Here is a 144,179-nt window from a genome sequence, read left to right as displayed (position 1 = left end):
TAATCCCGCTAGCCTCCTTAGAAAACTCTAGCTCCACTATCTGGAGTTACTTAGCCCCCAAATGGTCAATCCCTCAATAGGGTGTAGCGGTAGGTGCCCTAAGTGCTTCTAGAACCACCCCTCAAAGATGATGGTGACCTGGGAACTGCTGTCTAGCAATGCTGAGCATGAGTTTCCATTCACTTTGACAGAGATTACTGATGGTGTCACCACTAAACCTTTTGGGATCCATGGGATTGAAGTAACCTCTGTCTTTCTACTCAAACTGGAGTATTGTAGCTGGGGAGGTCCAGTACGCCCTTCACTGGCCTCCTCTGTCTTTTCCCTGCTGTTTGATCAATACAATTAGCCTCCGGATTACTTGCTCCAAATTTACAGGGGCATGCTTCACTTTGTCATTAACTGACACAACAGTAAATGCAGCTATAGCCTATTGAAGCTGCCGTATTTGGTTTCGTACCTGATAATCGTCATCTCTATTTTTCAGGAGAGCAGGGGCTAGCCTTGCTCTTTCGGGTTCTGTCTCCTCTCTTGGGGGATTAGATTGGGTGAGCAGGGCAATCATCCCCTGCTGCAGATCTCGGATTTGATCCTATAACCCCTGCACTGCCATAGCATTCAGGCTGGGTGCTGGGGTAGTTTGAAGGGCATGCACAGGGACATCACGAGGCTTGGAAGCCTCCTGCAGCTTCTCTTCATCCCTAATTTCTTTGATTAGTGTCAAATAAAAGGGGGGTTTTCCTTTCTTTCACGTAGGCGGAGATGAATCAGCATCAAATCAGACTGAGGGGCCCCTCGGATTAGCTGCTCCACTCTCATACGATCCATACGGCTGGCATCCACCCCTCCTATTTGATCTGCTTTCCGCAACAGTTGGTCCAGTTCCATTAGAAACTCTGATAATCTGTCTTTGGGTCGAGTGGAGTGGAAATGGAAGTACAAATCCTTGCAGCTCTCCGAGCACTCGAGTGTACTCTAACGCCTTTAAATAATTGGGATCAATGTCTAGGACGGCCTGTATTACTTCCAACGCTGGGCCCGTCACACTCTCTCCTAAATGCTTGTGCTTCTCTCTATGAGACCGATCACACTCACGGACCATCTGCTTGGCCTGGTCCATTCAGTGATCGAACGATTCCTCTCCTGGAGTGGTAGGAAGAGTGCCAGAAAATATCCTCAGCCTCTTATATGATCTGCCATATATGGGGGGTTTCACCACTTTTTCTAGCACCTCACCCATGGTATGGATAATTTCTTTGGCACTTGCCAGGGGTGGCGCTTCAGTGGCGTATAGCTTGCTGACATCACTTAGTGTCTTCCCCTCTGCCTGTAATAAGCTAGTTAGCTTGGTTGGGAAGTCTTTGGCTTCGCTAAGTTCCGTTTTGGATGGGGAAACTCTCCCAGCAACCACCAGGGTCCAGGGTGTAGCCCCTTCTGCTGGCAACACATGGGGCGGTACCCGCTGCAGGTCTGTGGGTTGGCTACATTTGCATAATACCATTAAGCTCAAGTGAAAAGTCTTTCCTTTGACCCTCACTGTCCCCAACACTTTGATGGATTGCAGTGCTTGTGTGATGTAATTGGTAGCTGCATCCTCGGGGATGTCAGTAACCAGCACAGCATGTGCGAGCTCCAATTCTTCTCCTCTACACCACTCAAACAGATGAACCTGGTTAATGTCATCATACAGCTCGTTGTCCCGGGTGACTTGGGTGTGAATCTAACAACTGTTAGACAAGAATGGGTATCCCAGTGATGCCTCCAATGTTACACCTGTCCGGACTTATGCTAATAGGGGCTGGCCAATAGTTAGCTAGACAGCTATAATCATCAGGGTATGTTGCTCCCAGGCTCTTGTCCGCAGTCCTGAAGCTAGCTTCAGTCCACCTTCTTGTTTGTGTCAGAATAATTACAGGTCTAAACAGGAAATGCCTCCACCTAGATATAAGGCTGCAAGCATGTAATGCCCCACCCTAGGAACTAATCAAATGTATACACTCAGTGAAAAAAAAAACACGCAGGTCAAAGCTGATGACTTACAACCAACAAGAATATATTGGGTAAGAGTTCTGCGCAGGTCTGATTTTTAAGACCCGCTTCCGACCCAGACCCACTACTACAGGACCTTACCTGAACTCGCAACTCGCTGCAGCACCGTCTTCTTACCCGCGACCTGATCCGACCCGCTTTAATAAGACATGCAACCCGACCCAAACCAGCAGGTGTTTGTCCTTTACCTGCTGCCTGTGTCAACTGACTCTCTCACGCTCTCACATTCACACATAGATATCTCTACCATTCTCCATAGATTGAGCTTATACAATAGGCTATACAGCGTGGCAGCTTTCTCTAGTGGTCTGAATATATTTTAACATTGTAACATTAACTATCTCTACTTCCTTTACTATAAAATACCTGTCTATTCCTTTCATGCCACCAGTCGAAATGGAGCTATACCTGTGCTTTCGCAGAGATAATGTTTAATAAAAAAATATGTATGTAGTTAAAACATCATGTATACTATACTATTATTGATATACATCTATTTGAGTTGTTTTATTAATGTGTATCTGTAATAAAATGACATTTGTGAAAAACACAACTAAATAAAACGAGATTTGTGAAAAATAAAATGAAAAAATATAAAAAATAAAAATAATTTCAGTTACATACACTGCTGTGCGAAAGTCTTGCATTTTTCTACTCTGATGCATTATGAGCATCAACAATCTACTCAAAGCCTCCACTAGTGTTTTCTACTATTATAACAACCTTGACTTATATAAAGAAAGAAAAACATTGAGTGAACAGCTCTCATCACTCGATTTTCAGGGTGTGGTATCCGAAGCATAACACTGTGTAACACATTTTTTTATTTTTTTTGTTCCTGGGTAGTAAGTGTTATTTCCTAATTGCTTATGCCTCAAAAGTATAGAAAATGGCTATTATTCCCCACAAACTTTGCTTTTGTGACCAGGACAGTGATATTTTGAAATGTACCTATTTTATTCCAGATAGATTCAGTGCTGAGTAAACTTGGAGTAACTTCTAGAACTTTCTAGAACTTTCCAGTAATATAAATAGTAGTATAAATACAGGGGCCTTAAGCCCACCAGTTCAGTTTAGTTCCAGCTGCCTAAGTGGATACATATCTGCATTTTTCTGAGATGGCATCAAGGTCATAGGAGACTTCAAAATGGTGGCATTCCTGATGGGTCTCCAAGGCGGTTTTACCAAGTTTCCCTGCTATCTTTGCCTTTGGGACAGCAGGGACACCAAGGCACACTACCACAGGCGGGACTGGCCACAGCGGACCGAGTTCTCTGTGGGGAGGAACAACGTCAAGTGGGTGCCACTGGTGGACCCCCGGAAGGTGCTGATGCCACCACTGCACATCAAATTGGGCCTTATGAAACAATTTGTCAGAGCTCTAAATAAGGAGTCGACAGCCTTCAAGTACCTTCAAGACTTCTTCCCTAAGCTGTCTGAGGCAAAGGTCAAAGCCGGTGTCTTCGTCGGACCACAGATAAAGAAGATCCTGGAGTGCAATGAATTCCCCAAGAAGCTCACTAGTAAGGAGAAAGCGGCTTGGAACAGCTTTGTCGCAGTGGTTCGGGGCTTCCTGGGCAATCACAAGGCCGTAAACTATGTGGAGCTGGTTGAGACTCTGGTGAAGAACTACGGCACAGTGGGCTGTAGGATGTCCCTCAAAGTCCATATCCTTGATGCTCATCTTGATAAATTCAAGGAGAACATGGGAGCGTACTCGGAGGAGCAAGGCAAGCGCTTCCACCAGGATATACTGGACTTTGAACGCCGCTACCAAGGACAGTATAACGAGAACACGATGGGAGACTACATTTGGGGGCTGATTCGTGAAAGTGATTTACAGTATAATCGTAAATCTCGAAAAACTACTCACTTCTAAATCTTTTGTAGTCATTTTTGTATTACTTTAGTATAAATACATGTTAATTTGGATTCATATGTTGTTTTTTTCGGACTTTATGTGAACGAAAAGACACAAATTCTCCCGTTTTCTCATTGGCAATAGGTAAATTTCAAAATATCACTGTCCTGGTCACAAAAGCAAAGTTTGTGGGGAATAATAGCCATTTTCTATACTTTTGAGGCATAAGCAATTAGGAAATAACACTTACTTCCCAGGAACAAAAATTGTGTTACATAGTGTAATCAACAAGTACAGAGAAACATCATCTGTAATTGACAAACCCAGGGCTGGAAGACCCAAAAAGCTGTCTTGCTGTAGAATTGTAACATTTCTTTACACAATTTTCTGTACTTCTCTGTTGGAGGGCTGGTAAATGAGGACTAGAGGAATTCTGTTCACTGTGTGTTTTTTTTCAGTGGTATGTAACGCATGCTTTCTGTCTAAACGACACGCGGGATTTAGCATTATTGATGATCTCGTCTGGAAAAACACAATTTGCAAAAAAATCCTCACATTTTGACACTTTTAATGAAAAAGTTTTGATCATCATTGCAAATACATCTAAGTCTTAAAAGTTGGGAATAGGGAATTGAGTCGCGGTAAGCCTTTGGGTGTGAGGAGTCATAGTGTAGATACGAATGAGAGTTGGTAGGTTTGAAGTGAATAGTGGTGTTGATAGTGGAATTCTCAGCTGTGATGGAAATGATATACCGGTGCCGGTCTCTGAGATGTCCCATGTGTATTCTAAAACTGGGTGGGAATTTGATGCTGACTGAATGAACTGTTTCAAATCTTCATAAGAGTGAGTTGAAATTCCAAAGATGTCATCAATGTATCTGAGGTAGTTTCGGTGTGTTCCCATTGTATTGCTGCAAAAATGTGTTCTCAACTGATCCTACAAAAAGGTAGGCATATGATGGCCCCATTTTAGTTCTCATGCTGACACCTCTTACTTTCCATTAAAAGAAAAAACAATTCAAAGTGAGCACAAGTTCAGCTAGTCTCAAAAGGATATCTGTTGGGGGCTTCTTCACTATCTGTTCATCCGAAGTGTTTTAAAGCTACTAAACCTTCACTTTTGGGGATAACAGTGTAGAGGCTTTTAAAATCCAAAAACAAAACTTGGTTTAAAGCGTAACTGGGCGTTCCAACACAACAATGATCCAAAGCACACATCAAAATCTACTTCAGAATGGTGAAAGAAGAATAAAATTAAGGTTCTGGAATGGCCTAGTCAAAGTACAGATCTAAATCAAATTTCAGAATCTTTGGTATGAGTTGAAGAAGGCTGTGCACAAGAGAAGTGTTCAGATAAATGACTGCTATTGCACTAAATACTTAATTCATGCTTCTGGCATCTCCCAAGCTCGATAAGAAATAATCCTCTAAGCAGCTTTGGTAAATCTGTTTAATAAGTGCTTTCTTTATCTGGCTTTCTACAATTTTGATCACAAACCAAACACAAATTGTACATTCTGCTAGCTGTGGCCATTTATTAGATTGATGTCCTTTGCAAGGAACTGCCGGAAAGGTATGTCAGCACCCTTAACACAAAGAAACATTTGTGAAAATATTTATTTTATTATAACTCATGTATGAGAAATCCTTTAATTATCCTGTCTGTAGATGTCATCCCGTGCATACAACATACAACATTGTTATAAAATGTTTCTAACAGTAGTTCCTGAGTACAATCGTTATGTCATTTTATAATAAGTTAATACTGTATCTCAGATTGAGAACCAGAACTGGTTAGCTTCTCTTTGAAGTCCTCTCACCCAATCTAACATTTCCTATAAAAAATAAGAGACATCTTGTACACAGCATATTACTACAACTTTGAGGTAGAGACTGAGGCTCAAACCTGGTCTTTCGGTTCAGCGACCAGCTGCTAAATTCCATTTGCAGAGTCTAATCCAGGGGTCTCCAACACTGGTCCTGAAGAGCCCCAATCCTGCAGGTTTTCTAGGTGTCTTTACATCATCAATGGCTAAAGATCTGGAACACATGTTAATCTTGACTAATTAAGCTAATAATTGGTTCAATTAAGTAACAAAACTTGGTTGAAATGAAAACCAGAAAACCCTGTAGTTCTCCAGGACCAGGGTTGGAGACCCCTGGTCTAATCCATGTCCCATTGCCAGCCATGAGCTGCATAGTATGGGATGTATTTCTAATTAATGACCGGCAATGGTCAGGGTCTCTACCTATTGCAGGGGTGGCCAACCCTGGTCCTGGATAACCAGAATCCAGCAGGTTTTATAGGTAAACCTTAAATCATCAATTTCTGAAGAATGTAAGTTGTTGATCAATTTAGCAAGTTCATGTGTTCAGTTAAATCAGGAGTGGTCAGCTCTGGTCAGGTTTTTGTTCCAAATGATCTCTAAGTTACTTAATTGAACAAATAACTACTTACATTGATAAAAAATACTGCTTAACTAGTCAAAATTAAATTGTTCCATGTCTTTAGAAATTTATGATTAAGGGTTACCTATATAAAACCTGCTGGATTGTGGCTCTCCAGGACCATGGTTGGCCACCCCTGACCTATTGGCTTCCACTTTAAGGGGGATCTTAACAGCTGAAGAATTTAAGAATCTGTGGAACAAACCCAAATGGAGGTAAACTATAATAATGGGTTTACATATCCTCATTTAACTCTATGTGGACTATTATCTATTTAATGTATGTCTATCTATCTACATGGTGTTTCATTCATAACTAAAAGTCAGTTTGTATTTAATGTTTGGACTATAAGTCTGTCTCAATGTCTTTTAACTGTTTGTCATTGAATTCTACAAAGTTTCTTTTAGAACTTTGAAAAATATCTCCATGTTGAACATGATAACTACTCTCTGTGTCTGAATATACTTTTTTTTAAACCCAAAGTAAAAAAAGGCACTTTTTATTTGCAGGGTAACAGGAAAGTGTAGTCCTAACAAACCTGTTCAAGGTCATTCAGAAAAAAACATTTTTGAAAAAGATGAAGCGGAGTCTGTGTAGAGAGAACAATGCAGGTCACTGTACCCGGCTCCATAAAATAAATGGATTTTTGTAACAGAAGGAGGGACAGTCTAAAGTTTAAAACATTCATTTTCTGAGTCTTTAAATGGCCTGCATTGTTCAGTCTATATTACTTTATGGCCATCACTTCATCATTTTCAAATCTGTTCAAAGGATATTTAGCCTCATTTTTCACTGTACTGTAATAAGGCATTACATATTTCACTTAGTAAGGTCAAACACTATAATATCACTGTAATTACACATTCTTTTTATATTGTCACACAATGGGACCTGACATCACCCCACCCACACAGAAAAATGAAAAGCAAAAGACATTCTCGACCAGGAGGCACAGCCCTGGGTGCTTTCATTAAAACCAGCATCAGGAAAACAGTAAGTGGAGGCTAGATCCCCACGATTTCATTTGAGCAGACTGCATTACAGTACTTTAGACCTGGAGAGCATCGGTCTATACTCTACCTACCAGGCTTATTCTTTCCTTTTGTACTGAATCCCACATAGACCCACTTGTGCAATTTTGCTAAATTTATGGTCATTTTCCATCTACTTTTTTATGTGATTGTTAAACAATATCATCTTTTAATATTCATCACATCTCATAATGCTAAACACTGAAATTGTTAAAGATGGCATTCACATAAAAAAATGGATGCAAAAAGTTACCTAAAAAAAGTGGACCCTCAAAGGATTTGATATGCATAGAAAACATAACAATGTGGCAATGAACAAGTTAATTTCTGCCAATATACCCTATGCTAGGACCGTTAAAGATTGGGGCAGCTGTGTGGAGTAGTGGTTAGGGGCTCTGGACTCTTGACCGGAGGGTTGTGGGTTCAAGCCCAGGTGGGGGACACTGCTGCTGTACCCTTGAGCAAGGTACTTTACCTAGATTGCTCCAGTAAAAACCCAACTGTATAAATGTATGTAAAAATAATGTGATATCTTGTAAGTCTCCCTGGATAAGGGCATCTGCTAATAAATAAATAAATAATAATAATTAAACAACTTCCCTAGTTAACAGAAGTTGACTTTACCACTGTGCTTTAAACTAGGCTGTGCTGTCGTCTCAAATTTCTGTTTTATTTGATATATCCAAACTTGGCTTGAGTCACAAATTTGGATTATGTCTTTCTAGTGGTCATATGAGGTTATTACACGTGTCAATTTATTCAAACAAATGGTCTCGCTTTTAGTTCATTTCTTTCGCCACAAGTAAACCCACCCTCATTTACTATGTTTCCCTTTTGTATCAACTTTTTGACTGCCAATCTCTCCCAAAATATCTGTAGTTTTCCTGCATTCTTTATTCAAACTTGGCTGGATTTGCTACCCTGACTCTCAATACAGGCAGGAGTTATACACACAGCAGAGTGAATGGACTTTTCAGGTTTGGGTCTTTTATAGAGAATGACAGTGCCATACGCAACACCTAAAATGAGAGGCATCTGCCTGTTTTCAAAGTCACAGAGATTTGTCATAGGTTTTTTTTTTTTTTTAATGGTTTTGCCCAGGATGTAAAAATGAAACCCAATAAATTACATAGCATGCCCTGATATGATTCATATGTGGAGCAGTTTGGATCGAGCAGGACCTATTACCTTTCTCTCCACTGTTGGGTGCAATGTAGGTCATAAAAGACACTGAAAAGGTGAGTTATTGTAATGGAAACACGTCCTCTTCCTGAGGCAAATCATAAGAGTATCAAAAATAACACTTTTATATTCAAGGTGCCATCCCATTTAAATAACATATATAAATAACAGTATACATGTAATACAAAGGCAGCAATTTTAAAGTTACATTAAAACCCACTAAGATAAGAAAGCCATTTAATAAAAGTGTGTTTTTAGTCTGTAACGGTCCCAGCTTCCCTGACAAATGAAGGCACAGCATTCCATAATTTAGGAGCTCTACAAGAAAAAGCCCTACCTCCCGTGTTGCTTTTGTTGACCCTAGGAATAACCAGCAGCCCTGCATCCTGTGATCTCAGAGTGTGGTTTGAAAGATACGGGGTCAGTAACTCCTACAAATAACTAGGTGCTAATCCATTCAGGGCCTTGTAAATTAACAGCAAACTCTTAAAATCAATTCTATACTGCATAGGGAGCCAATGTAAAGAGGCCAAAACAGGGGTAATATGTTCACTTTTCCAGGTTTTAATCAGAATTCTAGCAGCGATTAGAAATTAAGTGGAGAATTCAGACAGAGGATAGGAGACACTTTTTTACAAAGAGAGTGGTGAGAGTATGGAATGAGTTTCCTAACCATGTTGTTGATGCTGAATAATTGGGATCCTTTAAGACACAATGATTCAGTTTTGAGATCAATCATCCACTAAGAATCGGATGAGCAAGTTCAAGTTATTTATCCTAGATAAAGACTACTAAGATGAAAGATACAACACTTGTCTGTAGGCATAGTAGACATACGTTTAACAATAATACAATTAAAAAATGAAAACAAGAAAAACCCTTTTATAAAGCAGAAACAACAAGGGATAGAATCATGCAAAATGAAAAGGTAGATCATTGCTTAGCGATAGCAGTTGCAGGTAGGAGATTGGCTTGACACAAGGTCGTCTTGCAGCAGCATTTGAACTGGTCATTTCAAATTGAGCAGAAAAGCAGATGTATAATTCATAATCAGAGAGACAAAATGTAAGCACTAAGTGACACCATCGATTAACACAGTGGCAGCAAAAGTATATTGTGCTGGAAACCATACAAGATGTTATTTAAAATAGGTAAAAGCTTGTGTGAATTCCACTACCAGTCATCTCCATTGGGTAATTACAGAGGAAGATAACAGTTCTATTACATTACATGATGACTGCTGTGGCAAAGTGGTAATGACGTGCAGGTGCGTGCAGTGCAGAATAATTACACAGACAGACGTTGGTACAGGTGCAAGGGTGTTTATTATTTTTAGTAAATGTCCAGAGCCTCAAGGCAAAACCTGTAAATAATAATAGTGCTGGAAGTGATACAGCGGCGTGTATCACTTCTAATATATAATCCCGCGGGTTTGACCCGCAACCCCAAAGTCCCGTTCCGACACCCACACTAAACACGAACACAAAGACAGTGCGTGATTCAAGTGCTAAAAGGTGCAAACACAAAGACAGTTGGTAGTGAAAGGTGAGTGGTGAAGTCCGGGTTTTTCGCTGGCCTGCGGCTGCAGCTCCGGATCGTGCTCAGTAATCTTCTGTGACAAATAACACACAAGACACACAGTGTTAATACACAGACACAGAACACTCACGGTTTACTCACGGTACGGGCTCCTTCTTGGTTAGTTAACTTAACCATATGCAAAGGAACAGATCACTCAAGCCATGCCCCCTATTTATACCCTCGCCCATGACCCCGAGGTTAACGAGTGCATCCGCTCCTCCAGTCCTCGGATGCCACGCCGCTTACCTTCTGGGTCACTGAGCTCGGGTGCCATGGCTCCGCCCCCTTCCGAACTGACCGACTTCCATCTACCCTACGGAATAAATTGTCGTGCCATTTCATTAAGGGTACTCTGTTCCTCGTATACCGTGCTCTCACAGGTCGAGAGGGAGATCTAACACTAAGACTCATTCGATCTTTGTCACATATCCCACCGCTCAGAGTGGAGCCGAAGGAACACTCGGCTAAACCTACCTTTCCCATTACTCCCCCCTCCAGGGAAAAATAATCCGCATTTTGGTGGTCTTTCCCTGCACGGTGTACCATATGGTACATGAAGGGCTGCAATGCCAGATACCACCGAGTTATCCGGGCATTGCTGTCCTTCATTGTGCTTAACCACTTGAGTGGGGCGTGGTCAGTGACAAGATCAAATGAGTGTCCCAGCAGGTAGTATCTTAAAGAGTGAGTAGCCCATTTAATGGCCAAACACTCTTTTTCGACGACGGAGTAGTTGCGCTCCTGAGGGAGCATTTTTTTACTTATATACAGAACAGGGTGTTCTACTCCGCCTACCATTTGAGACAGGACTGCACCCAAACCGACATCCGAAGCATCGGTGTGGAGGATGAATCTCTTAGTGAAGTCTGGAGTGATGAGAGCAGGGGCCTGGCAAAGTCTCTGCTTAACAGTATTAAACGCCCCCTGACATTCTTCTGACCATTTAATTAAATTTGGTGCGCTCTTTTTGGTGAGGTCAACTAAGGGATTAACCACTGTGGCATACTCGGGGATAAAGCGGCGGTAATAACCGGCTAACCCCAGTAGCGACCGCACTTGAGCCTTGGTTTTGGGGATTGCCGCGTCTACCAAGGCCTGGACCTTGGAGACAACGGGTTTCACCCTGCCATTCCCCATTACAAATCCCAAATATTGTGTTTCTCTTTTGGCAAACGCACATTTTCGCAAGTTAGCTGTCAGCCGGGCTGCCCTTAGAGACTGAAGGACGGCTGTGATCCTAGCCAAATGCTCTCGCCAGGTGGAGCTGTAAATGACCACATCATCAATATACGCTGCCGCATATTCACGATGTGGGTGTAAAACCTGGTCCATCAGTCTCTGGAAGGCAGCAGGCGCACTATGTAACCCAAACGGCATGGTTGTAAAATGAAACAGCCCCTCTGGTGTTGAAAATGCGGTTTTCTCTCTAGAACTACAAGTTAACGGGATCTGCCAATATCCCTTCGTCAGATCCAGAGTGGAGATGAACCTCGCCGTCCCCAGTCTATCTAGGAGTTCGTCGACCCGAGGCATGGGACACGCATCAAACTTGGCAATAGCGTTTACCTTGCGGAAATCAACGCAGAAGCGGTTGGTGCCGTCCTTTTTGGCCACTATCACAATTGGACTGCACCACTCGCTCCTGGAAGGCTCAATCACCCCAAGTTCGAGCATGTCCCATACCTCTTTGCGAACGCCACTCCGTCGACTTTCCGGGATCCGGTAAGGTCTCTCTCGCACTGTGACACCTGGGGGAGAGATAATGTCATATTCAGCGAGGTTAGTTCTACCGGGCGTGTTAGAAAAAACATCGCTAAATTCCTCAATTAACCTACGTAGTTCACGTTGCTGATCAGGAAGTAACTGTTCCCCCATCGAAATGTTCTTTGTGCTAGAGGGTTCTAGCTCGGGCCCTAAATCATCCTCTATATTGCCTGGGGCTATAAATAACACCTCTCTTGCCTGCCAGGGCTTTAATAAATTTATGTGATAAATTTCTTTTTTGTTACGGCGATCGGGCTGTTTAATTTCGTAATTCACCTTTCCTATAGCCCTAATCACCTCATATGGCCCTTGCCGTTTAGCACATAGTTTGGATTCCGCTGAGGGAAGTAGCAGCATTACCTTGTCTCCAGGTCGAAAAGTTCGGATTAATGCATCTTGATTGTAATGCTGCTGTTGTCGATGCTGAGCCGATCTGAGATTGTCTTGGGCCAAACGACCGACCAAATCTAGGCGATCTCTCAGTAGGAGCACATGCTGCACTACATTTTTGGACGAGCCTTTGTGCTCCTCCCACCCCTCTCTGAACAGATCGAGAATGCCGCGAGGCTGTCGGCCGTACAAGAGCTCGAAGGGGGAGAACCCTGTCGAACTCTGCGGCACCTCTCTCACTGCAAAAAGGAGGTAGGGAAGAAGCGATGCCCAATGTTTTTGCTCCTGATTCACAAATCGTCTCAGCATCGCCTTTAGAGTCTGATTAAAACGTTCCACCAAACCGTCCGTCTGTGGATGGTAAACCGACGTTCTGATGGGACGTATTTTAAGTAATTTATATACCTGCTGTAGCGTATTTGACAAGAAATTAGTCCCATGATCAGTCAATATCTCGTTGGGGATCCCTACTCTTGCCATAATCTGCACTAGTTCTTTGGCTATCGCAGCAGCACTAGTGGACCTCAATGGAACTGCCTCTGGGTATCGCGTTGCGTAATCTACCACCACTAATATATGCGTATACCCGGAGTCAGAAGGTAGCAAAGGGCCGACTATGTCCACTGCGATGCGTTCAAAGGGGGTGGAAATAATCAGCAGTGGGACCAAAGGGGCGGGGCGCACTCGATCCGGCGCTACTCTCTGGCAGTCTGGGCATGTGGCTACATATTTCGACACTTCTTTATAAACACCTGGCCAAAAGAATCGAGCCAATATCCGTTCCCTTGTCTTGTCAACTCCGAGGTGCCCCGCAAAAGGGATATCATGCGCCAGCCTCATGACCTCCAGCCGACAAGACGGGGGGACCAATAATTGTGTTACAGGATGTCCTGTGCCCGCGGCCAGGTTTACCCTATATAGTAATTGCCCCTTGATAATGAAGTGTGGAAATACTAGTGCCCCAGCGCCTTCAACATCCTTACCTTCAATGGACCGGACCTGTCCCCGAATGTGCACCAGTGATGGGTCATTGTCCTGCTCCCACACTAGGTTCACATTCGAGTGCCACATGTCCGGTATATTGAGCGGGGCGGGAGTAACATCTGCCCTTGATGGCCCAGTAACCTCGCCCTCTCGGTCACACTGCGTTCCGACCCCCTTCGACTGACGTTTTTCACCGTTATAACAGGCTCCCACCAGCCCCCAGCCTTGTCTCATTAACGCTCCCTCCCATTTCCGCAGCCTTCTCTCTTTGTTTGTTTTTTTCGGTCGGAACAGGGAAGAGAACATTTCCGCTTGAAAGGGAAAAACATTACCAATTATTTCCCCTTCTACTTTTTCTGCCACTTTTGCGTGTATGGCCGGGACTGCCCTTAATTTCAATAAATCTTTATAGTTGGGCCAGTCCCGACCCAGAATAATGGGATGTGGTAACCTTTCCGCTACCCCAACTACCAGGGAACGTTTCATCGGACCGACCGATAAATATGCTTTTACTGTGGGGTATGTTGCCGTGTCTCCATGGATACAGGAGATCGCCACCTGACCTTGTGGCTGCCACACCATACCGCCCAAGAGAGATGCTCTAATTAAGGTCTGACCACACCCTGTGTCCACTAATACATGGGTCTTCACATTTCCAAAAATCACCTTAACAATACAAGGCCCCTCCCGACCATTTTTCCCTCGCTTACCCGCTTCAGATGCCAGATTACAGACGGCCACGTCACACTCCATCGCAGATGGGCATGACCTAGCCTGATGTCCCGGCTGGCGGCACCTAAAACATGTAGGGGGAAAGGAGGGCACAGTATTAAATGGTCTGTCCCGCTGCTGGTATGGCAACGGGGCAGGGGCAGCACCTCTACCCCAGCTGGGGGCCAACCTTGGTCACCATGAAGAGGAGGCAAGGTCGTCCATTGGGGTTGGTGCTCTCGGAGGTCGTTGACCCGGTCCTGGTGGTGGGGCTGATGGAGCAGAGAGAGGAGGTGGGGCTCGGCTGCTCCGTTGAGGTAGCGGGGTGAGTAGCCCGGTCTGGGCGGATACCAGGGGGTCCTCAAAGTCCTCAGCGAGCTTGACTGCCTGTTCCAGGGTGTCGGGGTTGTGGTGCCGTATCCATCCTTGGGTCTCGGCGCCGACCACATGACAAAACTGCTCAATAACGATGGCCACCCCCATCTGGGCAGTTGTTTTTAGCGCCGGGGTGAGCCAGTGTATCATGTGGTCACAGAGCTTCTGCGCGACCACCCTGGGGCGTACGTTCGGGGACCTCCTGTACTCCCTGAACCTCACTCTGTGCATTTCCTCCGTAATATTCAGACGGCGGAGAATAGCCAGCTTTACCAGGTCATATTGAGCGGCGTCGTCATCCCCCATTGCCTGGTATGCTGCCTGCGCTTCCCCAATCAGGCAGGGTCCCAGCTGGCTTGCCCAGAACTGTCGGGGCCATGACGCGGTGGTAGCCAGCCGCTCAAATGCCACCAGGTATGCCTCTGGATCATCATCCGCCGTCATTTTATGCGTCCTGGCTTTGGGCGCTATGAAGCCGCGTTCCGCTGATGCTGTGGGAGGTATTGCCAGCCCGACCCTCTCGATCAGCGCGGTGTACCTCTCCTCTCTCCGTCTTTCCTCCCCCTCCCGTCTGCTGTCCAGCTGCTCCAGCAGCGCCGACAGTGTTGCGTAGTCCATCCCACTCTGACACCACGTGTGGCAAAGTGGTAATGACGTGCAGGTGTGTGCAGTGCAGAATAATTACACAGACAGACGTTGGTACAGGTGCAAGGGTGTTTATTATTTTTAGTAAATGTCCAGAGCCTCAAGGCAAAACCTGTAAATAATAATAGTGCTGGAAGTGATACAGCGGCGTGTATCACTTCTAATTTATAATCCCGCGGGTTTGACCCGCAACCCCAAAGTCCCGTTCCGACACCCACACTAAACACGAACACAAAGACAGTGCGTGATTCAAGTGCTAAAAGGTGCAAACACAAAGACAGTTGGTAGTGAAAGGTGAGTGGTGAAGTCCGGGTTTTTCGCTGGCCTGCGGCTGCAGCTCCGGATCGTGCTCAGTAATCTTCTGTGACAAATAACACACAAGACACACAGTGTTAATACACAGACACAGAACACTCACGGTTTACTCATGGTACGGGCTCCTTCTTGGTTAGTTAACTTAACCATATGCAAAGGAACAGATCACTCAAGCCATGCCCCCTATTTATACCCTCGCCCATGACCCCGAGGTTAACGAGCGCATCCGCTCCTCCAGTCCTCGGATGCCACGCCGCTTACCGTCTGGGTCACTGAGCTCGGGTGCCATGGCTCCGCCCCCTTCCGAACTGACCGACTTCCATCTACCCTACGGAATAAATTGTTGTGCCATTTCATTAAGGGTACTCTGTTCCTCGTATACCGTGCTCTCACAGGTCGAGAGGGAGATCTAACACTAAGACTCATTTGATCTTTGTCACACTGCGTTATATATTATTTGTATCGTGTTCGCTCCTCTGTAGGGAACTCATTCTAAATTGTGTTAGTCACACTGCTGCGGGTAAGTATTCACAGATATTATAGCCAGCCAGTAACATGCTTTGTCCCAGAAGGAAGCGTAACAGATTTTCTTGGACTTAGAAACTTTCTTTAACCTAATGTAGTACTAGATAAAAATGAAAATACATTTTTGCTATGACATGCGCTTCTTTCAAAACTGCACATTTTAGACCCATGTGGTATATGGAAGTGCAAAATGATTTTGTTAATTTCCCACTGGTTACCCATTGCCAGGCCATATGGCACCACAGTCAAACAAAGTACACATTATCATTGTGGGACCATGACTTTTCAGAACATGGTAGTGCACCGCAACCAGCCATTGCTATACCATGTACAAGCAAAGGAACAGGTTTGGACTTTACGGTGATCGTCAGTATAAACTCTCAGGCTTCACCATTCATGTGACATTTATTTCACTGCTTACTAATTGCACATAGTCCAGCATCTTTCTGGTTTAATACAACACACATGAAGTGGATAAACCTAACCCTAACCAGGCTTGTTACAGTGCAGTAGTCCTTTACCTTTCTCCTCCGTCCTTACCGTGTCATTATGATGCTTTATTAACCTCTCTCAGACTGAGCCGGACTGTACCAGCCAGTCCAGAGCAATATAAAGGGGCAGGCTTAATAAGTGAGATCTTAAAGGAATCCTTACACATGGGTGCCACTGAAACAATCATACGATCTCAGAGTTGTGAACCCTACACTTCTGCATTTCCAGCTCAATCAAAACACCACTGGAAACTGGAAACAGTGCTGGCTTCTGCCTATCAAGAGCAGGAACAGGGGCTGCAGCTTTTTTCTCAGTTAAGCAAAGCTCACCAGGATTATTTTTCTTCTGAAATGTTTTTTTCTTCCACATCTATTATTCAGTTATTTATATTCTTTGAAAGGGTGGCTGTACTCAAAATGACCACAAGGGGGCACTGTTGTTCAAATGATGCAGAGCTCTGAATATTTTAGCCAGGCAACCAGGAAAGTGCATGATGAGAATGCTTGTTTGCTAAATCCAATTGGGACCAGCAGCCTGGGCTTTTAGCACAACTGTCAATATTTGCAATTTTTAGGCATCTAAAAACCGCATAGAGCAGCCCGAATCAATCCAATGGCAAACAGGGTCTTAAGGGTGCCAGGCGGATCAAATACATTTTGAAATGGGTATTAACAGAATAGAAAATAAGACATTTAAAGCATGTATATCTGACATACAGTAATTAGACAGTCACCCAGACATCAGGAGCTCTTACAAAAATTCCCAGGAGCTGAAATATCCATCTAATGAAAGGAATGCTAACCATGGGTTAAAATCCTCATACGCATAAGCAGTATTATCACTAGTCCCTTATTCCTATTGAAGATCTTTTTTTTTAACTCCAATTTGTGCAGATATTCCAAAGACAATGCTATAGGTATCCTTTCTTTTAGGGAGATGAGGGAGCAGTTCAGTCATGCTACAAGCCTGCCCTGGGCTGGAGGGAGCACCCTTTCTCTTGAAAAGTGAGGGAGTAGTATTTCCATCCAAACTATTATTAAAGAACACCAACTTAAGACCATTATTTGGGCCTTGAGACTTTACATCATTGCCCTACCTCTCACTCTGCCGAAGCTATGGTAACCCTGAAACTCTGTTCCACGACTGAACGTTAGTATTAGCCAGCCAAGCCATTGATTACTTTCTAGGGTCTGGTCATAGATACCAGGGCCTTAACTGAATTTGCAACCTCTGAGCTTTTATCCACCAATCAGGAAGCTCCATTGCAGGGCACGACCACGTGACAGAAGACCACGGAACACTCAGATAGAGCGACCTGCTTTAAAAAGAAAAACAGAAAGAATCAAAACAAGAACAGGTAAATAGAAACTCCACGTACATGGAGGCATACCTAAAGTGAACTGCTTCATACGAAAAAAAAAAAAAAGATTCTGCTGATGTCTGTGCTACCGCACAAAAGGGTCAACGTTCATGCCTTGCAGCGATGGCACTCTGGAGCCAAATTCCATGGTTTGTATGTGGGTCTCTTTGGGGAGAAATTAAAATTGAGTCACACAAACATCAAACTTTGCCTGAAAACAAACATCTGGAGCTGCTGCATTTGATGCCTGGCAGATTGTTACGTTGCCAAATGTGCCTTCAAGCTAATCAAGGGAAACAAAGACAGAAAAACATCAACCCTGTTTTTGTAATTGTTGCCTGTTAACTGTAAATGCAATTATGATCGTATATGCGTGAACACTGGGGGCAAAGGGGCTTGTTAATTTGTTCCACAGAGTGTAATTTGTGTCTGCTACTGTTAGACTGCATTCTTCATATTTCAATGGAATCGCATACAGTACTAAGCATGATCTTTTTAGTCGCCGTGATGGCACTCACTATGTGCCTGTCGTTCTTCAGTATGTTACTGTCGTTCTTGGCAGGTCTTATATTGATTAAATGTAATGTTGTAGCATAGCATTGTGAACAGAAAAACACTGTCCAGTTCTGACCCAATTACAGTCTCAGAAGCACACATTATATATTTCATTAGATTTTTTTTTCACTGCTATTATAATTTGAAAATTGGCAAAAGTCAACACACTCTTTTTTAATGCTGCACCTCTGTGTCGGGTACTCCCCGCCCCTGTGCCTATTTCATGTTTTGTGTTACTTTGTATTCGTTGTTATTATTATTTAAATGCACTGTTTTGTATGTAAAAACACAATGTTTTGTTATTAGTGTTTACAGCCTGGATGGGGTTAAAATGTCCCATCCAGATAAAATCATGTGAATTGACAAACTGGCTGTTGACCATGCATATGAGAAACCCAGTGCCGATTGTGGCAGAGGGATAAACTAGGTAATTAATAGCCAGTTAATCCCTCTGACACAATACAAAAACCCGCGGCTTTGGCTGAACAGAGAGTGTGTTCAGAGGCCAAATGAGAGAAGTAAGACAAGAGAGTCTAAACCTTTTATTTTTCAATAAATCTGTGCAACAGCACATTCACTCATACATCAGTGCTGTCTGTGTCTGTCTCCTCCCTGGTCTGATGTTACCCACACAAGGCAATCTGTGACAACCTCCCAAAAGCTTCATGCATTGGCAGGTGTTCCCAGCACCAATAACTGCTTTTCTTATGACTGGATTTACTGCAATGTACTTTGATTGTAATCATGTGAGATCAAGCTAACATCTCATCCACAGGATGGAACACAAGGAGGTTAAGTGATTTGCTCAGAGTCACACAATGAGTCAGTCAGTGGCAGAAGTGGGATTTGAACTGGTGACCTTCTGGTTACAAGCCCTGGACTTTAACCACTGGAACACACTGCCTCCTAAAACACCTGTTACAAATAGTCATTCTTACAGTGTAATTTGAAAACTGCACCCAATATTATTTTCTAACTGCACTAAGTGTAGTTGCAATTTTATAATAATTCAAGGTTAATGGGTACATACAGTAGTTTTTAAACCTTCTCTTTCCATAATGATTACAGGAGGTTCTGAGTTGGGGATCCTCTTAGGCACACCTAGTAAAGGCTTTGTGGTGTGATTACTCATTTTAGTGTGGTTTGAATGCCATTGGCACCGATTTGCTTGGCATGGGGAACACTGCATTGGGATAGGCACCCAGTGAGTGCATGAGGAGGCTAGGTTCAGCCAAAAGAGGCATTTGGCTTGACTCCTGATAGTTAAACTGATTTCAGCAATGATGCAACATCCAAGCCAGGCATTTTTAATAAAAAAAGATCAGTTCCCTTTATAATCTAAAAGGGTTTTAAAATGATTTCAATGCTAGCTGTGGACTGCTAAGTGAATGCCCCCTTTTTTTTGTTAGTTTTCTCGTTCCAATTTGTCATGTGATTCTGTGATCTTTCAACACTATATTTTCTTATAATAATATCATCATCACTAACCAGGTAGTGTACAGGTGTTTTGTCATAACTCTTATCATGGCATTGAAGGTTTGTCAGGGTAGTCGTCAGATTGCCAGTGTTTTTACCCACGGGGTCCACTCTGAAAGGAACTGGTTGTTCATTACCATGACAACTACACTTTTAATTGAATTTCTTTTGTATTTTCATTTTATTTGTAGGGGTTTCAAAATATAGTAGAAAGAAATTATAATAAAGGAAGCACCTCACCTAATCTGCAGTGGGAGCCTTCTAGTGCTTAATTGTGACCATTTTTGCAGATATCACGTCTTTATAGTGCTCATCCCTTTATTATAATGTGTTTTTGTACCTATACATTGAAAAGTCTTAATCGATGACTTGTGTGTTATGTGCATATTTTTATACTTCACTCAGGGATTTCATTTGCATAACAATGTGAGGGCGTGTGTGTAAGGAACGAGCTGTTGCTACCGCAATCTGAGCTCCTCAGCCTCCACTTTACATGCTGGCAGGCCCCTGATGGGAGTGCACGGATTTGTTACAGTCTACGCTGCGGCCCTGACGTCATCAGATCAATTCCTCTTTCAGAGAGGATTCCTTCTCTTGAGATGCATGACTAGCAGTCAAAACTATAAACACTGACATCACCCATACCCCAAACAAGCAACCATCACCCAGATACTGAATGATTGTTTCAAATAAGAATTTCCCAGTCATGTATATTTGATTGTGTTATTTAGTTGATTTTGTTGTAATGTTTTGCTGTCAGGGTGTCTCTGTATTTCAGTGGGCAAATAATTAATAATTTACATTTATAACAAATAATAAATGTATAACAGATATTTTTTATTTGACAAAAGGCAGGTTCAGATTGGCCTGCTTCCTAAGAAAAGCGGCTCATTTTGAAATGTAAAGGTCAAAGTCAGTGAGATTCATCCCTGCATGGCTGTAAATACCTTAAGAATTTTCAAACTGTGTTGGCGCCAAAGCAAACCAAGTTTCTTCACAATAAAAGTTGTTTTTTGAATGCAGACCTGACAGGAAGTCTGTCCCTCTTATAAATACACACAAATAAAACACAAACATATTTCCATCACAATTGAATAAGCACTTCTAGATATATGTAAGCCCTTTGAATTGAATGGAGAGGCACGGGCTAGACACAAACCGCTAACCTCAAAAAAGAACACGTTACCATTCAACTAAAGAGCAAGCCCAGGGCTGCGTAACAGAAGTTAGCTCTTATTGAACAGTGTGTTACGAAGAGAGAACTTTCAAGATGACGGAAAACAGCACTAGCGTTGTTTTTGGATGAATTTATTGAAGATTGTGCAGAAAATCAGCTGTTTAATGTCTCTATTGCACTTGCATCGAGAGCCAACACCATGGCATTAGCGGCAGTTAATTCAAACACATGCAAGAGTTCTGTACAGATTGAAAACGAAAGAAAAGATGACCGCCAAATTGAATACTTTTGGGACTTTTTGTCAGGTATTCGCTGAGCATTTTATATCAAAGCTGCTGATAGGCCCCTCCGCGGAGTGACGTCCTCGGTCCCACCTTACTGAGGTAATAAATAGTCATTGAGAAGAGAATTACTTTTGCATTGAACTCGCGAATGCGAGTGATGCGACCTCACAAGGTTAGCGGTCATCTTCTCTTTTCAATTCGAAGATGACCGCCAAATTGAATACTTTTGGGAAAGTACACCAGAGCCATTGTGAGGGAGAATCAGCGGGTAGGCCGGCATTAGTATACGGTCGCTTCCTCTCTCTTGACCTTCTCGAGGAAGGCAGGGAGGAGTGGTATAGGCGAGAAAGCGTATAAAAGTGCTTTGGGCCATTCGTGCGCTAGGTCGACGACGCCTAGTGGACCTCCGCAGCTGCAGAGGGAGAACCACAGGGTGCAATGGGTCGTCTCTGCCGTGGCAAAGAGGTTGACCGGGGCTTCCCCAAAGCATTCCCAAATGCGCTGCACCACCTGAGCATGCAGTCACCATTCTGATGGGTGAGGACCCTCCCTGGAGAGGAGGTCTGCTGCCCAGTTCACCACTCCTGGGAGATGGAAAGCCCGGAGGGACAGTAGGTGCCCAGATCAGTAGCCGAAAGGTTATGCAGTGTAACCCCGGGGACCGAAGCCCTCCCTGGTGGTTCACGTACGCTACCACTGACACGTTGTCCGTGCAGACAAGGACATGTTTGTTGCGGTGCACATGGAGAAAATGTTGCAGCGCGAGCTGGACTGCTCCCAGCTCTTGTGCATTTATGTGCAGGGACATCCAGCAGCCCGACCAGGATCCGCAGACTCTTCTGCCTGCCCAGACCACCCCCCAACCGGAATTGGATGCGCCTGTCGTCACCACTTGATGCTTGTAAATAACTCCCATCCTTACACCTTCGCTCAGGTGAGGGGTTTGTCTCCACCAGCGTAGCACATTCCAGCACAGATGAGACACTGTCTGCGTTTCTAGCTCTCTTTCTGTCCCTCAAGGGAGATCCAGAGCGATTGCAATGGCGCTGTGAAGCCTGCATAGAAGGAATACTTTGTGCAGGATTTGGGGAGGGAGGGGAGGCCTGGGATCCTGAGGCTGACGATGACTCTCCTAGGCTGGCTGCAGGTTTCTCGTCTGAGAAAAGCGCCAGTATTTTTTGTAGGGTGCTCTCCTTGGACCCGGCACAAAAGAAGCAGGACGACCTGTCTGCCAAGGCAGCAGAGGCGTGCTCAATGCCCATGCACCTCGCACACAGAGTGTGTTTGTCCTGTGGAGGCAACTTCTGCCTGCAGGAGGCGCACGGGTGGAAATTAGACATTTCAGTCGAGGTCTGTAGCTTTGGAATGTCGACGGAGCTGAAGCAACGAGGCGTCAAGGCTGTATAACACCGAGACACAGAAACCCCCCTAGGGGATTGAGTGTGCTGGTGAAACGCTGTGGGCGTCGAAGCGCTGAAGCGGCGAGTCCTCTAGGCACCGAGGGTGTTGAAGCACCGAGGTACAGAGGCTATGGAGCACCAGGGGCTGGAGGGTCTCGAGGGTTCTGGGGTGCAAGACTATAAAGACCTCGAAGTGTCGAAGCACTGGCATACAGTCCTCGAGGTGCAGAGGGTGTCGAAGCACCGAGGCTGTGGAGCACATGGGCCGGAGACCACCTAGGGCGCAATGTGCAGAGCTCAAAAAACCTTGAGGCGTCGAAGTGTCAAAGCGCCGAGGGCATCAAAACGCTGAGGTACCAAGGCTCTGGGGCAGCATGCCACCGAGGGCGCCGTAGCGCGGGGCTCAAAAGGCCTCAAGGCGTCAAAGCGCTGAGGCATGTAGCTCTCGAGGCGCTGAGGATGCCAAAGCACCAAGGTACCGAGGCTCGGGGGCAGAGTGGCACCAAGGGCACCACTGCACAGGGCTCGAAAGGCCTTTTTTTATAGCTGCAAAGAGCAGAGGAAAGAACAGAAGGAACGTGGTTAGAAAGCAGGCTACAATCGCAGAGTTTCTGATTCCTGGGAAGTGGCAAACCTACTTCCAGCAATCAATTGCAAGGGAACTCACAATAACTCAAAGAAGGAGCTCTAAAGAGTCAATCACAACTGGAAAAAAAGGGTTAGAGTAATACTCACCACTTTACCTACCTGTCTGTGAAAGACATAAAGAGACTATGACTATTTATTACCTCGGTGAGGCGGAACCGAGGACGTCACTTGGGAGTACTGTGTTATAAAGAAACGGTGAGTTTTTGTGTGTTGTTTTGTTTCTCTAATAAACTGTTACATTTGTCATTTATAGAAGGCTAATATCCGGGAGCTGTAGCTAAACAGCCAACAATTAAACACGGACTACACTTCACCATTGTGCACGTATAAACCTGTAAATCACCACTCTCACTAAGAGCACTCACTATGACCGTGTTGTGTTTGTGTGTGTCTTCTTTAGTGTCTATTATTATTTCAGGACTGAACCCCATGGTTTACCTGCACAATACACATTGTTGTCTAGAGCCAGGTATTATTATTTTCTTGCTCTTATTGTATTACTCTTGCTCTTATTGTATTACTTGTATTGTAACACTTGAATGTATTTGCTTGCGATTGTAAGTCGCCCTGGATAAGGGCGTCTGCTAAGAAATAAATAATAATAATAATAATAATAATAATAATAATAATAATAATAATAATAATAATAATTTCTGGTTGCAAAACAAGCAACCCAGCCAAATAAAGAGCTGTTTAACTGTGAACTTTGTTGTTTGAAATCATTCTGGAGCACTGCATCACCTCTACACCTGCGTACTGCAAACCACCTTGCCACAGGAATGCTCATGTTTTTGTGCTGACGTCGACAGACATCCAAGATTGCTGTAGCAATCCTCAGATGGAGATTTGAAGAAAAAGGCGAGGGAACAATGGCAGCAGAAAATGCTGAGACAGCTTGCGTTTGCGAGTGAATACAGGAAGCTGGGGCAAACCGCCAAGGAATTCCTGTGGGACCTCGAGGAAAAGGCCTGCTACGCCCATCCAGGGGTTGGCTGTGGAGAGCGCAACAAGCTAGTCTGCCGACAGTTCTTGCGGGGAATAATGCTGTGACCGGGTCTTACGCCACGTGCGTGGATCACCGCTGTTCAAGCAACACAGAGAGACAACTGGGGGTGGAGCTGACACACCGGCACAGGCGCGCAGGATTTATTAATACAAACAGAAAAGAAAGTAAATGGTGGTCATGTGATGTTACCAGCCATGGTAACGCACAGAGGACACATACAGCAAGCTGTACAAAAGGCAAAATAAAACACAGTACAAAAACGACAAATAAAAGGTGCCCCAGAGGACGAGCGCTAGCCTTAAAACGAGGCGTCCAGCTCCAGGAACCGGCTACACTGTAACCCTCGCTATACATCACATGGGATCACAATCCCCTAACTAACCTACTGATGAGCCGGTATTCATACAATGACTCATGCTGCTTCATAGGGCCTTGGCTGGGCATTGCCTTCACAAGCACCGCTTGCAGTCTCAGGGTTGCGTAGCGGTCGTTCCTACAGAGCGGACCCTCTCCTCCCGAGTAGACGCCGCTCCCCTTTGGCACGGTGTTACAGTCGCCCCGAACCATCTCCCACGGATGTTTTTAAACTGATGGACACTCGGTCAAGACCCGCCCACCTGCTGATTGAGGTCCAGCACAGCCAATCACTTGCTGCCCTTCCCCTCTACCAAACCTAGCAGGCAGCAAGTCTCAATCGAGCGCCCGTCTGGAAACAATAAATGTAATTAAACAAATCAACTCCACAACAACATACAATAAACCCATTTCCCCATACAAATTATGCCAACATTAAATACACACGTGCAGGGCAATCGCCCTGCTACAAATGCCTTAAGCATTAAGCGACCGCTGGAACTCTCCATATGTCCCTGCGAGAGGCCGTCGCAGAAGCACTCAAGTGGGAGAGAGTGGAGCTGGACCAGCAGCAAGGCACTGACGAGTGCATGGTAGAGACCGGAGGTGCGAAGGTGGCGGGTGCCCCTGCCATCAACGGGACCCAGCAGCAGCCGGACCAAAAAAAAAAAAAAAACCAGGACAGCAAAAATTCAATTATAAAATCAAGACTTGCAGTCTATCTCTCTTTGTGAAAGTAAAAAGTTCAAAAACGTTTTCGATTTCGTGTCGATTTTGTGGTACAAGTTCATTGTTTTTTGTATTTTTCTTTTCACATTTTATTCTGGTACAGCATGTTGTATGTTGAGAGGTTTTTGGTTTAATGGAATGCCGGTTTTCCCTAAGAACATTGTGGTAGACAGAAAATGTTCTCATTTTTGTCAGTGTCAAGGGCTGCAACGACTCCTGAGAAAAGTACGGTGTCGGAGCTAGTTCAAAATATGTAATTATTTATTCAAATTAATAAACGATAAACACGTTTTTTTTTTTTTATGCGAAATTTAATATTAATAAGATAACACTTTCCAATAAAATCACATACACATGGAACACAATTTACTGACATCTCCGCAAGTCACACACATCAGCAAACATCGCATACACAAGCAAAAGTCATGGAATCCGTGACACCCGTGCCCACCATGACTGAATCCCAGCCCTAGCGATAACTAATGTTTCTAAATATCAAGTAACCTATTATCTCTTACGTTGATAGATCAAGATCTGTTAAACCAGGCCTTTTTAACATTTTAAACCCAAATATATTTTTGTATGTTTTTTTTTACAGTAGGCATCGTTGCTGGGGGGGTGAACATGCATCACAAACCAAACTGTAAAATACAGTATATTAATACAATGCCTTGCATAAGTATTCACCCCCCTTGGACTTTTCCACATTTTGTAGTGTTACAACCTGGAATTAAAATGGATTTAATTAGGATTTTTTGTCACTGATCTACACAAAATAGTCCAAAATGTCGAAGTGGGGAAAAAAATCTACATATTTTTCAAAATTATTTACAAATAAAAAACTGAAAAGTGTTGCATAACTTTCTTTAATAAATAAATGAAATATGTATCAAATTTCTGTGTTATTTGTTTACTCAGGGTCCCTTTTATCTAATATTAAGTTTTGGTTGAAGATCTGATAACATTCAGTGTCAAACATATGCAAAAATGCAGAAAATCAGACGGGGCAAATACTTTTTCACGGCACTGTATATATTAATAATAGATGGCTAAAAAAAAAAACCACCAAATGCCCCACTGAACCTCAATATGAAATGAACATGGGTGGGAAGCTGAGCTTCTCAGCTTTCTAACGATACCGCCCCTTTCAGTCTAGCTGCTACAATGACGGAGCAATAGACTCAAAACGAAACGTAAGCTGTGAACTCTGTCACATGATGAGAGGCTTAACTTCAGGCGATCGTAGTTCCGGCTAGCAGTACCGCATACACACATATTTTTGGAAAGCCCCGAGTCTGTACTTTTAAACAAGCCAGGTAGGTGGCCTTTACGGTGCCTGAGTAATATGTGCGTAACCTTTTTTAAGTTTTAAAGAGTTAAAGCGAAAGTCACCGCTTGCAAAACAACACCTAGATAGACTTAATATCGTCTTTTTTTCGAAACCATTTACTTACTGCAGTGTACTGAGTTTCTATAATCCTTAAAGATAGCGGCTGAGAATCACGTACGAGATAATAAAGTCTTGCAGCACTTAAAATATCCAGCACTACTTTTACTTATTTATTTTAACCAGAACTACTCAGAATGCGGCTCATAGTGCTTTCGTCACTGACACCCACTTCCTTATAGACTGTTGTAGCGTTTCAGGCATTCTGAATTGGGTTAAAAATACAGTAGCTTAGTGTCTTAAAATATCTCTGCAGGATTTTCCAGCACTGAAAGTTGCAGATATGCGGTACCCAATCAAAAAACAACGTGATCTGGCAACTGCTGCCGGTGACGTCAGTTTAAGAACAAAAAGGCTGTGTACTGCAGAAGCCCGCATTGGATCCGGCTTGTTTCTCAAACGGTATTTTGTTCTCGACTGTAGGGTTGGAACAATAATCGTCAACATCGATAATCATAATAATTGTTTTGCAGAGAATGTTATTGCGTTGAAAAATTCTTATCGATAATCATAAATTGGAAAGTTACAGAAAGTATTGATTTTAAACTATATGCTTAGGCTTTTAACTTACATCATGGTGGTTTTCAAACATAAAACACAAACAGTGTTGTTTGTAAAATAAAAATAAAACGCTACCTCATTGTAAAATTACTGTAGAAAAGTGGAACCTTTGACTATTAAACATTTTGACACAGGACTTTTTTTTTTTTACATAAATTGAAAACAAAAGAATACAACAAAAAAAAACACAACCACATGGCAAACTTTTAATACAGCCTAAACAACGTGTTGCTTCTTTATTTTAAACTACAGTAAAGACACGAGTACACTACTGCAGCCTATGCACCACATGGGGAACAATAAGAACATAAGAAAAACATAAGAAAGTTTACAACCGAGAGGAGGCCATTCAGCCCATCTTGCTCGTTTGGTTGTTAGTAGCTTATTGATCCCAGAATCCCATTAAGCAGGTTCTTGAAGGATCCCAGGGTGACAGCTTCTACAACATTACTGGGGAGTTGGTTCCAGACCCTCACAATTCTCTGTGTAAAAAAGTGCCTCCTATTTTCTGTTCTGAATGCTCCTTTATCTAATCTCCATTTGTGACCCCTGGTCCTTGTTTCTTTTTTCAGGTCAAAAATAAGCAGGTGCTCAGCACCCTCATATATCTATCTGTTCCATTGGCATTGCTATTGTAAAAAAGGGTAGTAGCATAAATAGAAGGGAGTTAACTTTTAATGGAATGGTAGGCGGTTTATTTTATTGAACTGTCAGCATACAAGCAGCGATGTGCAAAACTCAATGTGTTCATAATAGTATACAACTCTTTATAAAACTGAATGTTCAGATGCTGCATGCTGATTGGCTGCTGAGGGGTTTTAAACTGTGCCTAAATATAGCTTAATGCAGGGCTGAACTTTTTTTTGTCTAATTACAGTTCGATTAATAAATTATCAATACACAATGTATTAAACTCGCAACGGAGAGCCTGAGTATAGTTTATTATTACTACTCTATTGTGCCTTATTACTTGTTTTTCTCGATCATTTTCGCTAAAAGCAGTATATATTTTTACAGTCACTAAGTTTTTAGCCGTGTTTTAATCTTATTTTAGCCATTTTGGCTAGTTATCCCCGGACTATTTTTTTTCTCCAAAGCGGAAATTGTTCATTTAAAAAAAAATCTATATAATTTTTTTTTTTCTATGTATTACTGTGTCCGTTTTATAAGTGGGTTAACACACTCCAGGGCTTGTGGGTTGTGTTGCATTAACATACGCCGGCTTTGTTGATATGAAGGCACTCAGTATGTTAATGCAACACAACCTACGCCCTGTCGTGTGTTATCCCTACATATACAGAGACACACTCACACAGTTTGATTCTCTTAGTGGCAGATTCGCCACACAATTAAAGGTAACGTTAGCAATTTTTTCGTTATATTAATACATTTGGTGGCACTTTTTTTATGAAAGTAAACACTCAAATTAACATAAATGTTTAAATAAGAAAAAAACATATGTATTATTTTATAGGAAAACTATATAATTAATATACAAATTACAATAGGTGTATTATACTCACATTTGTTCTGGGCACCCACCAGAAATATAAAAACTCGGCACATATGTCTATTTTTTTTTCCTTCTAAACTCTGACAAGACTGGCAATTGTCATGCAGCTCATGTAAAAATATTTTATTTATTCGGCCAGTAATCATGATTATGGTGATATTTACAGACACTAATCGATAGCTAAAAATGTTATTATCATCCAACCCTACTGTACTTTACAAAGAAAATAGCTGTGGTAAGTGGTGTGTTATTCAGACAGTTCTGTGGGAACTCTAATGTTGGACACAGCATCCACGCATTTCCGAAAGATCCCTCAACAAGGCGTCTGTGGGTCAAGTTTGTACTAATAAAGAGAAAAGACTTCAATGAAGCTACTAGTTCTTCAGTTATTTGTGGAGAGCATTTCTTGCCCGACAGGTTTTCAATGGGGTTACTGCAAGAAAAGTGGGGCTGTCCCCACTATTTAACCGATCCATACAGAGGACCAGCTGAGTTCCGGGAATAAGAGAGATAAACCAGAAAGACACTGGTCCATTACTATTTCTTCCATCTTCAGACATTTGGGAATCTTCATGTCCTGGGTCACTTTCATTTTCGCTGTCACTGTTGTACAAATTACTGTAATCCAAATACCTGTCGCTGGTATCACTATCACTTTCTATTGGACTCCATTTCCTTGTCTGGCGCAAGGATAATAAAAAGAAGGATCGGACAGAGTGGGCGGGGCTTAGATGGGAGCCCACTCTGCTAAGTCTGTTGCGGAAAGAAACACGTTGAATGGGCGTTTTGTATGTCTGGATTGGTACATTTATTATTGAAGCACTGAAAATGTGCTCATTACTTTTACAATAACATGGCTGCCCCTAACATTTATTTACCCTAATGTAGGACTGGGACGATGGTGTTTTTTTACTATCGATGCATCATTTCCATAAAGACCCGATGCACTGCTGCATCGTTTTTTCATAACGCAAAAGAAACTTGTAAATAATAAGTACATATATTTTCATCAACTCTAATAATGAAAAGTAAACATTTCTCCAGTTGAACTTAAAACTACACATTTCTAATTATTTATATCTAGTCACACTGTCAGCGAGGTTCCCCACAGAAAAATATTACCCAGCCAAACTATTTTGGCCCAACACTGGACCAGTTCCGGCTGCCAAACTGGCCCAGGTTCAGGTGCCGGTATTGGCCCGATGTTGGCCCGTATGTATTGGCCCAAATGCGGCAAGCGGCTTAGAGCCATATGAAGCACATTTGGCCCCCCCTCGGCCCTAATCTGGCATATGCATGGTGCATCTGACCCACTTACTGCCCAAATGCGGCAACCGGCTAAAAGCCATACGATAAACATTTGGCCCGGTTTTGGAAAATTAACAATTATATTCCTAAAATTGCAGTCCTCCACTGGTAGCTGGGGTTTGAACTGGTCCACAGCTAACTTTTAAGAATACTGTTGTTTAAATGAATTAGCCCTAACCATATTACAGCTATTAAATGAATTTAAACTACTGGAAATGTACAAATGAAAACAAGTTTTACACAGCTTTAAAAAAAAAAAAAAAAAAAAAAAAAAAACTTATTTAAATTACAAACCGATTACAAAATATTTGGTTTTTGCTTAATTACTTAATTTATGAATGATTATTACCACCACCATGTAATAGGTAAAAATGCTATTCAAACCTGTTTGAAAAGACAAGAATGCAGATACAAATCTCACTAATATCTAATTATTATTAAATGCATTGCTTTGGTGGCTCTTTGGAAGTGTGTCTAAATCTGTCATTGCAATAATCTTCTGCATTATGCATCAAGACATGTATTATGTTCTGTCATGGATTTGTAATAATTTCAATCCTCTTTTAACCCTTACCCTACAGGATAATTCAGAACTCTAAATTACTTTGAACGCTCTGATTATAATAACAGCAAATAAGGGTTTTATGTGTTCAATAAAGCACGTCAATCAAATTCTTAATCTTAATACTCTTTATTGATTACCATAAATTATACATAAAAATTAAATTATACATACATTAAACAACAACCAACCAACGAGCAATCCCAACTAGACATACAAGATTACAAGATCATAAACAAAATAAACACTATAAATCCCATAACATAATCCCTGCCCCATTTTTGACAGAATGTAATCCATCCATTCTGTCAGTGGTAGATTGTTTTGCCTGAAGAGAAAAAAAACAACTGTATTTTAGCATTTTTGACTCAATGTTATTAATTTTATGTTAATAATTAAAAACAAACTTTATTTCAAGATTGTCCAAATTACAAACCCAGTATTAATGGCAGTGGGTTCCCTCTGGGGTAGAAGGAATAACCTCCTAACAAACAAAAAGGAATCCATCAGTACCAGGTTTGTAATTTGTAATTAGTGAGTGGGCCAAAGTTTTAATTTGGTCTAGGTTATAGAATTGTATAAGAATCTTGAAATGAAACACATTGTTAGTTAAACTAGTTCATTTAAGTTATTGTGAGTTCAACAGACAAGGACACAGAAACGACCAGGACTGAGAAACATATGGCAAACATTAGTTAGAAAGAAAGAAGCGGGGGTGGGGTGGAAGGGAACTTTATATATATATAAAAAACAGTTTCCAACTTTATGATCAATGTTGTTTGTTTTTTTGGGGTGTTTGCATAGTTGGTTACTGTACTTAAAATTGAACCCCACAATGAGACAACAACAACTACATGCAACAGGATTTTAATTTTGGGAGAAACTATTTAGAATCTCTTGAAGTGCAATTAGTGGGTTCCTTGAAAATGCAGCACTAAAGAACTGAAAATTTATAAAAACCTTATTACTTATTCACTGTCCTCAGCAGTATTTGTAGAGTGGGATGTGGATGCAGCCTGTCTCTGCAATTTGTTAATTTCCCTAGCCTTCCGACCTCCACCTCTGTCTGATGAAAGATTGAACCATCTTATAATAAAATTTTCAATTTCTTTATCGGTGGCCTTTGCTGCCAAGGGATTTCTTCTTACTGCACCTGTTATATATTTAGAACTGTCTTATGCTTCAAGTAGTCACTCACAAACTAGTCATACATTAGTGAGAGTAAAAATATACCGATATATGTTTTTGTTTACATTCACTGTTTACAAACCCAGACAACTTTACATCACCCTCACATGTTTCACTCCAAACCATTTTTTGTACCAAAAAGGTAATATTTGTATTTTCTGTAACATTTTTGTACATACTAGTTACTTGTTATGACACACTCAGATATATAGATCATTTATAACACTGTAGTACTGTTAATATTGTACCAATTAATCAAGTTACTTACGTAAAATAACTGATTTGACAATCAAGTTCTTGAATGGTCTTTTTTCATTTACTCCCTTCCAATTAATTTTTTTCGCAAGATCATTGTGTATAACATGATTCAATATATTCCAGACTGTGTTTCTACAGTCACTCCCTCCAATTGTTGCCAAGAATGATATCTGAAAGTAATAACAAAACAATAATTAAAAATATTTACATGAAGTTGCAGCATATAATTCTAGTGTAAAATAAGTTAAATGTGGAAGATCAAAACAGATGATAGACAGCAGGCATTAAGTTCAAGTAACAAACTTCAAATCTGATAAGATTTTCAAGAAGTAGTGCTTATCAATTTCCATCTAATATTTTAGATTATAAATCACAAACTATACAAAGTGTTTCTGTTTTCATACACTTTTCAAAGTAAAATCATTTAATACAATTTTTTGTTTAGAAACTTTGTTTTCAGGATTTTTGAGCCATAAATTAACATACTTTGTAATTCTTTTTCTTTTACGCTTTATTAATGACTGCATGTCCTCTCCAGCATCAGACTGCAAGTCTGATGTTGTGCAGTGAAGTGATTCTTTGTATCTCTGGCAAGCTTTCAAAAAGTCATCTACAATATACAATAAAAATGTGGTTCAGTACGGTGTATACATTGCTTAAAACCTTTTCAAAACATGCATATACTCATACATTTATTTTAAAAAATCCTCTTATTGGACCGCCCCTAATTTAATAAAAGTGCATTTGTAAATACTTTTTTGGATTACTGGGGCCCCCTGACCATTGTGTATGTTTAGATTACATCATGCGCAGGGATGTCTGTCATTTGTGAGTTGGAGTTTCACCAACTGCAACAGTGGCAGGAAATGCTTGTTGAAGCATGAATACATTTTCATAGTAATTCCCCAAACTGTTACTTAATAATAATAAACATAAATAAAACTATTCACATCATTTATGTTTTAAATTAAACTAATATAATCATATACAGTAGGTACTTCAGCATGCTTTTCAAAGGTTACCTTAATTCCAAGATTACAGTACTAACCTGTTTTTAACAAAATTCTTACATCATGGCGAGTCCAGCCATCCCCAGGAATTTCTTTTTTTTGAATAGCTCGGTTGATCCTGTCATCTTTTGTGTAGTTGGGCCACCATGTCATGCCATCCTCAACCCGTCTCAGGGACAATGTTCATACTTTTATTCTCAATAAATTCCACCTGAAAATACATTTTCTGGCAAAAAAATATTAATGAAATTATTTATATTAGTCATTCAAAAGATAAAAAAGTGCCACCCAATTCTTCTCAGTTGACAACTGTAAACATACATTTTGAAATTTCATAAAATTAGGAAAAAAAAAAAAAGCGAATTTATGGAATATCAACATTCTGCAGTCCCAAAAATAAGAATATCTTATACCTCATTTCCATGGTAAGGCCAACTCGAGAACACACCCTAATTCCCCTCCCCCCCCCCCCCCGCAATAATAATCATAGGAGGCTGTGTGGTCCAGTGGTTAAAGAAAAGGGCTTGTAACCAGGAGGTCCCAGGTTCAAATCCCACCTCAGCCACTGACTCACTGTGTGGCCCTGAGCAAATTACTTAACCTCCTTGTGCTCTCTTTCAGGTGAGACGTTGTTTTAAGTGAATGCAACTGATGCATAGTTCACACACCCTAGTCTCTGTAAATCACCTTGGATAAAGGTGTCTGCTAAATAAACAAAGAATAATAAATGATAATCTGGTTACAATCTGGCCACCTCTTTGCAAGTGAGACTTGTTTAGTTCATGTAGTAACGCAAACTCTGGACACATTTTTTGTTAACTTGTATTGCCTCTCAACTCAAATTTTGGAAAATTCGAGAGCACACTGACTATAGAAACGAGATATTAAACAGTGTGGATCAGAGGAATTGCCACAAAAGAATCTTTGGATGGTAAAAGAACACACTTGCGAGTAATTTCTTCAATGTGAGCTACATTTAAAGTATTGTTTAGGTGAGAAACTGAGAATATATCGATTAGGCTAGAATCAAAAGGATATTTAAAATGTGGGGCTTTCAATGTAAATCTCCTATATACAACATATATACCTGTTACAGATTCAACAATATTGTGTACAATGCCAATATCATTACCAGTATAAAAAGCATCGTCTCCTTCAGACACTTTTAGGCAAAACTGTTCCAAATAAATTTCCTGATACTGTTTTTTTGCTTTAATATTTATAGGGACTGGTCCTAGAAAATGTTCTTTCCTGAAACTTCGCATGTTAGTTGTTTGATGATATGGAACACTGGATTACTCTAAAAGACGGCGAATGACTTGGGCAAGGGGGAACTCTGGTTTTCATATGGAAAGGAAGAGAATGAATCTAAAGGGCCGTGGATATTAACATCCTGGGCAAGATGAAGAAGCCCGTGGACATTATAAACTATGAGATCCTTCCCATAGAGTTGCCCATAGTGTTCTACAAAAGCAACCAAAAAGCTATGAGCATAACCACTATATTTTTTGCACAGCTGTGGACTGACCAAAATTGTAATACCAGCAAAAAACAAGAGAAAATTATTATATATACTGGAGTTTCTAGTATAGGGGCTTGAATGACAGGACCAGTGTACAGCAAAAATTGACAGAATTCAGTAGCTTTCCATCGGTCCAGTTCTCTAAGTGATCGTGGCTTTCTTGCGAATTCTGAGGGGATATGTCTTTTTAAATCTGTCAATGACGTGGACAACATGTTGATAAGATGAGAAGATAAGCGACATTTGAGGGGCCCTATTAACCACAAATTCACCAATCTCCGACAAACTCCTAAGCAAACCAAATGCATATAATCTATAGGAAAATTTGTAATAAAACCAACATTTCCTCCTAGAAAAGGTGGTGGACGGCTGTGATGATCTTCATCTAACATTTGGTTAAATGAAGAATCATTTCTTAATTGAAAATTCGTTACTGGGAATGTCATGCGATGGTTCAAATATTGTCCTGGTTGGGTGCACTTATCACAACCGTGATAAGCATTGTGGCATTTTGTGTTCTTGGTGAATGATTTTGCAGGGGTATCGCACACAACAGAACACAACCTCATACTTATTTATTTTGCCTTGAAATACAAATCCTTCCTGAAGTGTTTGCAGTTCAACAGCAAATTCCTGTAAAAACTCAGTACTCAGTTGTTGTTTTTTTTTTTTCGCGCAGTACAAGCCAATCACAAAAGGTGCCATTTTAAATCCTAAAAGTAGACCTTGAATAGGCCAGAACCTCTCACAGGTGCTTTTGAACAGTGGCAAACCATCTATGTTTATTTGTAATCCCAAACATGTTCCCACAGGGATAGCATATATAAACGAACTTAAAACTCCCTTGAAAGCCCAGAGAATTCCGAAGTAGTCGTACTGTCCACCAGCTTTTTCACTAACAATTACAGATCGTTGTGTCTTTAACAAACTCCTTGCATCTTTTGGGAGATTTGGATGGTAAATCCTCAACAGTGAGGTCAAAGCTACCAATGTTATACCATACTGAAAAGCCCAGTTGGTCAAGCTATCTGATAATGAAATCTCATTATTTTCTAACTCGTCTTCTGAGTCTGTGTCAACTACAGGAACTTTATCATCTAAAGGCCACTCATCCAGAATTTCAGCAGACACAAAGTGATTTGTATCTTCACTGTTGTGGTTGTCAATGTCAAATGCAATCTCATCATCAGATTCTGTTGATAAAGGAACTGTACATTCAACACTCATTTCTTGATCTATTTCCTCAGCCATGTTGTTAAGCACATTGTTAATGCTTGCATGTGTCCTCCTTCTTAATGTTGATTTGGCAGGACCTTGCATTTTTTCCATATTCATTTTGCCTACAATTAATTGAAGATAAAATTGAAGATAAAATGTAAATTTAAATGTAGGTACTTGTTATATTTATAACTTATTTCACAAAATATGAATAACGTGTTAGTAATTTTGCATTAAATGTCAATAACGAAAACATGGAAAACCTTATAAATACACATTAAAAAATATATATACCTTATTGTATCATAAACAAGTTCTCAAATGAACTGGCGTCCCGTCCAGGGTGTAGTCTCGCCTTGCGCCCTGTGTATGCCGGGTTAGGCACCTGCTCACCGCGACCCTGTAAAGGATTAAGCGGTTAATGATAATGGATGGAAGTTCTCAAATGTTTATGTAAGCATAACCACCACCCTGGAGTGGCTTATTGCGCTTATAAAATGGGTTACTAGTTTTTAGAAATAGATATAGACATATTTGTATTTTAATATGAATATAGGTTTATGTTTTTCCTAAATCTATTAATACGCTAGGAAAAATAGTTCAAATTAATGCAATGTTATTAATAATAACAGAATGTGTGTTTTGTTTATTTTTAATAATAGCAGGCCTATTAGTATTTTTTTTTTTTTTTTAAATAATAAAAGAAAGTGTGTTGTGTGTATGTGAACTACTGTTACTGTCTCTGACAGAGCTAGAGGTCAGCAGTACGGTGTCCATATTAGGACATCGTCATTTCTCACGTCTCAGCGTCAGTTATCAGGAATTTCTTTGTCATGGATCATTTACTTTGGTGATCAGTCGTCATTTCTCAATCATTTTTTCTGTCATCCCTCATGTGTTTGTGTCCACCTTCACTCGAATTTCGAGTCATGGAAAACCTCTGTCACTCAAATTTCGAGTGATGGAAATTCTCTGTCAACCATCAAACAGCATTTTTTCTGGGACTTAACGTAACAGCCAATCACATTTCTAAGTTTGCATATCCTATAATTTCAATGGCTACTGCGAATGTCAATCAACTGAAAACAACTTTTCTATATAATTGTTGTGGGGATTAGTTATTAGTTGTCGGTTGTATTTAATGTTTTTATTTGTTTGCTACGAGCCTAATATATTTGAACATACACAAATACCCTAGCTTAAACCTCTTTTATGAATTTAAAATATGAAGACAAAAATAAATAAATAACTTGAAGTAAATGTTGGTATTGCTACGTGAACGAATAAAACGCAACATAACACACTTTATTCCTTAAGTGTCATTAGGAGACTCTATTATTAGAAATGTATTTACGTGTGGATACACCCATAAAGAAATTGCAAGACTCACTTAAGCCATTACGAAAAAAAGCATATCGTAAGTATAGTGTATTACCCCACCACCACCCAGGCTCACATTTTAATACTATATATGACTGGAAAATGTATTGCTTTATGGGGATGACAGAAAAAATGATTGAGAAATGACGACTGATCGCCAAACTAAATGATCCATGACAACGAAATTCCTGATAACTGACGCTGAGACGTGAGAAATGACGATGTCCTAATATGGACGCCGTACTACGGCTTGATGAGTTCAGTTGCTTGTACGCGTCTCGTGCTTGGTGACTAACTGCATGTAAGCTACAACTGGTGCGGTAGGAAAGTAGGCGCGGCGAGAAAGGCTTCTTTTGAATGCTAAGGGAAGCAAATTTTTTCAGTTTTTTTTTTTTTTTTAATGCATTAAATAGAGTGGTTAGCAATTTGACAATCGCTTTAAAACAAGCTCGGGTGTCCACCTTTTATTATTGATCTTGTTCCTTTATCGCCGCTAGGGTTGCCACCTCGCCTGTATTTTACCGGACTGTCCGACATTTTTATATACTTTGACCCCCTGTCCGTTTTTTTTGGAAGATGTCCGGTAATTCTAAGCATTCTAATCTATTGGATATGTTCTTAAAAAATGTGTTACAATAAACAATTTAATATAACATGTTGTGCTTGTATGAGTGAAATTCAAATACTATAACACAGCAGTGTGTAAATGCACCAGAAAGAATTGAGGTAACAACGTAAACCACTACAACGCTGTACCGTTATGTTTTTTTTGTGTGCTCACCGCTGTGTGTTATCTGGTATGAGCATGCGCGCTGCTGTTAAGTTTGACAGCCCTCTTTGAATGAAGAAGCACGAAACTATTAAGTAGCATACTGTAACGTTAAGCATGAAACTATTAAGTAGCATACTGTAACGTTAGTCACAATGGCAGAGACAAATGAAGAAGTAGACAATAGGAGGGGATGGGGCGTCCGGTATTTTCGTATCTCAAAGGTGGCAACCCTAATCGCCGCATCTGAACTCAATACACCCGTCTCCATTTACTGTAGAGCAGCGGTTCTCAAACTATGAGGCGCTCAAGCTCTGTCTTTTTTTTTTTTTTTTTTTTGGACGTTGGATGATTTAAAAAAATATATATATTATATATTTTAAAATGTATTATACTTAAAAATAACTAAACACAAAAAGATTTTTACTTAACTGTGACGTGATTTTTCTGCCAAGAAGTAAACTGTTATCAGCAGCGCACTTCGAGAGAAACAGCTTAAGTAAGAAATCGTTTTGTGACAAAGGGAGAAAAACGCACAATACAAGCCGAAGTGAGGGCAACAGTGGAGGTTCCTGCAAAACACAGAAGCCGAAAATGACAAAGCTTATTTAAAACAGGGCTTTACATGGAGCGGGTCCAGCAATGCACCGAGGCCTCAATGTGTTGTATGCAGCGAACTACTGGCAAACGATAGTATGCGGCCCTGCAAGCTACGCTGGCATGTCGAAACAAGACACCCGACCTCAGTATCTAAACTTGTAGTTTTTTTCAGAGGAAGCTCAATGGGTTAACAGGACAAAAAAAAGTTTTTGAAGTCTACAGCACTGTTAACATGAAGGCTACGGAGGCTTCTTACTGTGTGGCTTTGCCAAGGCTGGTAAGCCGCACAACATAGGTGAGAAACTACTATTTCCAGCTGCAAAGGATATGTGCTCGGTGATGATGGGAGAGAAAGCAGCATCACAGCTAGATGTGATCCCACTTTCAAACGCCACAGTTTCTCGCCGTATTGAGGAGATGGCCACTGATGTAAAAGAGCAGTTCCTAGAAAGTGTTTGTCAGAGCCCATATTTTTCAATTCAGATAGATGAGTCTACCGACATATCCAATGCTGCACAGCTACTGGTGTATATTCGTTTTGCTACAGCAACAGAATTAAGAGGAATTTCTGTTTTTCCGTCCAATTCCAACACGAGCAACTGGTGAAGAGCTTTTTAAACTATTGAATGGTTTTGTCCAAGACACTGGCCTTGACTGGGGATGTTGTTTTGGAATTTGCAGTGATGGCGCAAGGTCTATGACAGGACGGTATAGCGGGCTTGTGACAAGGGTACAAGAAGTGGCCCCCACAGCAACCTGGAATCATTGTACGATCCACAGACAGGCATTGGCTGCTAAGAAGATGCCAGAGGAGCTTAGCAATGTTCTTTCTGTTGCAGTGAAAATTGTAAACTTTATAAAGTCGCGCCCGGTTAATTCAAGGATTTTTGCCATTCTATGCGAAGAGATGGGGGCACACTTCACACAGTTGTTGTTACACGCAGAAGTCCGTTGACTGTCCCGGGGCAAGGTGCTGACAAGACTATGTGAACTGCGCGAGGAAGTACGTATTTTTCTTGCAGACAATAACTATCCACTTGTACAGCATGTCAGTGACACTCATTGGATATCCTTGTTGTCATATCTGGCTGACATATTTAAGCGACTGAATTCTCTGAATGTGTCACTTTAGGGACGAGATGCAAATGTTTTCATTTTTATGATCAGATAGCAGCATTCGTTAACAAACTTGAACTGTGGTCTTCACGTGTGCAGCAGGGATCTGTTTGCATGTTTTCAACACTGGAGGACGTTGTGGGACAGTGCGTTGATCTGTCAGTTGACAGTATCAAGGACGTAATTGTTCAGCACTTAGGGGGTCTGCAGGAGCAGTTTCGTGAATACTTTCCTTAAGTGGGACAAATGTAAATCAGTGGATCAGGAACCCATTCACCTTTAAGCCGAAACCCACAGATGTGCTGTCTTCAAAAGAAGAGGAAAGCCTTATCGACCTGTCAAACTACAAGGAACTGCAGCAGAGATTTTCACAAATGCCAGTCGCAGACTTTTGGTTATCAGTGGGATCTGAGTTTCATGAGTTAATAGACCTGGCCCTGAAAGCACTCATTCCGTTTTCATCCACCTACCTATGCGAGTCCGGATTCTCAGCATTAACTGCAATCAAAACAAAATACCGCTCCCCGCTTTCTGTTGAAGATGACTTCCGTTCTTCCTTTCTACACTGCAACCCCGAATTCTACTACTTTGTACAGCGAGGAAACAAAACACACCCCTCCCACTGATAAGGTAGGAATGATGGATATTATACTGAATTAATCTATAATTGTGTGGTGATATATTTCTTAAAATGTTTGTAAAGTTTTATTTCAGCTGCTTCCGTTTTTATTGTTTTTGAACTTAAGTTTAATACTTCTGAAACTCATACTGATTTACATTGATCAAATCCCTTCTACTTTTTATTCATTATGTTGCAACATACTGTAGGATTTCCAGTTTGTTGTATTGTTTTAGTAAACTGGGGAGGCGCAGTCATTTTTTTTTATAGCTCAGAGGGATTAGGTTTCGGTTTCAGTGGTTGCTAGGGAACCCCGCAGTGCCTGGTGCAATTGAATATTACTGTACATACATGAATAAGGGCTCTTCTGAAAGTTGAGCATTTCTGCTTTCCATTGCTGCAAACGACATAGAGCTAGGATTTCAGATGCGCGAGTTATATAATTATACGTTTGATGACGTGAGCGTTATATTTGAAATAGGCTGGGTCTTTAAACGTTCTAAAATACAGCCAATCAGGACCCAGATAGCTCCCAACACATTTTATAACAAATGTAGTCTGAGGTATTTTTGTGAGCTCGAGCGCCCCAAATTTCGCACCTAAAATATTCTCTGAGGTCAATTTAAAAATGTGAGCGTTCTGGGACGTCAAGTAAGCCTACTGAAGTAAAAATAGGCTGAGCTTGAACGCCCCAGTTTTGCTGCTACAATGTTTAGTCTCTGAGGTCAATCTAAAACCTGTCGGCGTTGGAAAATGTTATTTACGCTACCTGTGTTAGGGTGACCGCACAGCGCACCTAAGGTAAACTACTACAGACACTGTCTCGCTTCACACAAAATAACTTGCTTTCCCTACAACTAGTAGTACGAACTAGTAGAGACTCACTTAAAGAGAAATGAAAAACTTAAAAATAACATTAAGAAATAAAAGCAGCTATATCCGACTTGATATGTCGTAATAAACAACAGGAACCTAAAAAATAATTTTTAAAAAGATGCGCTGAGATTATTTTAAGAACACCACTACCTATGTTTTAAAGTCACCAACGATTATAGGCAGTCGTTTTATTATGTGCTTTATTATACATCTTTAAATAAATGAATAGCATTTATACAGTAACTTATGCTTAACTAAACACATCGTATTTTACATTTTTTAATTATTTACTTTTAGCCATATACGTAAAAAAAAGAATAATCGTCATTTATTGTGATCTACTCAAACTCAGCGTCATGGGACCGAAAATGAGTCTTCTTCCTCGCTCGTTAAATAACCTTACCTTGTTAAAAGGGCTGCCTCAAATGAACTAAAAAATAAATGTTAGCCTTTAGGCGTAATTCGGGGGATGACGTAGACGGGGCTCTCCCGCTTTGCGCTGCTTTTTTCTTATCCTATATCCTTTTCTTTAGCCTTTCTTACCTTCCCTCCGTGGCGTCCTGCCTGCTAGCGTCCGCGATCTCTTCCGGGTGGAAGCTGATCCCAGTTCAGCCTCATTTAGTATTTCCAGCCAATCACACAATGCAGCGCTCGTCTCGTCAATTATTAGGGCATGGCCAGCGCTGCTCCACGTATGTTATTGGCTGCCCCTTCTGTCTATTTCTCTCTTTTTCTACTTTAACGCAGCACTATTTCCGCTTCCTTGTCTGTGTTTGTTTTTTGTTGTTCGCTCCTTTCACTGCAGGCCATTTCTCTGCTCAGCGCTCGCAAGATAGTATCAGCTATTTTCCTACCTGCTCAGTCTGCGCCGTTCAGAGCACAGTGACATTCTCAACTTGGTCTGCGTTTTCATCAGAAAGACTCTTCCAACGTCACTGCTGTACTGCAACTCTTTCCCACCGGCGCCTCACAGACCATGGTTACCACGGCAACGCCTCATCGAGTGACTACTGGGAGTGGTAAGTTGCCACGGCGACCAGGCAGCTTTAACAGGCAATGCGAGCCTGTGCCTCACTACTGCAATCTTCTGGTTCCTGCTGCTTCGCTTTTGCAACATGAGAGCTTCAACTCGCCAAATTGTGACATCTAAATACTCCAGGCTCTTCTTCTAGACCTACGTTAACTTACTTATATCATCACTAACTGTTCTAAATCAAATGTTTTATACATAGACGAGGATTTTAATCGCATTAACCAAATATATGCTACCCTGCTTCACTGAAGCCAATAGTTTCAATTCCAATCACAACCTCTAGATGGCAGCATAACACCACAAGCGCTACATAATTTAAGCTGATTTGCTATTGCTGCGAATCTTGCACACTCCAAACTTTCTATCAATTCCTGCAGTTCGTTGTCATTTCAAGGGATTCTCAGTACCCTCCTGCTTCAACCACTTTTGCTACATTATATTAACTTGAATTTTTCAAATCCAAACCCCTCCCCTTGAGGACCTCGTCATGAAGCCAAGCTTATCAGCTTTCTGAGATGTTAAGAATCCACCGTCACATTAATTTTCCAGCTTCCCTGCATCAGGCCATTCCTGCAACCTTCTTGTTCCCGGATTTGCACTTCCTCATTTGTCCCCAACTTCATTAAGGCACTTAATATAACTTTCAAAGTCCATTTCATTCAATTTGAGCTACCAGTCACATACAGAAACTATGTGCTACGATTATCAACATTTCAGTCAAGCGTCCTCCTACCCCGCATTAGACAATACACTCTTAGACTGCTCCTGATCAAATCAATAGGTTTTGCAGCAGCCTCTGAGCAACGCATTCCCATCCTCTCGGGTTCTGCAGTGGCCTCAGATCTATGCATTCTTCATCTCTGCCCAAAGGCAGCCCCATCTCCGACATCATCTAAAAACACCTTAACTCTCAAATACCAATTTCCACTGCATTCAGCAACTCTCTGCTCTCTACAGCAGGCCACTGCACACTACTGACAGCATTCCATCGTTTACTCTCTCAGATCTCTGCCCGTTCAGCAGATCTTGCCTCTACTGTTAATATCTCCTCATTACAGCAAATCTCGGCTCCCTCTTCAGATCTGCTCACTATTGCAGCATACAAAAGTGGCTTTAGTTTACTGTTTAAATCTGCAACTGCTCTCCTCCAGAGCTTCCAACGCTTTCCTCTTTCCTCCAATACCTGGATTTAAAAAATATATATATAATATATACGGCGCGCTTGACTTCCTCAGCAATTTAGTCATATGTCCGCTCATCCTCTCAGATACTACAAGCTTTAATACATGGTACTAGACTGGAAATCTGTTTTGTTTTATGAATTAAGGAGTTGTGAAACCCAAATCTCTGATTTATGAGTTCACCTTTTCCATTCCAAACAGACATGATGGTAGCAAACCGCTGATCAATCCCGTATTAACTAATACAGGATGGTCGGCATCTCATCTCTCTGCCTTCGTTTTTAGAAACAACTCAGCATTCGATTTCATATATTTGTTCAGGTCCAGCTGCCACCTCAGCTCTAATCAAACTCTGCAACACCATCATCTGCCGTTCAACTAAATACAACTCTCTCCAACCTTCTGCAATCTGCTCATCACTACATGGCCACACCCTTAGCCCCAGGGACCAAATCTTCATTTACCACTGGATGGTAAACATTTACAACTTCCTCCACTCAAAACCAAATACATCCCATTCCGATTTCATGAACTCGGATTGTAGCCTCCATTGCCCATGCAAGGGATTCTCTTCACTTAGCCCCCACTACTGTTAAAGCCTACATCTCCGGAATTCAGTATTTCTGCCGCCTCATCTCCGTCCCTTCTCCAATACTCCTAACCATCCCATCAGTTTGCTTGACACTCAGAGATCCTCAAGAGCCCCCCCCCCCCCCCCTGCTGCTCCCTCCTGGCTCCCTATATCAATAGACATCCTTCAGTCTTTAATCTCTACCCTCAGAAAAGTCTGCTCTGTCTATTCAATGACCTGACCATGGAAGTACTATGTCTAACTGCTCTCGTGAAGCACTTCCTCTGCAGGACTCCTGAAGGAACAGAGTGCACCCTGTGAACTTACCGTGACAACACCTGTGATTTACCGGTTTAAAAAAAAAAAAAGCAACAGTTACCATCAAGGGGAATTCAATGGATAGACTTATGCGTTAAGCCATTTCAACCATGAGGTCTTGTGAACCATTCCGTACACCCAGATACTGGACTTTGGCCAGCTGTGGTAATTTTACTACAGAATACTACACCTTGCAGTAAAAAAAAAAAAAGTTAACCATGCCCAGTGTTAAACATGGTTGAGGTTGTGTGACGGTCCACAAGTTTCACAGCCCGGTCCCCAACCCGCGGCAAGTTCCTCCTTTCAATCAGCTGGTGTTCCACTAAACTTCACACTCTCCAGCCTCCCCCAGTCGGCCTGCAGCTTCCACTCGCTCTTCTTATTCTACTGCCTGGTCTTCCTTCACCACATTCTGTGCCCAGATTCGTATCTCTCTCACCACCTATAACCTTCAGCACCTCCTTGCCTTTATGACAGACCTCAGGCTATCCCTTAACCTGGCCCCTTCCTCCATCAGGAATTATCTCTCAGGTATCCAGCACCAGTTCCTCCTCTGTCCCCCCCCCCCACCCCACGCTTCTTTCAATCCAGGAGGTCCGCCCGAGAGTCTCGCATCCTCCTCTCCAAGACAACCAGTCTCATCGGAATCTCCAGTTTCCCAGTCATCAGCCTGCGGCACTTTGACCTCACTCAAGTCCCAGGAAATAACTTCCTCCTATTCTTCAGGACTTCAAAAACAGACAGTTATATCAAGTTCCAGAAGTTCTGCAACCTGGTCCCAGGAGCAGACCCCAACCCTCGTCTTGTACCACCCTTCAGCAAAACAATATTCAGCTGAATAACTCTCTCTCCGGCCTCCTTCAATCAGCATGTGGATTCATGGAGTACGCTCTCGCCCCATCTACCCGTTCCTCCTACTCGACTGCAAGGTCTTCATTTACTCTTACAACCTACAGCACCTTCTCGCCTTCATCACTCACCTCAGGCTGTCTCTACGTTTAGCCCCCTCCTCTATTTAGATGCTACCTAGCGGGCATTCAGTATCAATTTCGCCTTCAATCTATCTCCTCTCGTCCGTTCTAGAGATGGCGGATCTCCAGAGAGAACTCTGAGGCATGGAGAAAAGCCTGCTCCCCTCCTCTCCATCAAGTTGACCAATCTCTACAGACCTTCTCCTTTGTCTCATCACTGCTCTCCGGCAAGGATGCTTCAACCTATTCAACGACATTTTCATGGAAACCCTGTGCCTGACTGCCGCCTTTGCATTTCTCCACTGTGCAGAATTCTCAACTCCATCAACTTCCAGCTTCCCACCTCTAGTCCTCAAGCGCTCCAATCTCTCTCAAATCCCCGGAAACCACTTTATCCTCCACATCAGATCTTCAAAAACGATCCAATTAAGCCAAGGATTCTATGTCTTCTGTCGGATCCCCTCTTCTTCGACAGCTCCAGATCTATACTTACGAGACACTGGTTCTCATCCCGTTTATGCATCCTCTTGTCACGGATCAGGATTTCTTCAAATTATTTCCCCCCCATTCATTCCGGATCGGAGCAGCTGCCTCTGCGGCCAGGGCAGGAATCAATCAACACTTGATTAAGTCTATGGGATGCTGGATCTCTTCAACTGTTGAGCTTTATATTAGATCATCCTCTGCAGACATCACCACAGCTCACCAAACACTCGTAAGCTTGCCCGGAGTGGGAAGCGCCCTCTCCGCCAGGCCCACCAGAGGTTTCCTCTCCACAGTGGGGTTTCCTCTCCACAGTGCGGACGGCTTATAGGCATAGGTTGTCTATTAAAATCTCTTGTCTTTTCTCTTTTCTTCTAGCTTTTGTCTATGTGTGCGGCTCTGCGATCTTTTTTCTATCCCACGGTGTGGTTCTTGCGGGGAGCCGGGGGTCCTCTTTTGGAGGGGAAGTGAGTCTCACTCCCCCGGCTGTCCGGTTCGGCCTCTCGTCTCAACCACTGCCGCCCGGCTGTTCCTCATCGGCCTGAGGGGACCCCCGGCCACATCCTATTCTTCTGCTGCTTATGCGCTAATCCTTCCAGGCCTCAACCTTGCTGTCCCATCTCCTCTCTTCCATTTCAGGTCCAGGACCATTTCAGCTACCTCATGCAGTAGGCCGTGCCTCCACCTGCCGAGCGGGCCCTGACCGAGGGCGGGGAGGGCGGGGGGGGGGTTCTCTGTTTTTGTCTCTCCTAAACGGACCCGAGACACTTTTCCCAAGCTCTCCACGCCGCCCAGCTGCCAGCTTAGGTGCCTGACGATGCTGCACTGAGTTGCGAAGGATCTGTCCTTTTGTCCTGTTCGTCCCCTTCCTGTCTCTTGCTCCACTAAACGCCCAGCAGCCAGAGGATGCTGCCTGACCCGTCGGGAGCGAGAGTCAGATTTGTTGCATGTTATGTGTCTAAACTTTGCTCTCTCTCTCACTTTTACGTCACCCAGCAGTTGGAGGATGCTGCCTGACCTGGCGGAAAGTGTTTATATCTAATCCTTTGCTCTTCTCGTGTCTCCCTCTCTACATCGCCCAGCAGCCAGAGGATGCTACCTGACCCGACGAGAAGGGAAAACTCTTCGTCCCCCTATCTCGTCCTGCTATCAGTATCTAACCTCAATGTTACTAAGCACCATTCCCAAACTCCATCCCTCAATCTCACCATCCCTCTCAAACTCGTCTCACTCTTAAACTCTCAAATCTCTCGCCCCTCTCAAGCCTCCTAAGCAACCGTAGAAATCCTCTCATCTTGTCTCATTCTTAATATCTCACTCCCAATTTCGCCTCCTCTCAAGCCCTCGTAGGCAACTAGTGAAATAACTATAAATAAATCTCACTATATACAATTATTTAAGCCTATTATTTGATCTATATACAATTATGTATGTCAAATGTATCAATTTATGTAATGTTTTCTTCTTCCCTTCTCCATTCAACTGTTTCCAACTTCTGCGACTTAGCTCGAGCAGTTTCTTTGTTTAAACTCGCTCAGTCTATGCTTGTGCGCGTGAATATTTTTTAAATCGAACACTCGTACATTTCTTACTGGTATTTTTTTATGTAGGTCAGTTTTCTACTTCATTTCTTATTTTTTATATAGCGCCCATAAAGACACTTCACAAATGTAACAAAACAGCAAATTGTGTTAAGTATATAAGAATAAAAGAAATACTTAATAAAATAACAGAAAACAATTTAAGGGATAAAGACCTGATTTTTTTTTATTATAAAACTATTATAATATTCACTGTTACTACACGTTCACATACTGAACACAAAAATATGATTCATTTTTATTTTTAGCTAATCCTAGTAAATGTATGTACATATAAAAAATATTTTTTCCGACATTGGGCCAGCACTGGGTCGTAGTGTTGTAGTTGTATCTCCTTCTAAATACGATGGTCAGTGACATCGTGCCAGAACTGGCCCAACTTGCCGTTGGGACTGCGAGTCGACTGTGCCACTATGCAGCTGGATCCGGCCCGGCTTCGTATGGCTATGTGGGTAATGTCTTACCTTAAGATGTCTTGACAGCAACCGGATTAGAGAAAAAGAAAACTCCAACCGGGAACACAAGAATTTACAAATCCAACGTAACAAAGTCTGTGCTCTCTCCAGAGCTTATATTCTGTTTTTAATCAGAAATATTATGGCATCCATATTCTCCGGTTTCAAAGAAGAACAGAGTTTGTTCACAAGCATCCCTGCTTTGCTGAACACACGCTCGCTCGGGACTGATGTTGCAGGGATACTTAACATGCTCTTTGCCAAGGCTGCTAGGTTGGGAAAGCGTGTCTGGTTATTTTTCCACCAAATCAGGGGATCTTCACTGATGTTTAATGGAGTTTCAGAAGCATACATCGTCATCTCTTATTGGATTAAGGTTTCCTTGGAAGTAGTGTGTGTTTGTTGCCGTCCACGAAGTAATAATTCCATTGCTTGTTGGGTCTTCATTTTCTTTTTAACAGGTAAGTCCTATGTGCTGCACTCAATTGTACAGCCACGATTTCCGTCATTTTCAAGGTTGTCGTCCACCAGCTTCACTAGTTTGGAAGACAGTGCTTCAGACGCAGGCTTTGGCCTGTTCAGATAAGAAATCCAGATGGCGAAATCACAAAAAACAGTGGCATAACCTCATTACTTGGGTCATTCAGCTGATGTAAATAAAATCGCTGAGACAAATTACGCACTAGCTTATCTCTCAAATTCCGTGTAACTGGAATTAGCAAATCAGTTGAATTTGAAGAAGACGGTGTCTCCTCTTCATCAGGAACTTCAGTGTTTTATCCCTGTTGCAAGTGGGTGCAAAGAACTAGCCGTAATGTTTTTCTCTGCACTCAAAAGTACTGTAGCCAGTTCGAATGGCTGTAGTAGAGGTAGTATCTCTGAAGTAGCTGCGTCAGACTTTTTGGTCAAATCTGGGTTTGACAACACAGCAATAACTGGCCATTTTAATTCAAGAAGGCATTCAAACATATAATAAACCGTGTTCCACCTTGTTTCTACGTCCTGTATTAACTTGAGTGGTGCTTTTTCTGTGTTCAGCATTTCTGTTTGTTTCCTATTTAAAGCACTTGTTGTCATCTCACTCTTTTTAAAATGTGCAACCAGTATGGACTTGTCGTACATCCTCCAAGCTTTTCTGAATGCAGAGATTTATATTGTGCCCTGCACATCTCACACTTGCCACGCCAAAAAGTAACACAGCACTCTCGCTTGCAGAAAGCAAAGACATTGTTCTGCACACGCTGGCCGTGTTGTCATGAACACAAGCTATTACTTTTGTAGCCACTTCAAACTCTTGTGTAATTTTCGTGTCACTAATACTTTTGACTCGAGTTACCAGTTTTGCTTATGTAATGGCAGGTGACTGTTAAAAACGCCAGTACATCGGTAGTGATGGACAATTACACTCATGGCTTAAATCCTGTCAAAGCTTTTTTAAACGCAGCTCCCTCTACTATACTAAAAGGTCTGATATCTTGTGTGACAACATCCACTATCAGGCCTGTTATTTCTTTTGCTCTGATGCTTTTTGGATCAACTTTCCAAAATAATCTGTCACTGAAGGTGTTGCTTCCTTTTGTGTTTTACTTGTGTTCCTGTTGTCGTATTTTGTCGGGTGCTGTCTTACTAAATTATCCAGCAGGTTGGTGGTATTGCCACAGAAGCTCATTAAAACTCCACAAACAGCGCATTTTACCTTTCCATTGTGTTCTTTTGTAAAAAAAAAAAAACAAAACTTCCAATTAAACAACACATTATTTAAAATTAAATTAAATCGACAATTTAACTAGCAAAATCTGATCCTGAAATGCAGCCTACCTCTAGACTGTTCTCCTAGGTTTCTTATAGGCTTATTACTCTGAAAATGTATGTGCTGCATAGTGGGTGGGAAGGTTTTCTATTATTATTATTATTATTATTATTATTATTATTATTATTATTATTATTATTATTATTATTATTTTTATTTAAAGGAACCAAAGGAAAGGCAAGGAATAAGAGTGTAGATTTAAATTTTGCTGGTCCTTATAAAAAACTGTCCTCTTAATGAACTGATAGATGCATTTTTTTTCAACCATTGATGGTTATTTTATCCATCTATGGTTATTCCAATGATTCGATGCATTGTCCCAGCCCTAGCCTAATGCATGTATGCAACGTATAATTAGTTATAATCGTCAGTGAGAAAGTATTTAATGTTTACGACACCCAGTTTATATTGTAGCGATTTTGGTCAACGCAGGCAACCGCATCACACAGGTGGAGGGCGGGGGTGAACCCGGGAACTCTCGCACTAAAACATATACTTTCCGTGTGCTCCCATTGACTTCTACACACTAATGGACTCCAATAATGGCGCCTGTGATTTAAAACGCATAGAATCATGGATAAATTGCTCGGAATTATGGGAGTCTGTCCGATCCTTCTTTTTATTATCCTTGGTAAACGTTCGGAGTGTGTTCAGCAATTTCCGGAATTATTGATACATTTCAGGCATTTTCATTATATATTGGTCACCACAAGTCATTTGACAATTTTTCTTTACAAAACTGTTCAAGCTCTGTCAAGTTCCTTGGGTAGCGTTGATGGACAGCAATCTTCAAGTCATTTAGAAACCGAAATACTTTTTTTTTTTTTTACCAGCCTTAATTAAACAATTCTGTACCGTTTACTTTTATATAAAAAACACATTTTTAAATAGCTGCATCTATAAGAGACTTCATACAGATATAAAAATGATTACAATAGATTTTTTTCTTACCCTGTGCAGTAGTGCTCAATACTACCAGGCTATCCACTGCGCAAAATCAATTCTCTGCAAGTGTTGCATTTGTTTTTTCAGACCCAAGGTATAAATGGTACAACAAACCAAATATAGAAATAATTTTTTTTTTATTGCCATAAATGAACTGCTAGCTGGGGTTAACTGTGTACAAGAACAACATTCAGAATTGCGGACCTGCAGACAAGGGGGCGTGTCGCTCGCATTCCTCATGCCAGCGTGGTTATTTTCTCCTGCTGGAGGTTCAAAACAGTTCGGAATCGGGCCTCAAACCACTTATTCTTCCTCCTCACAATTTCTTTCATTACACACCACACTCCCGCTGTCCTTACTGTAATACAGACTACTCAAAACGTCTGAGAGATTCGTAATGATTGCTTTCACAGTCTGAAGCCATGTGTATCTCACAGCTGTTCCTGGTATGTGTTCCCCTAGTGACATCACGCCAACCTTGTGCATCTCCGGTGCGTTGTCGGTATTTCCGGAATTATTATTATAATGTAAACATCTAACATTATGTACATCCAGCTGTTCATCCTTGTGATGCAGAGCACTCTCCATTGCCTGACGAAGTTTCTGTTTCAATCTTTTTTGTTTCCCAAAGCCACGTTGTTTGTACAGGTTTTGTAACAGCGGTTAGCAAACTAGTAAAGCAGACACTGCAGCTCGAACAACTCATTTGACCACAGTCGTTATCAAACTCCAGCCATGGGTAATCTGCAACCAGTTTGCCTGAAAATATATCTTTTTTTAACTTCCCCTTCACTGACATAGCTTATTTATGCAGTTGTATCACTAAGGCTGTATCAAAGCCTCTAATCTATGTATTAGTTAGTGGTGTGTGACTGAGTTTAATAAAAAAAAATATCCTGAATATTTATGTGCCAAATAAAAGCTTGTTTATAAATTGTATTTTTTTTTTTCAACTTAGTGTTTATTTGTTTTTTTGTTTTGTTTTAAAGACAAGACACTAAAAAAGAGAAAAGAAGAAAATATATACTTATATATACACACATACATACATGTATATACACATATATATATAGATTTACATACATACAATGTAAATAAAAATATATGTAAAAATTAAAATAACAACACATGTACAAAATACACATTGTATTTCTATTACATTGTCTTTTGACATACAATATAGAAGTACCTAACATTCCTTAATACTTTTCATCGATGGTACATTTTAGACAGAAAAGAACAAAACATAACACAGGGTTGGTCAGTGTATCTCTGTATCTGTATTTTATAAACCCTGGATTTCCCAATAAAGGCAGAGGATGTCGTAATCATATATACAGTAGGCCTAAGTCAGTTATATTTCCAAGATGGCAGTAAATGGCGCCCATCTTTCTGTAAATCTGTCTAATTGCAATCTCAACAGGTATGTTATTTTTTCCATAACAAATACTTCTTGTACTTTACTTAACCATTCTCCATATACTGGTGGGTCCTTTTTAAGCCAGTTTGAAGTGATAGCTTTCTTTGCACTTGCAAGTAGAATTTGGAGTAAGTATACGTGGTTTCTACTTTCCACAGTCTCAGGTATTACTCCCAGTATTGCTATCTGAGGGTTCCTAGGAAAGATCACTCCAAAAACCTTACTGATGGTCTGAAAAATAGATTCCCAGAACCCATTCAGTTTGGGGCAGGACCAGAATATATGGAGATGATTACCCAATTCCCCACAACCCCTCCAACAATTTCCAGTCAGAGCAAGGTTGATCTTTGTCGCTATCTGCGGGGTCCTAAAATATCTACTTATAATTATCCACTGAGATTCCCGCCATATATTTGTATTGGTAACTTTGTGGGCCTCGCTACATATTCCTTCCCATATTTCAACTGTGATTTCCTGTTGAAGTTCAGCTTCCCATTTCCGTCTAATATAATTTGTATTTTGTGTTCCCATAGAAAGTAGGGCTTGATACATACCAGCTATTTGCTTACCACTATATTCCCCTTTCTGGATTTTAGTAAAGTATTGCTCAATGGGTGAGGGGTTTCTTGTTACTTTCCCCCATTCCTTCTGTTTGAATAAATAGTGCCTAATTTGCAGGTAGCGAAAAAAATCATTCTGAGGAAGCTGAAAGTCTGTTCTTAATTGGTCAAAAGATTTTAATTGATTATCCCACAATATCTGGTGTACAAAGTGCAGATTTAAGTGAGACCATTTTTTAAACCCTGCATCAAGTGACAAAGGTACAACATCATTAACATGAGCAATACTTGTTAATGTTTGAAATTGACAAGGGCAAATGGTAAGTTCGTTGCACACTTTTCCAAACCTGTAGCGTGAGTAAAGACCATCTACCCACAGCACCACCTATTCCCTTCCCTCCCACAAACGGGACTGCTGACAGTGGGACCTGTGTACATTTAGACTGCTCCATATTAAGCCACCTAGTGTCCGTAAGCTCCATCAGCCAGATTGTAATGGCCCGTAGCTGGGCTGCCCAATAGTACAGTCTTAAGTCAGGTAACGTCAGCCCACCTGCCTGTTTTGGAAGTTGTAATACTTTATAACGTACTTGGGGCCGTTTGCCTTGCCAAATAAATCTTGAAATCAGGCGGTTCAGTGTATTAAATGTGGGCATAGGAACGTGAACAGGTAGCATCTGAAAAGGGTATAAAAGCCTGGGGAGTACGTTCATTCTAATCCTTTCTACTCTCCCTATCAAGGACAGCTGTAGGACTGACCAGCGGTTCAAGTCTCCCTTAATCTGATCAATTAGTTTAATATAATTTGCTTTATACAGGTTATCTAATAAGGAGGTATGTTGATTCCTAAATATCTTATGCCCCCCCACTGGCCATTTACAAAGTTTTTAGCTGATGAGGGACCATCTTATTCAGGGCCAGGGCTTCTGTTTTATTCACGTTTATTTCGTACCCTGAAGAGATATCTTATGTTCCTCCCCTCCCACATGCACCCCTTTAATTTCCACATTATCTCTAATTAGCTGTGCCAGTGGTTCTATACTGATCACAAATAGAAGCGGGGACAGTGGGCATCCCTGTCTTGTTCCCCTCTCTAGCACAAATGACGGGGAAAAGCTGCCATTCACTCGCACTGAGGCCTGTGGAGCGGAATATAGAATTTTAATCAATTTAATAAAGTTAGGGCCGAATCCAAACTTACCCAGAACCTGAAAAAGAAAAGGCCATGACACCCTATCAAACGCTTTTTCAGCATCTAATGCCAATGCCATACTGCCAGTACCCTGGCCCTGGGCATGCGCCATAATATTAAGAAGTCTACGGATACTGTCTGCTGAATGACATCCAAGAATAAAACCTGTTTGGTCTGGGTGTATAATGTCCCTAATAACTTTCTCCACTCTCTTGGCTAAAATAGATTTAAGTATCTTAAGGTCTGTGTTAAAAAGAGAAATTGGTCTGTATGAGCCACACTCCGTTGGGTCTTTACCTTCCTTGTGTATGACGGTAATAATAACTTCCCTCCAGGTGTGGGGTAGTATTCCAGTATCTAATGTATTAAGAATACGCCTGTAACAACAGTGGGCAAACAGCATCACTGCAGAATTTGTAAAACTCATTTGTATATCCGTCTGAGCCAGGACTTTTGTTATTTTTCAAACTTTTAATCACATTTTTTATTCTTCAGTAATAGGCTCATCTATCTTTTGGGATAGTGCCCTGGGTTGCTGCGGGATGTTTGTTTGTTGTAAATAGGCTTCTAGTCTAGACAAATCAAGACAGGTTTCTGTGTTGGCAAAAGCTTCAGAGATCTGGTCTGGTTTAGTTAAAGCAGCCCCGTCTGGTCTATTAGCTTTAAGCTTTTGCACTATCGTGGACGCCTGTTGCTTCTTAAGTTGAAAACCCAACAACCGACTAGACCTACAACGGTGCTCATAATAACGTTGCTTTAAAAAACGCACGTTTCCTTCAACTTTTTCAGTTAGAAAAACATCCAATGACCTCCGTGCATCTTTGAGCTGGGTTAGGATTTCAGGAGATCGCTGCTGTTTATGTTGCTGTTCCAGTTTCTGTATTTTTTGTTCTAACTCTACTCTCAGCGCCTCTTTTTTTTCTTCTTTGCTGATGTATATGCAATTATACGCCCCCTTAAGAAAGCCTTTGCACCCTCTCACAATATAACAGGAGAAACCTCAGGGGATTCATTAAGTTCTAGATACAGTTGTAATTCACTATTGACATAATCTTGAAATATTGCATCACCCAATAGTGAGGTGTTTAAGCGCCAGCGTCTAGAAGTGCTCTGTTTACCCAGGTCCCAGTCTAAAACCACAGGGGCATCATCAGACAATGTGATATTAAGAATTTTACAGTCCAGAATTCTATGGGCTTCTGTTTTTGACAAAAAGAAATAATCTGTTCTGGAGTATGAGGAATGTGGGTGAGAATAAAAAGAAAAGTCGTGTCCTCTTGGATTTGAGTATCTCCAAACATCAATTAACCCCAACTCTGCACAGTTATTTTTAAGTGCTCTGCTCATTCTAGGGAGGGGGGCTGAACAAGCTGGAAACCTATCCACGACTTGCTTCAATACACAGTTAAAGTCTCCCCCTACCAGTAAGATCCCATTTGCTTTTTCAGTTATGAAATCAAACAGTGTTTTTATAAAGTGAGGATTATCTTCATTCGGAGCGTAGACATTAAGTAGAGAAACTGCTACTCCTGCCAAAGTCCCATTAACCAACACAAACCTCCCCTCTTTATCTTTAAACTGTGTATGTAATTGAGCTATGCATTAATATTGCCACACCCCGCCTTCTGCCTGAGTAATGGGAGGAAAAAAATACTTGATTTGCCCAAGACTTGGATAATTTACAATGCTCTGCATTAGAAAGATGTGTTTCTTGCATAAAGGCCACTTCACAGTGCATTTGTTTAAGTTGGGTGAGTATCTTTTTCTTTTTAATAGGACTATGCAGGCCTTTTACATTATACGTTACTACTTTCAAACCTTGCAGAGTGTGTTCCTAATGCCAAGGATTGTCTTTGCCATCTTTATCCCCCCCCACTGTATAATTAACAGTACTAAAATGTGCGTGCCTCCCCTGTCGGGCATTGGGAATCAAGTAGTTAAACACAAATATTTTACATGAGATACATACAAGGTAATTCCATTGCATTCCAATTGCATACCGAGTACAACCCCTAATAACATATGTAACACTTAACATAAATGTCAACAATCCACCCCCCCCCCCCTCCGCCGCTCCTACAACCTTCAAAAATTATCTGCTCTTTACCCCTTGATAGTAATAATTTAAACAGTAAGCGGAGTAGTTATCACTGCCTATTAACCAGGTTTGTCCTGAGTTTCCCGCAAAGTAATATAACAGAGGGATGAAAAAAAACAAACGATCGACTCCATGGCATAGGACTTCACGGCAGAAGCTACCTCCAATTAATAGAGCCTCCAAGTAAAAAAATAAATAAAAAATGAAAAAGCCTTAGTTCCTCCCCGATTAGTTGGAGATCATAGTTTACAAAAAGGAAAAGAAAATGTCTTACTGAATACAAGATCCTTGTGTAGGCCTATTGCTGTATATTGTGCTAGTTTTACAAGTTCAAGAGGCTAACTGGACTTTCTAAGGCCTCCGTTAAAATCTAAAAAATGCCTAAAATGCAGGATCATATAGGGTAACAACAATCAATAAAATAAAAATAGTAGTAATAGTACAAAACAAGATCTTGTGCACAACCTCAATATTATTATAGCCTAAACATTGATACTATCTTACTGGATTGAGTCACTGTGATACTTGCAGTTGCACATTTCAATCTTTCTTTCCCAGCAAGGTCTGCATGTCACGACCACACTGCTTGTTAGGTTGCTTTCGTTGCGGCGAGTTTTCCCGGTTGCCTGACATCCTATCCGGTGCAGTTCTCTCTCGAACCATTCAGATTCAGAAAGTTTTGCTGATATGCCCAGATGTTGTAGACCTTCAAGTGTTTCCCAGGCAGAGTGGAATATTTTCATACCACCGTCCAGGAAGACCTTCAATCTGGCGGAGTAGGGAGACTGGAATTTGATGTTACGCTCTCTGAGTTGTTTCTTGATATCTGCATACTCTTTCCTTCTGCGTTGCAATCCTATAGAGTAGTCCTGGTCCACTGAGATTCGTTTCCCTTCGTACCTTAGCTCCTTTTCGCCCCATGCCTTGAAAAGTATTTGTTGTTTCGTTTGAAAATTAAAAAATTTCAAGACAATTGACCTTGGCGGTGCATTTGGGTTGATGTGATCTGTGCGCTCTCTCGATGTTTAATTCAAGATCAGGTGGCAGTTTTAGCAGCTCTATAAGAAAGGTTTCAGTAAATTGAATCATGTTCTCCCTTTCTGTTCCTTCTGGCACCCCGTAAATTCGTAAATTGTTACGTCTTGCTCGATTTTCAATTTCTTCACAGCTTTCCGTCAGTAACCTTTCCTTCTGAAGCAAATATGTTAACAGCCTCTCACCTCTGAAACGACTGTCCTCCATTTCGCTAATTCTGCTTTCGGCTTCCCTGATTCTTTTGTCAAGTCTTGAAACTGATTGTTTTATTTCTTTCACAGATTCTTCTACTCTTTCAAGACTGGTGTTGACATCTTTTTTAACTCAGCCAGAACAGTCGCCAGCTCACTCATTTTGTCTGTTGACGGGGACGACTCACATGGTTCAACTGGAGATGTGCCACGCATATTCACATCTTTTGTTTTCTCAGCCAGGGCCGTCCTAAGCTTCTCTCTTTTTGGTTTTGCAGTTTGACTCATTTTTGCTGAGGATATTTGTTCTTGCATATACTGTGTCTGGGGTTCTTTACTTAAGGATGAGGGCAGATTGACTTTAGCTACAACGGGAGCTACGCTAGCAAGCAGGCATTAAGATGGTGATGACCCCGGAAGTCTAAATTGTATTTTTTATACCATTTTATTTTTACAATTGGAAAGTGACCTATGGTTTATTTTTGTAACAATTAGTATGTGAATCACTCAGAAAACATTGATTTGTGTTTGTTTGAATTCATTTCATCAACATAATAGGCTCTCTGTATTTATTTGTTGGTGCTTTATGAATGAGTATTGACTTGGTGCCCTTGGGTTGGATTTATGTTTTGCCTTTTTGCCCCCTAGAACTGCCTTGGTGCCCCTGAACGCCCAACGAAGGCCTTGCAATTCATGACCATAATTTCATGCCCTGCATTACGAGTTTAATAATATAGTTATCAAAGGAGATCTATAAAAGCAAGGCACTAGCAACATAATCACTGTACCTTTTGTGTGAAACAAATATTTTGGTTCTTTGTAATATGCAGATATTTAAAAAGCAATGCTGGCTCCCGAGTGGCGCATCCAGTAAAGGCGCTCCTCGCAGGATGTGCCCTATAGCCTTGAGATCGCAGGTTCGAATCCAGGCTATGTCACAGCTGACCGTGACCGAGAGTTCCTAGGGGGCGGCGCACAATTGGCTGAGCGCTGCCCGGGTAGGGAGGGCTTAGGTCGGCAGGGGAATCCACGGCTCACCGCGCATCAGCGACCCCTGTGGCCGATAGGGCGCCTGTGGCTCTGCAGCGGAGCCGCCAGATCTGTGTTGTCCTCCGGCACTATAGGTCTGGTGGCATTGCTGTGGATCTGCAGTGCGAAAAATGACAGCTTGACAGGAGCACGTTTCGGAGGACAAGTGTTCCAGCCTCCGTTTCCCGAGTCGGCGGGGGGGTTGTGAGTGGTGAGCCGGGGATACAGATAATAATGGGCATGCTAAATTGGGGTGAAAACCGGGGTAAAAATAATTGGCGACGACTAAATTTAAAAAAAAAATAAATAAATAAAAAAAAAAGCAATGCTATCCTGGTACTAAATCATTTAATATGGTGCAGTTCAAACTCACCCCAGTGAGCGGCAATGCGACCTACAGCATGTTCTAGATACTGATTTATGTCATTGTATTTGAAATATATCCTGAACAGAGATGATGATAATGATAATAATAATAATAATAATAATAATTTGAAACAATGGTTGGCTCTCCTTTTAAAGTGCCCCATATGGTATTAAAGTATTTCTTACATGTTTTAGAAGGCTGAGCTCAACAAGTGACTCCTGTCAATAATCAATAAAATACCACTGGGGAAAAATAAAACCCTTCCTGTCCTCCTTTGTTTACGTTCTGGTTTTGCTTCCAGGAGCTACATTAGCATTTGTACAGGATATTCAGAAACTTCTACTGTGCAGATAGTAGCAGGACTGTTACCAGAGTATTGGATATTTACAAAACGTGTTTCCCCTGTTAATACTACTTAACATAGTAAAGATATTTTTTATATTCACCATACCATCCCCTGTTCTTTCACTGCAGTTTTTTCTATATGTTTCCAACACTTTGCTATGCTTTTAACACATTTTTTGCCAGTGAACTTGTATAAAGGGAGCATGTATGTTTAGTTCATGGTGACAAGAAAGTCATTTCAAGGAGGGAGGAAGTGCACTTGTGTGTCTGCCGCTCAAACTACCTTTAGGGAATGGAAACACAATTTAAAGGCCAACAAGGTCTGGTTGCCAATGAAGCAAGAGTGCTTAGAAGGAATAATGCGGTACAATGTAATAAACAATCACCCAGAAATAAGTTTAGTATAAAACTAAACAATATTGAGGGACACTGCAGCTGTTAGGACAGGAAGTATCTCAGAAAGGTTATTTTCATAGGGACTAGAAAACAAAACCAGTTTCTAGACATATAGAACATAAACCTGGCTTCTTAACAGTGTTTATTTGTTTTAACAAGCCAAAATATTGTTTGAAATGTAATTTCTCTGCCTTAAAAAGCCAGCAAGCTCTGATACGTTAGGTGGTACAGTGGCTCTCAAAAGTATTCACCCTCCTTGGACTTTTCCACATTTTATTGTGTTACAAAATGGAATCAAAATGGATTTAATTAGGAGTTTTTGCTACTGATCAACACAAAAAAAGTCCATAATGTCAAAGTGAAAAATAAAATCTACAAATTGTTCTAAATTAATTACAAATACAAAACAGAAAATAATTGATTGCATAAGTATTCACCCCCTTGAGTCAATATTTGGTAGAGGCACCTTTGGCAGCAATTACAGCCATGAATCTATTTGGATAAGTCTCTACCAGCTTTGCACATCTGGTCACTGCAATTTTTGCCCATTCTTCTTTGCAAAATTGCTCAAGCTCCGTCAAGTTGGATGGGGACCTTTGGTGAACAGTAAATTTCAACTCTTTCCACATATTCTCAATTAGATTGCGGTCTGGGCTTTGACTGGGCCACTCCAGGACATTGACCTTTTTGTTTTTAAGCCACTCCAGTGTGGCTTTGGCTGTATATTTGGGGTCATTGTCCTGCTGGAAGATGAATCTTCTCCCAAGTCCCAGGTCTATTGCAGACTTCAGTAGGTTTTCCTCCAGGATTTCTCTGTACTTTGCTGCATCCATTTTGCCCTCTATCTTCACAAGCTTTCCAGGCCCTGACGCAGAGAAGCATCCCCATAGCATGATGCTGCCACCACCATGCTTCACGGTAGGGATGGTGTTCTCAGGATGATGTGCGGTGTTAGGCTAGCGCCAAACATAGCGCTTAGCGTTGAGGCCAAAAAGCTCTATTTTGGTCTCATCAGACCATAGAATCTTCTTCCACTTGGTCTCAGAGTCTCTCACATGCCTTCTTGCAAACTCTAGCCGAGATTTGATGTGGGTTTTTTGCTACAATGGCTTTCTTTTTGCCACTGTCCCATAAAGGCCAGTTTTGTGAAGCACCAGGGCTATTGTTGCCATATGAACAGTGTCTCCCAGCTCAGCCATGAAAGACTGTAACTCCTTTAGAGTTGCCATAGGCCTCTTGGTGGCCTCCCTCACTAGTGCCCTTGTCGCCCGGATACTCAGTTTTTGAGGACGGCCTGTTCTAGACAGATTCACAGTTGTGCCATATTCTCTCCATTTCTTAATAATGGACTTTATTGTGCGCTGGAGGATATTCAAAGCCTTGGAAATGTTCTTATATCCTACCCCTGATTAGTGCTTTTGAAGAACCTTATTCTGGATTTGCTTTGAATGTTCCTTCGTCTTCATGATATAGTTTTTGTTAGGAAATGTACTAACCAACTGTGGGACCTCCCAGAGACAGGTGTATTTAACCTGAAATCATGTGGAACACCTTAATTGCACACAGGTGGACTCCATTCAACTAATTATGTGACTTCTAAAGACAATTGGTTGCACCAGAGCTTATTTAGGTGTGTCATAGCAAAGGGTGAATACTTATGCAATCAATTATTTTCTGTTTTATATTTGTAATTAATTTAGAACAATTTGTAGATTTTATTTTTCACTGGCAAAAACTCCTAATTAAATCCATTTTGATTCCATGTTGTAACACAATAAAATGTGGAAAAGTCCAAGGGGGGTGAATACTTTTGAGAGCCACTGTATGTTATAGCTATACTGTATTTGTAAAATCATTACAAATCATTATCATTAATTTGACTAAAATTCCAAAAAGTTCCTTATTGATTTGCTGTTAATGCTTTTCTAAGTATTCCCTGGTTAACCATGGTAGCATTGCAAACCATGACAGTTTCTTGGGCACTCATAGTATAACCATGACTGTGTATTGCAGTGTTCTGAAACTCCCTTGTGTGACGAATTGAACACTTGACGGTCGTGCCATATACCAAACACGGTGTAGCACGGTTCAAACATGATACATATCTATGGGTGTTACAGGTAATAGGGCACATCTGATCTCTCTGGTGGGGTCATATTACCTGTAACACAGGAAATGAATACCTAAAAGCAATTAGGGACTCGCAGCAATGTTGTTATGTTAAATAATTGGTTAATACAATCACATTAAAATACAAAATAATTTTCTTAAGTATTAAACAAGAACTGTGGCAATGTGCCCCGCCCTGTGTGCATTTGTGTGTTATGTGTTGTATGGTTTGTGTGTTAATGTTGGTGTATTGTAGTTGGTACACAGGATATAAATGGGTGTGTGCAGCACGAGTATTTAAATTGTATAATTATATTTAGGCACAGGATTGCACTATCACGTCACGTAAATTTAAAGTATAGTATGTGAGCATGGGGTTGCACAGAATTAATTCACGTGGTGGGATTAAATGAATAATTAATTAGTAATTGAATCCCAGCACAACAGTATATATAGTTGCACATTTCTTTCACTCTGGGTCGTGTGTTCAGGGCTAAGGAACTGGAGAGAGTGAGGAGAGAATTAGTTAAAAAGCAATTGCTACGGCGTACGTGTTTGTTTTAGTGTTCGTCCCTGTGTGTCAGTGTCTGTTCGTTTTGTTTACCTGTTTATTTTGGCCGCAAGTGCCGTGTCCTGTTTTCTGTTGGTTCAACCTTTTTATTTATTTGTTATTAAACGCTGAGTGCAGCCATTGCACTCAGTTTCACTCATCACCACCGTCTGTCTGTGTGTTTCTTCCGGGTCTGACCAGCCAGCCTTGTGACAAGAACCTAGACTTTTCTCAGCTACAAGCTTTTTGAAAACCCCTATTTGACACTTCAATAAAAAATGTTTAAACAATAGGTTTGAGTGCACTTGGCATAGTTCCTTCTTTTAAACCCTTAAAATAATAGGAAATAATTATTTTTTGGTCATAAAACACTTGCATACTGAACCCAATGATGGCTGTGTGTTCATTCTGAAAATTCCAGCAAATGTTTGTGAGCCTGAGTGACCACTAAGAGTTGGTGATTTAGCATAAACATGAATGTTTGTTTTATGGAATATGAAAGTGGTATATAAAACCTTAGCACAGGTTTTCAGCATTTAGTTTATTTAAGAGCGTAGACAACAATCAATGGTACACCGCTGGTTCTGACATGTGATCATGCTCTAAAACTGAAATTGGCTTGAACATGGTTTGGCAGGTGCCATATACCCAGTGACAATGGTTAACCAAATGAGGGTCAAATCAGGGTAGACCTTGTTAATAGTAAAACAAAACAAAAAAAAAACTACAAAAAAACATGCGGTTAAAAATTGATACTAAGTGAGCTTGCACAGCTACCGTCTGATGGCAATTGCCGGAATTCTCAACAAGGATTCTGACAAGAGAGATGTAATCTTTGAGAACTGTAGAATGCTGAATACCGCTTGGGTATCTTTTAATTCCAGCTCATTCATTCTAAATAACAGCTTGTCTAACCCCCCTTGAAGGGGAGGTGACAGGAAACCGGTGTTTTGTTATACAGTTCCAGAAACACAGAATGGGAAGAGAGAGCTTGTGATTCTTCTCAAATGAAGTATTCCTTCTTGCTCTCGTCCACAGCCTCTTGAAGGGAGGGGTCACACTTCAGGGCTGAATCTGCATTGTCTGCGAATTCGGTGCCTTTGGCCTCGTTGGTGTGGTAGGTGCCCCTGTGTTGGTACAGGTATCGCATAATCGCCACCAGCAGACAAATCAGGAACAACACTACAGCACCAATGACACCTGAAAGAAACACAAAGAGTAGTCTCTAAGTTTATACTGCGGATCTATGAGGTTTTGTAAGGTTTTATAGTGTGAGCAATGCCCTGAGATACAATGGGTTTGATTCTCAAAGCTCTTTAGTTCAAATTTCCATTAGCATTCTATTTGTGCCAGACAAAATGTTCACTGGTACATTAAAAGAGATTAATCAACAACAGATTTTGGTGCATCAGTCTTTCTCATTTACCTCCAATGACTGCTGCATTTGTTCCATCTTCATTCTCTCCGATACCTGCAAGAGAAGAGAACACAAAAACAGTTGATAAGACATCGCCAAGGTCTTTAATGAGACAAACTGGAGTGCTTTTCTTTTTTTGCCGTTAATTGGAAAACAGAACCACCTTCAAAGCACCTGTCTGCTCAGTTCGCAAGGCTGAAACAAGATAAGAGTTTCCTTTACAAATATTGTTCAATTTGGGTTTTTAAAAAGTGATGAATAAAATAATAATACTCTTTTGCCAGGTTGGTAAGTTAGCTCCCTTGGGAAATTACAATTGCTGGAGGTAACAAAAGTAAGTAACATAAACCTAGTCTAACTCTTGATTAGCCCAATAATCCAGATAGATTGTTTTGTTTTGACGAGGCAGTCGTCATCTGCATTGAACCTGTGAAAATAATGCAGTGTGACACAGTCTTCTGTGCTTTTATAGGTTTTGACAATTCACTTGTAGCCCTGAAAAAACTTTCCCTACTACACTAAATGATTAATCATATGATATTTGCTTCAGGAGAAAAGCCACATCTGGAACCAGTAGCTGGCACACACTACAGTGTCTTTTAAAAGTAACTAAAAGCATTTGTGCTATAACTCTAGGCCCATTTCCAGTAAGGAAGAAAATAACTATTGGATCTTAATGAAAATGTTCTAACGAGAGACATCTAGTTATATTAAATTTAAGTCTATGTCAGCTTTCCTAGCACAGAGACCAAAGAGCTTTCTGCTGTCCTAAGAGCCAGGCTTTTCTCAGAAAAGTAGACAAACACATTTTTTATATTGCTCAACAATGAGAGAGAATTCATTAAATGAACTCAAACAGGACAGGTTTTTTGTTTTGTTTTTATGCCCAACACTGTTGCTATTCATCCACTATGAATTACATAGGTCTTATTAATTGTGCACTTCCATTACCTACATACAGTACTGTAGGTCTGAAATGGGCAGTTTTGAATGAAACGTGTTATAACAAACAAGTATTTCAATTTTTAAAACTATTTTCTTTTTACAGGAAGTATGTTATACTTGCACTTCCTGGGTCATTTGACCTCAGCAGGATCATGGCATGTTACTGGCTGAAAGCATGTCAGTCATTAACGAGAGTGTCTTATTGGACAGGTAAGCAACACTATCTAAAAGCATTGCTGTCAAACAGAGGTAAATATAACCAGGTGTAGTACCAGATATCATGTTAAAAAAACAAAACAAAACCATGTTTTCAGTAAAATATGTGTCTTTCACAACTGGACATTTGAGACCTATAAAATGAATGGAAGTGCACAACAGGTACGATTTATGGAATTATTTTGTTCGCGACAATTACTTTAAACTTACTTTTGCAGAATATCATTTGCAGATCATTAAAATACTCCCAATGCTATGTACTCGGGTGCCCTCTAAAACAATGGTATACCAGGCTACAATCCAGTTAGCGTCAGGCTCGGACATTCTAGATATTCGGTTTTTTCAAAATCAAACCTTTCAGTGCTTGTAGTAAAGAAATGAGGAAAGGCTAGTGTTGTACAGTTACAGCTTCAGTTCAATAATGTGTAAAGTAGGTAGGATTTATTCGTATTATTCATTAATATAGTTATCAAATTTACAAAAGTATTGAGGTGCTCATGAGTGGACCAAACTACTAATATCTGTTTGGTAAAAAAAAAATGATTACTTTGAAAGAGATTTAATGCTCTACAAATACTTTTTCAACACTGGTAGAATCACAGCTATAGTATTATAAATCATAGTAAAAGCATGAGAACGCGTATCCAAGCAATGCCAATCACAGAGAAGTATGATAAAGCATAGTGAAAACAATGGTTAACCCTAAAGCACAGGGTTAGTGTTGATTCAGTTTGGCAGTAAAAGGTCCAATGGTTTTAACACTATATCAATGGTTTCTGTAGGCTATTTGGTTTTTCCCTAGAACAGAGATCAGCACTACAATTAATATGCATATCAGCTTATTGTGTTACCCTATTGTCTGCTGGACAACTGTTTTTGCCATTTCATATCCATGATCTCATGGCTTATTGCCTTGTCTGTCTTTATTAACAAAACTATTAGCTGATTATTAATTTTGTTGTGGTTTGTGGTGCTGGAGGGTAAGGCATTTATTTCTCATTTAACCCCTGACAACCTTATTCTTAATATCTGTATAACAAAAAACATTCGCAAGAAAACCCATTTGTATTACAAAGTCATAGTGGCAAGCAAATTGCAAAGGTCTGGTAGATGTACTTGTTGCCACATGCAGTGCCCCACATTGCCCCAACTCCCAGTCTGGCCCATAGAGGGAACCATGCATCTTAATTTACAACTCTGTTGTTTATACACACAGGGTCTTATTTACGAAAGGGCACTAAATGTAGCTGTAATGTGCACGTTAAGTAGTGAGCCTTGTAGGAACAATTCAATAATTGATAATTTAATGTGTATCTGGGTTGATTAGTTCTTATTAATAATATTTAATTGACGTGTTACAAAGATCGAGGATTTACTATGAACACATATACACGCACAGACACAAGGAATGTTTAATCAATAGTAGTATTTTATTAAGTACACAAATAATAAACAGAAAACAGAAAAGTCAGAATGTAAATCTCTTAGTCTCTAAGCACAAAACACAATTCAAAACTCTCACTGCACTCATGCTGGCTAGCAGGCAATTTAAATATGACACCTCCTGTCTCCTCACACACAAAGCAGCAGCTTGAGCAAGCTGTGACATAACTAGTACCTTGCTCACACACACACATGCATGCACCCAGCCTAACTGAAATGATGCAGACAATCTTAAAATATATCACATTACACTCATTAATGGTATATAGATTAAGTTTATTACTTTTAAAGAAATTCTTCATACAACAGTATGAGGTAGATTACTTATAGTTACTTCATGAAGTTTCACTAAAAGTTATTTCACACGCAAAGTGTGCAAACTAAATAATTAACAGTTCAATTCTATGTGAATGTGTTACAATTAATTAATTTAGTTCCATGAAAGGAACTTTTGGTTTAAAAAGAGTGTTTGCCTGTGCATATTCAACGTTTTTTTTTTTTTAACTGCTTAAAAAAGAATGCTGTTGAGCTTAAATTGCTTTGTGAAATAAATAGATGGCATCATTTAATGGATGGCATCATTTAATGGGGGTAGTATTCAAAGATTTATTTTTAAAGTTCAAATGAGTAAAGTTCAAATGAGCAGTACAGTTTAAAAAAAATAAATAAATAATTGTGCGCTTTGTTTTTAAGTAATTGATGTTTGGGTGATTTGACACTAAATGAGTGTTTATTTTATTTATTTATTTATTTTAAAGTATAAACTGTTCCTCAAAAGTAACCATGTATGTTTCATACAGATGGGAAAAGATGATAAAACGTCACAAGTAGACCTACTGTTGTGTTAAGAAATAGTACTGTATTTTTGAAAAAGATTAATGTTTTAATAAAATGGCCTGGAGATACTGTAATTGTACAAACTAAAAAAGTAAAATGTCAGCTGGGCCTCAGTCTCGTTGCTTGTGGTCCTCGTCGCTTGCTTCCTCGTCTTGGTACGTTTTCAGGCAGAGTCCCGGAGTTGCAACTTTGCTTAGCAGAGTGACAGCACCTTGTTTAGCATTCGATGTGGAGCACAAAATGTTTAGTTTTGCTTGGATATTTATAGTCTTTTTTCTTCTGCTGAGTAGCCACTTTCATGAGATCATTTGTGTATCTTGCCTTTTAAACTCACAGTCCTTTGATGTTTTAATGTCCTTTTCCTCTGGGACATCACTAGTTTATGTCTTCCTTGTGTCAAAACGATTGTTGTTGCACATGTGAATTATCTGTACATAATTCAACTGTCCGCTCAGCCTAATCCAGTCCAGGCCACATAGTTCAGTATGTCTGCAAGCAAGAGACCCCTTTCTCAAGACACACAGTTTAATTAATGAATCCAGTTACATTTCTAATACGTAAATATGTAAATCATCAATGTGCACACTAATTGCAATTATGGTGCACCATAATATTTAGTGCCCTTTCGTAAATGAGGCCCAATCTATATTCCAACTACATGTTTAAGGAATCGATTCCCAAATCTGCATGTAAACCAGGCTTAATGAGATTGAAGTGCATAGGATCAGATGCATTGTTTGACATGTAAACATAACACATTTGACTCAAAACAACAAATTCCTTGTGCATAAAAACAGGAAGAATGGAAGTTAGTGCTTTGTTTATCCACCATTGCTGTTTCCAAATTACTTTGCAACCACCATCTCACACTTGAGATTTGTAAACAACTGAAAAGTCAACAATAAGTATAGATTAGGGTAAACAGGCAGCACTACAGTGTATTTTAGAAACTCTGCAGGGAATTCTAGAATGGCCCAGCATTTGTCCAGTATTATAGTGGAAACTGACAGGAAAAAAGGCCTGAAGGTGGGGGGAGAATTTCACCCTCCAGGAGAAATGACCAAGGAAGTGCAAGACTATCTAAAAGCAGGCCCAGTAAACAGAGATTAACATCATGTTTTACAATGAAAATATGTGTCTGTTTTGCGAAAACATATGCTTCTTTCTAAGATGCCTATTTGAGTCATATATAATTCTAAGTTTCATAACTATTGGACTAGCAGTTCTTCAGATATATTTAAAAATGTAAGTGTGACACAGATGGGCGAACAAAGACCTCCATATATCCCCAGAATCTGATACTCAGTAAATTATAATAAATAAGGTTAATATCAATTTTCATGACAATTGGATAAGGAGTACTCTAAATGCATGGAAAAAGGTGTGTGACATATTGTATAACCGTCCACTATATCCACTTCCCAGGGGATTTTATCCCCTCTGGGGGATAATGAAAATATTGTGGTAGTAAACTAAGCATCTACAAACTTTACAACCCTGGTAAACAAATAACTTCAGGCAAACTAACCTTAGGATACCATCCAGAAAACTTTGTGTTCTGAAACTTGGTGTCACACATGCCTTGGTGTCACACATGAAACTTGCTCCACATGCCTGTCCCCCTCCACTGCTCTTGTGTGACAGTGTTCCTGGAAATGCTTAATAGACTAGGTGTCTCAAGCTTTTTGATGACATAATGGGTTGTTTTATTTCTCACTGTTTACACTCTGAAAAGCTCAAAAGCGTAGCATCTCTTTTCTCAAACAAAACTGCCTAAATACTGCTATATTCTGAACAATCTCTAAATGTGTATATTAACCACAGTGATCCTCATTTAAAAATTAACGCTCTAATAAAATTTTTTAAAAAAAACACATTCCAATTGAAGATGAGGGCTTATTTTTGTGGAAAGCTTTCCATACTTACGACACTTGATAGTTTACTATATGCCCTTCATAGAAAATTATTATTTGATGGTTGTCTACAGCTCTTTTCTATAGCACTGTACTTAAAACTTGTCTCATTCTTGAGCTGAGATTTAATGTCCTCCATGGATAAACAATAGCAACGTAACCAGTCCTGGGTTTCAGAACTTCTCTTTTTTTTTTTTTTTTTTTCAGGAATATCAAATGACCCGGTACTAGGCGCTTGAACACTCAGGCCTAAATGCAGCTCTGAAAATTTTATATAACAATGGGCCTCTGGTGTTGTCTCCAGAAACCCTTGTTTTCTGGGCTGTGTTCCTAGCTGCTTTGGCATGGTACACTGTTTATTATCAAGTGGACTGTTACAGGACATGTGTTTCTGCCAAACTTTATTACACACGGTTCAAACTATTTGGCAGGCCACAATGTGATTTTGCTTTACTTTTGAAAAGCTGTTGGTAATAAAAACAGTTTACAGGGAAGAATGCATGGATAAGACCCTGTTGATACTGTGGTGGTCTGTTATTCTGTAGTTGCTAGGTATGCAGTTACCATAGTAAAAACTTATTTTAGGGGGTAAAATGAGGAATACATTTTTGCATTAAATAAATTGATAATATTTGGGGTACCAATGCACCTGCGGATACCTGCAGGGCTTGCTATTGCCTGTTTAGCTCTGTTTAATTTTGGTTAGATTTTTTTGTGATTGTAATAACTGTAATGGGATTATTGCCTAGTAAATCAATAGGCTATAAATACTTTTTTTTTTTTTATACAACTTGCACATTTGTTACATGATTCATATTTCATTTCAGGAGACAGCATTTGTAATACATAGTATTTATTTGATGATTATGGAGTATGGTATAAGATAACACATTTGTACTCAAACCCATTTGGACGTAATTGAAAAAAAGCTGGTAATTGGGGACGAAAAGGGCTGTAAATGACAGGTCAGTTTATTTATTGACTGTAAGGTGTCATGATGTTTTATGGGGGCAGTCCTTCCTCCTGAACTGAAGTTAAAAATGATAGTGAAGAAGGGAGTGAGTGGGGTAAAACATACATACGGGGAATGCATACAATTATTCATCCATCCCAATATGTATTTAAAATGTGCTATGCCATTTGTTTATTCCAAGCTACAGGAGTCTAAAGCACAGTGGTACAGTAAGTTTACACTTTTGACAAGTGGGATTGTGATAAACTATAATTTATGGAAATGCAAAGGAAGTACTGCCAAGATGGTAGAACAGCATTTGCATGTAAACAGAGCAACTCCCAATGTGAACACCTGCTTCCTGTCATTGTTGTCTCTTGAGGGCTTGCTGATTGAACGTTCTTACAGTACTGTGATTAACAGAGTACACATCCTTTGGCTTTGCACTAACACTTGTTAGGTGTCAAAAAAGATAAATACCTCTTGGTTCAAATACTTTTTAAAACGATTTTCATGTTGCAGTTAAACTGTGAATGTCTGTTTCTTTTGAATTAGAAACGGCATGCGTTATTGGCCTCATCAGATCAATTCCTCTTTCGGAGGGTGGTGGCTTCCTTCTCCCCTTGAGATGCATGACTAGCAGCCAAAACTATAAGCACTGACATCACCCATACCCCAAAAAAGTAACCACCACCCAGACACTGAATTAAGAAAGTTTAGCTTGAGTTTCATTGTAAAGCGAATGGTAGGCTAAAGTATGTTTCACCTGAATAATAATGAAAAAAAAAATCTTAAATGTACTTCTTGATCTTCAGTCTATAGGCTACAGCAGGGGTGTCAAACTTGTTTCGTATGGCGGGTCTGATCTGATATCGTGGTGCTTAGCATGAGCCAATGACAGTTATAAAAATACAAAGATGAACCCAGAACCTCAAAATTATTGTATTTAACAAAAATGATCATACATATTTACATTCCTCTAAATAACACACATATTAATTATTTTCACTCACCATAACCTCTTAAAACATGTGTTCCTTTGCATGAGCAATACAAATTGTCATGTTGCTGTAATTGCTGTTAATCGACAACCACGTGGGTGAGACGGCAGTGCGTCAGCTGGTTTGAATTACAACACCAGTGATACCAGAGAAAGGGTTTTAGTTCTGAGCTGTAAGTTTTGTAGGGACAAGTGTCATCATGTCTTTATCCGTGAAAGAAAGGTGGACCAAGAGTGCCATGTGTTTCAAGAGAAATGGGGAATTTTGTATTTCTTTGTGGTCATGAATGGAAAGCCAACGTTCTTACTTTGTTGCTGTTATAAAAGAATACAAAATTAAAATACACTATGAAGCAAACCATGGCAAGAAATGCTCTGAGTGGCTGAGAGGCGGGCCTTGGGAGATTGCTCGGCCCATAAGAACTGCACTTGGTTGTGCATTCGGGTGGCCGTAATTTGGAAAACACACAGAGACGCTGGCTGAGAAGGCCAGTGGTTGGAGCAAGCGACCAAAATAGGCAAGCACGACTGAGGAAGACAGTCAGCCTAGTGAAAGAAAATAATATACAAAATAAATTGTTACGTATCCGAGGGAACATGTATAAATAGAAGGGGAACCTTGGCCACCCCAGTGTATAGGGCATAACAGCGTAGGATGGAGACCCGAGCTGACCGGCTTAGCGGCAGTGGGGGCACTGCGTAAGCAGCACCTTTTATTTTGTAGTTTTATTACTGTGTTTTATTTTCCCTTTTCTTTCACCTTTTGTTATTTCTTATTTCAGAGCACCTGTGAGTGCGCCAGCATTGAACTGTTTACCAGTATTGGTATTTCTGTGGTCCTGTTTACCGTTGCTGGTATTCAGGCCACGGACAACAGCGCCCTCTGCGGGCTAAAAGAAAATATATCAAATAATAAAACTGGGCACCAGTGCAGTGTTTTCAATTAAACCTTCTGTCTCCCGTGTGTGTCAGTGAATTGCCCACCACCCTTCCACAAGCTCTGAGAGGAAGATAAAATAAAATGGGGGGGGGGGGGGGGTACAAAAGCAGATTTTGGAGTCAAAACTGACAAAAGGTATTTCTAACCCCTAACACTCACAACTTCCCAATTTCACTCTGAATTGAACATTAATCTTTCACCTACCAGAAAAACTGCCACAATATATATCTAAAAAAACTCTTACAAACATACCTGTGCTTCCTTACAGAGGTGGAAAAGAACCATGTATTTCAAGTCAGTACACAGAGATAGCAAACCTGTAAGCAGAAGAACAGAGAAATGCAGGGATGCATAGGCTGGCCGGAACACTAATGATCTTTTAGAATTTTTTTTTTATCTATCTGTGCTCTCTCTTTTGCGGTTCAGGGCACAACACTCTTGACACCCACAATCAAAATGGATACAGAAGATAATTAGAAGCAAAAGGTTCCATTGTGAGCATTGCTGAAAAGGTAACTCTAGAGGAGAGGTTTACAAACTGTGGGGCACGCCCCCCTGAGGGGCGCAATGAGGTTATTAGGGGGGCACCAATACCTGACTGGAAAATACTTTTTTCAGACTTCCTTGTGATTTGTAAAAGCGCCACGGTAAATGGCAGACTCAGTGGGCCTCCAGGATGATTGACTCAATCAACTACCCACAGGCAGGGATCATGTTTAATCTGACCAACCCCCGTCTACAGAGCTTGTCGTTCACCTCTCGTAGCTCAGCGACTCTATCGCCCAGCCAGGGTTGCCAGTTTGGGCGGGTTCATGCCCAATTGGCCTTGTATTTTTTGTTGTGCGTGAAAAAATGGCTTTGGGCGGGTGCCTGTTTTTTGGGCTGGTTTTGGACATTTGTGCGAGTATTGCTTTTGGATATATTTTGAATAGTTTTAAAATATTTATGATATTTAAGCAAAATACTACGCGATAAGATGCACAACCCTTAGTGTTTATATCACTGTTGCTAAACATTGTAACAATAACACACATCAATATCTGTCATATTATTCATTATTACTACAAATGTAGCACTTTCTAAAAGGCACAGTCTGGTAACATGCATTATTGCAAATGAGAATTTGTTCTCAAGGGTTTTACTTGATTAAAGAAAAGGAATGATCAGCGTTATTCCGCAATTAAAATAAAAGGCCCATCAAGTCACATTATAAGAGACGCAAACAGTACTATTGAATAGTTAGTTTTTAAAGGAAGCATTAATTGGTACACTTTCAAATTCAAAGGAAGTTCCACAAACTCACCAGAGTGCCATCAATCAATAATAAACAAACGTAGGCCTACCATTTTACTTTACACATTACAAATACGTCTGTGTACTAATAATAAAAAACAAAAAATAGTATTTATATTAGTTCATCTCAAGTTAGTCTTTGTCAACTGGATGGGTATTGCCAAACTCACTGACCTGATATTTAGGCGTGATTTCTATAGTTTTCGGCATCTTTAAACAGCTTGTTGAGTAGTAAAAACGCACTGGATACTGAAGTAAACTGCAGCTACGTTTCAGCATGAATGTGACACTGACAGTGCGCCTCGTTCACCAGAAGCAGTTTTATTGAACAAGTATGTTTACTAAATTTAAAGCAAACTTTCCTGTGTCGATGATTATATATGATAAGTGTATTGATTTGGTTTCCAAACAAACAAAAAAAGCCTTGCATGGTTTTTGCAACCGTAAAAATAAAAATTCTCCGACAGCATAGGAAATCTGTGTTTTTCCGCATTATTCCGCAGCAAATGGATTCCTAGGATCCCTGGTAATTAAGCACATACAACACAAAATGCAAATAGTGTAGTTGGTATTTGTTACAATGGGGAACATCAGAGGTGATTGTGATGTCACAACTAACACTCCTGATTGGGCGGGTTTTCAGGAAGAAGTGGGCAGGTTTTTGTAAAAATAGTTAGCAACCCTGTGCCCAGCCCTCCTTCATTTTAAAGTGTAGCAGCAGCGGGTTTTTAATATCAAATACATTTTGGTCACAAATAAAATCAAATAAAAATAAAAAATGAAAAACTAGATTTGGATACACCTGCAGCGTATAAATGGGGGGGGAGGGGGGGGGTCTTAGCTTTTAGTTTAATTTACAGGTTTTACTGCAGAATGTAGAAAAAGGACAAACAAGGGTGCAATATTTTATTAAATAAATCTTTTTTAAAGTTATAATAAAAAAGCTGGACAAACATTATAATTACTATTCGTAATTGCATTAACATTAATAAAGACTAGTCGCTTATTAAAATGTTGCAACCTCATTTTCTCATTCTTTATTCCGCTTTTAAATGGAAAGTAAGGGGGATTTAAAAGCCCATTTAGATGTTTCAAAGCAAAACACCATCAATTAAACTGATTTTATTACTATTAATATTGTAGTATTGTTAATAAAGTATACGTTTTACAGGGGTGTAGTGTACATTGAGGCAGCCGCCTCGGTAAAAATCAGCTAGATGCATTAAAAAAAAAAAAAAAAAAAAATACAAAAATATGTGAAGATTTATTTTTAATAATGTGCCCGGATGGGATGAATACAGCAGTTCCGAATAATTTTCCTTTAAGGTCTCACTGAACCGACACATTTCACACTATTAGGTTGTGCTGTGTGTATACTCTCCAAAGTGCTTTTATTTAAAAACAAATTGGCGCCTTTTAATCTGTAGACAGCTGAGTTTCGCGTGGCCAATGCAGATCCACATTATAAACACATAAGCATAACAATATTGTTCCACTAAGCATTTTTATAGTAATAAAGTGTATAGCATTACGGTCGTTGTTTTCAGTGAAACTTTTGTGTTTTAAGGCTTTAATGCTATCCGAATTGCCCTATTGCCAGCTTTCGATATCCCAGTTAAGTAAACGTTTCACATTTACATACTATGGCTACATTAAACAAATAGCAGTGCAGCATCATTTTTTTAATCGTTTTAATCGGGACATTAAACTACTCTCAGATCATTGAAAAAAAAAATGTCCATGCACGGGCTTTACAAAAAGAGACAAGGGTAAAAACGCAGTTTAACTCTTTATTTTAGCGCGTCCATTCCAATGCATCTCACCAAATTTGATACATACAACCTCAAGTTAAGTTTGATACATTTCACCTGCTTTCCACAAAGAATGACACTTTGCGACTCCAGATAAGTTGCAAAATGTATTTTCAAAAGTCGTATAAATCTGGCGCAATGGAATTTTAGGCTACTGAGCTGTAATCTACCATGGAGAATATCGAAGCGTTTCCAATTCTTCGACTGCAGCATGAGAGGGAAAGGATGAGGAAAAAACGACCACACTAAACCCAGAATATTTCGTCCCCGTCAGACATTTCTAGATCTAACTATAAAACAAGTTATGCGTAGATACAGATTGCATATAGGCGCTGTAACAGAGCTGTGTGATCTGCTTAAGTTTGATTTGGAATTGCAAACAGCCCGCAGTCACGTTACACCTGTACCTGTAAAGATTACAGTAGACATTCATTTTCATGAAACGGGTGCCATCCATACAAGAGCTGGGGACAGATCAGCAGGCATTTGTCAGTCTTCTATGTCAAAGATACTGACTGATATCACAGATGCACTTTTCCGTAGGGCAAGGGTATATACTATTTCCAATTGGGGATATGGAACAAAATAGAACCAAACACAAATATTATCAGTTGTCTGGCTTCCCAAATGTGCTAGGTGTAATAGATTGCACACATGTTGCAATATCCCCAGATTCAAGGAATGAAAACATCATCATTCTTTAACTCTGCAAGTTTTATGTGATGCTCAATGTATTATCACATTTGTAGTTGCTGAGTACCCTGGCTCACGCCACTCATTTATCACGGAGAACAAGGCCTTGCTCAGATAATTCGAACAGGGGCTTGTAAGTGGAGGCTAGCTAATTTTAGAATATATTAAATACATAATTAACATATGACCATTCGAAAACATGTAACAAACGCATATTCATATTTAACATTTTTATTATGATTTTTCACAAACATACATAAACATTCAGAGCCTTTTGCTTTAAAGAATATGAATATTAATATTGCATCAGAGAATACACTGTGATATTCAAATAAATTAAATATTTTTTTCTATGGGCACGCTGTATTATTATTAATATTAGTATTATTATTATTTAGTCATTTAGCAGACGATTTTATACAAAGCGACTTAGTGACTTAGTGACTTATAGACTAGGAGGTGCATCACAACTTTAGGGCCCAGAATCTTTTTTGCTCAATACTAAAATATCATCGTGCAAAAAGCTGAACTTGGCTGGCTAACAATGTATTTTTCCTTTCTTTTTTACAATTGTTGCGACTACATGTGTGCTGCCTCGTTGCTTTCCAGTTAAATGGAAGCCCAGACTATTGAAATGTGACTAATTGGCTTGTTAATGAACCTGAAAACCAATTGTCGTTAGCAGGTATTTCTGCAAATAAAAGTGCGCAGCTACTCTCTCAGGTGGGGGGTAAGCCAGCACTGTGTCCGCAATCCAACGCAACAGTCGCTGCTTTGACAGGGGCTGTCCTAGGGTCCATATACCGTGACAGAAAAAGAGCTGGTCAGTACGACGCAGAGCTCTTGTCCTATCCACATAACACCTCAATGCCAGCACAGGGCAGAGGAAATTTAATCTCCTATCCTCCTCCGAAGCACAAGGAGGTGGATGGAAATACTCCAATTCCACAGACTGTCATGTGGAAGGCTGTAATCACCTTGGGCAGGAAAGCATGGTTTGTACGCAGTGACACCCTGCAGCCATCGTCCCAAATACGCATACAGGAGCTGTGCATCGACAGCGCCTGCAACTCACTGACCCGCTTAGTGGAGGTGATAGCCAAGAGGAAGGCTGTCATCACAGACAGAAGCTTCAACTGTATGAAGTGTATAGGCTCAAACAGGGCCTTCGTGAGAGCCTCCTGTACAACATTAAGGCTCCACTCCGGGAGAACGGTCCTCCTGGGAGGGCGTAACCATGGAGCATCCTTGAGAAACTGGATCGCCAAAAAATGTGCACCCGAAGATACCAAATCTACAGGGGCATGGCACGCAAAGATAGCCACTAAATACACCTTCAATATAGAAGGTGACCTACCGGCATCAAGAAGTTCTTGCAGAAATTGCAAAATAACCAGCATGGGGTGAGAAACTGGGTCGTGACTTCTAGTCAGACACCAGTTCTGGAAATATTTCCACTTATAGGCGTACAGCGACCTAGTGGAGTCTTCCCTAGCGCTCTGCAGAGTACCCACAATTGGATCTGATAACCCAGAGGCTAGACCCATAATTGGAACCTACCAGGTTCCAGATGCCAGAGAGTGCCGCTCATCTGACTGAGGAGATCCATGCGAAGTGGGATCTCCCAGGGCTGGCCTTGTATAAGCTGGCATAGGGTCAAGAACCAGATTCTAGGAGAACTGTCGCTTTCTCTAACCGGACCTTCTCCAAGAAGGCTGGGAGCAATGGTACTGGTAGGAATGCATAAAGGAGCGTCCTGGGCCACTCGTGGGCTAGGGCATCGATGCCAAGTGGACCACCAAAGCGGTGGAGGGAATACCACAGGGGGCAACGTGTCGTCTACACTGAGGTGAAGAGATCGACTTGCGCCTTCCCCAACCATTCCCAAATGCGCTCCACCACGTGAGGGAGGAGTCGCCACTCTAGCGGATGCGCACCCTCCCTCGACAGGAGGTCTGCTGCCCAGTTCGCCACTCCGGGAAGATGCGTCACCCGTAGGGACAGCAAGTTCCGTTGTGCCCAAATCAGGAGCCAGAAGACGATGCGATGCAACCCCGGGGACCGGAGGCCACCCTGATGTGTTGTCTGTTCGGACTAGCACATGTTTCCCGTGCAACACTGGAAGAAAGTGCTGGAGAGCCTGGAAAACAGCATGCAGCTCCAGCATATTTATGTGCAGGGCTGTCCAATGGCCCGACCAGGTGCCGCGGACTCCTCTGCCTTCCCAGACTGCCCCCCAACCCAAGTTGGAGGCGTCTGTCATCACCACTTGATGAGTTAACACCACTCCCATCTGCATGCCTCCGCGCAGGTGAGAGGGCATCCTTTACCATCGTAAGGCCACAGAGCATTATAGTGTCTGTCACGCTTAGGGTGTAAGTGGAATGCATTGAGCCATGCTTGGAGCCGTCAGACCCAAGCGCTGTAAGATCTCCACAGCTGAACCGAATGTATGCCCGGGGATATTGGCACGTCCAGTAACACCGCCTTATCAGCGTCGGGTACCTTTGCTTGCGACAGCCATAGCTGTCTGTGAGCTGCCACCAGGCTTGCCAGGCTCCGGCCGAAGACCGGAAATCTGGAGCAGCGTACTGGAGAGGAGGCGGAGCTCTGTGGCCACAGGCTCTGGGAGCTGGGCCCCTGTGAGCACGCCATCTAAATGCGCAGTGAGAATACACGCCGTATTAGCCAGGCGGGTCACCTGCACTTCTGCTGCATAAGCCCTCCTCAAATGTGTCTCCGTAACCCTACATTGAGGGTTCAGGCACATAGGGTGGAGTCTACTGGGGGGAATCCTGCCAAGCCCAGCTTCTTTGCGCCTTCCAATGAAGCAAGTCGGGCGGCTTGCTTCGAAATACTCGGTGCTGACGCTGGTCGATCCCAAGAGGAGCGTACCTCCTTCATAAAATCAGGGAACGGTGGGAATGGCTGAGTTGTGGGAGCTACTTCCTGCATCCGAAATACGGACCGACGGGGCTCTGCCAGTGTCATCCAGGGGGATCTGCAAAAAATTTGCAACACCCCCCATTAATGCCGTAATGGAGCTGGGCAATGGCGGTAAACTAGTCTCAGAGCAAAGTTCGGCCACAGTCGACGGCGCCGGCTCCTCTTCTTCCTCCATTTCCGTGGGGGAGGAGTCCTCATTCCAGGAGGCCGCTAAAGATAGCGTGTCCTCCTCCGCCATCAAGGGCAGTGGCTGCGACTCGACCTGGGCTTCCATGGGAGACCTAGGGGCTGAATCTGGTGCAGGCGGTAGTGGGGCCTGGGCCTCTACTGGTGCCGCAGTAGCTTGCTGCCTAGACAGCAGCTCAAGGACCTGAGCCATCTGCTCCTTGAAGTAAATGATGTCCCTTGCCTGCTTTGAGTGCTTCACCCTTCTCACCTGGGGGGAGGGGGAGCAACTGTGATGTCTTGTCACAGGAGTCTGAGCGCAGGGGATCTCCTGCGAAGGGCTCTGTGAGAGCTGGAGGAGTGGAGATGGGGCTCCGAGGGCTGCTGATGGCTCTGCCGTGGGAGACTGAGCGTCTAGCCCCATTTCCCTTCTGAGCCTATTGTGACGCACCCTGGGCTGAAAGGCCATGCACAAGTCGCAAAAATCCTCTCTGCCCATGGCCTCTGTGGCGTGTTGGACCCCCAGGCACTGCATGCAGAGCGGGTGTTTGTCGCTGGGCGGTATATTCGCCTTGCAAGATGTGCAGGCATGGAATGTAACGCTCGTCATGGTTGCCACTACCGAGTGCACTGAGCACCGTGTTCACAGAGTGGAGCTAGCGCTGTGTGCACCGAGCAGCAGGTACTGTGCTCACTGGGGTGCTATCGTAACAAGGGCACTAAGCACTGAGCACACCAAGTGCACTAAGCACCAGTGCGTACCGAGCACCGTGTACCATGTGTACCGGATGCACCGTATACACTGAGTGCACTAAGCACCGGGCGCACAGGATGTACTGAACACTGTGTGCACCGAATGCACCGAGGCGCTATGCACCGAGTACCGTGCGCGTCGAGTGCACTAAGCACCGAGCGCACTGGGTGCACTGAACACTGTGTGCACCGAATGCACCGAGGTGCTATGTACCTAGCAATGTGCGCACAGAGTGCACTAAGCATCGAGCGTGCTGCATGCACCGTGCGTCGAGTGCACCGGGTACCATGTGCACCGCGTACCGTGTGCACCAAGTACCATGTGCACCAGGCTTGTGTATTCACCGAGGCACTATACGCACCGAGGGCACAGAGCACCATGTGCAACGGGTGCAGTAAGCACCTGGTGCACTCTGTGCACCGAACACCAAGTGCACTTGGCAACGCGTGCAAAAAGGCACCGAAGCACCAAGGGCTGAACATGCACTGAGGTACCGAAGCACTGGGGGGCAGCTGAAGCAGCGGTGCCTACCCTAACCGCGTGTAGTCACACGCCTGGTCAGCGTGTAGCGTATGTCAGAGGGCATAAAGGCCGAAGCAGCGACGGGCGAATCTGGACAGAGTACAATGCAATAATACAACAATATTGCTATATATTACTGCTGTTGTTAATTTTTTGAAGGCCCTACGCACCAAGGTGGGCGGGCAGGGGCAGCTGGTGAGGTCTACTCTACAGCAGGTCTGGAAAAATACAGCCCGTGGAGGACAAGGCCTGCTGTTATTTTTTATTTATTTATTTATTTACTCTGGGGCCTTCCAGAAACAGGTGTATTTAATCTGAGATCATGTGACACTTTAATTGCACACAGGTGGACTCCATTCAGCCAATTATGTGACTTCTGAAGGCAATTGGTTGCACCAGAGCTTTTTTAGGGGTGTCACAGCAAAGGGGGTGAAGACTTATGCAATCAAGACTTTTCAGTTTTTTATTTGTAAATAATTTTGAAAAATATGTAGATTTTTTTCCCCACATTGACATTATGGACTATTTTGTGTTGATTAGTGACAAAAAATCCTAATTAAATCCATTTTAATTCCAGGTTGTAACACTACAAAATGTGGAAAAGTCCAAAGGGGGTGAATACTTATGCAAGGCACTGTAGGCAGTCGACTCACGTACCACAGATAGGAAAGCAGCAGCCTGCAATGTGCAGGCTGCTAAGGAAGAAAGAAAAAAGGCTTTCAGCCTGAAAGGCAAGGGAACTGCAGTAGACTCGAAGCTCTTTTTCACAATATGCTCAGATACCAACACAAAGGGCGTCTTCTGAGGCAAAAAGAGAAATGGCTGCCTCAATATGTCGGTTTTAATCCCTCGGTAGGCGGGACTGAGGGCGTCATCCCAGGAAGGGGCCTATCGGCAGTTCTGGTATAGAGAATTCAGAAAATACCTACCAATAGACAGGCATATCCTATACTTAATGTTGTTGGTGGTCGTCTTCGAAGTGATGCACCGTCTGAAAATCAGGCTGTTTGTATCAAATATAAACCAATGAGCATAAACCGCTAAATAAGCACCAAATTCCTGTGAATGTCAAAACCAGAAATATGTAGCAAAGTTTTAAATAACATGGATAACCATGGATAAACTAAAAGAAAAGGGGGGTAGCGCCTCGTAACATATACAGGATATGAACTTTTTTTTTTTTTTTAGACAAAACTTAGATTTTTGCCACAGTAAAAATCTATTTCTCGCTACACCCCTGTTTTATTTCACAAACATAAATAAACACATTGAAATGCATTTAAATGATTATAGATTAAAAGCACTAAGGGTGTTTCTACTAGTAAAACCAGACTGTGATATAAAATAAAAGGTATGCTGCAATAACAATACTGTAATAATACAATCAGTTTAATTTATGGGGTTTGGCTGTGAAACAATTACATTGTCTTTTAAATCATCCATGTCCTTACATTTAAATGTGGAATGAAGAACGAGAATAAGTGACTGTATTGATGTTAATACAATTACGAATAGTAATTGTAATAGTGTATCCATCTTAAAAATATATATTATAACTTTATTAAAGATTAGTCCCTTACTTAAATGTGTTGCTGTGCCATGTAACTAGCTAGCAGGGGAGAGAGGGATGGGGGTGGGGGTTCACCAATCCTGGACATGCATTTGTACCCCCAGAATACTGGCGGGAGATTGGGGTCTGAATGGCATGCCTGGGATTGGTGAAGGCGGATGGAGGGCGCGTGTAGACTCGACTGGAATGAGACTGTGAGGGACAGAGCTAAAGGCTGAAAGACAGTGCCTATCTGTGAAGCGGTGAAAGAGCCCAGAGTGAGTCAGAAGAACAGAGAACGAAAGCGAGTGAGTGTTGGAGGAAAGAAAGAGAAGAGGAAAGTAAGAGGACGAGCAGAGAGAGCAAGGGAGCTATTTTTATTTATTGATTTTGCGTGAACCCTGGCCCAAACAGGGATTTGGTGTTTTTTTTATTTTTTTGTTCAGTAATTAAAAGCAGCAAATTTGGAATCCCATCTGGTCTACCTGAGTTTTGCTTCACTTCCAACGCAGTGGTTCATTACTATATATATATATATATATATATATATATATATATATATATATATATATATATATATATATATATATATATATATATAAAAGAAAGAGTGAGGGCGGCCAAATTTCGTTTGCCTTGGGCGGTAAAAATCCTTGCGCCGGCCCTGACAATAAGAATACATCAGGTAACTGTGCTGTTTCATGTCTTCCTGCATACCAAGTCACTCTTTAGTGTTGGTTTGAGGAGAGTAGGCCAGCTGCTTCTTGTAGGGTTAACATTTCCGGTGAAGAACTCTAACAGCTGAAGCATATGGAGTTTGTTTGTACATTGCTTAAGTGAAATGAAATAAAGCTGGCTGATAACAGCTCTTCTGTAATAGAGTCTGAGCTCCCGGGAGCTCGTTTAACCCCAGCCAGCATGTGCATTATTCATTACAGAATGGCTCGAAACACGTCAGCTCTTACAGAACGACACAGCACATTAAGCAGCTGAAAAACTGATTGGGGCCCAACCCAAGTTGAAAGTTTCCAGTGGAGAATCATGGATCTACTGCCAAATAGAAAATAGAAAAATAGACATTTTTTTGTCAGGAAAGAATTCACTTACTGCCTGTCTCGTGGACATCTTCCAGTGGACTAAGGAATGTGTTACATTGGCAACAGTATCTCACAGTTTAAGTTTCCTTATCATCACCAACTCCCCAGTAATGTTGTTGAAGCTGACACCCTGGGATCCTTCAAGATGCTGCTTGATGAGATTCTGGGTTCAATAAGCTACTAACAACCAAACGAGCAAGATGGGCTGAATGGCCTCCTCTCGTTTGTAAACTTTCTTATGTTCTTATGTTCTTATAATAGTATTGCACATTAAAGAAGGTGAGGAGCTCTCTTAAACAAAGGGATTGTCTTTTCTATACCCATGGTACATTTTGTAGCAAATTTTACAGAAGCACATAATAATACATAATACACAAGGTTGTCCTGGAAGAAAACTTGCTTCCTTCTGCTCTGACAATGTTCCCCAACTCTGAGGATTGGTTTTTCCAGCAGGACAATGCTCCATGCCACACAGCCAGGTCAATCAAGGTGTGGATGGAGGACCACCAGATCAAGACCCTGTCATGGCCAGCCCAATCTCCAGACCTGAACCCCATTGAAAACCTCTGGAATGTGATCAAGAGGAAGATGTATGGTCACAAGCCATCAAACAAAGCCGAGCTGCTTGAATTTTTGCGCCAGGAGTGGCAAAAAGTCACCCAACATCAATGTGAAAGACTGGTAGAGAGCATGCCAAGACGCATGAAAGCTGTGCTTGAAAATCAGGGTTATTCCACCACATATTGATTTCTGAACTCTTCCTAAGTTAAAACATTAGTATTGTGTTGTTTAAAAATGAATATGAACTTATTTTCTTTGCATTATTCGAGGTCTGACAACATTGCATCTTTTTTGTTATTTTGACCAGTTGTCATTTTCTGCAAATATATGCTCTAAATGACAATATTTTTATTTGGAATTTGGGAGAAATGTTGTCAGTAGTTTATAGAATAAAACAAAAATGTTCATTTTACACAAACACATACCTATAAATAGTAAAACCAGAGAAACTGATAATTTTGCAGTGGTCTCTTAATTTTTTCCAGAGCTGTATATATATATTCACAAGTAAATCAGTAATATCACACACCACGGCTGTGAATTCTAAACCTGAGCTACCTGTAAGATGAGAAAGTTGTAAGTGTGACATACGGATGGACACACAGACATTCCCATCTTGGGATAATAGGAGTACATAAAGAAGGGACCAGCCGAAAAGCTAGACTTTCTTAGTTTTATATTACTCTATAATAAGCCTGTAGAGATACTATCACAAATTGTGTGTAATTACGGTACAAATGTAGACTTAATTTCTAAATAATACAGTACTTTATTTAAAGATTATTTTATAAACAGTTTTAAAACGCAACATCCCCTTACAAAATGTGCCTTGACAGTGGCACATCTGACAGCACTGATCAGAACACATCTGTCAACAGCAACTGTATGGAAATTTAAAGTGACTGCAGCAACATAATCATTCTTTGCACTTCTGTTCGTTATGTAGGTCTCGAATGTGGAGTTTTGAAAGAAACACATGTTGTAGTTAAACATGTATTTTTAAAACATGATATCTAATACTACACACTGTTTAAAAGCCATACTTTCAGATAGTGTTCCACTTCGTTGGTCATTTCACCTCGGTGAAACTGTCCCCACCCCATCAACTGATTATTTCCTGTCATTAACCAACTAGCTTCCTCTCCTACTGACTGACAAGCTTTCAGCCTTAAACATGCTGTGACCCAGAAGACACTGATGATGTGAAATTACCTAGGAAGTGCTGGTATAATAGATTTCCATGTGTTTATTATTCACACACTAATAGAAAATAAACTTGTATTTGCTTTGTGTCTTACCACACCAGAGGGTGGTACATTTTAGGGTTATAGGGCATCAAGCATCTATGTATGTGGCTAATATCGGCACAAGTAGAAGTGAACAGTTTACATGATGCAAGTGTTCATACAACTGATTTATTATTAATAATCCAGCTATATTTATTTTCTAATCATTACCAGCCTCTCTTTACTCCATTGCCATTTTAATTGAAAAGCGATCCATGAAAAAAATACCATCAAGTAGCTGAGGTACTGTAGGTGGCAGATTGTGATGTCTCAGTTATGAATTGACTTTGCAGTTGAATCGAATTCTAAGAGGAGCCTCAGGTATGATTTTTTTTTAAAGCAAGTGACGTCAACCGTACTGATATTGAGAATACAACAAAACTCAATATGGTTCAGTTAATATCATGAATTAGGTTTCTCTGTGAATAAAGTATGCAAAATGTGCATATATCCACAGTACCCTGTCATGTGTTATTGCTTATAATAAAAATGGGACTGTACAAAGGGAGCCAAACCAATCTGAACTAAACCAGAGAAGTAGATGATTAATTACTTTAAAAGGAAGCCATATTCACAGGAAGTCAAATCCACATGGCTGATTCTGAGAAGAACAATCCTATCTGTATTAATCTGACTTCTGCAGATAAGGTCTAGCATTAAGCCCAGCATGCGTGGCAGTGACAGCTCCAGGGCAGGCAGCAGAGGCAGGTGAAATAATCCCTCTGCAGTTAATCTCGGCCAAAACCATATGAACAGCCCCCACCCTACCCCCATTCTGTTTCCAACACTGCATTTAATCAAACAAAGAGTCCTGTCTTTGTGATGTCTGCCTGGGATGACATCTTCCTGTGGTTTTGAAACAGTAATGGAAACTCTATTCATATCTCTGAAAACATTTGTCCAGACTCTTTCTGTTGTATTATTCTCCCTGCACGGCCCTTACAAATAGTCTAAATACAGGATCACTGGTCTGCTAATTGGAAGGGAATTTTGTCACAGGATCAGATAACTTGTTTTTCAGTCAAATTCAGATTGGACACGGTTAACAGCTCTTCTGTAATAGAGTCTGAGCTCCCGGGAGCTCGTTTAACCCCAGCCAGCATGTGCATTATTCATTACAGAATGGCTCGAAACACGTCAGCTCTTACAGAACGACACAGCACATTAAGCAGCTGAAAAACTGATTGGGGCCCAACCCAAGTTGAAAGTTTCCAGTGGAGAATCATGGATCTACTGCCAAATAGAAAATAGAAAAATAGACATTTTTTTGTCAGGAAAGAATTCACTTACTGCCTGTCTCGTGGACATCTTCCAGTGGACTAAGGAATGTGTTACATTGGCAACAGTATCTCACAGTTTAAGTTTCCTTATCATCACCAACTCCCCAGTAATGTTGTTGAAGCTGACACCCTGGGATCCTTCAAGATGCTGCTTGATGAGATTCTGGGTTCAATAAGCTACTAACAACCAAACGAGCAAGATGGGCTGAATGGCCTCCTCTCGTTTGTAAACTTTCTTATGTTCTTATGTTCTTATAATAGTATTGCACATTAAAGAAGGTGAGGAGCTCTCTTAAACAAAGGGATTGTCTTTTCTATACCCATGGTACATTTTGTAGCAAATTTTACAGAAGCACATAATAATACATAATACACAAGGTTGTCCTGGAAGAAAACTTGCTTCCTTCTGCTCTGACAATGTTCCCCAACTCTGAGGATTGGTTTTTCCAGCAGGACAATGCTCCATGCCACACAGCCAGGTCAATCAAGGTGTGGATGGAGGACCACCAGATCAAGACCCTGTCATGGCCAGCCCAATCTCCAGACCTGAACCCCATTGAAAACCTCTGGAATGTGATCAAGAGGAAGATGTATGGTCACAAGCCATCAAACAAAGCCGAGCTGCTTGAATTTTTGCGCCAGGAGTGGCAAAAAGTCACCCAACATCAATGTGAAAGACTGGTAGAGAGCATGCCAAGACGCATGAAAGCTGTGCTTGAAAATCAGGGTTATTCCACCACATATTGATTTCTGAACTCTTCCTAAGTTAAAACATTAGTATTGTGTTGTTTAAAAATGAATATGAACTTATTTTCTTTGCATTATTCGAGGTCTGACAACATTGCATCTTTTTTGTTATTTTGACCAGTTGTCATTTTCTGCAAATATATGCTCTAAATGACAATATTTTTATTTGGAATTTGGGAGAAATGTTGTCAGTAGTTTATAGAATAAAACAAAAATGTTCATTTTACACAAACACATACCTATAAATAGTAAAACCAGAGAAACTGATAATTTTGCAGTGGTCTCTTAATTTTTTCCAGAGCTGTATATATATATTCACAAGTAAATCAGTAATATCACACACCACGGCTGTGAATTCTAAACCTGAGCTACCTGTAAGATGAGAAAGTTGTAAGTGTGACATACGGATGGACACACAGACATTCCCATCTTGGGATAATAGGAGTACATAAAGAAGGGACCAGCCGAAAAGCTAGACTTTCTTAGTTTTATATTACTCTATAATAAGCCTGTAGAGATACTATCACAAATTGTGTGTAATTACGGTACAAATGTAGACTTAATTTCTAAATAATACAGTACTTTATTTAAAGATTATTTTATAAACAGTTTTAAAACGCAACATCCCCTTACAAAATGTGCCTTGACAGTGGCACATCTGACAGCACTGATCAGAACACATCTGTCAACAGCAACTGTATGGAAATTTAAAGTGACTGCAGCAACATAATCATTCTTTGCACTTCTGTTCGTTATGTAGGTCTCGAATGTGGAGTTTTGAAAGAAACACATGTTGTAGTTAAACATGTATTTTTAAAACATGATATCTAATACTACACACTGTTTAAAAGCCATACTTTCAGATAGTGTTCCACTTCGTTGGTCATTTCACCTCGGTGAAACTGTCCCCACCCCATCAACTGATTATTTCCTGTCATTAACCAACTAGCTTCCTCTCCTACTGACTGACAAGCTTTCAGCCTTAAACATGCTGTGACCCAGAAGACACTGATGATGTGAAATTACCTAGGAAGTGCTGGTATAATAGATTTCCATGTGTTTATTATTCACACACTAATAGAAAATAAACTTGTATTTGCTTTGTGTCTTACCACACCAGAGGGTGGTACATTTTAGGGTTATAGGGCATCAAGCATCTATGTATGTGGCTAATATCGGCACAAGTAGAAGTGAACAGTTTACATGATGCAAGTGTTCATACAACTGATTTATTATTAATAATCCAGCTATATTTATTTTCTAATCATTACCAGCCTCTCTTTACTCCATTGCCATTTTAATTGAAAAGCGATCCATGAAAAAAATACCATCAAGTAGCTGAGGTACTGTAGGTGGCAGATTGTGATGTCTCAGTTATGAATTGACTTTGCAGTTGAATCGAATTCTAAGAGGAGCCTCAGGTATGATTTTTTTTTAAAGCAAGTGACGTCAACCGTACTGATATTGAGAATACAACAAAACTCAATATGGTTCAGTTAATATCATGAATTAGGTTTCTCTGTGAATAAAGTATGCAAAATGTGCATATATCCACAGTACCCTGTCATGTGTTATTGCTTATAATAAAAATGGGACTGTACAAAGGGAGCCAAACCAATCTGAACTAAACCAGAGAAGTAGATGATTAATTACTTTAAAAGGAAGCCATATTCACAGGAAGTCAAATCCACATGGCTGATTCTGAGAAGAACAATCCTATCTGTATTAATCTGACTTCTGCAGATAAGGTCTAGCATTAAGCCCAGCATGCGTGGCAGTGACAGCTCCAGGGCAGGCAGCAGAGGCAGGTGAAATAATCCCTCTGCAGTTAATCTCGGCCAAAACCATATGAACAGCCCCCACCCTACCCCCATTCTGTTTCCAACACTGCATTTAATCAAACAAAGAGTCCTGTCTTTGTGATGTCTGCCTGGGATGACATCTTCCTGTGGTTTTGAAACAGTAATGGAAACTCTATTCATATCTCTGAAAACATTTGTCCAGACTCTTTCTGTTGTATTATTCTCCCTGCACGGCCCTTACAAATAGTCTAAATACAGGATCACTGGTCTGCTAATTGGAAGGGAATTTTGTCACAGGATCAGATAACTTGTTTTTCAGTCAAATTCAGATTGGACACGGTTAGGAATATAAGCTTTACTGTTGCCAATTCCTGTGACTCTCTTTATCTCAGTGTTTTATCAGGCTAGCAGTCCTGTTTGACAAGTTTCTAGAGGCTTTACATCATATATTTAACGACATATTGTAGAAACTATTTGAAAAGCAATTTGAAAGTTCATGCTTCATATGACCATTATCATTATCAGGATATTTTATCACAGGTAAGGTTAGTTGGTAGTTTGCAGTTATATTTTTTCATTATCATTAAACATTGGTTTAGATGTAAATCTGAATTTATATAATAAACATTTTAACTTTTTGTGCAAACAGTAGTTTACCGTACTATCACCCATTTTTAATGGACAAGTTTTATTTAGTATTTATTGTCTTCTTTATGTTTTATTTTTGTAATAATTCATTGCAAGATAAAATTGTTCTATGATCTATAGGAAATGCTCTTTTTCTGCACTTTCCAGAAATATACAGGTTTTCAAGCAGATTATTTAAAAAAGTTTGTTTTCAGGAGCTTTGTTGTTTTGACCTCATGTCTCAGATTTCCCATGTGTGGTTTATTTTGTATCTGTATTTCCTGTGGTATTTGAGCTGTTCTGTCTCACATTTAGCACAGTTAGCAAGCCCTGTCTTAAAAACAGATTTAACACGCACCCCACTCCACGGCTGAAAATACAAAATCAGTAACACGTGTCGTTGTCCATCAAATCAACAGTACGAAGAAATCACTCTTGAAATCAGGACTTAAAGGATGTGTTGCAGTAAGAATACCTCTGTTAAGAAAGGGGAACAAGACTAAAAGGCTAAAATATGCACAAGAACAGAAGTTGGACTATGGAACAATGGTCAAAGGTGCTTTGGACTGTTGACAGATGGACAACGACACATGTGCCTTCTGCCAGTTCTGTTGTCAATTCAATGCTTGTCTTCTTTCTATTCCTTAAGGCTTTTGTCTTCAAGTATTGCTCATCCTTGTTAGACAGCTTTTTGGATCTTCCAGTCCTGGGTTTGTCAATTACAGATCAATGACAGATGATGTTTCTCTGTACTTGTTGATTATGCTTCGGATACCACACCTTGAAAATCAAGTCCTGCATAAAAGATTAATTCTCAAACTGAACGCAGTAGGGATTCAAGAAAATGCATGCACATGGATTAGGGAGTGGTTAACATGTAGAAAACAGAAAGTACTGATTAGAGGAGAAACCTCAAAATGAAGCGAGGTAACCAGTGGTGTACCACAGGGATCAGTATTAGGTCCTCTGCTATTCCTAATCTACATTAATGACTTAGATTCTGGTATAGTAAGCAAACTTGTTAAATTTGCAGACGACACAAAAATAGGAGCAGCAAAGGTCATTCAAAATGATCTAGACAGCATTCAGAACTGGGCAGACACATAGCAAATGACATTTAATAGAGAAAAGTGTAAGGTACTGCACGCAGGCAATACAAATGTACATTATAAATACCATATGGGAGCTACTGAAATTGAAGGAATCTATGAAAAAAACCTATGAGTTTATTACATTTCTGAGGCCTACTCAGAAATGTCTTCATCTAGACAGTGTGGGGAAGCTATAAAAAAGACCAACAAAATGGTCAGATATATAGTGAAAAGTGTTGAATTTAAATCAAGGGAAGTAATGTTAAAACTTTACAATGCATTAGTAAGACCTCATCTAGAATATTGTGGCCAGTTCTGGTCATCTCGCTACAAAAAGGATACTGCTGCTCTAGAAAGTATGCAAAGAAGAGCGACCAGAATTATTCTGAGTTTAAAAGGCATGTCATATGCAGGAAGGCTAAAATAATTGAATATATTCAGTCTTGAACAAAGAAGACTACGCGGTGATCTGATTCAAGCATTCGAAATCCTAAAAGGTATTGACAATGTCGACCAAGGGACTTTTTCGACCTGAAATAAGAAACAAGGACCAGGGGTCACAAATGGAGATTAGATAAAGGGGCATTCAGCACAGAAAATAGGAGGCACTTTTTTACACAGAATTGTGGGAGTCTGGAACCAACTCCCCAGTAATGTTGATGAAGCTGACACCCTGGGATCCTTCAAGAAGCTGCTTGATGAGATTCTGGGATCAATAAGCTGCTAACAACCAGACAAGCAAGATGGGCTGAATGGCCTCCTCTCGTTTGTAAACTTTCTTATGTTCTTATGTGATGCGAGCTATTTCACTCAATGTTTTTCCTTCTTTATGCAATTCAAGGTTGTTATAATAGTAGAAAACAGTAGTAGAGGCTTTGAGTAAATTGTTGATGCTCATTGTGCCGATCAGTAAATGTGTCGGTCTATAAAATATATTAGCTGCATGTAATTTAAATAAATAAATACATAAATAAGTGTAAAAATAAAAATGTCATCGCAAAATAAGGGCAGTGACACAATGATGTATATTGGGATTTCCAGGATAGCATGAATATAGGTAGCACTGCTAGTGCATGGCGGGAGGAAGGTGTGTTGGAGTTTTTGAGTCGCAGAGCAAGATGGGGGCGAATAAATAGTTTAAAGTTATGGCGGTTCGACAATGCATTAGCTATGGCTGTGTTTGACTGTTTTCTAGAGTTTAAGTATATATATTTGCACACTTAATAAACTTGTTACACATACTGCACATAAGTAGCTAATAAATATATTGCACATAGTTAAATAGATTAGTTAACCATCAATTAAATAAACAAATAAATAACACAGTTATCTAATGATTTGTCTCAAACTGCCAATTTAAATCACAAGCAGCATTTCAATTTCAAAATTCCAAGTGATCAATTAATCATGATTTAGGAAAGACAATTCATTATGTTAAATTGTTTATAATTTGTCCTTAATTAACACTACTGCCACTATTCTTAACTTACAATATTCAATAAAAACTAGAGTTAAAGACCGACTTATGCTATGCATATAAAAAAACTAACCAGTTACAATGCATTGCAATACTGGAAAACAGTTTAGAATTACATAAACTGTAAAACAACAAAACAATATATTAATAATGTTGTGCAAGAGTTCCAGCACGTTTGTCCAAATAAGCAGAACAAGTGAAAGAAAAGGAAGTAAAGTGCATCTGTGCATAGGAACAAATCGAAGTAGATTATTTCCATTAGTTTAAGAGCAATTAGGCTAGTAGTACGCTCTCCTTTTTTCACCGTAGTCAAGAGGAAAAAAAGAAAACTCGGTAGCTTGTTTAACTGAAGAAAAAACAGAAAAAACAAAGCATGAAATAGTTTTAAGACCTGTGTCAATGCAATTGTCAATATCGGAAAAAAGAATAAAAAAAAAGATTATTTTCTCAAACCTGATGTAGATTCAGCAGCAACACGTCTCCCTGGGTTCCACACATGCTCCAGCCACAGCCCTCACTGCAACACCACAACACAGCTCACTCGAATAGTTATTTCTTTTTCTTTACTCTATTTTAAAACATACGACAGCTATACAGCTATACTTGCACAACTAAACAAAACGCAGCTAAACTTGTTGTCTTCAGTAGCGATCTGCCATATTTTCAAAACTTCTTTTTTTTTCTTTCTCCGTCTCTCTCTTGCTCAGCTCAACCACGCCTCCCAGCAACACACCTTCCAAGCAACATCTCCTCCTGTCATGCAACAGAGCTTTATCTTCTTTATCCCCGGCCCCTGCAATCCCAATGTTAAGTAATTTTATTTTATTTTTTTTCTTAAAGGAAGCAAGTAATATATAGCCAGGCAAACCGACACATTTACCTATCGTCACACATTGAACTTTGCAGTATAACTGGTAGCAGCTTTAGATTGGGGATGATTACGGACCCAGACTCGATCCTTGAGGTTAAAACTAACCTCCCTGCAGTGTTTATTATAATTTCTTTACTGTCGTGCTTGTGCTTTAGTTACATTGTCTTGCACTGTAGCACGTAATTTACTTAACCTAGACAATAACTCATAACTAGGCAAGTTAGGCTTTGTATTATGTTGGAAAGTTTTCTCCAGGGGTCCACTAAGGGTACGTCCCAAATTCACTTCTGCGGGATTGTAACCAGTAGATTCTTGTACTGCCGAGTTGATAGCAAATCGAAATTCGCAAAGATATCGATCCCACTTCTTATGCTGATCCGACACATAAGACGCCATCATAGGTTTCAGGGTACGATTCACACGCTCAGTTAAGTTAGTTTGAGGATGGTAAGCGGATGTCAATTTTTGTACTACTTGCCATTTCTCACACACCTCCTGCAGCACATGAGGAATAAACTGTGATCCTCGATCAGAAAGAAGATAATCGGGTTCCCCATCGAGTGAAGACCTCTCTGATTAGAATTTGACTGATAACTTCAGAGGTGGCTTTTCTTAAAGGGAATAATTCTACCCACCTTGAATAATAATCCACAATCACAAGAAGTTGAGTATTTCCTTTTGCACTCCGAGGTAAGGGACCCATGAGATCGACACCTAGCATCTCCCATGGACGACCAATGACAGTTTGTTGAATCTTCCCTGCTAGCCGTCTAGTTTCTGGTTTTAAAGTTTGACAAACTGTACAGTTACGTACGTAAGTAACCACGTCCTTCCACATCTTCGGCCAGTAGGCAAGTTTCTGAATTTGTTTCAAGGTTTTAAAATGTCCAAAATGCCCACTCAGAGGGTTGTCATGGAAAGCTGCAAGGACCTTGCTTCTTAAAGCTGGTGGAACATAAACCTGATAGTGATTTACTCCATTCGGGTTCTCCACTGTCCGGTAAACCTTATCCTCCACAATGGCAAAGTTGTCAGATTAGAACCAGCCTCTTGTTCAGAAAGAAGGCCCGTGTATATATTTTTTTATTTCGGATCTCCGATATCTTCATCACTCAAAGGGAATGAATCAGCACACTCTTTTTCTTCCAAACTACGAATTTGCATTCCCAACAGTGCATTTTCTTGTATCTCAATGGGAGCACGAGACAAGGTATCAGGAGCGCAATTTAATTTTCCTTTTCAATATTCCACGGTAAAGTTGAATTCCTGTAGCCGCAGCACCCAGCGAATTAACCGAGAGTTCAGATTGCTGGTATTAAAAATCCATAATAAAGAAGAATGGTCGGTAACTACCGTGAAATATCTAAAAGGGAAATTAAATTGTGCTCCTGAAAAAAATATTTTTTATTAAGGTAAATCCTAGTAAAATTACTGTTTTCGGTGGGGTTAAATACTACCTAGGAAAATACACTGTTACATCATAACACATCAGAGTATAAAAATGCAACTTGTCTAAGACTTTTGCACAGCAGTGTGTCTGTGTGTGTGTGTGTATATATATATATATATATATATATATATATATATATATATATATATATATATATAGACAGTTGTCGTCAAAAGTTTACATACCCCAATGGATAAAATGGGAAAACAAGTTACAAGAAATAGATGGCTACAATTATTTACTTCAGCAACTTTTTTGCAAAACTCCAAAAACTGTCTACAAGGTGCTAGAACTTTCAATATGAAAATGCATAACCTAATTCTAGAAAAGTCTAGAATATACTGGATTGTAGGTGAACATTCTTAGAGAGTATAAAAGGGTTAGGCATAGGATGATTGCTGTCATTACCAATAAGTCAATATGGTAAAAAAATAAAGAGCTACCTGAAGACTTTAGGCAGAAAATGATTTATTGCCATAAAGCTGGAGAAGGATACAAGAAGATTTCCAAGCATCTGAGTATCCCAATTTCAACTATTGTTTCTATTATCAAGATGTACAAGACTAGTGGTACTGTCACAATGCTCCCTCAGTCTGGAAGAAAGAAGGTTCTTTCACCAAGAACAAGTAGAAGAATTGTGAGGAAGGTTAATAACAATCCGAGATTGACTGCCAAAGATATTCAAAGTGAATTGGCTGCAAGTGGGACTGGGGTTTTCATTTCAACCATAGGTCGAGTACTGCATGGGGAAGGTCTCAATAGTAGTAATGGTACGACAGCGTCTGTCACTTTTCTAAGCCCCGCCCCTTTTGATTGATTTATGACCCTAAGCCCCGCCCATTTCACACCATTTGATTGATTTATGACCCTAAGTCCCGCCCCTTTCATATCTTTTGATTGATTGATGACCATAAGCCCCTCCCCTTTTCCCCACGGTTTGATTGATTTATGACCCTTAAGCCCCTCCCCTTTTTCCCATGCTTTGATTGATTTATGACCCTTAAGCCCCTCCCCTTTTTCCCACGCTTTGAGTGATTTATGACCCTTAAGCCTCGCCCCTTTTTCCCACGCTTTGAGTGATTTATGGCTCTAAAGCCTCGCCCCTTTTTCCCACGCTTTGAGTGATTTATGGCTCTAAAGCCTCGCCCCTTTTTCCCACGCTTTGAGTGATTTATGACCCGTCCCTTTTTTACCGTACATCCGTCAAAAATAGCCCTCCCTAAAAATGGCGTCTGTTGTATCCTTATTTTATAGACAATTACAAAGAAAAGATAGAAAGAAAGAAAGAAGAGAAAGCAAGTTGTATTGTAATGCAATGTTTTTTGACTATGTTTGAGACCCTCTATAACAATAACCAGGGGTTATTACCATACAGAGAGTCCCTAAACATTTTTGACTATGTTTGAGACCCTCTATAACAATAACCAGGGGTTATTACCATACAGAGAGTCCCTAAACATTAAAAAGAGTCTCGTAATCAGTATATTATACACATACCACACTGAAAACTAACCCATAATAGCAAGTCTCAAAGGCGCCGGGCCCTACATTTCGGTTGGATTTCCAGGCCGTGGTAGGTATCTGTGTCAATTCCATAATAAACATGTTTCCATCTAATAGTTGATTTTAATATTACAACATGTTCCAAAAAACGATTTAAAGTTGTTTTTGAATCCTATAAAGGTTAGCACAGGCTGAATTGTAAAGGTTTTAGGGTATTTTAGGAGCCTACCCATAATGCCCTGTATTTGCATACTGTTTCTATTAACTTTACAGAGAACTCTAAAAAACGATTTAAAATGTAATTTGGACATTGATAGATGTTACCAATATGTTCTTTGTATTAATGTGAACATTTTAAAACGATACACGACGTGGTTAGGTACAAGAATAATATTTATTCTGTTAAACTGTATCAGTGCTGCCGGATTAAGCATGCCGTCTACTGCCATCTGCTGGTCGAATTGAATATTGCAGGGGCTGTATTATTAAGCAAGCCGTCTACTGCCATCTGCTGGTCGAATTGAATATTGCAGGGGATGCACCCCAGGATATTCGAGCATCGGTTTCTAATTATTTTTCAAAAATAAATATTGTATAAAAAACGTGTTTGATAGTAAAAACTAGCGTTTTAATATAAATAACAGTATTTGATAGTTTCACTGCGCCTACATCTTCGAGTGTAAAAAAGACGCGCGGCCATGTCTAATTGATCGTTCTGGGTACTGTATTCAAATGGGGTAGACAGATCTTTGAAAAAAAAAAAAAAACAGATAATCAATAGATTTAAGGTAGGGGTAATGGCTAATCTAATTATACCTCCTTCAGGTAACAGTATTTTTTAAAAAAAAACTTATTTTAGACGTTGATTGATGTTTCCACAATATTATTTATCTTATTGCGATTATTTTAAAAAACTATACACGGCGTGGTTAGGTACATGAATCGTCTTTTTCTGTTAAACTGTATCAGTGCTGCCGGATTAAGCATGCTGCTGACTTGTGTCTGTAGCATCGGTTTCTAATTATTTTTCAAAAATAAATATTGTATAAAAGACGTGTTTGATAGTAAAAACTAACGTTTTAATATAAATAACAGTATTTGATAGTTTCACTGCGCCTACATCTTCGAGTGTAAAAACGACGCGAGGCCATGTCTAATTGATCGTTCTGGGTACTGTATTCAAATGGGGGTAGACAGATCTTTGAAAAAACACATGCTGCTGACTTGTGTCTGTAGCATCGGTTTTAATATTCGAGCATCGGTTTCTAATTATTTTTCAAAAATAAATATTGTATAAAAAACGTGTTTGATAGTAAAAACTAACGTTTTAATATAAATAACAGTATTTGATAGTTTCACCGCTCCAACATCATCGGACTGTAAAAAAAAAAAAAAAAAAAAAAAAAGACGCGCGGCCATGTCTAATTGATCGTTCTGGGTACTGTATTCAAAGGGGGGTAGACCGCTCTTTGAAAAAACACATGCTGCTGACTTGTGTCTGCTGTTCGAATTGAATATTGCAGTGGCTGTATTATTAAGCAAGCCATCTACTGCCATCTGCTGGTCGAATTGAATATTGCAGAGGATGCATTATTAAGCAAGCCGTCTACTGCCATCTGCTGGTCGAATTGAATATTATTATTATTATTATTTATTTCTTAGCAGACGCCCTTATCCAGGGCGACTTACAATTGTTACAAGATATCACATTATTTTTACATACAATTACCCATTTATACAGTTGGGTTTTTACTGGAGCAATCTAGGTAAAGTACCTTGCTCAAGGGTACAGCAGCAGTGTCCCTCATCTGGGATTGAACCCACAACCCGCCGGTCAAGAGTCCAGAGCCCTAACCACTACTCCACACTGCTGCCCTATGCAGAATATTGCAGTGGCTGTGCCCCTAGATATGTGGTAAGGTCCTCTAAAAACGATTTAAAATGTAATTTTGACATTGATAGATGTTACCAATATGTTCTTTGTATTAAAGTGAACATTTTACATCCTATATACTTTATTTATTTATTTATTTATTTATTTATTTATTTTATTTATTTATTTTCTTTTTTATTTTTATTTTAGCACTGTTCTTATAACGTAATCACCCTCAGATTTCACAGCTGTGTCGTGTGATCTCCTGCCCGGTTCTCTCTGTACAGCATCCCAAGATTATAAAATATTTTCAGAAATTATAAGCAATATTAGTAAGTCTTTTTTATTTATTTTTTATTTTTTTCTGACCCTTTTAACTTATTTATTTATTTATTTATTTATTTTTACAGCTAAATATTCCTCTGACGCTTCAGCAGTCGACGATTCATTCCATTTCCTGGCCGATAACATATGTAGCCCCAGTCAGGAACGGCTTGTAGTGGCTGAGTTAGAGGCTTTAGTAGATACTAATATCAGTAAGTGTTGTTTTTTCCTCTCAGAGTTTTAATGTTTCTGTGTGTGTGTGTATATATATATATATATATATAAATGCTGCTCTTCTCTAATACAATTTTCTTTTTAAAACTATAGATGCCGCACCTCTTTCAAAGCCTGTCAAGGATGTACAATTAAACCCTTCAGATCCTGATAAAGTCTGGACTTTGGAAGACTTTGTTGTCAACAAACCAGGCCCCATTAAGGGTAAACTGAGGGCTAGGAAGCCTCCAGCACGCCCTAAAAAAGACTCTCATAGATCAGCAGTCACCCCTAAAGATCGCTTTATAAAACCCTTGGCTAAATCTCATGGTGCGTGTATTAATACTTGTTTATTTATTTATTTATTTATTTAAAGAGCCCATCTCAATAAGTCTCTTTGTTTTTATCTTATACAGCCCCACAAAGGAAAAAGTCTTGTAGACCCGGAGCAGTTGGAGCACCCCCAACACTGCACAGTTCCTCCAAGTTCTGCAAAACCCCAGCATCCCCTGGTGATGCAGGGTTCAAGAGAAACCTAATTACTGACATTCCTAAGAAGACTCCTACACATACTAAAGAAACCATACACGGCCCGGTAGAAACCCCTACAACCCGTTTCAACTCTTCTAGAGACATCTCTCACGGTACGTATATTAAGACCTCTTTCTTTCTTTCTTTATTTATGTATTTATTTATTTTTTAAAAGCGGAGGGTTTTTTTGCCAACTCTACAAGCCTGTATGTCTTTCTCTTATTCAGACCGCCGTTCCTTGTCTCAGATAATCTTAACCATCTCAGCCTTATCTTACAACTCCTAGAAGGTAACATTGAACAACTTATACCTGTGTTAAGATCATTAAAAAACACGTCTGATAAAAAATGACTAAAAAAGATAGAATGAAGAGGGACAATGCTGCCGATGTTCATACCCTGCTTAATGCTAAAAAGACTACTGTTAACACCTCTCTAAGACCTGTTCTAGATGATGCATCTAATTTAGATCTTAGCAATAGTTTGGTAACTGATTTAAATTGCCCTCCTTGTAATCTTGAAGATATAACACAACTGGTTTCTGAAACGTGTGCAAACATTCCATTACCTGATTTGAATGAAGAAACCCCCCCATGTACTCCTATTACTGTAAAAGTTGAAAGCTCTGTAGTTAATCCTATGTATGATCTAGAGTGTTTGGATGCTGCTTTAGCAAAATTGTCTGCTGCCTGCACTGTTGATAATGAAAGACCTGGTACTTCAAAATTGTCTGACCCCTGCACTGTTGATAATGAAAGACCTGGTACTTCGGGTATGTCAAAGCCTGGCACTCTACCGATCCAAGGAGGCGGTCTTATAAGAGATGTGGACTCTGATAGTAGTCAGGAATCTTTTTCTTCAATTGATAGCGCTAGTACGACCTCTTCAGAAGAGACATCTGTTGAAAACACTGAGAATGGGGTACAGATTATTCAACGCCGTCGCTTTAATAACACAGAGTTGAGGTACAGGTTTAATTTCAGACGGCTGTATGATCTTGGTTCTTATGGTGAAATGTTTGTGGTAATGCATGAGGTTTTAGAAAGTATGATAGCCTCAATTAGGGAAACCCTGAAACCGGATGACGTTGTACACCTAGAGTTAAGAGCTGATTCGCTGGATATCCCGGTATTTCTAAACATGACTGGTGCTACTCTGTCTATTGATGAATTTCTCCTCCATATTGAATCCCTACTGCAAAGTCATAGTTCAATTCTGGCTGATGAGACCCTGATGCTTGTAGTGAATGTTATCCGTTGCCCCCGAGGCGGGGGAGTGTGGCGTGGTTTATCAACCATTATGAACAGCGGTATCATTAAAAAGAAAGCCCAACATCTCATCATCTGTTATAACAAAGACGATCAGCTGTGCTTTTCTTACTGTTTAGCGGGTTTGATGCTTCCTAAAGTTGATAGAACGCATAGTGCATGTGTGGTTGAGGGGTTAAAATTGCAAGAAGCAGTCATACATAGGATTAACTACAGAGCTTTCAACTTTTACAGTAATAGGAGTACATGGGGGGGTTTCTTCATTCAAATCAGGTAATGGAATGTTTGCACACGTTTCAGAAACCAGTTGTGTTATATCTTCAAGATTACAAGGAGGGCAATTTAAATCAGTTACCAAACTATTGCTAAGATCTAAATTAGATGCATCATCTAGAACAGGTCTTAGAGAGGTGTTAACAGTAGTCTTTTTAGCATTAAGCAGGGTATGAACATCGGCAGCATTGTCCCTCTTCATTCTATCTTTTTTAGTCATTTTTTATCAGACGTGTTTTTTAATGATCTTAACACAGGTATAAGTTGTTCAATGTTACCTTCTAGGAGTTGTAAGATAAGGCTGAGATGGTTAAGATTATCTGAGACAAGGAACGGCGGTCTGAATAAGAGAAAGACATACAGGCTTGTAGAGTTGGCAAAAAAACCCTCCGCTTTTAAAAAATAAATAAATACATAAATAAAGAAAGAAAGAAAGAGGTCTTAATATACGTACCGTGAGAGATGTCTCTAGAAGAGTTGAAACGGGTTGTAGGGGTTTCTACCGGGCCGTGTATGGTTTCTTTAGTATGTGTAGGAGTCTTCTTAGGAATGTCAGTAATTAGGTTTCTCTTGAACCCTGCATCACCAGGGGATGCTGGGGTTTTGCAGAACTTGGAGGAACTGTGCAGTGTTGGGGGTGCTCCAACTGCTCCGGGTCTACAAGACTTTTTCCTTTGTGGGGCTGTATAAGATAAAAACAAAGAGACTTATTGAGATGGGCTCTTTAAATAAATAAATAAATAAATAAACAAGTATTAATACACGCACCATGAGATTTAGCCAAGGGTTTTATAAAGCGATCTTTAGGGGTGACTGCTGATCTATGAGAGTCTTTTTTAGGGCGTGCTGGAGGCTTCCTAGCCCTCAGTTTACCCTTAATGGGGCCTGGTTTGTTGACAACAAAGTCTTCCAAAGTCCAGACTTTATCAGGATCTGAAGGGTTTAATTGTACATCCTTGACAGGCTTTGAAAGAGGTGCGGCATCTATAGTTTTAAAAAGAAAATTGTATTAGAGAAGAGCAGCATTTATATATATATATATATATATACACACACACACAGAAACATTAAAACTCTGAGAGGAAAAAACAACACTTACTGATATTAGTATCTACTAAAGCCTCTAACTCAGCCACTACAAGCCGTTCCTGACTGGGGCTACATATGTTATCGGCCAGGAAATGGAATGAATCGTCGACTGCTGAAGCGTCAGAGGAATATTTAGCTGTAAAAATAAATAAATAAATAAATAAATAAATAAATAAATAAGTTAAAAGGGTCAGAAAAAAATAAAAAATAAATAAAAAAGACTTACTAATATTGCTTATAATTTCTGAAAATATTTTATAATCTTGGGATGCTGTACAGAGAGAACCGGGCAGGAGATCACACGACACAGCTGTGAAATCTGAGGGTGATTACGTTATAAGAACAGTGCTAAAATAAAAATAAAAAAGAAAATAAATAAATAAAATAAATAAATAAATAAATAAATAAATAAAGTATATAGGATGTAAAATGTTCACTTTAATACAAAGAACATATTGGTAACATCTATCAATGTCAAAATTACATTTTAAATCGTTTTTAGAGGACCTTACCACATATCTAGGGGCACAGCCACTGCAATATTCAATTCGACCAGCAGATGGCAGTAGACGGCTTGCTTAATAATGCATCCTCTGCAATATTCAATTCGACCAGCAGATGGCAGTAGATGGCTTGCTTAATAATACAGCCACTGCAATATTCAATTCGAACAGCAGACACAAGTCAGCAGCATGTGTTTTTTCAAAGAGCGGTCTACCCCCCTTTGAATACAGTACCCAGAACGATCAATTAGACATGGCCGCGCGTCTTTTTTTTTTTTTTTTTTTTTTTTTACAGTCCGATGATGTTGGAGCGGTGAAACTATCAAATACTGTTATTTATATTAAAACGTTAGTTTTTACTATCAAACACGTTTTTTATACAATATTTATTTTTGAAAAATAATTAGAAACCGATGCTCGAATATTAAAACCGATGCTACAGACACAAGTCAGCAGCATGTGTTTTTTCAAAGATCTGTCTACCCCCATTTGAATACAGTACCCAGAACGATCAATTAGACATGGCCGCGCGTCTTTTTTACACTCGAAGATGTAGGCGCAGTGAAACTATCAAATACTGTTATTTATATTAAAACGCTAGTTTTTACTATCAAACACGTTTTTTATACAATATTTATTTTTGAAAAATAATTAGAAACCGATGCTCGAATATCCTGGGGTGCATCCCCTGCAATATTCAATTCGACCAGCAGATGGCAGTAGACGGCTTGCTTAATAATACAGCCCCTGCAATATTCAATTCGACCAGCAGATGGCAGTAGACGGCATGCTTAATCCGGCAGCACTGATACAGTTTAACAGAATAAATATTATTCTTGTACCTAACCACGTCGTGTATCGTTTTAAAATGTTCACATTAATACAAAGAACATATTGGTAACATCTATCAATGTCCAAATTACATTTTAAATCGTTTTTTAGAGTTCTCTGTAAAGTTAATAGAAACAGTATGCAAATACAGGGCATTATGGGTAGGCTCCTAAAATACCCTAAAACCTTTACAATTCAGCCTGTGCTAACCTTTATAGGATTCAAAAACAACTTTAAATCGTTTTTTGGAACATGTTGTAATATTAAAATCAACTATTAGATGGAAACATGTTTATTATGGAATTGACACAGATACCTACCACGGCCTGGAAATCCAACCGAAATGTAGGGCCCGGCGCCTTTGAGACTTGCTATTATGGGTTAGTTTTCAGTGTAGTATGTGTATAATATACTGATTACGAGACTCTTTTTAATGTTTAGGGACTCTCTGTATGGTAATAACCCCTGGTTATTGTTATAGAGGGTCTCAAACATAGTCAAAAAACATTGCATTACAATACAACTTGCTTTCTCTTCTTTCTTTCTATCTTTTCTTTGTAATTGTCTATAAAATAAGGATACAACAGACGCCATTTTTGACGGATGTACGGTAAAAAAGGGACGGGTCATAAATCACTCAAAGCGTGGGGAAAAAGGGGCGAGGCTTTAGAGCCATAAATCACTCAAAGCGTGGGAAAAAGGGGCGAGGCTTAAGGGTCATAAATCACTCAAAGCGTGGGAAAAAGGGGAGGGGCTTAAGGGTCATAAATCAATCAAAGCGTGGGGAAAAGGGGAGGGGCTTATGGTCATAAATCAATCAAAAGATATGAATGGGGCGGGGCTTAGGGTCATAAATCAATCAAAAGGGGCGGGGCTTAGAAAAGTGACAGACGCTGTCGTACCATTACTACTCTCAATGGTCACAGGCCAAGGAAAAAGCCACAAGGACAGTCACTTAAAGTTTGCAAAACAGCATTTGAATGATGGATATGAGTTCTGGTTAAAGGTGTTGTGGAGTGATGAAACAAGAATCGAGCTATTTGGTCACACTGATAGCCATTACGTTTGGAGAAAGTCTGGTGAGGCATACAAAGAACACCATACCTACTGTCAAGCATGGAGGTGGTAATATCCTTCTATGGGGCTGGAAATTTAGTGCCAATACATGACAAAGTGGATTCCATAGCATACCAAAAGATATTGGCAAATCATCTGAAACCCTCTGCTACAAAACTTGGTTTAAAGCGCAACTGGACGTTCCAACACGACAATGATCCAAAGCACACTTCAAAATCTACTTCAGAATGGTGAAAGAAGAATACAATCAAGGTTATGAAATGGCATAGTCAAAGTCCTGATCTAAATCCGATCGAGAATCTTTGGTATGAGTTGAAGAAGGTTGTGCCCAAGAGAAGTCCTTGGAATTTGAACAGGAACAATTTTGCGTTGAAAAATGGTCAAAAATCACTAAAGAATCATGCCAAAAGCTCATTGACAAATATCCTAGAGATTGTTGCTAAAGGTGCCTCAACTAGCCACGCAACCCGTCAAACCTGACATGACGTATGACTTCAGCATGAAGTTTTAACATCTACTCTCGTGTAATGGAAATCATGAAGATCTGGATACGTCCAGTGACTGCTGTGAATAGTGCAGCTGGCAACAAGGGAAAGACCTTGTGACAGCCTGGAGAGACAGCTGACAGGAGGAAAGAGACCCCATTGGGGCTGGTAAGGGTTAGCTACCCTTGTCGGCAGTATCCAGCTCTGTGTTTACAGGATGCTGGAGACACCCGCCCAAGGCTTCTAAGAAATTAAAGAGAAAAATACCCCTAGAGTCTGCGAGAGCGGGGGCGGAAGATGACTCAACGTTGGACAACACGGTTAACGACTTAGGAACGGAAACGGATATGAGTATGGAGAGTACTTCACAAAAGACTAGTTCAAGATCTGCAGTTAACAAAGACATGGAACTCCAGGTTTGTGTCTGCGGCTGGAGCAAGGCGACAACGGTCAGGGGTTTGAAGATTCATCAAGGGAGAATGAAATGCTTGAGGGAGAAGGGACAAGGGCCTCGCATTGATCAGTACTTCTTACGAAGTCAGTCAAGTCAGTCGAATGAAATCCAGCGACAGGAAGCAAACCACAGTTCGCAGGATATCAGCACCCCTGTCATAGATGTGAGGAGGACTTGCATGGACACAGTTAGTGATGAACCTAATGATCCTTGTGAACCCGGTCAGACAAACCAGCATAAGAGAGAAAAGAACCTCAACGGGCACAAGCCTGGAGTTAAATGGCCAAGAGCTTGTGAGAAAACTGCATGGGACACAGTAAACACAGATCTCTGCGTTGCATTGGAAAGATTAAGTGGAACAGTTGAAAAGAAGCTGGATAAATTTGGGGACATCATCTACGCATATGGAAGTGAGAGGTTTGGAGTTGAAAAAAGGAAGGAAAAAGTACAAACTATTCCTGGAAAGTCTAGACGGCAGCAAGAGATTGAACGCTTAGTTAGAGAAAGGAGACAGCTGAGGAACCAATGGAGAAGAGCAGAACAAAGTCAGAAGGAGGGACTCAATCTCTTACAAAGGGTCATAAAAGATAAGCTTGCAACATTGCGCAGAGCTGAGCGCCTACGGAAACGCTACAAAAAGAAGGAGCGTGCGAGAGCTAACTTTTATAAAGACCCATTCAAATTTGTAAAGAAGTTATTCACCAGTGAGAAGAATGGCACACTAAAAGCATCTAAGGTTGAGCTGGAGAGATATTTGGAGGAAACACATACAGATTCAAAAAGGCAGGAGCCTATGTCAATTCCGTCAGACATCCCACCTATCAATCCACCAGAATACCAAATGGAGGACTGTGCACCTAAGTGGAAAGAAATAGAGCAAGCTGTGAAAAAAGCAAGGGCTTCATCATCTCCAGGGCCTAATGGAGTTCCGTACAGAGTGTACAAGAGTGCTTCAGGAGTTCTACGAATTCTGTGGAAATTGATGAAAGTGGCATGGGAAAAACAGGTTGTACCAAGAGCATGGCGCCGAGCAGGTGGAGTCTTTATACCTAAAGAAAAAGATTCTACAAGCATCAGTCAGTTTCGTCCCATTTCCCTATTAAACGTAGAAGGCAAGATTTTCTTCAGCATTATTGCTCAGAGATTGTCAGCTTACCTATTAAAGAACTGCTTCATTGACACTTCAATACAAAAAGCGGGCATTCCAGGTTTCCCAGGTTGCTTAGAACACATCAATGTGATCTGGCAACAAATTCAATCAGCTAAAAAGGAGAGGAAGGAGCTCCATGTGACATTCCTGGATTTGGCTAATGCATATGGTTCAGTGCCACATGAACTACTTTGGGCAGCATTTGATTTTTTCAGTGTACCGATGACAATAACAAATTTAGTGAAAGCCTATTTTGGAGATTTGCAATTCAGTTTTTCAACTTCAGAATTCAGCACTACATGGCAATGCCTAGAGGTTGGAATAATGGCAGGATGCACCATTTCTCCACTGGCTTTTACCATGGCAATGGAAGTAATCATTAGGGCATCAAAATGGGTAGTAGGAGGAGAGCGCTTGGCTTCTGGAATGCGACTACCACCAATTCGAGCATACATGGATGACATGACAACCATGACTACAACAGTAGCCTGCACTAATCGATTATTGGGCAAATTAACCAATAACATTGAATGGGCACGAATGCAATTCAAGCCCACTAAATCAAGGAGCATCTCTATAATTAAAGGCAAAGTAGTAGATAAAACATTCTTCATTAATGGTGAGGCAATACCAACAGTGTCTGAGAAGCCAGTGAAGAGTCTTGGGAGATGGTACGACGGGGATCTAAAGGACACAGTTCGTGTGGGAGAAGTTAGACAACAAGCAGTGGAAGGGTTGAAGAGCATAGACAGCTGCGCTCTACCAGGTAAACTAAAACTCTGGTGCTTTCAGTTTGGTCTACTGCCGAGGTTGCTGTGGCCACTGACTGTGTACGAGGTTTCTTTGACAACAGTAGAGAAGCTGGAAGCTTTAATCAGTTCATACATCAGGAAATGGTTGGGAGTTCCACGCTGCCTCAGCAGAGTAGGACTTTATGGTAAAGGAATACTGCAGCTACCAGTCTCTGCTCTAACCGAGGAGTTTAAGTGCGCCAAGGTCAGACTGGAAATGACATTAGTAGAGTCACGCGATAAATGCGTAAGGGAGGCAGCACCTGTGTTGAAAACTGGAAGAAAGTGGGCGGCAAAGAAAGCTGTGGAAGATGCAAAGGCTGCCCTTCGAATTGGTGATATCATGGGGCAAGTTCAGCATGGAAGAGGGGGTCTTGGTTTCAGTTCAACTCCTCCTACATGGCACAAGGCGGCCCCAGCTCAAAGGAGGAAGCTGGTAGTCAACGAGGTGCAAAAGCAGGAGGAGAGGATGAGGTGTATAAAGGCCATTTCCCAGGCCAAGCAGGGAGAATGGATGAGATGGGAGAGTGTGGAACAACGCAAGATTGGCTGGCAAGACCTATGGTCAATGGAACAGAGCAGGATCAGTTTCCTCATCAGGTCAACATATGATGTTCTCCCATCACCACAGAACCTAAACCTCTGGGTAGGAGAGGATCCCTCATGTCCTTTGTGTTCATCACCTGCAACATTAAGGCACATTTTGACAGGATGTAAGGTGGCTCTTAGCCAAGGACGGTTTACTTGGCGCCATGACCAGGTGCTGAGATGTTTGGCCTTAGCATTGGAAGACAAGCGTAACATGACCAATAAGTTGCCACCTGTTCCATCAAAACATTACACACAAAAGACAACATTCCTCCGCCCAGGAGAGCAACCACCAAGAAAAGGTGTTAAAACCAATCCTCGCCCAGGACAACTGGAAGCTGCTAGAGACTGGAATATGCTGGCAGATGTTGGTCAACGGCTTATTTTTCCACCTGAGATTGCCACCACTAACCTTCGACCAGATATTGTCTTGTGGTCTGGATCAGCACGCCTTGTTCACCTGGTAGAGTTAACAGTGCCATGGGAGGATGCTGTAGATGAGGCGTATGAGAGGAAGAAACTGCGGTATGCTCAACTAGCCACTGAAGCGGAACAGCGAGGATGGAGAGTTCGGGTTTACCCAGTGGAAGTGGGTTGTCGAGGATTTGTGGCACACTCTACAACCCGGTTTCTCAGAGACGTCGGATTCAGTGGCCAAGAGTTGCGTCGCACAGTGAAGAACTTATCTGAAGCAGCAGAGAGGAGCAGCAACTGGCTGTGGTTGAGACGGAAAGATTCTGGCTGGGGACAGGTAAGTAAGCTGGGCTGAGTTGAGTGGGGGACGGAGGGGGGTGATGCTGGGACGCCAGAATCACCGTCGAGCCCTCTTGAGGTGTCGTGGGCTAGTCGACGAAACACTGAGGATGGAAGGTGCCCACTTGAAAACCCCAGAGATGTACCCTACTTAGCTCAATCCAGACGGTTGTCATGCTGATGCGCTGGGGAGGCCGCACTTTGGTTGATCCCCGGAGCCAGCATCGCAGCCGTTGTGTGTGCTGATGCGCCAGGGAGGCAAAATAAGCTGATCCCTGGAGCCAGCATCACACTTCAGCCATTAACACCAGACAGAAGGATATCTACATCATCATATGGAAGGAAACGTAAATGGATGGAGACACATATGGATCACATTAGTTTACTGTAAAGCTACGTCTTAGTTGGTGCTTATCTTGGCGAGAGCCGAGTTCAAATCAGCATGAAGTTTTAACATCTACTCTCGTGTAATGGAAATCATCAATGATATCGGCAATGACATCACTAAGCACATGACAAATTCTCCCCGAAGACTGGCCATACGGACATAACACTGGGAAATCGTAGTCCTTTGTGATTGGTAACATGTTCAGTAACTGCATTAGCATTCCGAACAACAGAATTCCTTGTACTCAGAAATGTGTAATTCATGTTGAGCTATGTAGAAATGAGTATTACATTTTTGGAAAGGAGTACCTGAAAACGAATGGGACATGCAATGGCAAACCCTACATGTATGTTAACACTTTCCATTTCACAGGGTGTCCGCTGGGCTGTAAGGATAGTGCAGAGGAAGCAGAGACAAGCTCTTAGTAAGACAATATCGAGCAGAGGGCGCTTTACCAAAGATAGAGTGACAAGCCCGAAGCTCGGAATTCGGTGCAGGCTTAGAGAGTCCTGGGCTTGAAATTAGGATAGAAAAGAGATCCTGACTCATGAGCTCTCCTAGTGCCAAGGAAGAACTTGGTCAAAGGTCACGTTCCAGAGGATCTGAAAACATATAAAAAGGCTCTGCTCGGCAGAGGCGCATCTCAGGGTGATAAGAATAGTCCAACAGCTAAGGATTGAAAGGAGAGATAGTAAAGTGTTCCCTGACTGGTCTGGTGCTGCCCTCGCATGAGGTGAGGCACAGGCCTCCGAAGCTGTGAACGGGAAGGCATCCCACAGGGAACCTGCAACAGAGAGAGATGGGTTAGTCTTGGACTTGGGCACTGAGACCTAAAGCGGGCCACGTCCTGAGCGAATGAAGGACAGCGCCTCGCGTGGTGAGGTTGAATAGGCACATGAGCTGCGAAAGGCTAGCGTGGCTGACCTGAGGTCAGGGGAGTGGATCTGCACTCCCCCCCCCCCCCCCCCAAAGGATGGACCACCGGCTCCCTGCAGAGACCCTCACAGTGAGACAAACAATAGAGTTGCACCAGTGCATAACGAAAGAAACAGCTGGAAAAGATGGGAAAGAAAGGGAGATACAAGACAAACTGTAGAGATTAAAAATAGTGTTAGTGTGGTATGTGATTACCTGCCGCTCAGTGGAGACCGAAAAAAAAAACCTTCCTAGAAAGGGAAAACCTCTGGTGGCGCCGGCGGTCAGTCTTGATTGAATGGATAAGAAGAATCCAGTTTTGAGCACAGAAAACCGATAAGAGTTACAGGCTGTGGTGCAAGACAACCTTCTGGATGGAATGCCTGTAATGAGACTGGAGCTGCTGCTGCAATGAGCTTGCGGAATCTGGTGATTCATGAAACCCCTGAATCCTAGAAAGGAGGCTTCTGTGAAAAGAGAGGAGTCATGGAGGGCTGAGATGTAGTCTTCGTAGAATAGTGAAAGCCCTATCAGTTTTGAATTAATAATGCACACATTTTAATGTCCTTTCTGGATTGCGCGGATCTGCTTTTTTGAGCTTCCTGGAGCGAGGAGACGTGAAATTAAGGTTCTACCCTGGGGGATGATGCGAATTGCGTAATTGAAATGGCCCAGTAAGGATAACAGGTCCCGTTTTATTTTTTTTATATATAGAAATTAAGGACAAGGGTTGCCGAAGTGTACAGGATGGGAAAATCCAGTATGAATAGCAGTGTGAAGCCTGTTTCCAAAAATAAACTTGACAAAAAGATCAACTCAGCCATTTCTTTTACTACTTGCAAGCAGTCTTAAATTAGAAATGTTCTCTTTCAGAAAAATAAATTAAAATGAGCTGGAAAATAGCTTTGAGAATCTTACCCTTAAATGTTGCAAAAGTATCGAAAGTAGAAGCCATATGTGGTCGCTGGATTTGATTTCTAACTACAGGCGCATGCTATGGACCATTGAGGCTGTGGGGACTGGAAATCTTGAACCGAGATGGCAGCCATGATTGCTGCACTGTTGGAAGCGACCTGTTTGTCCATATCGTTGAGTCGTGTATTAATTGAAGCGATTGAGACGACAAAGGGTTGATGAGGGGCTTCATGTCCTCGAAAATGTTGTTTATGAAGCTGAAGGGTGGGATTTGTTTTGGCTGCATCTCCTGGTTGCTGTCGGTGACCATGACTGGAGAGGAGGGCGGTGCTGCCGCTTGTCCTGAAGCTCTGGGTGAGTGGGTTTGCGAATGTGCGCTTGAGAAGCAGGCAGCATGGTGTAGCGGATATTGAGAAAATACATTTTCAGTAGTTTGTTACAAAATACAGCACTAATATGAATTATATACAGTATTTCTACGTTGTTCGTATATAAACGTTTAACATCTTTCGTTAAATAGACTCACAATTAAAACAATGTATTACATATTGGGTATAAGAGTATCATAACTTTGTACAGGTATAAAAAATGTATTTTAGCTCTACGAAGCATCAGTAACTAGAATCTGTATATTTCCTGTAAACGGTTAAGCTAAGCCAAGGAGACTGTGCTAAAGTGCCATTTACATTAGCACACCCGTACCGTGAGGGCTCCACGCCCTCACGGTACGGGTGTATTTACACTAGCAAATACCCAAGCCGAGCCAGAACCAAGCTGTGAAACTCCAACCCTGCAACATATCTGAGTCTGGCTCCGAGCAGAAGGGGGCCGTGGGCGGGGATTACGGCCTATGTCATTACGTTTGTTCATCACTGTGAGACAGAGCACTCTCCATTGCTTTTGCCATTGCCTGATGTGAAGTTTTTGCTTTCAGCAGAAGAAAAAGGTGCTTTCCTTTTTAACCAGCGCTCCATTTCTTTTTTTAACTCTTTACACACAGCCCTATTTCTGCCTGTTTTTCACTGTTTTTTCATTTATGTATGTTTAACTACTGGATAGTTTGTACTGCATGCATGTAACATATCAAATGAAAGGCCACAAAATGTCCTTTCATATTTTGTTACATCAAGATTAGGCATACTGTATGTGGTAGAGATGAGAATATATGTAAAAAATAGTGCTTTCGTCACTGACACCCACTTCCTTATAGATTGTTGTAGTGTTTCAGGCATTCTAAATTAGGTGAAAAATTCAGTGGCTTGGTGTCTTAAAATGTCTCGGAGGGCACTGAAAGTTGCAGATATGCGGGAGCAACTTGAAAAATGCGCGATTGCCGCAATCCCATGTTGAAATTCAAGCCCTCTATATATATAATTAAAAACATTCCATATGGTCAATTTATACGCATGAAAAGAATATGTAGCAATACATCAGAATATAAGATTCAAGTCAAAGACATGCAGAGTCGTTTTCTGTCTAGAGGCTATAAAATAAACACAATTGAAATGGCATCTAACAAATCAGAAACAGTTGAACGTAACAATCTTATAGATGCTATCATGAACCAACAGAAGAAAGACTTACCTTTGTCGCCAACTATAGTTATATTTCTCATGATATTAAAAGTATTGGGAAGTGTTGAAATGTGATCCTCAACTTAAATCATTAATAGGTTCCCCTCCGAGATTTTGTTTTAGATGGGGGAGAAATATTAAAGATTTTGTAGTTTCGTCTATGTTTTCTCCAGGATCGATTACTGTAACGCCCTGCTTGATGAGGTGTCTAATAGCATCCTCACTAAAATTCAATTTGTCCAAAACTCTGCAGCCAGAATTTTGTCTCGGTCCCGCTCAAGAGATCACATCACTCCTGTCTTTGAGGCCTTGCACTGGCTGCCTATCAGGTTTAGAATTGATTTTAAAATTTTAATGATGACATATAAGGCTCTTCATGGGCTAGCTCCGAGTTATCTGTCAGATCTTTTATCTTTTTACACTCCTACTCGCAACCTCCTCTCTGCTGATCACAGACTGCTGTGTGTCCTGCCTGTTCGCCTGCGCCCTATGGGCGACAGGGCCTTCTGTTGCTATGCCCCCAAATTATGGAACTCTATTCCACTAGAGATCAGGGACTCAGCTTCTTTGAGTGTTTTTAAAGCTAATTTAAAGACTTACTTTTTTAGAAAGGCGTTTTTATGATTTTTATGATTGTTTTATTTCCTTGTGCTTTTTTATGTATAATCTTTTTATTTTATTTCTGTACTATTAATTGTGAAGCGCTCTGAGATGATTGCTTTTAAGGGCGCTATACAAAATAAAGTTTATTATTATTATTATTATTATTATTATTATTATTATTATTATTATAAAACACCACCAACTAATGAAAATTGGTTAACAAACTCTATATGGTAATTTCTGATGTGGTAAATGTACACATCGTTCAAATACATATAACACTAAGCATTTTAATCATCCACATACAGGCAAAATATACACTATTAAAGGATTTATTAATTGCAATACTACTCATGTGATTTATATGCTTAAATGTCCGTGCGGATTACCTTATATAGGGCAAACAAAAAGGAATTTGAAAATACGTATTGGTGAACATAAAGCTGCAATTCGAAACAATAACATGGATTATGCTATAGCACGACATTATGCTGTACCCTTGAGTAAGGTACTTTACCTAGATTGCTCCAGTAAAAACCCAAATGTATAAATGGGATGTGATATCTTGTAACAATTGTAAGTCGCCCTGGATAAGGGTGTCTGCTAAGAAATAAATAATAATAATATAAATAAAGCAGACAATATTAAAGTGTCTTGGCAGCTTCTATTCTGAATAGCGAGTTTGAAGAGGTTTTGTATAAAGCATGCCTGGTTAGCGATTGAACTCTGTCCTGTATTGTAAGCATGAGGCTTAGGTGGGGTCCTAATGTTGTCCGCAAGAAATTAATTCCTCTGTCAGTCTGGAGGCAATCCGAAGACCCACTGTATTTCTATTACATTTTATTTATTTATTTATTTATTTATTTATTTATTTATTTATTTATTATTATTATTATAATTGTAAGGTTATAATTCCATCTTGGTGATACTGATAAATCATCGAACTAGTCACTGAAAATCCTTATTACAGCCTCATTACAAAATTACAGCCCTTTTATGTACAGCTGTATTATTATTATTATTATTATTATTATTATTATTATTATTATTATTATTATTATTATATTGTCTTTTCTGAAAATGTTGAAATATGTTTCCTATTCAAGCAATCACTGCTAAAAAAATGCATGTTGCCATTCAGAACTACAACGTGCGTAATACTGTAGTCGGACCAGCAATACACAGTACTATTATTAGAGTGTACAAAATGCTTATAACGTTTCTTCCAAACTCCACTTTAGAAGTAGCCATCATTCCACAAAACAAACACAGCATGGCAAAGGAACACCTCATCCTTTAAATATTATTTTGCAATGCTAACATAAAACACTGAAGGTACTACTCTGTTTACTGTAAGAGTCAGCATTGAAACTGTGCGCTATATCACCACCAGAGCTCAGCTGTTAGTCCCTATCTTGACACACAAGACCACAAGCAGCTTCTTGTGATGACCTTTCTCAACAACAGAATTCCCAAAGCAGGGATATAACTGCTTTATATGAAGAAGGATGTACTGTACTTACCAGGGGTCATAGTTGTATTATCATTTTTAGCCATATTGCAGTTTGACAGGGTCCCTGTATTCCTAGTATCTAGTGTCTAATGGAGCTCCTTGGCCATGGAAAGGGGGATTGAATGGGACAGCTCCTTCAAAGGAAGGCTTTGGTACCCTGCAGGGGAGAGTCTTGTAGTCAGGATATTATGTGGTGCAATCTCAAGCTCTACAAGTGGAAAAGGAAACAAGCACATGTGTCATTCTCTCGCTCTCTGTCTCTTACTCACTTCAGAAGCCCACATGAGGAGGGGCCTAACAGGATATGTGTTCAAGTCTTAGAAGCTATGTATGAACTGAATAAAAGCTGTTACCTTGTAAAAAAAAATTGACCAAAAACATGTAAAGAGATTTCTTCAAAGAGATATCAACAAAAAGCCAAGTTAAAATAAAATATGAACATAAAAATAATGGCCAAGACATACAATTGAGATTACATTTAGTGTGGTCAATTATTTTACCCTGATTTTCTCCCCAGTTTAGAATGTCCAATTATGCTTCTTCACCGCAAAAACCCCACAACAGTTCAAGAGAACCGAAGGTCAGTGGATGTCCTCTGATCCCGCAGCTAAGCCTGTCACCTCTTTACACCTAGGAGCTTGACAGTGGATGTCTGGAAGCCAACGGCCTGGCAAGTAGGGGTTGTTGTAGCGCTGTGAGGTAACTGCAGAATTTGACACCCTAACCCACAGGGGCACCAAAGCAAATGCAAAAATATTGGTGACTGCACAACCAGGACACAAACCTGTGCCCCCTGACTGTGTGACCTTGCACACCACATTGTTGTGCATTTAGCAAGTATTGCCACTCTGGGACCCCGATGGCGATATCTACCATAAAGTTTGGTATGTATAAGGTCACTGTAGGTTTTCTCTACCTTTATTCTAACTTGGCTGGAATAAGTATAGTGTATAAAACACCATTTAAAAAGAAATGGTTGTGCTATACTAGAGCTTGAAGATGTCAACAAGGGGATTGTCTTTTGGCACATGAATGGAATAACATAAGGTTAAGCTTAGCCTTGGAAGGCCTGCTTTATAGGGGCAGTCAGATGACTTAACCAGTTTGACAACTACATAGAGACTGCACCGTGGAGATGCCAAAGTATAATATCATAAATAAGTTTAGGCCAATTTTTGAAAGCTTTTACATAATTGATCTCCTATTTATGAAAGTATATGCACTGCAGGTGTTTCACACACATAATTACTAAATTGATCTTTGTAAATTATCTTTGATCTCATGAGTGGGTTTAGGTGAGGACCAAAAGTCTTAAAATTGATTCTGAGTGTTTATAAAGCAATGTGGCACAATGGGGTGTGTGTCGTTATGCGCTATTTGAAGCAGTGATATCCCACAACAACACACACCCTAGCGTGCCATGTTGTGATTTTACAATAGCTATGATGATGTATGATCTGACATTAAAAACAACAAACAAAAATAGGTTAAGAGAACTGTGGTGATGTCCTGAGATATCGCCACAGCCATGAAGTCTCATAGTCCATTAAAATGAATAGGAGGACGATTCTTGACATTGTATAATTGAGATTTAAATTAACTAGGAAAAGTTTTGTTAGTAAAATATATATTTTAATTTGACTTATCATAGAGAATGTTATATACAAATGAAAATTAATTTCCTAAATGCTTTTTCCCCAAATAACTTAATTAAAATTAGCCCTATTTACTGTATGTGGTCTCATTTAGAGATTGAAACTACTTGTCAACCAAAATTACTGTAATTTAATTATACATATGAACACCAATGTCATATGTTGCATATCTAATAAACAATGAATGAATAAACACTCAACGATATAAGTTAATGCATCATGTTGTGGGACATGTTCCCTGAATATGATAATACGTGAACATGTATTAGAAATGTAACTGGATTCATTAATTAAACTGTGTGTCTTGAGAAATAGGGCAAACTGCTGTGTCTTGAGAAGGGGATCTCTGGCTTGCAGACATACTGAACTATGTGACCTACTGAGTAGGTGACCGGCGCCTGAACTGGATTAGGCTGAGCGGACAGTTGAATTATGTACAGATAATTCACATGTGCAACAACAATCGTTTTGACGCAAGGAAGACATAAACTAGTGATGTCCCAGTGGAAAAGGACATTAAAACATCAAAGGACTGTGAGTTTAAAAAGGCAAGATACACAAATGATCTCTTGAAAGTGGCTATTTAGCAGAGTGAAAATAACCAAGCAAAATGGAACATTTTGTGCTCCACTTCAAATGCTAAACAAGGTGCTATCACTCTGCTAAGCAAAGCTGCAACTCCAGGACTGCCTAAAAACGGACATGAGACGGGACTCTGCCTAAAAGCAGAATCAAGAAGAGGAAGCAAGCTGCAAGCGAGTCAACGACCACAAGCAACGAGACTGAGGCCCGGCTGGAGGACAGCCGTAAAACTTACAGCGACTTTTATCAGACAAACCAGTCTGGGTCTGTTGTACACCTAAAACCACAGTATCCAAAGAAACTGTGCCCTGCTACCGGTGGAGCTAAAGATTCAGCGAAGAGGACAGAGCGGACGGGTGCTGTTGTGGGTCTCTGTAAGTCGCCTTGGGTAAAGGTGTCTGCTAAATAAACAAATAATAATAATCCAATACCGAGGACTGGAGACTTTGTTGCAGCTGTTTGTTGATTCTATTGAGTATTTAAAGCTTTGTTGCCAAGCTCGAACCAACATGGGATTGAAGACTTAATTGCTGAGAGGAGAGCTTTTTGTACTGGACACTTCAACAGATTGAGTTTCCAAAACAGCGGACCAAAAGTCTAAGCTTCAAGGAACTGTTGAGTATAATTCCAGTTGCATTTTCCTTTCATGGAACTAAATTAATTAAGTGTAACACATTCACATAGAATTAAACTGTTAATTATTTAGTTTTCACACTATGTGTGAAATAACTTTTAGTGAAACTTGATGAAGTAACTATAAGTAATGTACCTCATATTGTTGTATGAAGAATTTATTTAAAAGTAAACTTGCCATATCCTTAATCTATATACCATTAATAAGTTTAATGTGATATATTCTAAGATTGTCTGCATCATTTCAGTTTGTATGTGGACGTGTATGTGTGTGTGCAAGTCACCAGCTACGTCACAGTTTGCTTGAGCTGCTGAGTTGCTGAGTTGCTGCTTTGTGTGTGAGGAGGCAGGCGGTGTCATATTTCAATTGCCTGCTAGCCAGCATGAGTGTAGTGAGAGCTTTTAGACTTAGACTTGTGCTTAGAGACTAAGAGATTTACTTTCTGACTTTTCTGATTTGTTTAATATTTGTGTACTTAATAAAATACTACTGTTGATTAAACATTCCTTGTGTTTATGTGTATATGTGTTCATACTAAATCCTCGATCTTTGTAACACGTTAATTAAATATTATTAATAAGAGAACTAATCAACCCAGATAAACATTAAATTATCAATTATTGTTCCTACAATGTGTAGGTTGTCTCTTATTGTTAATAGATACACATAGTTTGGAAGTAAAGCTGTGTAACTCACAAAAGATAGATGACCCAGGGACTACTAATTAACATTGAAAAAGAGTTGATTTTTTTTTTTTTTTTTTTACTTTAGAATTGTATCATTTGCACGGGATGACACACACAAGATAGTGTACTGAAATTTTACAAAACTTGTACCAAACATCTAAGTAATGTTATTAAATGTCTCCTAAAAAATAGAAGTTAATGCTTTGAAAATAAGGCCCATACTATCAAAATGAAACAACGTGGCCAGAACTTTTCTTTTTTTTAAAAGAGACCACACCTATTTTGTTGTGTGTCACACTCTTACAACCTTTCATTTTAACAGTACTTTCATACTTTTAATGTTAGTGCTTTAGAAGAGACATGACAAGACCTACTATCAAAGGCACTGACACGTTAAGAAACGCATCCCTTCCGTGACAGTCACAGGGGTTTTAATACTTCAAAACCAAGCTCTGTGTCTGACTACAGGGTGTCAGGGTAGGCTACAATTATTATTATTAAGATACTTTACAAGTACGATTTACAATATCATTTAAAATAAACACACACTATTCATTAAACAGTGCTAGAATGTAGAACGGCTCTCAACACCAATAAACAGGTGGATATACGAATAAAATACAACAAACCTGTAGGGTTGGACGATAATTATCATGATAATCATGATCATCGGCTGAATAAATAACATATGCAAAATGTCTTGAAATTGATCAAATGTAAAGCTATATATACTTGAGCAACATGACAACTGCCTTTTTAGAAATAAAACCAGACAATTTTCAAAGACCAGCATCTTTAATAAAAGTTATGAAACAATGGTTGGTTACAAAAAAGCCTGTTTCAAAAGTGAGGTTAAGCCCTTCTTGGTTTTCCTTTTTCTTGAGGCAAGCAGTGTGGGTGCTGCTTTCACCATGGCTGTACTCAACTCCAGGATCCAAAGAGACTGCCTCTTCCTCACCCTGGGCCTGGCGAGATCCACCAGATCCATTAAAAACCACTTTGGCCACTTCCACAGCTTCCTCCTTAACTACTGCAAGAGTAGAATCCTTATTTTCAAGATGCTCCTGTCTAAAACAGGGATCCAGAAATTAGCACACACTCACAAACTGTTTCACCTTCAGCGAAGTACCGAGACTGCAAGTCCTCTGATATGGTACGCTTGAGCTGCTTAACCACTTCCACTTCCAGAATATCCCTATGCAAGTGCTGCAGAAGGGGACTTAGAGCTGATATCTGCAGAATCTGTAAACTCCAGTAATGGTTCCATCACTTGTGCTATATATTCTAAGACTGTAATTGATCTGTCATCTGGCATTAAATGTGGTCCTGTGCCAGGGTGGCAGAGGTTGCCTGCTGCTGCTCGATAAATCTGATGACCATTGATGCAGTTGATCCCCATCTGGTAGGAACATCCTGCAAAAATATCAACACACTTTTAATCAAAAACACATCACACACTTAAATATGTAAGATTTTAATATAAGTGTTTCTATTTATGATAATTATCTAATTGATATACATGACTAGAAGATAAAACAAGTTTAGACTTAGTAGCAATGTAATTTATAAAATAAAAACAGTGCTGCAGTATTTAGTACTGTATTTAGGCTGTAGTGAAGAAACAACTGAAAAAAAGAAGTTTAGGCTAATATTAAGCTCTTGCAATAAGGTTTTTTTTTCCATTTGAGATAATTGCAATTACATTTAATGTATGTAAACTGACAGGGCAACATAATTTAATTTATAGTGAGCTATATATATATATTTTTTTTTTTTCAAGTACCAATAATTGTGTTTTAATGTTAGAAAACCAGTCCTGCTTTTCCAGTGCAAAATTTAGGATCAAAATGAAACCATGACATAAAGTTATAAGCAAGCATACTGTTTAAAATCAACACTTACATGTATCAACTTATGGTCTGAAAGCCCCAGTTTCTGTTGCTCCTTCTTGAGATCTCGTGTCTTCTTCCAGCTTCTATGAAAATGAGCAACGACAAGACGGCACACTCAAACAGCTCTCTGTACCGAGTCAATCTTAAGTCCATGGTTGCCAAATCTAAATTGTGGTCAAAACAACTCGGCCTTTGAACCTCCATATCCAGAAACGCCTTCACATAGTTGCTCCCGTTGTCTGTTACAGCACACACAATTGACTCTTTTTTTCAAATGGGAGACTTCGGTCTCATACATTGCTGGTATGTGTGCACCACTGAAGTATTTTCTTGATGGAATCTCATATCTTTTGTCCAATTTGTTTATCAGGTGTCGAAATCCAGGTTTCTCAGCTACGTGGAATGGCTGCATATCCTTGCACATAAAACTGGCTATGGCATTTGTAATTTCACGGTGTTTCGGGTGATCTATGCTATATTTAGATTTACGTTCCAGAAACTCAGTTAATGTTATGTTTGAGCTTCTCTGTTGAGATTTAGATTTTAATTATCGATGCAAAAACATTATCGATAGTATAACGATAATCGATTATTGTTCCAACCCTACCAACCTGGGAGGCAAATAAGATGATCCCTGGAGCCAGCATTACACTTCAGCCATCAACACCAGGCTGAAGAATATCTACATCATCATATGGAAGGAAGCGCAAATGGATGGAGACACAGATGGATCACATTAGTTTACTGTAAAACTACGTCTTAGTTGGTGCTTATCTTGGCGAGAGCCGAGTTCAAATCAGCATGACGTTTTAACTACTCTACTCTCATGTAATGGAAATCATCAATAATAGGAACATTTTTTGAGGTCAAGTCATTGTTCTTCAGTTTTTCAGAAACTAGCTGCCAGATGGAACATTTTAGAACCTCCCTGATGTCCAGGGAGAGTTGCAGAGTGTGTGTGTGTGTGTGTGTGTGTGTGATATACTTCATCATTGTTCATGGCAGCCATTTTTAAACAGGGTATGTGACTAGGGGAAGCCAGACTGTGTACAACGTGTTATCATTTGTTTTTTCACTTTTTGGTTGGTTGAGATCAAGATGACAGATCCTAAATTGATCACCTAGGTTGTTTATGACTGTCAAACAAACAAGCACAAATCCAGTCCTCCAGGTATTACAGGTATCATTAAATAATTAACTGACCTGGAAGGAGGGTGAAATTGGTTCATTTTAGGGTATAGGGACGGCCCTTTACAATTCTTACTTATTCTTAACCACGCTTTCCCTGTGCTTTTTGACACTGTGCTATGCTGTGACTAGGGAATTATAAGGGCAGGAACTCAAGGACCGGGCTTGTGCATATCGGTTTTAAATTATGATTATTATTAATATACAGGACTGGTCATATCCTATTAAAAGTTTCCCACAATAAAAGCATAGCAAAATGTAATGAAGCATAGTGAAAGTCTGGTAAAGCACAGATAAGCATAGCATGTGAGAGGTATGGTAAAGCATATTAAAGCCATGGATAACCATGGTAAAGTAAGGTCAATGCATAATATAACCATGGGAACAGAAGGTACTACTTTAGGTTAAAAAACAGGATATCTACTTGCACTTCCTAGGTAATTTCACCTCAGCAGTGTCTTCTGGGTCAAAGCTTGTTGAAAGCATGTCAGTCAATAGGGGAAACAGCTAAACATTTGGTGTCATTTTAACTACAATTATATCATATATTATATGCTAAGAAAAAACAAAAATCTGGTTAGACAGTGACAGGCAGGAAGCCCCTGAAGTGGTGGGAAAAATATCACCATCCAAATGAAATGACTAAGGAAGTACAGCACTATCTGAAAGCATGGCATGCAAGCAGCATGTTTAAAAATGAAAATACATGTTTACTATGTGTTTCTTTCCAAACTGCACATATGAGACAGTTATAAAGAATAGGTGCACAGCAGGTAAGATTCATAGAAATGTTTTGTTAGCTACAATCATTTCAAAAGGAGAGTTCTGTGTCTGTGTGTTGCATCAGTGAAATGGTATCATGTCAAAGCATGGTCACCCTTTGATAAGCAAGCAGCTGTACAATATTTTTAACATTGGCTTATCTATGCAAACCTCAAACATGTCTTCTCTTTATTTAATCGAACAATGAGGAGCTTTTTTCAAGAATTAAAATAACTGCATTCAATACATGCTTTCTGCTTATTCATTCTGTATACTGTACTATAGAGGGTAAAAGCAGCAGAAATAGTTTTTTGATTTATTGTTGCTGGGCAATGCTCTGGTTCATTAACCCATTTTTCTTTTTATAAAAGTAAACACTATAATTTATAATTAATGGGGATCCCTCTTTATTTTAGTTACACATCAAAAACTTGGGGATCAGTGAACTCTATAATCCGTGAAATCCAGTATTTCTTCTATTAACTTGCCTCTGAAAATAATATCATTAAGGATTTAACTAAGGTGTCCTTTATACTGTACTGTTACAGACCGGAAATTTGTTCATTTAAGTATAATGAATTCCACTTAATTGAAATGAAGGTGAAATGTATTGAATGAGGGGCCTGTGTTATTCATTGTGTTCCAGACCATGGGAGCACTGCCTGAGGGAAAACATCATGAGACTAAGGGAAAAGCTTGTATAGCTTTATTTTAATTACATTACCTTTTAGAGAGGATATGCATGTTTCCTGTTTCTGGGAATGCTAGATTTACAATGTATTCATAGAACTACGCAAACTTTTTTTTGGCAAACCCACAGTAAGGGTGCTTCTTTACACTTAATACACCAAATACACCAAAATACAAACCTGGAAAACACCTACAATAAAAACATGAGAACTAAAAGCAAACTAATGAAAACTTTATCTTATGAAAAAAAATTTAAAAAATAAACAAGAATGCATTTTTCAGGAATTACAGTTGAATCTGTAGTATATGGGTTAAAGCAGGGGTTCCCAAACTGTGGTCCACGGCCCAAAGGTGGGCCAACTGAAGTAACTTGTGCAAGGCTCTCGTTTCCTTCTGTATTGTGCACATTCGTTTTTTTGTGCATGACAGTTCAGCGTGAGAGGTAACGGCTGGACGTTTTAGTTACAGTGTTCAGAAATTAGGATTCAGGAGTTATGTTTTTTGTGCATGTTGTACTGGTTTTACTCAAAAGTGATTCCTGTTCAGGTATTTATGAATGGGAATAATAAGAGACATGCACTTCTTTCTTGTTTGATGACCAAGAAAAATAACCGAATTTCTAAAATTTTCAATTATACAAAGGTACCTAATTTAAAGGTTTGATAAAAACGTCTGTTTAGGTTTTGCAATTTATTTTATTTACTAAAGTTAAAGTGTTTCAAAAAATGTTATTTTCACTCAGTGCATATTCTATGTGATTTCCATCTTTCACAATATTTATTAAAATGAATAAAGGACAGTTTAGATTTATTTATAATGTTACAGGTTTAAACATATAAAATGTTTTTAATTTGACATTTTCCCAAGGAGTGTTAATAGTGGGCCTCAGTGCCTAATGCAGCTGAACAGATGGGCCTCAGGTGAAAAAAGTTTGGGAACCCCAGGGTTAAAGAGCATTACATGTGTATAATGATGACGTATAATGATGTATAGGCGTGTGATAGAGAGAGAAAGGATCAATGCTGTAAATCTCCCTCCCAACCAGAAAGGGCGCTGTGTAAGGGTGGTGGTAAGCTGCCTCCTAGATGGACCACCTTGATGGTAGGTGGAAACCGGAAGGTAACCATATTAGGAGGGGCGTGTAGCTGCAAGTACTCAGGACGACTCCATTGCAGTCAGCTGTGGGGCAGCCCTCTATTGGAGAAACCATGGTGACGCGTTGATTGCAGGGAGGAATTTGCTGGGTACAAAGGGGAAGCAGCTATGTCAGTACCTCCCCTTACGCTGAGATACTGAGAGCAACCGGCTGGAGCCGATGTGAGCCAGAGGACGGGAGGCTGTAGCCAGCGAGCCAGCACATACCCCAGAGCACGCCCCTCATCGCACAGCACTACACCGCACAGCGCACGCACCACAAGCCCCGGAAGAGAAGAGCACATTTTCGTGCACGGAGGACTGAGTGTCTGTTTGTTTTCTTTTGTTTGAGTCTGGACCCTGCCGTGTTTTGCCCCAATATCATTGCTGGTAGCGTGGCTTCTTATTATTTTTCAATTGTGGATTATTTTTGTGATATTTCTGTTTATTATTAAAAAGGATTATTTTTTGGGAGACAACAGTCTGGACATTCTACATCTCTTGCACTGCACCATTCATCCTGTCACAAGGCGACATAATGGTTGCTAATGAGTGTGTACGCAGTGCAGTAATAAAGTATAGTTATGTTGTTTAAACAGTTACCTGAATTAGTGGTACCTTTCATTTAGATAAGCCACCAGACTTCTATCACAAAACAGATAATCAGGGCCGGTGTAACCATATAGGCAGAATACGCGGCTGCCTAGGGTGGCAAATTGAATTTTTTTCTGATGTTACGGAACCATGAGCAGTGGTGTAGTCCTAAATTTGGAAGTACGGGAACGCTGGGGGGGCGGGGTGATCATGCTGATGCGATGTCACGCGAAATCTGGTCTCCCCTGGAAACAGGGTTGTGGTTGTTGAGCCCGTTGCTAAACAAAGGACGCATTGAAGTTCCTTGCATATTCAAAATGGGGCAGGACATTATTGGATTTCATTTAATTACCCTGACAATGATTCTTATAAAAGGACGTTGCTAATAGAGGATAATTGAAACGTTTTACCGATTTTATATCTCTGAAATTTTCAGATGACTGTCAAGGAAAAGAGATTGCTTCATCAGTGCCAGGCACTGAAATTAAAGCAGTTGTGTGCCATTTAAGCATTTTTATAACACATCGGTAAATATTCTTTAATTATTTAAAGTTAATTCTTAAGTCAAGGATCTGCTTATAAAAAAAGTACCAGAGGATTTGCTGTGCACGATTATATGATCCTAACCTACACGTTAGATACCAGTTTTACAATAGTTAAGGAATGCAATACGGTACTGTAGAAATAAGGTACAATGAAAATACGATGTGTTTGAAGTAACCTGCGCATCCTGTATCAATTGTTATTTATAACTCTAAGCTCATGCATGGTGGTAGAATCCCTTGATCATAAATATTGTCATTGTAGAGCTGACAGTAGATGTCACTACCGTTTGTAACCAGTGTGATGATTGCATATAGTTGTATATAGTTTTGTGACAATGTAAAAAAATAATAATAATCTGGTGTACACTAATTTGTTTATACTTTGTATATATATATATATATATATATATATATATATATATATATATATATATATATATATATATATTGTGAGGAAGCAGGTGGAGTGAGACAGCAGGGAGGGGGTTAAAACCTCCCTGCGAGAGAGAAAAGATGTGCGAATGCACATTGGTTTAATTTAGTTTGCTAATTGCTTTATTGTTTTGTATAATTGTTTTGTTATTAATGATCATCTGCACCTGGGCGTGATTGGAAATTAGACCCAGGTGCGGGCAGTTAAAAGGAGAGCAGTCAGTCTGCTCAGGGCTGCTGAGGAGAAGGAGGCAGACGAGGTGCTCTGCTTCCCAGCAGTCAGAGAGAGCGAGAAAGTTGAAAAGTAAGTGTGGTACTAAACTGTTTTGTGGGGCAGGGAAACGGCTTAGCCATCCTGCGTTAGTTAGGTTCCTGCGTGTGTAGTTAGTGCTCGATAAGAGCTAGGTGTTTGTTTTGTGTTTTTGTTTGTTTTATTAAAAGTGCGCGGAAGCGCTGAACACTATTTCTGTGTCTGGGTCAATTTTTAAAGGGGCAACGAACCCGAGAAGGTGAAGTCTTTCACATATGGTACCAGAAGTGTGGGTGCCCCTACGACCCAGTAAAAGAAAAAATGGATTTTAAGGAATTGATCGAGGAGATCAAAAGAAACACCGCTGCTCAAGTGGAGCAGACAAAGAAGTGGAGACAGGAGTTGGGGCTACCGGATCCGGAGCCGACGGAGCTGGACCTGCTGCTCCAAAGGTGGGAGCAGGCAGGGGGTGCCCCACTGACTCAAGCCCCGGAGCCCAGAGGGGAGGAGCTGCCGCTGCCGGAGCCCAGAGAGGAGGAGCCGCCGCTTCCGGAGCCCAGAGGGGAGGAGCCGGAGCCCGGGGAGGAGGTGGAAAGCATACCTCCGCCACAGCCCCGACCACCACCCCTACAGTCCAGTTCAGCGCCGCTGCGTCCAGTCCCTCACCCCTTGCTCCGGAACACCCTGCCGGTCTTCCTGGACCTCCCTGTGCTGGACCTGGAGCCCAGGGGTCTGCAGCACTGGCCACAGCTCTGCCCCTGGTTACCTGCTCCGCTCTCCCCGAGCACCCAGACGTCGCTGTCGCTCCCCCTGTTCGCTGCTTCGCTCCCCCTGAGTGGTCGGGCATCACTGCGCCAGTCCCCAGGGGAAGACCTGTGTCCACTGCGGCATCCTCCAGTGCCCCGGCCTACGCTTCGGTCGGCTCTGTTAGCCCGGTGGGGTCCCGTGTCGCCGGTTTGCGGTCCCTTCCTGGCAGCGCCGAAAGGACCGACCCATCCTCAAGCCCGCCCGTGGAAGAGGGCGGCAATGGACATTGCTGGACTTGAGGCTGGGTGGTTGTGTTTTAGGGGAGGAGGTGGCCGTCTCGTGGCCTGTGTCTTGAAAAGACAAGGGGGGGGGGTGTGTGAGGAAGCAGGTGGAGTGAGACAGCAGGGAGGGGGTTAAAACCTCCCTGCGAGACAGAAAAGATGTGCGAATGCACATTGGTTTAATTTAGTTTGCTAATTGCTTTATTGTTTTGTATAATTGTTTTGTTATTAATGATCATCTGCACCTGGGCGTGATTGGAAATTAGACCCAGGTGCGGGCAGTTAAAAGGAGAGCAGTCAGTCTGCTCAGGGCTGCTGAGGAGAAGGAGGCAGACGAGGTGCTCTGCTTCCCAGCAGTCAGAGAGAGCGAGAAAGTTGAAAAGTAAGTGTGGTACTAAACTGTTTTGTGGGGCAGGGAAACGGCTTAGCCGTCCTGCGTTAGTTAGGTTCCTGCGTGTGTAGTTAGTGCTCGATAAGAGCTAGGTGTTTGTTTTGTGTTTTTGTTTGTTTTACTAAAAGTGCGCGGAAGCGCTGAACACTATTTCTGTGTCTGGGTCATTTTTTAAAGGGGCAACGAACCCGAGAAGGTGAAGTCTTTCACAATATATATATATATATATATATATATATATATATATATATATATATATATATGGGGTTCCCGAGTGGCGCATCCAGTAAAGGCGCTCCACGTGGAGTGCAGGATGCGCTCTATAGTCTGGACATTGCAAGTTTGAGTCCAGGCTATTCGACAGCCGACCGTGGATGGGAGCTCCCAGGGGGCAGCGCACAATTGGCCGAGCATCGCCCGGGGGGAGGGAGGGTTAGGTCGGCCAGGGTGTCCTCGGCTCACCGCGCACCAGCGACCCCTGTAGTCTGGCCGGGCGCCTGCGGGCTTTCCTGTAAGCTGCCCGATAGCTGTGTTGTCCTCCTCCAAGGTTGTGCTCTAGTGGGTCAAGTGGTAGTAACCTCTGACCCATAAACAAGCACAGATGCACAATTCTGTGGACGTTTTCTTTGTTCCATGTTAACTGCATGTCTTTAATTGCATTTTGAAAAAAATACAAAGAGAGAAATGTGAGAAACATCACAATTGAAAAGGGGATTTAGTATACTGGTTAAAGGGCATTACACGTGTATAGTAATGACGCAGATTGTAGGCAACATAATGGTTGCTAGTGAGTCCTCTTACCTTGTGTATATGAAGTTCAGTAATAAAGTAAACAGTTCTCTTTTAAACACTTACCTGAATTAGTGGTCTCTTTCATTTAGTCTCCCGATAATAACGAGATATCAGATTGTGACCGAGTGCTGTTGTTGAGTGGCGTGTGTGGTGACGTCACGGACCAGGAAGTACCAGAAACAATGGAAGTACGGGTGAGAGCTGAAACGCTACGGTGTTCAGCTGCTTTTATTAAATAATAAAACAAAAACAAAAAATTTAAACACACAACAAAACACTACAAAACAAAAGGGCACGTTGGCCAAACAAATATAAATAAACAAATAAGCGTGCTGGTTTTACCCCAGCACATTACTTAGCAGTTGTTTACTCTCTCTCTCTCTCTCTCTCTCTCTCCTCTCTCTCTCAAAACCTGTCTCGCCTCTGACACTCTCCTCCGAGCACGGACAGCTGTAGGTTCTTATATTCTGGCCGAGGGGTTAACTAGCTGTTAATTATCTTATTACCCCTTGGCCACAGTCTGCACGAGTTTAGTAAGAATGCGTGACTGTCAGCTAGTTAAATAATCAGTAGCTGATCAGCCATGCATCCTCACAAGGTTTTAAAATATAAAAACAATAACAAATACGCGGCGCTTTTATCCGTGCCGCAAACAAGAATACAAATAATAATAGAAATACATATAGGGGGGGGGACACTCCGCCACACAGATACACAAACTTTATAGGAAAACTATTGTCACAACCCAATACTAGAATGCCAGTCTATGTTTTTGCACAGACCTAGGACTCCAACACCACAAAACAAGATACTACCATGTTGATAGATATGAGAAATAAGCAATCAAAAAGTGGAAACAAGGTTTTTGTTCTTTCTGTTCTCCATGTTAAGCAAAAACATAAAGGAAATGAAGATGGATCTTCATGGATATTGGCATCCAATTTAAACTGTTACTCACCCCCACCCCCCATGTTTTTTGATTGATTGTTTTATTACCATGATGGTCATAGGGGGTTATTAAACAATGTTTTGATACAATCATAAAACACAGATTTGAGAAGTCAGCCTGGCCTAGTAGTCTACATTACATTTCCCAGTTAAAATAAAGCAATAGGACATTTGAAGATGAGATATCTACCCATGGGTTCAGTTTTGTAGTATATGTCTGATGCCTCCATTATTAATTGACTTTTTTGTACATCTGAAATGTGTTTGTCAGACAGTATACAGCAGCAAAAGGTTAAAGGCAGTAACACTTAATACAGAATGAATGCTACAGCTGGAGAGACAACTTTTTATACACATTAAAACTGTAATATACTGTATAAAACATATCTATACCATATATCCTAACTACACTATATATATATATATATATATATATATATATATATATATATATATATATATATATATATATATATATATAAAATTCTGGCCTGTGATTGGTTAAAACCTCATCATAGGAGCAAAAATAGATTTAACTATTGCCCTCACATCCTTACACCACCGGGCAATAGTCTTAGTCTGTCATGTGATTGGTTCACATCACTGTCAGTCCTCCCCCTTTTCAAAGGCATGCCCTCCACCTACACTCCAACAACAAGATAAAAATGGCTGAATGAAAAAACTGCTGAACGGCGATTCTGTGACAGAAAATGAATTACAAAACGTACGACAAAAGAAAAATAAACTTGCAATTTAAAAAACTTTTTTATTTTATTTATGTTATGTAGTTATTTACTTATGCTGTATCAGCTATATTAAGCAAAAAACTGCAAAGCCAAATGTATTTGTGACCAACATTTCTGCTGAATCACACTTTTTTGCTGTTGACCTGTTGCACTGGTAGTAGTATATTACTTCATTATATGTACAGTACTAAGATACTCATTTTTTTTCATACGCGAAAAACACATAATAAAAGGCTTGCAAATATTTATGGCTTTACAGTATATACAGTTATATTTACTATCCATGCCTCTCATTATTTTGACTGATTCATATATTAAATATGTACTGCAGACTCAGTTAATAGTGGAAAATTACATGCCCCTTGGGAAGACTATTGTTACCTCCAGGGTGCGGCTTCAGGCATCATAGCCTGCTGTCGGTAACTGTTGTCTTCCCTCGGGTCAATAATTTTTCACTATAGCCCTCCTCTCCAGTCTATATATATATACATACATACCGCTATGGCCAAACGTTTTGAATCGCCTCGAATTTTAGGATTGATAATTTAAAAAACTAAAAAGAAAACTATCTGAGCATAATTTAGATAGTTTATTTAACATCATGTAATCAAAGAAACTACTAAATTATATCATAAAAGTCTACCGTAACTCTTTGTTGTACAATAGTACAGTATTTCATGTTAGATTTCGAAATGTCACATTTTTCCATTTTTGTCAGTTTTTTTGTTAAATATATGGAAAACTACAAAGTGGTATGTAATTCAGTAAGTTAACATAACATTATTCGGCAGGTTTTATTCGACTTTATGAAACAAAATGTGTTAATTCTATAGGGTGATACAAAACTTGGCCATAACTGTGTGTCTATCTATCTATCTAATATATATATATTTGATATATATATAATTAAGGAACTGTCTCAGTAAATGTTGGTCACAATCATTCATTTTCTGCAGTTGAACAAACCTTATTTTTCTTCTTGATTCGCGATCAGCCAACTTATAATAATTAACTACCTGACGAAGACACATTGTGTCGAAATGCGTTGTGGTTCTTTTTTTGAAATTGTGCAACTAAGTGTGTCTCTAAGTTGGCAGATGGCAAATCAACAAGAAAAATAAGGTCTGTTCAACTGCAGAAAATGAATGATTGAGACCAACATTTAACTGAGACAGTTCCTTAATTATTGACATTGCCTTATCTTTATTGGTCAGCACCACTGTTAAAATTAAGCATTGTAGTGCATGGACAGTATCTCTCTGCTTGAAATGTGTGTGTGTGTGTGTGTGTGTGTGTGTGTGTGTGTGTATATCTATATATATACATATATCCCTTGTACAACCTTTACAACCGTCCTTCTACAGTGTAGGTGATTTAATTAACTGGTACTCTTAAAATAACCCCCTGCCATGAAGAACTGCAAACAACAAAGAGTTACTCACCAAGTTTTCCAGAGCTAATCAAATGCCTGCTTTCCACAAATACAATCCCTTTTGAACTTCTAAAGGGGGGATTTAAAGTACAGTAGTGCTCTGTACAACTCTTCATTCAGGTGGCAGCCGTGCTATGTGCTCCGACTGTGTGCTGTTTATTGGGGTGGGCGGTTCCCTGTGAACTTTTAGCTTATCCTCTGGATAATTATTTGGTCTGTTAGGCCAATAGCTCAATGTGTTCTCCCCTTCCATGCAAATTAGTTACAGCTGCTGCAGTTAGGAGCCCAAGGGAGGGAGTGGGAGGGAGGAAGGGGTAGGTCTGTGTGCTGCAGCAGAAGTGTGCTGTTGAAGAACGGTTGATACTAGTGTACTGTGACAAAAAAGGAGCAGGGCTAGGTGGAATTCGATTAGGTGAAACAATAGACAAGTAAATGTTGATAAAACACTTTTGTCCAATTGTTTGTTGACTTTATAGTTTTACCATTGTAGTTTTATGATTAAGTGCTTAGAGTTATGGATGAACACATTTAAAAGATCTGAAAGTATTAAACAGACAGGGCATATTCATCAAACATTTACCACCATGTGACTGTTTGTTACATTTCCCATAATATTACTTCTGTGCTCACTGGTAGAGATTATGTAAATTACATAATCTCTGACTCAAAAAACAAAACATCCTTTTTGTTATCAAATTTCCTTTTTATTATCGAATTTGTTTTACTAATAACATTTTATACAGATGTCACAAGTGACGTTTTTGAATGATTATTTATGCACTTAAATGGTTTATTATTGTGTAAATAATTATTATTATTATTATTATTATTTTATTATTTATGAACATTTATATGATTGTTTTTGTATTTTGTTTCTTTGCTGCACCTTGGAATCTGTTGATTCAAATCGCTGTTTTTTTCTGTACACTGTATTTTACCATCTGTATGAGCACTTTCCCCATATTAGTAGGAAGTCCTGCCCACACCCAGTCAAGCGAATGAGAGCATCCATGGGGATATAAAAAGGAAGGACAGGAAGAAGAAAGGGAAGCGGTTTACGGAACCATTCGGGTTGTGGTTGTGGAAAAGAAAGCAGGCTTCACGGATTTAATGACAGACGGACGGAAAGAAAAAAGAAAGAGTCTTCAGTTGCATTGAAGACTAAATTCTGATCAGGGACTGATCTAGTGAGCGCTCTGCCAGGGCACAAATTTTACCTCATCCCGAATGTATTAACTGGCCCAAAATTAATGAGGCTTCGTGTAAACTGGCACATTTAAATGCGAAAATTCCACTGCGCCGGTGTTCTGAAACCCTCAAAATGGGCTACTGGTAGTACAGATTAACAGACTAATCTGAAAAATAGCGCCTCCCCTCCATATGGGCTACCTCAATTGAACAATAGGTTGGTCATTTGGAAAGGCAATGACCCATGTTGACGAAGTGTCTTGACTTTATATTATATTATTATTATACGACTGATAAAACCAAATATACATAATGAAAAGGATATCATGAACGTTTATTATATGACTGTGGCAAAGTGGTAAGTGGTAGCAGGTGTATAGCAGGTGCAGTGTGGATACAGTAATTCCAAGAACACACAGACAACAAAGTACGGGTGAAAATGATTGATTTAATGGTGTATAATCCAATTGTCTGATAACCAGCAGGTAAATAATAAAGAGCTGGCAATACACAACAATGTGTATTGCACAGTAATGAAACAAAGGGTTGCAGTCCCACAAATAATAGACACGGTACAAAACACACACAATTAGACACACAAGCTCTCAGTGCTTGTGGTGAAGTACAATATAATATGTGCTATTAGTGAAACAAGTGCTGATAACAATGTTTATTCGTGACGGTAGTGCAATGGTGATCCGGTTTCGTGCTGGCCCTTGGCGACAGCTCTGGATCTGTGTTTAGCCGTCTAGTGATAACAAACACAGACAATTACTAAACAGACAAACAAACAAAACACTCACAAACTCCTTTCGTTAATTATTTTGGGCAATCTCCCGGTCCTTCCAGTTTCCTCGTAACGAAACCCAAGCGAAGGAAAAGATTTACAATTCTCCAGCCCCTTTTATGCGATTATGCATGACCCCGTGGTAAACGATTGCAGCTGATTCTATTGCCTGCAGCTGCTACCTCGTTTACCTTCCAGGTCAATACATTCTCGCACTGGAGTCTCGTCTTTTTCCAGGCTGATTGACTTCCAAACCCGGGGAATGAACTGTCAGGACAACCTGTCCAAAGCCTTTCCCTTTCGCTACTTCGAATCCTCACAGGTCGAGAGGGAGATTTACAACCAGAACACATTATATTTCCGTCACAATGACGAATACAAATAATTCTACACAATGAAATAGCTGGTATTGAGCTATAATTTCAGCCTCAGGGAGATCAGAAAGGTTAATGCAGACCCTAAATACTCTCCCTTCTTCTCAGTACTCTCCCTCTGTTCCTGGGTTGTTCAAGAAGGTTAGGAGTCTGCACTCTCCATCGTAAGAAATGCCACTGAAAATTCACGATATCACGAATTTCACGGAAATCATGTATTTGACTGCCTACTGTGAAAAATATGCATTTTATGTTCCTTACAGTATTTTACATTACTGTACTCTTCACCTCCCCAGTTCATTTCATATTTTTATCAAGTAGAAGCAGCGCTACAGTAGCTGTACACGGTCCGGAGTCAATGCCGTACATTTGGTTACTACGGCAACGGGGTCAAACAAATACTGGCTTCATGATTGGTGAATTCCTCATACTATACAATGACATTGTTATATACTATTAATGTACAGTGTGTATAAAGAAAAACACAAAAGCTTTGGTTTTGTCATTTCAGGTTTGCGGTTGACATTTCTGTCATGTTTAATAATGTAGTGTCGGGTTAAAACAAGATTTAAAGTTGGGACTTTGTGTGTTCTGTGCTGCAAATCACCTACTGTAACCCCAACCAATGAGCCGTGAGGATGAGCCTATATTAAGCACAGCCTGCACACTGCAGTTGTTATTGCTGGGAGTGTAAAAAGCTAAATCCATCTTTCTGAAATAGCTAAAAAAAATTAAACAGCACTTTTTAGAGCCAAAAAGAAATTCCTGGTAGCGTCTTCATTACTGCCGCTGAGAATCCACCACACGCTGCCGTTACAATATTTTGGGATTAGAGGCAGCAAAAATAGGGTTACAAAACTCAAAAAATGTTGCTGAATTTGTCATTCAAGGTTGTTTTTAAAAAATCTGTTTTGTCTGCTTGTTACTTCTTTTTGCAGCCAACACAGACCATTTTAAATGACTTGTTTCCAGCAGAAATTTGTTACATTTTTTAAGATTGTTTCATAGCAAATTGAGTTACAATGTACCTTTTTAAAGAGCTGACTCAGAAGCTAGACTAAATGTTGAAATGTTTCAGCCTTGGTTTTGGAGTGATGTTCTTGATGGCAACTTACATTTTTTAATAAAATGGCGGTTTCGTGACACTCCGTGATTTTTTTTTTTTTTTTTTTTTTTATGTCATTCTTGAATTTCTTTTAAAAATACTGTGAATTTTCCAGGCCCCTATCTGACTGCTGCCATAATGCTCTTTCCAATCAGCTGCTTTCTGACTTTTTCGTTGCACCCAAATAAGACCAATTTGAAATCGGTCTTATTTGTGGACCCTTTTAGGGCCGGCGCAGCTGTTCTGCCGCTTCATAAATCTCATTTTAATATCACAAACTTCATTTACAAATGAGCCCCACCTACAATTTGCACATGCATATAATTAAGACTTGACACGTCGTAAAGTACATGGCTAATGAGCGGCGGAGCGCTTTGCAAGGTGGAACGTATTTTGGCCGTGCTAACACGGCCTTAACTTGCCAAAAGTGTCATGATACATATGGGGCAATTTTAAGGCCGGTGTAAATGCGACGCTATGGCCTTACCCCTTAGCGGTCCATTTATTCAGCATGTCTCAGGCGCGTCAGGTCCAATTTATTTTCACACGCGCAGTTTATTTTACACAAGCTTTTTAAAGTATTTTTTTTCACGGTAAAACGGGTTTAAAAGACACTCAGTATTGCATCTCCAGCCCCGCCCCACCGCTTGTTCACTGTATTTCACATACCTCCTCATACCGATAAATCATCTCCTGATCACTCGTTTTATCACCAAACTCCTCAATAATGTGATCCAAGTCATTATTTTATTACTATCCGACATAGGACCGCAAAGGGTTAATGCTGTCGGAAACGCTTCCTACATGTCCCCCTAAGTGGTCAGGTTAGGGACTGGGTATTCTTGTTACATTTATAACAGTGCTTTATGGGTTTACTTTTACAATATATTTCTGCTAGTTAAACAAATTTGTATAGAGAAAATCTTAAGTCACTGTTTTTATTTCATTTGTTATGGAAGTTGCATCCCTATACATATACACTTGCAAATAAAAGCTGATAGAAGGGTGATACCTAGATAAGCAGTAAACAGTGGTAGTGTAGGGGGTTCCAACTTCTTTTAAAATGTAACTTTTAAAACAGACACAGGAGATGGAAGTTTCACATTAAAAGCACTCTCTCATTCAGTTATTAGTCCTTTAAACAGTGCTTTGCTAATAAACTGGTTAAAAGAACATAAACATAAAGCTGGGCCTGCTTGCATGTTCCAGCTGGTTCGGTAGGTGATCTCTCTGCAAACCCATTAACCTCACATTTTTATAATTCATTAATGCCTCAGTCCCGCAATTCTTACAAAATGGTGGGAAAGCCCTGCATTTCACAGTGGAACCCCAACATACCTAATTAACTAAAATTAAAACATCCTTATATAAATACATACATATATATCAACGTTTAGATAGAGACACATTAGCATAAACATAGATTAAAGCACGTGCATAAGCAATAACACAAGACAAGGCCGCGGGCGAATGACCTCAACCACCCCAAAGTGGTTTGTTTCAATAGTTCAATGATATAGTTAAAGGGAGGTAAGGAGAAAATCAAACACAGTGCATGTTTTATTTAATGAACCAGCAGGCTCACCAAATAGAAAAAATAAATCCTTCTAAAAAACTACTGTATATCGTTCTGTATTGAAACTGTCAGAGATTTAATTAAATGAATGTGACTATAAAGTTAGCAAATGAAGCGTTAAATTATATTGAGTGTTATAAATGCAGACAGAACTTTGCTTAAAAGCAATGTACTTACAGCAGAGTCAATACAAAAAGCAATTTCTCCTGTCTTAGTCTAGAATTAACAGGGCACTTACCTTGTGGTGCATTATGAAAGTGTACTGTTTGCAGTAGCCGACAGTATTGAAAGGTGGCAAGGGAGAAGATGCCTTACTGGTTGGTTGAACTTGAGTGAAGCCCATATAGCAGTAAAACTGCCTACCTGCAGGGTACATCCATTAATCTTTATATATATATATATATATATATATATATATATATATATAGATATATATATATAATTACAAACCATCCGTCACTTTGAAAATGTAAATGTTGACAATCCAAAATGTCTAACCATCCAAAATGCGTAGTTATACTGGAGTACTGGTTTTGCCTGTCTCCACATGGTAATGAATATTCATACATCGACATGTTCAGAAACATTAATGTGGTTCACAGCTACTTGAAGGTAACTCAGTGAACGGAAATGTATATTACAAACATGTTTGAAAAACATCTTAAGAATACAAATACTTTCCAAATTCCTGATTCCAAAAAAATGATTTTAACTACTGTTTTTAAATGTTACATAGTTTAACATCTTATAACCATGTGCTGTGTAGAGTGGTGCAGTCAGGGGGGTGCATATTCATGTCCTGGCTGTGCCAAATTGCTGATCGTAGCAATGGATCCCATGGGAAGTCCAAATTGTCCCAAGTTGGGGAGGGAAAATGGTCTCAACTGCTTCACATCACTATGCGGTGAGCTCAAGTGGATACCTGCAGGACTTGCCTTTGCCCTTCAGGGGCCTGTAGCCTATCTATATCTGCTGGGTATAAAGAGGCAGTTGGCTTGGTCATGGGATTGGAGGACTTATTTGAAGGAAAGCTAAGTACAAACGTGTACTGTAGAGATGTAGAGATCAGATCATCCAAATTACAGTGAGATTTGTGAAGTCTTTAGGTGTGAGATTGCGAAAATTGACGTGAAATAGTATGTAAAAAAGTGACTGAAAAGTTGTGGTATATCACTAGGCCTTATTGGTTGCTCAACTATAGAGCGATCTAGGCAGATAATCTATCCATCAATCCCTTTACATTAATATAGCTCATTTGACATTTGATTTTCCGAAATAGCAGTTAACTGTAGTTAAAATTAGTTAAAATTATTTTAAGTAACATGCTTAAAACTATAGTATGGCATATTTGAAAAGGGACACTTACATGCACAGCTTGGTAGAGAATTCTGTACGCTATACTAATTATTGGCACAGGACAAGCAACGAATTAATCAATTTAACAATTATGCTAAAAAACTCTAATCATTTGCTTCACTCAAGAGCTACAAAGGGTGTATCATAAAATACATGTGTGAACAGGATGGCTCTGGTGGTGACGTCAGACCAGAAACAGAAATCACAACAAACAGGTAATGTCGGGACAAACTGCGACACTACAGCACTCAGTGCTTTATTTAACAAAAACAAATACAATATTTAAACAAAACACAAAACTCTTTCAAAAACAAAAGGCACATTGGCCAAACAAATAAACAATAAACAATAACAAATATTGTGCTGATGCTTCAAACCCGAGTAGCAGTTGTTATATTTATTAATTACTGTACCTCCTCTCTACTTCCATTCTCCACTTCAGAACACTCTTTCTACATGCAGTGAAACTGCAGATATTTTATATTTGTGACCAAGGGACTAACTAGCTATTAATTATTGTATTATCCCTCGGTCACATTCTGCATGGATTAAATAAGGATGCGTGACTGTAAGCTAATTAAATTCTTAGTAGCTGATCAGTCACACATTCCACAAAGTAATTCTAAAACCAAAACAATAACCTGGCGGACGGCATCTTGCTCGTCCAGCCAAATAATACATAATAATACAAATAATATTGGCTTTCTGCCGTCATATATTTACATAGCTTATCCCAAACATGCTGAATTGGATTGAGATCAGGTGATTGTGATGGCCATGGAAGATGCCTGAAGTCTCTGTCCTGCTTCTCCAAAATTCTGGCATGGTGGATGAGTGCATTATCATCTAAGCATTAGCATTATCCTGTTTCTACTGCCTCTGATTAAGGATGCTATGGATTCATCTTCCCTGCCAGTGTGAGCGGCAGCATGAGTGGCAATCATGTAAGAACATCGGGAAAGGACACTGGCTATTTTGGAGCTGTTCTGGAGTGGTTCTGTGTTCTAATGTGTTGTTATTTTATTAGTTAGTTACTGGTATCTTAAATGTTTATAATTCTTAATTTGCTTTTATATGTCTGCCATTTCTCTCTGTATCCTTATTTTTCCTTTTTTCCTTCTTATAAGAAACATTTGAAAATGTTTAATTTATTATTTTTTTATATTTTGTTTAATTTCTGTAACTCTCTTTGGATAAAAGCATCTGCTAAATAAGTATTCTTCTTCTTCTTCTTCTTCTTCTTCTTCTTCTTCTTATTATTATTAATGATAATAATAATTATAATAATCATAATAATCTTGAAAGTAGCCATCGCCGTCATGGTTCAGCATTGTAAGATAGACTTGATCCACACCGATGCGTATGTAAACTACGCCATTCAGTTGGCCTCCTATCAGGGGAACATGCTCCACTCCACAGCGATGCCTTATCCAATTGGTTAGACATGTCCTAATAAATTAACCAGGTAGTGCATGTTACCAATAAATAACTTATAAAATACACTGGACACGACAGCCCTCCGATTAGCCAATCCCAGCATGAATGCACAATTTTGATCTCATGTCCTAAGTTAAATTTATTAACCATAATATAGTCATTTTATAATCAAATTCACTGGACAGGAGCAAGGGCTGCACGGAGGAAGGAATTGAAAATAGGATAGAAGCGCTTTTTGAATGAGGAAAGTACTTAGGAAAGTAGTCTCCAGACTATAATTTATGTAGGGTGACCAAACATCCCGATATTGGGAGCTTTGTCCCGCGTTACGATCAAGGTACTGTCGGGACACCATTCGTCCTGATTTTTAGAGTAAACGTTGAAAACCCAGGTGTAAAATGTGAAATTTTTATTGTATCGTTAGGAAATTTTGTATATGTATATGTTGCTGTACTGTCTTGCAGTGCAACAGCATACTCTACTAGTTTAGGGCATGTTGTTTGAGTGAGTTGTTTGCATTGCATCTATGCGGCTATCCAATCACGTTAACCTGCAGTCATATGATGCGGTAAGCGTCATGTGTTGTTCTTGGTGCATGTGCCTGTGTGTCAGGTTTTATTGGTGAAGTGTCATGATGGTTGGTGTTGTTGACGAGCCTGTTACTAAGAAGCAAAAAAGACTGAATGCAGTGGGAAAAAAATGGATTCAATCATATGCCCATGGTCAAGTCATCCAATTAGAATTAGGATTATAATTAGGATTTCACAGACATTTCGCGGACCTGTTTAAACATTAAATATACTTAATATTTCAGACCACTATAGAAGCCTAAAAATAGTGGAACTTGCTTCCTTACTAAAACAGAGGGTTGTCATTTGTTAAAAGGCAAGCATACAAGATCTCCCAACAGTTGCTGCCGACATTCTTTGTCTGGTGTGGATTTGCTCATACATTGAGACTGCACATCTGCATCCACTGAATTGGTTGGAAGTGTAAGGCAAAGCTTTGCCAAGTTATACAGATGTGGAAATCAATTAGAAACAATGCAAAGAAACAAGGCACAGGGGTCATTAATAAACAGTCTAAACAAAACAGATATATGACTGCTCAGGCTGGGCTTTAGCCTTCTCTAAACAGTCTATTACACAGAACACACACTCAGTTAGCACTCGATTACCTAATTGGAGAATGGCCACACCTGTGATTGTTGGCAGGGGTGGATTTAACCCCATCCCTGCCAACCTTACATTCCCCCTAAACACTATATACATCTGCAGGGCTTTCACCCTGCCTCAAGAGGTAAGGTTGGTTATTGGTGTCAGATTAAGCTTGTCATGTGAGATATTTAGAGACCCCTTAGCCCAGAGGGCCAGATCACGAAAAAGACAACTGGCCAAGGACCAAAATGCATGTTGTAAAATGCAATATATATATATAATTTTTTATTATTATTATTATTATTATTATTATTATTTATTTCTTAGCAGACGCCCTTATCCAGGGCGACTTACAATTGTTACAAGATAACACATTATTTTTACATACAATTACCCATTTATACAGCTGGGTTTTTTACTGGAGCAATCTAGGTAAAGTACCTTGCTCAAGGGTACAACAGCAGTGTCCCCGACCGGGGATTGAACCCATGACCCTCCAGTCAAGAGTCCAGAGCCCTAACCACTACTCCACACTGCTGCCCTACACCAGTTTTACGCTATGGTAATTTTTCACAATGAACTTAAGTTTTTAGTAATTATGTAACGGGGCTACTTTTGATTATGTATTGGTTCCTAGGCAACTAGGTGTTTTTATGTTTTGTTATAAGTGCTTCGTTTTATGTGTTGTGTTTTCTTTTTTTAATTGGTTGATTAGTGATTTATTGGATAATTTATTTGCTTATATAAACTGCCTCTTTGTTTGAGACAGGTGCGGGGGACCGGAGATTCGGGATGTTGATGTTGATGTTGATGTTGATGTTGATGTTGATGTTGATGTTGATGTTGATGTTGATGTTGATGTTGATGTTGATGTGTGTTCTGGAGACGCGCTGTTTCTGTTTCTGCGGTGTTAGAGCCATGTGAGTATATTCCAAAAGTAACGTGTTGGATAATTCGAGAGCTAGTCTGTTGAATAAAGCTCTGAAATGTGTGGTTAAATCCTGGTGCATTGAGTTTTGTTTTGTTAGATTAAAAGTGTTCCAGCAGCAGGTAAAAATCCCCACACCTTTTGGGTTTGATACTAATGTTACACCGTTGTGTCCTTCTCCTCTCGTCTGGTTTAAATGGGTGGAAACATCTTTGTTTTAAACATACTTTGCTGGCCAGCAATTACAGGTGGGGAGGTATTGTTTCTTTGTTAAAGCAGATCAGTCAGTTTTCGTGTCTTGTCCTTGGCGCACCGAAAGGTAATTGGTTGTTTGCTTGTTATTTTATTTTTTTTATTATGTGTGGTGTGTTGTAGACACGGTAGTTAAGCGATTTATATTTTATTACGTTTTTGCTAGTTTTCTGAGTGTATGTGTAATGAGTTGTTGTTGATATTTTGATTATTGTTTGGTTTTGGGGTTAATCTGTGCGGTTGAGGGCAGTAGCCACCTGATTGACCTGCTAATTAGGTAATGTCATTTTTATTGCGTTGCCTTTTGTTAACTGCCAGTCTATTAACAACTAATTAACCCCCAATTTTATGTTGCCCCTTATTTTGCTGCTAAACTTGAACTTTGCTGCTAATTGTCTTAAATATAACTAAACTTGTATTTTGTTGTTTAACTGTTCTAATATAGTTAAACCTGGTATATTGCTGCTAACGTTCCATAATACTGTTAAGCCCTGTTTGTATTAACAATCTGTCTTTTGTTGTAAAACCCTTGTTGGGAAGAGCTGTTTCCAACCACCTACCACTCTTACTAAGAAGTGCAATCGCTGCTATATGTTGGTCTAATACCCCATGCTTTTAAATACTGTGGCTAATGGCTGGCTTTAATTTCCCCCTCCTTGTTTTTAGTAAAACTCTTTGCATTTTATTGTGTAGTTATTTAAACTGATTTATGTAAACCTTAGATCATTGTATTAAAGCTTTGTGAACTTTTATTCTGCCTCTGTCATTCTGTTGTCATTCCTGGTCACTTTGCCTCTATTCCAAACCTCTCACTGGGTGTCACTGGGTGGCTGCTGCACTTGTATTCACTCTGGGGTGCAGTCCAATTAATCAGTGGGAGATGTTGAGGTTCTTTTCAGTTACCAGCTGAGGGATGTTGGGCTCTAGTGAAGTTGTGGCTACTCTAAGCACTGCATGCAGGTTATCATCTGTCAGCCTTGTTCTGAGGTGTGACTTGTTTAGCTACATAAAGGAAAACACCTGTTCACAGATATAAGTGCTTCCAAACAGACAGCAATTTCAAAGCTTCTCTGCTAAGATTAGGATACTGATTGTGGTCCAGTGATCGGTAGAATTCTAGGAGAGGCAGGTCCCTGTGTTTGCTCTTCAGTGCAGTGGAACACTGCAGTTCAATAACTTCAAGCTGGAGATCGTCAGGTACACTTTATGCATCAACAGAGAAGGGATCCGTGAAGAGTTTAAAAGAGGCTCGCTCGCTCCTGAATTGCTCAAATCTGCCGGCAAACACTCCATGTAGTTCTTTCAGGACACCTGCATGGTGTTTCCAGTTGTATCTCTTCACGTGGAAAAGCTTGTTGACAAGTTTCAAAGTTTGTCAGCTGCCCTTTCTTGAGCTGGTTTGTGATCAGCTTTAATTTCATTTCAAACGCACAAACTGCCTCAAACAAATCACAAATGAGATGCTGACTTCCTTGTAACTTTAGGTTTAAATCATTTAAATGTCCTGTGATATCAGTCAAAAAAGCCAGATCAGCAATCCAGTGACAGACGGGTCTCTTCCCTTCTCTTGCAGAAAATGTTTTATTTCTTTTTGCAGTGAAAAGAAACTCTTTAGGACGTTGCCCCAGCTAAGTCATTTCATTTCAGTGTGATAATAGGGCAGCAGTGTGGAGTAGTGGTTAGGGCTCTGGACTTCTGACCGGAGGGTCGTGGGTTCAATCACAGGGAGGGGGGGGGGGGGGACACTGCTGCTGTACCCTTGAGCAAGGTACTTTACCTAGATTGCTCCAGTAAAAGCCCAACTGTATAAATGGGTAATTGTATGGGAAAATAATGTGATATCTTGTAATAATTGTAAGTCACCCTGGATAAGGGTGTCTGCTAAGAAATGTAATAATAATAAATCAGGTCACCGTAAGTGGCGCTGATATTCTCCAAAAAAGACTGAAATTCACTGTGATTCAAAGATCGCAAACGAATAAAGTTAACTGTGCATATAACAAAGTCCATAATTTCTTTAAACTTCAGGTATTTTTTAAACATCCTATAAAACCGTTAGTATTGCCAACCATAGCCGGATTACCATCGGTTGTCACCCCCACCAATTTATCCCTTTGCATTAAAGATGTCAGATCCAGTGGTTCTGGCATGCAGAGAAATTAGAGATGCTAGCTCCTGGTGTACTTCAAATGTTTCTGTCACTCCACGAACTAAAATTAAAAGTTGGGCTGTATCAGTGGCATCGTTGCTTTCGTTCAGAGCAGCAGAGAAATACACAATATTTTTGCATTTGCTTTTTAGCTGATCATAGCTATTTCCAGACATGTCTGCTATGCGTCTCTGCATAGTCATTCTGGAAAGACAAACGTTTTTAAAGGAATCTTTATTTTCTTTGCAAACAAAATCACATATTTGCATCAGGCAGTCTTTTACAAATTCACCCATCGGTAAAGGGACGTGATAATTTTGCAATTCGCTGCGCGATGTTGAAACTTGCTATTGTAGCAGCTTCAGATTCCTTCTTTTTCCATTCAAAAACACCTTGCTGTCCCAGTAGTTGTATTTTGAGAGACTCCAATTTTTTTGTTCGTGCTTCTCCCAGCAATTCTTTGTATTTCTGATGTTTTGTCTCATAATGGCGCCGTATATTGTATCTATAACAAAAACATTGTCAATGTAAAAAAACAAGTTAGAAAAATGCAACAGCCGTTTAAAGGGGTGGTATCAAACACAAAAGCCCAAGTTAGGAGAAGCAATTAGGCCAACTTTGTCAAGCATCAAGCAAATAGGCACAATTGGAAAGGTGCTGGGGCCCAAGATTCACACAATTCTTGCTTCTAACTCGGCGCCTTTTTTTGATCGCTTCGCTCCACTTTATCGCTCCACTTCAAATGCTCTTTGTATGACTTGAAGTGACTGAGACACACTCACACACTCACACACTGAGACACACACACATAAACTGACATACACACACACTGAGACACACACACAGTGACATATACACACACACTGAGAAACACACACACACACTGAGACACACACACAGTGACATATACACACACACTGAGAAACACACACACACACTGACACACACACACCGAGATACACATACACTGAGAAAAACACACACTACAACATACAGTCTCAGTGTGTGCGAGTGTGTCTCAGTGTGTGAGTGTGTGTCTCAGTCACTTCAAGTCATACAAAGAGCATTTCAAGTGGTTTGAACTTGCAACATGACGTTCTTGAAGAGCACACGGCTTTAGCCTGCTGTGCCACTGTGCATTTCAAGTGGAGCAAAGCGATCAAAAAAAGGCACCAAGTTAGAAGCAAGAATTGTGTGAATCTTGGGCCCCAGCACCTTTCCAATTGTGCCTATTTGCTTGATGCTTGACAAGATTGGCCTAATTGCTTCTCCTAACTTGGACTTTTGTGTTTGATATCACCCCTTTAAACAGCTGTTGCGTTTTTCTAACTTGTTTTTTTACATTGACAATTTTTGTTATAGATATCACTTCTTTTTTACTTCATCAAATAATAAATAAAGCGAGGGAAAGATATTCGAGAATGTGTATGGTAAATAGACAGACAAACATTACAAGAGAATAATAAGTAGAGTAATATAAGAGAAATGAGAAAAGATTTGAAAGTAAAATAATGGTAGAAGGGACTTTTGGACAGTATTGAAAGTGTAAACATTGTATTCTTATAGTTGCATGAGTGGTGAAAACATTATATTGATATTATTGATATTTACGTAGGTACAAAACTTCAATGTTATAAATGGTTCAAAAGGTACTTATGCATGTCCGTGCTAAAGGGTAGTATACTAACACATTTTAATGCTGGAAAAAACATTATTCTCCTTGATATAGTGGTGTTATGAACTTAGGCTAAGGCATTTGTAGAGTATTAGATCTCTACATAAAAAGCCATATACATTTCGTTTGCATGTCTTGACCATGGTTTGACTTCAATAAGTGCATCATTTGCATACACCCATTTTCCAGTAGCACCCACAGCAAGAACAGACACATAGTGTCCTGAAGTAACACCCTGTCCTTGGTGTATGATAATGGAAGCTAATTGGTAATTCCTGTTGTCCACAGTAATTGTGCTCTTCTGCACAGCAGTAAACTTAGCATTGTGTCACTTTGTAACGGTCCCGTCCGGTTTGGTTTCCCAAAGCATAAGTTGGACTGCAGTCGGTCTCCCTGCTGATTGAATAAGTTCACGTTTCATGATTGGAGAAGTTTTGCATTGCCTACATTTGCTACCAGGAATCATTGCCCATTTGTCATTTCTATAAACAAGTTCTTCCAAACACATGGAATCTGTACCAGCAGGTACATGTAGAGGATAAATATGCAACACCTCTCGGTTTGATA

At 40.2% G+C, this 144,179-nt stretch overlaps 1 protein-coding gene and 1 long non-coding RNA gene across 4 annotated transcripts; both read right to left on the bottom strand.

Moving 5' to 3' along the window:
- Nucleotides 1–30,926: 30,926 nt before the first annotated feature.
- Nucleotides 30,927–41,834, bottom strand: LOC131739448 (uncharacterized). 2 transcript variants are annotated; one of them, XR_009330531.1, is made up of 6 exons: nucleotides 41,693–41,834; nucleotides 36,224–36,329; nucleotides 33,228–33,415; nucleotides 32,666–32,789; nucleotides 32,190–32,349; nucleotides 30,927–31,886 (listed from the first exon to the last, which is right to left on the bottom strand). It is a non-coding gene; the product is annotated as an uncharacterized LOC131739448 (long non-coding RNA). The 2 variants fall into 2 exon arrangements; XR_009330530.1 differs by having other exon boundaries at nucleotides 30,927–31,061.
- A 20,647-nt stretch (nucleotides 41,835–62,481) lies between these two features.
- Nucleotides 62,482–129,774, bottom strand: LOC117426138 (glycophorin-C-like). Of its 2 annotated transcripts, XM_034925013.2 has the most exons (4): nucleotides 129,639–129,774; nucleotides 113,258–113,455; nucleotides 63,376–63,420; nucleotides 62,482–63,149 (listed from the first exon to the last, which is right to left on the bottom strand). In XM_034925013.2, exons 2-4 carry the CDS (start codon nucleotides 113,289–113,291, stop codon nucleotides 62,953–62,955), a joined length of 276 nt encoding a protein of 91 aa, XP_034780904.2. In that variant the 5' UTR covers nucleotides 113,292–113,455; nucleotides 129,639–129,774; the 3' UTR covers nucleotides 62,482–62,952. The 2 variants fall into 2 exon arrangements, with proteins under 2 accessions (XP_034780904.2, XP_058889416.1); XM_059033433.1 differs by lacking the exon at nucleotides 113,258–113,455 and having other exon boundaries at nucleotides 129,639–129,765.
- Between the last annotated feature and the right edge of the window lie 14,405 nt (nucleotides 129,775–144,179).

Source organism: Acipenser ruthenus, chromosome 11 (assembly GCF_902713425.1).
Source record: "Acipenser ruthenus chromosome 11, fAciRut3.2 maternal haplotype, whole genome shotgun sequence".
Lineage (NCBI taxonomy): Eukaryota > Metazoa > Chordata > Actinopteri > Acipenseriformes > Acipenseridae > Acipenser > Acipenser ruthenus.
Note: the sequence above shows the minus strand (reverse complement) of the source record. Positions and strands in the feature narration are given on the sequence as shown.

What these genes read in the sequence shown, in the direction of transcription:
- LOC117426138 (XM_059033433.1), bottom strand. Translation starts at nt 129,744, where the DNA reads ATGAAGAGTTGTACAGAGCACTACTGTACTTTAAATCCCCCCTTTAGA. An exon ending in GATTAGCTCTGGAAAACTTG is followed by an intron (nt 63,421 to 129,638) that starts GTGAGTAACTCT and finishes CTTCTCTTGCAG; the next exon opens with GTATCGGAGAGAATGAAGAT. An exon ending in AAATGCAGCAGTCATTGGAG is followed by an intron (nt 63,150 to 63,375) that starts GTAAATGAGAAA and finishes TGTTTCTTTCAG; the next exon opens with GTGTCATTGGTGCTGTAGTG.